Source organism: Xiphophorus couchianus, chromosome 9 (assembly GCF_001444195.1).
Source record: "Xiphophorus couchianus chromosome 9, X_couchianus-1.0, whole genome shotgun sequence".
In the NCBI taxonomy this organism is placed as follows: domain Eukaryota; kingdom Metazoa; phylum Chordata; class Actinopteri; order Cyprinodontiformes; family Poeciliidae; genus Xiphophorus; species Xiphophorus couchianus.
The window spans coordinates 25,363,679-25,507,857 of NC_040236.1; the positions used below are offsets into that span (position 1 = coordinate 25,363,679).

Below are 144,179 nucleotides of genomic sequence, written 5' to 3' on the forward strand. Positions count from 1 at the left end.
CCCTAAGCATTGGATTATTTTGTTTATCCCTCACCCAGATCTGGACACACATAATCAGAGCAATAGCAGAATTTCCTGGCCAACCCAAATACATTGTTTTGTGACAAAACAAAAATCACAAGGTGAGCTTACCTCACTGATTTTAAGGCACTTAGGGGTCTAATACCCATTGCTACACAGTTGAACTGATAATCTTGCCCTAAAGTGATAAGAAAAAGCAAGTAGAAAAATAAAAACTCAATTCTATGATTTTTTCTTACCACCATTCTGTTGTGGAGACAATAATAAAATGCAAATATATTTGCATATGATTTCCACAACAGAATGGCAGTAATCATACAAACATCATTTTTATGACTAGACTGCGACTGCATGTTTTTAGTCTTGATTTGGCATATTTGCAGGTTTCATTCAAGAAGACATTTTGTCTTCTCTGTAAAAAATGTGACATTTTTCTTTATATCAAAACTTAGAATTGCCTCCAGCAAACAACTGTTTCTCATTAGCTGAGGGTTCAGACCCTCTGTATGAAGCAAAGCGCAGAACAAGGGGTGGTTTTAAACCAGGCTAACATTGTCATGACCGGATTGCAGAAGTGGACAGGATTTCCCTTGATGAACATGGGAGGACTGTAAAGATCCAAAGCAAGGCCTCTTTTTATGTTGAACATTCAATCTCAACATTATGGCTTTGAATCTCATAATTTTCATTTTGAAGGTTGAAATGATCATCCTAAAAGGAGATGCATGAAAGACTAGCTGATTCATGCATTAACACGTTCCAACTGTAGGTGGCGATACGAATCTGATTTCGTCCTAAGTTCGATATCAAGAAGAAGAACAGAAGCTCTTCCATGGAAACAAGGGACGCCAGTCTGCTGGTATGAGAGAGTGAATAGTTAAAACACGATGAAACCGGATATATTGTGTTATTCTGTAGATGATGAATTGTTCAGAGGTTAGAAGATTTCCGAATGAATCCAAAGAAAGCGCAATATGCAGCTAAAACTAGCTGCTATCGGTTTATTTCCAAGCTAGCGTAAAATGTTTCTCCTGTGTGGTAAAAACCAAAGGAGAGGAAAATGTAAGGGGGGAAAACGACTGACTACGTAACGGACAGCTCATGAGAACCAGCTGAAACATGTGGAAGGTAAGCGGTCGGAGTTCGGCTCTGAACCGGGCTGAGGCGCTGCTGTCAGCCAAGAGGAGCAGCGCAGGAGACGGAGGCTCCACACAGGACTCACCCACCAAAACACAGGTGGGCACTCACAGTCCGGAACGTCTTGAAAATGTGTTTTCATCGAAATCATGGCGCGTAGAAAAGAATATAGATTTTCATATTAGAAAGATATGGATTGTGAATTATGCAGTCACACTAATAATTATTTGCAAACATATCCTTTGTATAATCCATGAATATTTTTTTGCTTCTGTCTGAATATCATCATGACTACTTCACTTTAGACAAATCCAAGGGAACTTAAGAAACAATACCACACGAAAAAAAGTATTAGGTCTCAAGGTCTTTTATTCCTATCTGTAGATTGTTCTGTGTGGAAGGTATCAGCAGGAGCTGAAGGTTGAACCACTAGTGGGATCAGGTCCTCACATCAATGTAATGATGATGTAAGAATCATCAGTACATTGAAGTGAGGTGTTTAAATTTACTTTCCAAACTGAAGACTTTGGTGACATGCTGTCACCTATAACAGAAAAAAAGTTGCTGTTCACTTTTATGAAAGAAAAAAAGAAAGAGAAATGTGACTAAATATGCCAACAAAGTTGGGAACAGTGCTCATCTGGGTTACTGTTAGAAAATGGTGAGTTTTTATGACATGGAAAATAATAAAACCAGTACAGTCAGAGTTCTTGTTCAACCCTACTATTGTTAGCAGCAGAACTGCTTGGAATCAGCTGATGCCATTTTCAACTGACTGAACTTTTTTAAATGGGCAGAAACTGGAAGCTAGTGCTATTAATTGAAGGTCATCTTGTCAATCCACTGATCTAGCTGGTCATGCTAACTGTAAAATGTTAATATTTTATTTATGATAGTAAAAATGAAACAGAAATGTAAATATTTCATTCTACCGCTGTGTTGTAAAAGTACTTTTTATCAGAGATTAGTACACAAACGAATTTGTTGCATCTCTCCTTGTGTTTAGGGAGCCTCCTTCAGAACTGGACCTGTTCCTCCAAACAGCCACAACTTGTTCTCTGACCTGAGTGACCTCGCCTCAGAGACCTCTGCTTCTGAACAGGGTGCTGCATCTGCCACACTTGCTAATACACAAGAAAACCTTGAGAGAAAGGGAGATTCAACCCAGGTAAGTTATAGTGATGTCATCATTAAATACGGTTGAATGTCATGGGAAATATAAAGAGATATTTTTGGTTCCCCTTGAGAAGATGTGTATAAATTTACCTCTTAGATTTGATTCTTTTGCTTTAGGATCTCAGGCCTCAGAGTTCACTGGGAGAAGGGAGCAGGTTCCTAAAGAAGGCTCCAAAACCAGCTAACAGCAGCCACTCGCCGGTCAGCAGGAACCGAGCACAGGCTGTGGTACAACCAAGGTGAACTCCTGTTACTATACAAGAAGTGGGTCTAAATAGATTGTCAATTGATCTATTTTGGGGTTTCTTTGGTTAGATGTGTGTCATCCTCCCAGCATGGCTCTCAGGCTCCAGCCTTGCGTAGGCTAGCTGAAATTGAGAGTCGTGTCCGGAGCCGCAAGCAGGAGCTAGAACAGGCTAAGAAGGCCTCAGCAGCTGTCCTCAGTCAAGCCTCGGATGTGGAAATGTTGCCAGCTGCAGCCGTCCAGATCAGGGAGGCCTCTGCGGCCCTGTCAGCGCAGTTCGACACTGACCAGAGCCAGAGGGAGGACTGTTTCCTCAAAAAGAAAAACCAGAGCATCTCTGCTCCCGCCGAGGCAGCAAAACATGCTGCTGCTGGCGTCGGGTTCAGATCACAAGCCGGGAATGCTGTTGAACATTCTGGAGGGTTGGAGAGGAAGCCAAGGAGACCAATGAGCGGTGTGAGTCTGGAAAGTGATGAAGAAGACATGAGGAAACTGCTTGGAGACTCAGTAGAATCGATCAGCATGTCCGGACCCGGGAGATCTTCATCTGTGAAAAGACCACACAGGGTAGGTTTGCTTTCACTCTGTCTAATTTAATCTCTTTGAGGTAGTTCAACTATAAAACCCTCTGGAAAAAATTTGTCTTCATTTGTTTATGGTCAAACAAGAAATTCCACTTTAAATATGTGATTGTCTGCACAGGTCAGTGTTAGCCCCGCCCACAGCCCCGGCTCTTGACTTTATTGGACGATTTGACGGACAATATTATTTAGTGGTGATTCTGCATTTTTTCATGCAACAGGAATCATGAAATATTTAATTTTATATTTAATAAATTACCTACATTGGCTATTATAAGTTTTCATTTTAATGATTTAGTGACATATTTAATAAATTACATGTTTATTAAATGATTTAGCCATTTTTGAAAACAAATTTGTTTATTTCTTGGTAGATTTAAATAATCATTTAAGGATGTACTGTATTTATTTGATCATTTTGTCCCCCTTGGCCCTCCATATGGCTGCTCTCTTGTGGAAAAAAAAATTATGATCATTTTGGTCAATATTAGAAATATTCTAAACAATTGCTTACTGAAAAGATTGGTGTGTTTCACTTAAAAAACAGCAAATTGCATTAAGCATTACATGTTCTCTGAGACGTTCTTGTTTAATGTAGTATTAATTCAAATGTAGATTTTTATGTAAATATTAAACAGATCCTCTTCCCACTACTCGGTCTTGGTGTGGAACATGCCAAACTAATAATAATAATGGAAAGATACTTGTTTATTTGCTTTTGTGATCATTTGGATCAAAATGTAACAATTTATTTGATTAATTAAGCTCTATTATTTAGCTATTTCCAAAGACTTTGAAGTCAGCTATTCTTCAACAAATTTTTTTTTAGATATATATATATACAAAGGAAAACTTTTCCGGGAGTGAATGACTCAATGGGTTTACCACAGGGTCAGTCTGTGAAATGATAAAAGTCTGATGCTGAGCACAGCAGCAAACTTCCATGGGAACAGGATAAAACAGACGGATGGGATTGCTGAATAAGCCGGCCGGGGTCTGGACCCCAACCTTACTGAATCAGTGGAGGGGGACCTGGAGACGCCGCCGCCTGAACGGGGGGCCACTGACCTCAGTTACCTGAAGCATCAACAGAAAGAGAAAGAGAACTGTTGTGGACGTCCTCCACAGTAATGTCGCAGACTCATACAGTCACAACAGACAGTGAAAATTACACATTTATGGAGATAGGTGGGGGTTTTTTTTAGATGGTAAAATGTTAAAACTAGTGATTTTTAAACCGAAAATATTGGATTTTAAATTTTTTTTACCTGGATTGTTTCACTGAATCCATCAGGGGATTTTCGTGAAGCTGTACTGCTCTGAAAACCTGAGCGGATTTAAAAGCCTGGCTGTTCTTTCCTCTCATGCAGACACTCAGCAGTGCCGGTGAGGAGGGTGAAAGGCCAACTGCTGCCCACCCTTCACCGCCCTCTCCTACCTGTCACAGCTCTCCGTTCCGATTCACCGGTCAGGCCCGGGCCCAGTTCAGTCCCTCAGCGCTGTCCCCGTCGCCCTCTTCACCCCGTCGCCCCTCCACCACCCCAGAGAAGCAGGGCTCCTCTCAGAAGGCAGAGGATCCGGAGCACAGTCAATCATCCTCGTCAAGCCGTGCGGAAGTCCTTTCTCTGGAGGAGCTGTTCCCTGTGGGGCCGGGATCTGAGCATCCACACAGTCACATGAGTTCAGCTTCTTTAGAAGGTGAGAGGGGCCCATCAGGGGAGGAGAACAGCTTTACCCCTTAGTTTGACTGAAAGCAGAGAAGATCAGAGATCAGTAGGCTTTAACATTATTCTTGTCCCTCTTCCTCTCATGCACCCTAGAAGGCCCAGGAGGTACGTCCATTTTTCCTCTGCAGAACAAACACGCTGTGCCTGGTGGATTATTAGTGTTTTGGGGAAGTTTTGTTCTAGAACAGCTGGATTTGTTCTCAAAATTAAACAAACCCTATTAATTATTTAGACTTCTGAGCTCAAGTGATTGGACTGGATTTTATTTAGGAGTATCAGAGTAAAAGGGTTCCGACAGACTGGTGACCTGTCCAGGATGTATCTCGCCTCTCGCCCGGAACGTTCGCTGGAGATAGGCACCGCACCCCTCCAGACCCCACTAGGGACAAGGGTGTACAGAAAATGGATGAATGGAGAGTAAAATGGGACTGAATTAAGTCTATACAAAATATCATGATTATATTGTTTTCACAGTGAGAGTGTGTAACATTTTATTTTTGAAAAGGATTGTTTAGGATGCAACAATTGTTGGCCAAAATACCATTTGTGATCAATAGAATTATTTAATCAGTTTGACAATGCTGAGAAATTCAAGTTATATAAATAAACAATAAAAAGTTAACTCTTCAAGAAGGTCAGGCAAGTTTAATAATGCAGCACATTTCAGCAACAAGGCAGTTCAAGATAAAAACGACAAATAAGACATAAGTTGAAAAACAGATGTTATGATGTTCCAGTTATCCTAATCAGGTGAGTTTTCAGCTCTGATTTGAAGGAACTCAGTTTTTTTTCCTGTTTTTCAGTTTTCTGGAAGCTTGTTCCAGATTTGTGGAGCATAGATGCTCAATGCTGTTTCTCCATGTTTGGTTCTGGTCCTGGGAATGCAGACCAGACCACAATACATGCTTAATGTATTGTGGTGCTAAGCCGTTCAGTGATTTATAAAATAACATGTTTTTAAAGTCCATTCTCTGAGCTATAGGAACTGTAGAACTAGGTGATGTGCTCTATCTTCCTGGTGTTGGTCAGAACTCCAGCAGCAGTGTTCTGGATCAGATGCAGCTGGAGGATTGATTTTTTTAGGCCAACCTGTGAAGACACTGTTGCAATAATCAATGAGACTAAAGATAAACTCATGGATGAGTTTCTCTAGATTTTGCTGAGTCATTAGTCCTTTAATCCTGGAAATGTTCTTCAGGTTTAAAGAAGAACAGACAAAGCTTCAGCTTCTTTATAACTGCCCTTATGTATCTTTGAAGTTTCAGGTCAGAGTTCATCACTACACCCAGATTTCACTCTAATCATTAGTTTCCACCTGTAATAGCTGAAGCTGTGTGCATCGTTCCTCTTTAAGTCCAAAGATAATAACTTCAGTTTTGTTTCTGTTCAGCTGAAGAACATGGCAGTAATACCAGTACTGTGGTTGAACTGTCCTCAGATCAGATCACTGAATGTTGGGAACAGAGAATAGAAAGTAAAATGTGGACTTATGGTATCCAATACAAGCATAGCTGTCTATGCTATTCTTCCAGTAGCATAGACTGAATTCAGATCCCACAACATAGATTTCAGATTTTTGTCTATCACATAACATCCCTCTAGAGATACATTAAAGTTGGTGGTTGGGACATGACAAAATGTGAAAGGTTTAAGGGGTGTGAATACTTTTGCAAGAAATTAAGCTCTCAAAACAGAGCTGCTGAAACTGCAAAGATGCTACATCCATCTGAGACATCAGTATGCGTCAACATCTGTGGCCTCATTTATTAAGAGAAAAATATTTTCTGTTCCTTTTCTGCAGAGATCAGGGTCAATGTGATGACTCTCGATGAGCTGACACCCTCTGAAACGCCAGGAAAACAGGTGGGAACAAAACGTGATGGAAAATAAGCGTAATAATGTCAACTTAATGAAATCAAATTACCAAAAGACTCATTTTACTGATTTGGTCTTGGTGCCAATGCAGAATCAAAACAAAATGGCCGACGCTGTCCCTGGATCCCAAAGTAGACGCCGGCTGTCACCATGGGAGGGGGAGGAGGAAGAGACGGCAGTGGACTATCACAGCGACTTTGACACTGATTCTAGCGCCAGGCAGATTTCAGAGTACCTTGGAGAAGGTGATGATGAGGAAGCAGAGGTCAGATCAGAGGTCAGATCAAAGGTCACACAGGCGGTTTCCAGGACAGTTGAGTCTCTCAGGAAGACAGAAGATGATTATTCCAGTACTTTCTCCAGTGTGAGATCAGAATCGTTCAGCAGAAGCAGACAGAGCTTCTCTCAGCATTCAGGAAGGCATGTTTCAGTCAGGAGAAGTTTCAAAGACGCAGCAGCACAGACGTGGCCTGATCCACCAGGTTACTCCTGGTCAGCAGGTCAGTCTGCGTTCTCATTGATATTTGTCAGACTTGAGTTCTGATCATGTTCATGAAGCTTTGTCTAACTCTGGGCTCTCGTTGTTCTGTAGGTACGGCTCCCCTGGACCCCATGGTTGGTAGGATCTACATGGGGCCCACACATGTGGCCCCCCATGCCTTCAGTGCAGACAGGTTAGAAGGTACGTCCACTGGCCCCGGGCCAGATTGAGATGCACAACCTCACCTTAGGTGCTGAATTAAAGGGAGCTTATGGTTGTTGGGTGGGGGCGGGGATCACAAACCACAGAGATTTCTCTTCCTGTGAGGTTCAACTAGATCTTTTGAAATCATCACTAACACAGAGAATATCGGTTTTGAAAAAGATGGGGGGAAATCTAGTTCATCTCTGCTGGCTGATTGTCTTTCTGAAGATAAAGATGTGCTGCATCGCCATCTATGGGTGGAATTCTGCGTTTGCAGGTTGCTTCATAAGGGACTGCTTTTAGTTATTGCAGCATCCAGCTTTCAGATTCCCGCTCTTCTTGTTTCATATATAAATATAGAATGCTCTTATATTTTATTCATGTACTTTGTTGTAGCTCTATCTACTTTATTATGCGATCCACTGTGGCGCTATGCAGACTAAGAATAGGTCATATTTAAGGTAAAAACCTAAAATACATATTATTCATGTATGATCTTCTCACATTTTGGCCGCTATTATTTCCATTTTTGAAAAAAGAAAAAAAAAATTCATAAGTTGTGGTCAAAGTTGCATTTTTTTAAGCTTTTTTTTTTTTTTTACATAACATCTTAAAAAAGGTGAAATTGCTACACATAACCTTCCCCAAAAAAGACAGGATTTTAATATACTTAATATGTAAAGTGCCAATAATATTTTTAAGTACCATCTTGAAGTAGAACCCTAAATCCCAATAAAATCATATTCTGATGAGTTCTCATAGTGCAAAAGAAGAATTCCAAATTGTTAACTCCTTTCACATGAATTGTTTACACAGTAAAAGCAAATCCCACATAACATCTTAATATGCTTTTTACAGCAGCCAAACAGCCAAAAACGTTAACATTTAGCATCAACCAAGCTTCAAGTATCTTGTAGATTTGGCTTTCAAGGCCTGTAGTAAAACAGGAAGTTAAATTAGAATGGGGCAACGGCGATTGGTTAAAATTCAGCCGAGTTGCAGTAATTGGTCAGATTTGCAGAAAACTTCCAATGACTCGTGAAAATTCTAAGTCTGTGCAAAATTTACAAATGAGTGAATTTGCATTAATAGTTGTGATCTCAACATCCTGGAGGGACTGATATATCACTATATATGTACTATACAAGCACTATAATCATCAGGGCTTTTGCTATAAAGCCAGTCATAATATTGAACTAGGGGTGCACCGTTTTCTGGCTGATCACAGATCTGACCTGCAGATTCCAATTTTGGCTTATACAGTTTTTTTATGTGAAAAATTAGAGTGAAAGTTGGCAACAGTAGGGTGATTATTAACCACGCACGTGCAGATGTGACCCGGTGGGCAGCTCCGTCAGTCAGCCCTCTCTCTGGGCAGAGCAGAACGGGACGGTGGCTGATTTTCAGTCCTGTGAAGGTAGGTAACACCAGTGAATCATTGGTTTCACAAAACTAAGGAAAATCAGGTCGGATTTATCGGTGCACCCCTATATGGAACGTCATGAGTTCTGCCGAAGCCGTACTGACCAGATTTCTTTTTCACTCCATCAGCTGTGAGCATGTTGGACCCAGCTGGATTTGCTCTGAATGAAATGCTGAAGCAGCAGCTGGCCATGACCAAGCAGTTCATGGAGCGCAGTGAACACCTCCATGCCTGCTTGATGCAAAGCCTGGAGCCCCCCAACTACAGATACACCACGCTGGAGGAAACCATGCGGGTCAGCCTTACACACTTGTTTCTTTAAAGAATTTGAATTAACATGGGTTACAACAATGTTCAATTTATCTTTGGGGTCAATAAAGCATTTTTGAATTTAAGATATTTATTTGCAATTTATGTCTTGTCTTCAAATAATTTTTACTATGTTAAGACAAAAGAGCTTTTTCAAATGTGGTTTTGATTCCATCATATCTCCTGATGTTTTAGAAGTTGTTGTTTCAGGTTAGTTTCAAAGTTACTTAGAAAGTTTGAGTCTAAAACTGATTATGAGCAGAATTCAGTGGGATGTCTAGAACTGCACCTGTATAGGAGTATAAATGCTGCAGATCTATGGTCTAGCTAGCATATCTACCATTCTATTTTCTTGATATATTCATGCCTCTGCATTATGACATGTTTGTTTAAAGCTGCAGTATGTAACTGTTATAGAAAATGTTTACATATTTGTTAAAACTGTTGCCATGTCATGAGTTTATACCACAGATAATCTGTGAAAAGATTGATCTCCTCCGCCTGCTCCGAGCTTCTACTGCTGTCTGAAGAAATGCACCACTCCCCGACCAAACACAACCAATCAGGGCCAGTAGGGACTTAGTGCTTCCAATCATGCTCATGTGTTTGCTGCTAAATGTGCTAAGGGTAGAAAACAGTTTTTCCATCATTGGTGGCCATGCTAATTAGCCTAGCATTCACAGTAGGCTATGCTAGCTGCAGCGTAGCAGAAAGCAAGGGGTGGGGTGATTGACAGTACCAAGACCCGCCTCCTAGATTTGATTGGGTGTTTCTAGTTAGCACTGGGAGCAAAGAGCTTGATTTTTTTTTTCCAGTTTATTTCTCATACCGTACTGACAGTTTCAACAAATATGTAAAAAATATAATTTTTTAAGTTACATACTTAAAAGCTTTAGGACTGTAATTCTTAGTTAAACTTCAGAGTTTGTGAATTTTCAAAGCAGATTGATGATTAAACTTTGTTTTTCACAGAGCATCTGCAGGCGCAGACGTCCCAAACCTCACAGGGAGAAAACATAGAGGAGGTTCTACAGGAAATGGAGGCTGAGCCAGCTGACCACTTTCTACACATTCACTAAAACATTTTAACAATGGATTGTTATAGCAAAGACAAAAAAAATAAACAAACGGTCAGAGTTAATAAAGTACTGTTTTGCTTCATGATTTTCCATGGTCCGCTGTGGAAACAACCCTCCAGACAACGTAACAAAATGTTTATTTAAAAAAAAGAACAGGTGTGCATTCAGTTACAGTAATTCCTTTACAGTCTCAGACTGTCATCATGATGCATTTAAACGACAAGTGCAGAATCTAACAGAGTGAAGATGGATGGCACAACTACACTGGTGAGCGATGTGAGGTTAAAGTTGAAGGCACAAATTGAGGCTATAGTGTTGGTCATCAGTAGGGGTCGTTGAAGGGGTAGTGAGGATGTCCTGCATCCCTGGGAACTCGCTTCCCCTCCACCTGAAACAGTTAAAGCCAAAGTCTGTGCGCTTCTCTTGCCTGGGCGGATATTTTTTGACATCTAGGTCATGTTTTTGCTTCAAACGGCTGCAGAGGAACTGCAAATCATGTTGACATGCTGCCTACTCACCTCTATCATTGGTACGATGTAGCGCCAGCCTCTGTTTAGTGCTGTGATGCTTTTCATTTCTTCTGCTTCAAGGGTAAAATCAAACACCTGATGGAAAAAAATTTATTCAGCAAATAAAAACACCTGAGCTCACCGAACATGTTATCATGTGGAAGAAAACTGGTGTGACAGACAGGTTACCTGGATGTTCTCCTTGATGCGCGACTCTGTCACACTCTTAGGAATTGTTACTACACCTCGTTGTGTCTGCCATCTGAAAGGACCAGAGTTGAACAGACTTGGAGAAACCGTGTTTATGGCTACATAAATACAGATATGGGAGAAAAATTGGCATGTGGCCCAATATCCTTAACCACAAAAGAAAAAAAAGTTACATTTATATTTAAAGATCCAATTCAAATCCATGCTTGCATGGTAGGAAAGAGGCTATATCTATTATATCTTCATGAATTACAGATTTTTTTTTTTTTAAAGGGGCAGTATGTATTTTCCAGGCTCATGGTGCCATTTCATAGCACTATCAAGTAACTATGTTAACTTCAGTTGTTATAAAAATGCTATATAGATCAAATATGACTTAAAAGATATTTTACTTTCTAATTTAACATGTTGAAATTGGGCCTCTGTCTCTTTAAAAACTCCTTCTCTGAAACTCTGCCTTCAGAAAGTCATCACAACATGGCTCCTCCATTAACCCTTTAACAATGTTTTTACCAGCACTGATAAGTAGCTCCTGTAATAATTTCATCAGATGAGCTGCTGGCTAGTCTGAAGAGCTGAGTGAGAGAGCTGCTCTGTGAGGCGGAAGCTCAGAGGAGGAGGATTTCTCAAACATGAATGACAGAATCAGAGCAACACTGCATGTATGTTTATTGTGAGGAAATAATTTAGAACATGATGTAAAGCTCAAAATTGTTTATTTTACATAACACTGCCTCTTTAAAGTCCAATTTTCATTTCTCTTCTCCTATTGTTGCCAACTGACACTAAATTTTATTTAATCATAGAATGTTACTTCTACATTTTGGCTCAGGAGATGTAACGCTTCTCTATGGGGCTGAAAAGTTTCCAGCTAAAGACTCGTTGCAAGATGTGCATTACTGGAACCCACCAACCAGTGACATGTTTCATTACTGGGATTTTTCCATACTCTAGTCATTGCTGCTTCCTCTTGTTTGTCCTTTTACTTCCACTAAATCAGTGGGTTTTCTGACTCACTGACTTTTTTCCAGGGTTAGCTCATGGTGCTTTCTTTTTTCTTTGACAACCAACTAAATTTGCAATAGTTTTAAAAGCTGCAGCATATTCTTGTTTTAAAAATTTAGTTGTCAGTTTATATGGTCACTGTCAAGACAGTTTTAAGTCTGTAGACAAAAAAACATATATAGTTTCATATTGGAATGAGTGGTGGCATCCTGTGTCACTGTTGAAAGAAATACAGCTAAATAGCAGGAATTGGCACCAGAAAAGTAGTAACAGAGCAACAAATGCTTTTTTTAAACTTATTTGTGCGTGACCAACAGAAAACCTGCAGCATTTGTTAATACTCCAATGTAAAGAAATACTGTCACTATTTTTCATAAGTCATCACCCAAATACTGCAGATGTCTCTTGCTCCTATTCATTTTTTTTTATTATGCCACGTTTTCCTTCCACTAGACTTTCCAATCTTATGCTTGGATACAACCCTCTGAAGACCTTGCTTGTTGCCTGGGCCAGATACGGGTGTTACAGTGTCAACAACTGTCATCTGGACAACTCTCTCTATAATATGTAACATAACATTTCAATGCTAAAATCTCTATTGATTTTATGTAATATAGTAATTTAACAAAAAGCTGAATTTAGAATTTATATTAGCCATAATTACATAAATTGACTTAAAATATTTCTCCTATGAGCAACAAAACAGGAGGAGGAGAATAAAATAAATATAGAGTAGTTAATATTTCAAAACATGTATTGTTACTAGGCCTGCCTCAGTAACAATAAATCAATTAATCCATGATATATTTAAACAAACTCAATAATTTCCTTTTGCATATTTTATCGTTTTTCTCTTTCTACCAAAAACTGGATGATAAAAGACTTCAGTCTGGTCATTTGGTCTGAGCCTTTATTATTTTATTACTTGGAAATGGTGTCGAAACCACAACATTATTGTTTATTGCAATAACTTCTCGGGCAATTTATTGTGCAGCAACAGTTGTTATGGTGACAGTGCTCCTTGAAGAGTGCTACTGTAAAGTCCATCTAACATACAGTAAGCACCAGCGTATTACTACACAATATGTGACACAGTTTGATACAGGAGGACAAAGTCAGCACTACATGCATGTGGTGTACCGTATATACACTGTTATCAGTAAAATCACCTGAGGATGATCTGAGCAGGAGACTTGTTGTACTTCTCTGCCAGTGACAGAACTGCAGGCTCCTGCAGCAGGACGGGTTCATCTGGATGTTTCCAGGCTCGGTCTGGAGACCCCAGGGGGCTGTAGGCGGTCACCACCAGACCCCGGTCCCGACAGTGTGCCAGCAGGTCTACCTGGGCCAGGTACGGGTGGCTCTCTACCTGCCAGACAGATGCACAGAAGCCCCCTCAGCTGGTTGTTCTCCATTCCTCAGCCTTTGAAGCAACATCATGTACCTGAAGAACAGTGGGCTTAATGCTGGCCACAGACAGGATGTCGTCAATCTGCCTGCTGTTGAAGTTGGACAGGCCGATGGATCGGACCAGGCCCTTCTCCACCAGCTTCTCCATGGCTGCCCAGGTCACCTTGTAGTCTGTGTCATCATACAGCAGGGAGCCATCCTCCTTCCTGGGGAACGGAGCGTCTCCTCGTCTGGCAAACGGAGTCGGGAGACAGGTGTGAGTGCTGCACACAGTTTGACTCCCAACCTTACAGTATCTCTGCCTGTTTCCTGTATGATCACTGAACAAAGGCACTAGTACAGTAAAACTGTTGGGGTGGGAGGGAAGTGATAATAGATATGCTAAGCTATTCATAGTTATTATCATCGACTGAAATTAAATCTGGCAAATCTACAACACCATGGCTGAAAATGAAAGTAATCTAGGTGTACCAACGGCCCAGTCAAAGTCCAGACTTCACCATTATTAAAAAGCATTGGTAGGTCCTTCAGGCTAGCAGAGCATAAATGTATCTCAGCACACCTCAATGAACAGGAGTAAAGCTGCGTTTCCATTACAAATGTGCATAACTTTGTCAATATTCCACCGATATAAAAAAAAAAACTGCAATTCGCAATTACTGCGAATTAAATAAGAAACGCAATTAAATTCACATGTGAATAAGTTTCCTCATGTGATAAGTCATTAAAAACATGTCGCATTATAATCTTCCAACTACTTCCTGTACTTCTTTGCAGTTTGTGCCAGTGACAATATTTAGTTGTTGGTCGAGTGTGATTCCATTCCAGTTTTACAAAATAAAGAAATTTTGATGACTTTTTATCAAAATCCAAAGTTTTTTGCGAAATAGGCGTGTTCCTATTAAGCAGATTTATTTTCAAAATGTCAAACTACAAAATTGTATGGTCAGAGGAAATGCAGCTAGTGATGAGGCTGATAAAGTTAGACAGAAAACAGCCACAGAGTTATTGTTCCTACAGGCGATTCTATAAGGCGCCGAGCCACAGTGAGGACAGTTTTCCCATCACTACGTTGATCTAAAAAAGCTGCTGAACTTACTGGAAGGCGTAAGGCCAGTGAATGAGGTACAGGTCCAGGTACTCCAGCTTCAGGTCCTTTAGTGTTTTCAGGAGAGAAGGCTCCACATCCTCTGGGTGATGGCGGTTGTTCCACAGCTTAGATGTGACAAAGACGTCCTCTCGTCTCAGAGACTGAAGAACGAGACAAGAGCTCTTAGGAAAAAAACACTTTAAATAACTTTGAATGTGTGACATAAAAGGAGGGGATGGGTAAAAAAAGAAGAAAAAAAAGTTTTACATGAATTATCATGTTAAGAAAACTGTAAACATAATATTTCAACATCCATGTAAGTGGAACATTTATGTGCTTGATAAAATACAAAAAGATAAAGAGTGCAACATCAGCTCAGGGCTCAGTCTGATGAGACGGGCTGCTTCACCTTGTCTGGGCCCAGAATCTCCTGCAGAGCTTCTCCAATCTCAACTTCATTCCCATAGATAGCTGCACAGTCAATGTGACGATAGCCAGCCTCCAAGGCCCACAGAACGGCTTGTTTCACCTGTCAGTTCAGATGAGCAGAGACCTGAGCAGTTATCAAAACTCATATGAAGGCCTGGAGAATGAAGAACTTCCTAAGAATGATAGAATTGTCTGTACCACTTTAAAACTCGCACACAAAAATGATAAAATCACAACAGTTGTTAAAATCACTGAGACTTTTGTCCAGTATGGGCAGTGAAATACATTCAAAACATTTTTAATTGGTAATGTAATGTGGATGAGCTAAATAGTTACATTCTGTAGATTTGTAGAAGTCAGTTCACAACAGTTACAATCCATATCCAGAAACGTAAATTCAAATCAATCCAATCAAAACAGACAGATTCACATTTAATTGCACATTTCAAAGAAGCCCAGAAAAATAACATCAAGTTGCTAGTTTGGCACTACAGTCAGGCCTGTGCAGTTGTCCTGGTAACCACTAAACCCAGACTCATCCATTGGATTGTCAGAAGGAGACAATTAATCGTACATTTCAACAACACTTCACTTCTCCAGAGTCCAGTGGTGGTTCTCTGACCACCATGTCATGGCCTAGTAGCTCATGACTGAAAATGCAACTCATTTCCACTTTGTCATAATAACTCCAACAGTTGACTGTGTAATATTTAGCAGCAATAAATCTGTGTCAACAGAAATCTTGTGCCATCTGTTGTGAATTCACTGAGCTCCTGAGTGAACTTCTATGCACTGGATTTTATCCATCTGGACCACCTGAATACAACGATGTATACATTTTTGAGAATATAGAGCATCTCTTAAAAGGGTGAATAACATAAAACATCCTATTTTTACCTTTCCAGGCTCACTCTTCCATGTGCCCAGTCCAATAAGGGGCATCTTCCGCCCAGTGTTGAGAACTGCAAAGTCATTCATGCCTCTCCAAAAAACCTTACACAGAAAAGAGAAGGTAGTTTACCTGGAGGTTCAAAGCTTTAAGAAATACACTAAACTAGCTTCAGACACGTCTGATCTTTTTTAACAAACATTTTCTACTCTGACTAGCATGGTTGAGGTCTATCCAAAGGGCAATGAGGATGCTATGATACAACATAATGGGTGAAAACTGACTTCATAGTTTTAAATATGCAGATGTTGACAGCGGAATAAATGCAGGAAAATTTTATCTTGAACTCACTGATACTACTTGGGTTAATTGTAACTACTTCAGTACCACGCTCCTAATGGAAAGCAAACATTTCAACTAACTAAAGTCTGCACACATAACAAACCGTGTCCAGAGAAGAATTTACCAAACAAAACTTTATTCATCAAAGACCTTCTGCCACAATTATTCATAAGTTAGACTCAAGTTTAAGAAAAAACTTGAAAACTTAGCCCAAAACGACGCAGGCCATAATATTTCACATCGGGTCCTTTGAATGTCACGTGACTTTCAGGATCTAGGAACCAGCTGTGCGCGTGACCAACGTGAATTTATCTTGTAGTAACACTAGCTGCTTCATCTGTTAGCTGCTGTAACCAAAGTACTCGCGCTGGATATTTTCAAGTCAACCCATAACCAAGTGCTAAAAATCATTCCTCATCGTCTTCTATTTATTATACAGTTCAAACTGTAAAACCAAGCCGCTGCTGCCTGCAGCTCATTTAATTAAGGCAGCTAGCCAGCAGAATGGTGCTCCAGATTGGAACTCCGTAAATGAGCAGGCATATTCCCCATTTTCTGTTCCGTATCACGGCGAAAAATTACACGCAGACCAGAAAAAGGCAGCATTTATCTAACTCACCCTTTTAGCGGCCTCACAGAAAAAACGAGGTAACGCTCGCTTTAGGATTTGACACCTGAATAAGAGCATGGCTGCTTTTCAGCAGTGAAATAAATGACAGCACAACCAACATGGCGCTCCGCGTCGCTTCACTCACCGAAGAGCTGTTCTAAAGGTTGCACCGCCACCTGCTACTTCAACAACAACTCCTTTTCTTGTAGCTTCTCCAGTGCAGAGCTGCCACTTTCTGTTCAAACTGTTCAAAAACACCACCCTGATTTTGCTGACGCTTCCTTTTCCCGGAAGAGTACATTCCTCGATTTCCGGCGTAAATACTATGCGTTAGCTCTTTTTTAAAATTAAAGTAAAAATGGCCAATTAAAGAGAAATGTTCACATTTTAAAATGCACTGACATCTTCAAAAGACTCAGCCATGTCAGTATATATTAAAGAAAAAATAATTCAAAATGTGAAAGTAGCATATGAAAACAGTAATCCAGCTGTTTTCACAGGGAGTGTATGTGGGAATTCAACCAGATGCTTCTAATGGGCTGTTTGCTGACTCTGGAACACACAGGTGTGTTGTTAACATAATACCAAGTTTTAAAGAAATCATAAAAGTGTTGAGATAAATAGTTATTGCTGGGAATTCAATACCAAAACATGAAGACTTGGATTTGGCCATTTCCAAACAGGCACTTGAAGTCCATCCAGTGGACATCCAGACATCCTAACAAATCTTTTGACTGCAAGGTCAGGAAACTAAAGAAAAAAAGGAAAACAACAAAACAACAAACTTCCTCTTAGAATGCTCGATAACAACAGTAACAGATCCAGGAGGAAAAGTCATTTATCCATCTACCCAAAAACTCTGCCAAGCTTGTTCTGGGGGATCCCCAGGTGTTCCAGAATAAGTTGAAGTATATTCTCTCCAAGAAAGTCTGAGTTCGGACTTAGGATCTCATTATTTTGGTCAGATTATCTGAGTCGACTTTTTCTGTACCATGACAGACTGACCAGAGCCACCATCTTAGGGAACATAAACACCAAGATGCAGAACTTCTCTACTGGGTAGCAGTCCACCTTTATTTATGTATTTATTTTGTTATGAACAGTTTTAGAGTCTCCTTATTCTTAATATTTTGGGGTTCAATAACAAGCCCGTTTTATGAAAAAATATAATTTTTATTTCTACTATGGTATAAAAATGTCATAGTGGAAATTTAATTAGCGGTAAGCGTTTTCAGACGCGGCTTCATACAAAAACACTAATGTGAGCACCCTCCTTACCGAGAGGGGGCAGACGTTACGTTTGAGAAGACGGAAATGGACCCAACAGAAACGGAAGTTAGTTATTATGTCTATGGTGTCAACAACCTGAATTTACAACTTCAGCGAAACTTCGCTGTGGTCTGAAACACTAGTTTTGGTGTAATTTATATACATCTGGCCGCTTTAGAAGTTATTGGTGCATTATGGAGGAATTTATCTCCCATCCGCCGTGGGAGCGGTGTGTTTTTGCCCTTAAAGTCGGTGGCTAGTTAAACTGTTTGTGGAAGCTAAGTTGGCTAACTTTATCTGTTAGCTGACTCGTTTTGACAGCGAACCTTGTCGTAATATGCTCCGACGTTACTCTGTGCTCGCTTTAAACAGGCTTGTTGATGTAACCACCCTGTGTGTTAGCTGGCGTTGACTCGTCCAGGTGTTTAATTAGCAGCTCTGATAAGGTGACCATAGAACTTGGCTCGCAATGTTCCCGCAGCTGCTTCCACCTTTCAACTAGCTGCCTCCCCTCCTCTGCTTTTCTCTCCCCCCGTCGCCCTCCGATGGCTCACTGCGTCCCGTCCGAGCCAACCTCCAAGGTTCAGGTTCCAGAAAGTCCGTCCCAGGTCAGCGTGGACCAGAGCATGAGGCCGGTTTTGTTTGAGATTTTCGGCGAGATCTGGACCGTTCAGTCCCGGCTCGGTCAAGGAGTGTCGGCCTCTGTTTACCAAGTCAGCTCCGGCAGAGCCGCCACGGCCGCAGTGAAGGAGTTCCAGGGCGACTCACAGGGAGGGGACTACGGCTATCACAAAGAGAGGGCCGTGCTGGAGGACATCCAGGGGCATAAGAACATTGGTAAGAGCAGTATCAGTATTCCACGTCTTCAGTGTGTGCTTGATTGCAGAGGTGACTTTGCTTACTGTGTGTTTAGTTGCTTACTCATTGGAGAAGAGTTAACTGAGTTTTGGCTTTCTGCAACTGTGGCTAGTAATTAGCCACATTCAGCAAATATGCCAAAGGTATATTGTTTTTCCTTAAAGAATGATTCTCCTTCCAATAGTTAAGTCAAAAGCATTCACACCCTTTAAATTGATCCACATTATGTCATGTTAAAACCCAAACCTGAGTCTCTTCTTTGGGAGTTTGTGAGATAGATCTAAAAATGAAGTACACTTCAAGTGAAGTGGAAGATAATTATTACACTGTTTTCAAAACTTGTCTGGAAAAAAATCTCAAAAGTGTGGTGTGCAGTTGCAATTTGTCCTTCCAAGTTAGCACTGCAACACCAGCTTTTGCTGCACTAGCTGCACAGTACCTGTTTTGCAGGTACTTTGCAAAACATTCTCCAAGTCCCTGAACATCCTCTGGAGTTCAGTTAAATCCACCATTAAGAGATGGAAGGAATTTGCTTTCATTCCCAGTTATACGGCACTTTGTGTTGACCTACTGCTCGCACTTTCTTTAAAATATGTTGTAGTCTGCGTTTGTAAGTTGATCACAACTGAAAAAGTGTTGATTACTTTCCTAACGATGCATGATGTGTCCTCCTGTTTCTCAGTTACACTGTATGGTGTGTTCACCAATCACAACTGTGTGGGCGTGGCTACGCGCTGCCTCCTGCTGGAGCTCCTGGATGTCAGTGTATCGGAGCTGCTGGTGAGGCGCAGCAATGGTGTCAAGGGTGTAAGGTAAGCAGCGCCATGTTGCTGCTGATCGCACAGTCAGTCTTGGTCTCTGGTTGGAGCAGGCGGGTTACTGTCTTACTGCTGGAATACTTGCAGACAGGAAAGTCAGGGAGTTTCTTTAGCTTCAAGAACCAGTTGCAGTTGTCTTATTGTTATTTGCCATTTGATTTATTTCTTAAGACACCTTTTACCAAATTCTTGGATTTAAAAAGCATTTTTTTGTCTTTGAATCATCTCACCATGGAAAGCAAGAATGGATTAAATAAATTGATTAAAATCAAGGCTGTTGGCTCTGCTACTATTATTTGTCCTTTTATAGTTGCAAATAAAACCAATAACTTGAGAAATGAATGGCTGTGCCCCTGTGTTTGATGCCTTGCAGCAGACCCCAGAAGGGCCACTCCATGTGGCTGGTGCAGCACTGTGCCAGAGACATCCTGGAGGCTCTTGCCTTCCTTCACAGGGAAGGCTACGTCCATGCTGACCTCAAACCTCGCAACGTCCTGTGGAGCGCCGACGATGAGTGCTTCAAGCTCATCGACTTCGGGCTGAGCTTCAAACAGGGAAACCAGGTATGTTGGGCTGTGAGAAAATAGAAGGTGGGCTGGCAGGGATTCTTAAAATGACCCATTTGTTTTGTCAGGATGTGAAGTACATCCAGACGGATGGGTATCGAGCCCCGGAAGCCGAGCTCCAGAACAGCCTGGCCCAGGCTGGGATGGAGGGAGATTCCGGCTGCACAGCCGCCATCGACCTGTGGAGCCTGGGCGTCATCCTGCTGGAGATGTTCTCAGGAATCAAACTGAAAGACACCGTCCGCTCACAGGACTGGAAGGTACCGCCAAACTCTGCACAGAACCAGGACGACTGGATTTATTAAGGAAAATATTGAGTTTCAACCATTTTTTTATCCTGTTAAAACTAGAAATGTTAACATTTTAATATTTTTATTTTATTAAATGAGTTTCTGGTGATAATGAAATGCTGCTGCTGAGTTAATTTTTATGCTCTAGTAGAACGCTTCTGTATTTTTCTACTCCTAAAACAAGGAAATGTTTAATAATGCATTTCTGTTGGATAATGAAATCAGATCACACTGCCTCTGTTTCTGGGCTGCAGGACAACAGCGTTGCCGTCGTCAACCGCATCTTTGCCAGTAATGGCGTGATGTGCCCTGCCATCCCAGTCTATCACCTCAGAGACCTTATTAAAAGGTAAGCATTGGCTCCTGGACTCTGCTTCTGTTCCTTGATGGAGTCTGCAGTGAAGTGGGCTGTTTGCTCTGTGTGCAGCATGCTGCTCAACAACCCAAAGCAGAGATGCACAGCTGAAGCTGCCCTGCTCAGCCCGTTCTTCAGTATCCCCTTCGGTAGGTGGACATACTTTGCATGTCTGCACTCATCACTGAAGTTCCTACTCTGCTATATTTACGTACGTGTTTGTGTGTGTGTGTGTGTGTGTGTGTCAGCCCCTCACATAGAGGATCTAGTTCTACTGCCTTCTCCTGTTCTTCGTCTGCTTAACCTGATTGACGACAGCCACCTGCACAACGACGAGGAGTATGAAGGTATTATGTGTTTCTATCGTATTTTTCCATTTTTCTTTTTTTTTATTACAATTAAAATCTACTGTAGGCCAGTGATTCTCAAACGTTTTTGAGGACCAGTTAACCCATTTAACAAACAGTCATGGACCATTTAACCTGAATTGCCCACGATAACACAACTTAATATATGATGCAACCTGAAATGAAAATATTAGTCTCTTAACTCAATTATTGTTGTTTCTTTGTTTTCCTAATGAGAAAAGTGGTGATCTTTGGTTAATGTGACTGACCACGACATGGTGATCTTTGGTTAATGTGACTGACCACGACATGGTGATCTTTGGTTAATGTGACTGACCACGACATGGTGATCTTTGGTTAATGTGACTGACCACGACATGGTGATCTTTGGTTAATGTGACTGACCACGACATGGTGATCTTTGGTTAATGTGACTGACCACGACATGGTGATCTTTGGTTAATGTGACTGACCACGACATGGTGATCTTTGGTTAATGTGACTGACCACGACAAAGCCATGAACATTTTGAGTTATTTACATATTCTGAAAGTGTCTAAGGTTTCCAATGATTTCAAATACATGGAAATAAAAAAAAGAAGTTGTTCTTTACTACCAAGTGTTAACATTTAGGGTAATTTAGAAGCACAATTAAAGAAAAATAGACTTGAGTTGCTATAACAGAAACAAAAAATCTTTTTCTGCGACATTAAATATAAAAGTATTTAACCCATTTCTAGCAATTGTATTTATTTAATTTAATTACTTTTTTTATTAAATAAAAATAACAATTGCTCTGAAAGCAGAGCATCATTCATTACCAAGCAAAGTCATAAAAAGCAAAGAACAGTTCTGATTAACTGGAGCGTTTCCTACTGCTAACCGTTCAAAGGAATCCATCGCTAGTGAACGACACCCATAGACCACCGGTTGTCCGGGGACCACAGTTTGAGAAAGACTACTGTAGGCATACAAAATAGGATTTGAGATCTTTTTGGAGGAAGTGGAAGCCGTGGCAACACACTGTCATCCAGCCAGTAACGATCTCTGAGTGTGGTGTGAGGATGCCGCAGCACCCGCTGCCATGCTGTCAGCAATGATGCAGAAAAAAATCCATAAAGACTTTAGAGCAACAGATGCTTCAGTCAAGAATGTGTGGCACATTTTCAAGCAAACACTTCAGATATGTTTCAGAACATCTTTGTAAAAACATTAGAGAATTGCACAAACTTTTAAGGTCTGAATGTGCTGCACAAGAACCAAGAAATTTCTTCTCTCTCCCATTTTTAAAAAGTAAAGACAGGAGGACCATCGGTTGACCCAAGCCTTAGTTGAACGTTCTGGTGCCAATGTTGGCATCTCTGCTATGTGAGCTTCCTTCACTTCACTTCAGTGAAACATGAGATACATTCTTGAGCACAAATGGATGAATTAATTGAGCCATAACAATTAGAGAAACCAGCTTGTGACTGGAATTAGTACAGAAGAATGTATAGATGATACATGCCAATGTAACTAGAGGTTAATATCAGCAAAAAAAAAAGGAAATCTAACGTATAAAACATATTCCCACAGTGAAGCTTAACAGTCTGTGTTGATTATTGTTCCCAGACATACTGGAGGACATGAAAGAGGAGTGCCAGAAGTACGGCTCAGTGGTTTCTCTGCTCATTCCTAAAGAGAATCCTGGAAAAGGGCAGGTGAGAGGATTTAGCCAATAAGGTTACATTCACATAGCAGGCAAATGTTCATGGCAGTCTGAACGGCCCAATTACATCTTTTTCAGAAAAATATCTGAATTGTGTCACCTCGTTATGTGCTATGCCCTGTCCATTGCCTTCCTACAGAATTCAGCCTGTAGAATTTCTCTGGGCCAATCAGCCAACAGAAGAAGTTCTGTTGCTCTAGTACAGTGGTGCCCAAAGTCAGTCCTGGAGGGCTGGCATCCTGCATGTTTTACTTCTCTCCCTGGTGATAGTAACAACCTTTTCAGCATGTCAATGTTCTACTTAGGCCATCTAATGAGCCATCATTGGATTCAGGGAGAGAACTAAAACATGCAGGATGCCGGCCCTCCAGGACCAAGTTTGGGCTCCCCTGCTCTAGTAGATCTAGCCAGATGCGGTAAAGCTAGATGTAAACAGTGGCTGGAGCAAGCAGTGCCAACAGTGAAGCACTGGGGTTTGAGTCTCAACCCCACCTCTCTCACCTCCACACATCCAAACAGACTTCTTTACAGCGCCAGCAGTCAGTGCCCAACAAACGGCCGTTTCTAGAAGTTGTACTTTCTTTTTCTTTACTTTTTTTTATGACCTTGTGACAACATAGACGCTCCATCCATTGTTAACAGAGCGCTGCTCTGTGACGGCTACGTCTCCTCTTGCGCATACGAGTCGTTTTGGGCTCTTAAGTTGTTCACACTTAAGTCTGATTTGGGTCACAGTATCATTCATCAGTAGAATGAATGACCACGCAAAAGAAATCAGATTTCAGGCAAAATTTGGGATTGAGGATCAAGATCTGCTGTGTGAACGTAGCCTTAGACGGATTGAATCAGTGCTCAATGTTCTGACTGTTTCTACAACATTCAGTGTTTCTTTCACTCATCCTTTAACCCGTTCGTTCCCACCAGGTATTTGTGGAGTATGCCAACTCCAGCGACTCCAAAGAAGCCCAGCGGCTGCTGACCGGCCGAACCTTCGACGGGAGGTTTGTGGTGGCCACCTTCTACCCGCTGAGCGCCTACAAGAGAGGTTACCTCTACCAGACGGTGCAGTGAGGATCAGTCTGCTCCTCCATCCGCCTCATTTAAAGAACAGCGCTGTGTTTTGGCCTACAACCCGTATACTGATACTTTCAACACCGGGAAGCAGATGCAGACTTTAGATTATCAAGCCTCTCCTGTAGGGGAATTGCTATATTAATTCTACTCTTAAGGAGATAAGTTGAAGTTGGAGTCCTTCTGACAACTCATTTACATTTCTAAGATGAGTTTACAATCATCTTTATGAAGCAATTAGGAGCAAAAATCAAGACTATTCCCATTTAACACCTCTGCGATGCTTAATCTTAGGCTTAATCTGCATGTCTTGACTGTTGCTGAAGTTTTACAACGCGCACAAGAGATGAGTTGTTTAAAATGCAGCAGCTGCTTTGCTGAAACGCATGCTGCTCAGCAATGTTTCCATGCAGAGCAGCAGCTGAAACTGGCTGTGATGTTTGGTGTGCAGAGACCCTCCCAGTGCTTCACTGTGAAAACATCCAACTCGTCTGATGACTCTGCTGGAACATTAACAGTCTGTTGCAGGAGAAGCTGTACTCCGTTGCCTTTGAATAGTGCAGTCAGAGTGGCTAATGAAAACCCATTTGACGTTGTGTGTCATGTGATTTAGATGTTTTAGATCTTCAAACTATATAATCCTAAAGAGAAGCTGAAGGTTCACTGTGGTGGAAGCTAACATGTGGTACTGTTGTTATAGCAGTTTATTATTTTTAGCTATTTATTTTGGGCTATGTTATGTATTTTAAGGTGGAGGCGTGGTACTGAGGGATATACTGCCCCCCTGTGGCTGCTCTCCTGCCTGAGCACATGCAGGGCTACAGGAAGCTGCCCTGTAGCCGTAGATGGAATGTTTCCTCTGACTGAGCTTCCTTCCAGGAACACTTCATGTTTTCACTGTAGCACTGAAAACACCACAAGAACTATTATACATGCTCAATCCAGAGTTCATAAGGATGCCGTTTGACTCCCTTACACTCATGTACTGGATAAGTGTAGAAAACATGCATGGAAAATAATGTAGTTTCTTTCCTTCCATCAAACTTTTTTCCTATGGTCGTCCTTCCTGTCCTCTTCCTCTCTTGTTCTGGCTCTGAGCTGGCTTCCTATGTCCTTCTTTTTGACATTGATTCTTCCACTTTGTTTCTTTGCCATTTTGTCTTTGTGTCTTCATTTCCTTCCTTTCATCCTGCCTTCAGTCCTTTCATCCTCTTAGTTTCTTGTTGCTGCAGTAGCAATATGAAAAACCTGCCCACTTTAGAAACATCCATCCATTTTCCATACCTGTGTGTTCTAGGCAGCAGTGAGGGAACAGAGGGCTACATCCTGGGCAGGCATCCAGTTCATACTGCAAAAAAAGAAAACTTTAAATTTATATTTTAAAATGAGCACAAGGAACAAAGACGTTTTGGGGTCTGAGAATGTCTTTGTGATGTTTACACAAAGATCAGGTAGGAACCCTGTAAAACATTTACAGGGTTCATTTACAGAAATACGTTTTTTTCTAGTTCAGAATATTTTCTGACCAGAAGTAGAAAACGACTCATAACGGCAATCGGGATTGCTGCCAGTTGGAAACAAAGCGTTGCTCCAGATACAGATTTAAAGCGAACACAGTCAGCCACAGCAGAGAACCACCTACATGACATAATGTCATTCCATAAACATTGCTTTGGGATGATGGCACCACTTTTTATTTTCTTCACTTTGTGGCACCTTTAAATGTTCCTACACAGGCTGCTGAAGTGACCGTGAGGAAGACAAGGAATGTTTGACAATCTCCTGGTGTGTTTGGTTAGTTGGTGCAAGAAGCAGTGGGTTGATTTTTAACCCAGCATTGCAGCAGTACTGTTCTGCAGAAATATGTGTATGAAATATCAATAGAAAGTTTGGATTTTTTTTTTCAAGCTGGCAAATAGAAAGTTTTTTTCTTCTGTGTTTTCCATCTTGACTGCTTCAAGCAGATCACTCTGGATGACAGAAAGCTGGATAATTTTGCAATGTTATGGACTTACCGTTGTAGAATAAGCAATTATAAAACTCCTGGTTCATCTTCCAATTTATGACAAGATGTAGAGGTTCAGTACCCAAAAATTGTACTCCAGTAAAAGTAATCCAAAATATATCCATCCAAGAAACTACTCGACACGAGTAAAAAGGTATTTTGTTAAAAATGTGACTCAAGTACTCAGTAACTGATGAGAACATTAATATATTTTTAAATGACAAACAAAACAAAGTTATGTGCATTTTCTAGTATTTTGAAAAACTAAAATGAAAATAATTAATGCAAATTAATTACATAATTACAAACAATTTAAGGAAGAACAAATGCTTTTCCAAATACTTTTTTTTCCCGAATAAAACATATTAAACTAATACAGTAAGTTATCTCATTTTATATAAAGTAAAGTACTTCCAGTACAATATATAGTGTTTACTGTCTTTTTTCACCTATAATTATCTCTTCAGAAAACAAAATTATCATCAGAACAACAAAGCTGGTGTTCAAGCGAGAGGTCTCACTTCAACATCAACTGTAGCTCTGCATGTCTATAGCTGGTACTTTTTTGGTTAAATCGTGTTTGTTCTTCATTCGGTGAAGTTACCTGCAATGGGTTGAATACCCAGTTTTATTTAAGTTAGAGCAGTGACACTTCATAGTAACAATACTCGAGTAAAAGTAAAAAATGTGGTATACTAAAAATACTACTAAAAGCACATTTGTTTCCAAATATTTACTCAAGTAAATCTGAGTAAAAGTAGTTATTACTATCCAGTTTTCATAGGGGTTATGTTATGCACTTTTATTATACTATCACAAGTGCCGAATGACATTTAAAATGCTGTTGTAATGACAGGAAATGGGTAGAGTATGTTTGTCTGTTAAACAACACTACACACAAACTACACATTCTAATTGAATAATTAGTTTGATTAAAGACAAAAACAATCAGTAGAATGTTGAAATGAATGAATCTACTCCATTACCACTCCTGTGTCCTTTGCCTTAAAGACAAGCGCCATTTAATCTCCATTATTGCTGCTAGACAATAAGAATTTATTGCAACCTGTTTTATAAAAACACATTCACTCTTCACATGCCAAGAAGGACAATTAGTTGATAAGGTTTATTTATGTATTATATAAACAAATGGAGATGTGACATTTCAGTTACAACAGATCCACGTTTCATATGTAACTTAACTTAAGCGATGTTGGAATGCTTCTCCAATTGCTTTTGCTAGAAATAGGCTGAAAAACTAAAGCACTGATTATGCTTAACTATTAAATCTTCCCTGATTAGCACTGCTAACAAATAGCCACTGTTTGCTATGCTGTTAAGCAGAACAATCGAATGATTCTGCAAAAGTAAAAAAACAGCCTTTTTGTTACTAAGAGACACTTCACCTGTAAATTGACTAAAACAGACAGAATGTGGGTTTGAACGTGCAACCCACTGACTACAGGACGAACCCCTACCTCCTGAGCCACCGCCGCCCCTAAATAAGCTGTGATACAATGAGTTAGAGTTCTCCACAAGTTTGGGGGAAAATGCTTCCAAAAGTGTGGCAGTATTTTCAATAGCAGTGATTTTTTTCTGAGAATAGAATTATGTCTAGAGTTTAAGTATCAGAAGTTCAAAATGGAAAAAGTTTATACCTATATAGCTAGCAAATCAGACTTTTTTTTAAAGATCTTATGCACTTCCTTAGATTGAAAATAAATCTTTGATTTTGTTCAACAGAACTTGAAGTTGATATGTGATGGGAAAAGTGCAGTTTTGGTGTCAAGAAGGTTCTTCTCAAATACTACTGTTTTTCTATAAACCATATAGCTATATGTCTGAAAAAGAGCTAATTAAATGTTATAGTCTTCCATTGAAAGCAGTGGTGCAGTCAGTTCTGAAGAACTGCTATCCTGCCAGTCTTAGTTGTTTCCCTGGTTCAACACACCTGAATCAAATGATGGATCATTAGCAGAACATTGTCACACTGATGAGTTAGTTGGACTATTTGAATCAGCTGTTTTGGAATGAAGACACATCTAAGACTGGCAGGATACTAAACCTTAATCACTGGAGCTGGACACCCAAGACTTTATAGTACTTGAACTAATTTAGAATAATTGTAGTTATGAAACTAAAGAATTTTTCCCTTAGAAAATTATGCAATTATGTACAAGTAGAAATACTTTTAGATCAATATGACCCTAGGTGTAGTCTCCCTGCTGCAAACGTCCATTCATTATTCCAATTCATTTAATTTCAAAAAGACTTTATTAATCACAAAAGGGAACTTTAATGTTTTAACTCATATTATCTTAGTTTCTTCAGAGTTGATGTAGATGCTGATGGTTGTGGGCAGTAAGAATTTCGTGTAGCTATCTGCATCATAATAGCCTACTGATTGAAGACTCCTTGTGGTTGCATAATAATCTCACATTGAAAGCAGAGGCAATGTCACATGGTGTGTGTGACAGTGCATTCATAGTAATACAGGGTTATACTATTTTAAAATGTCAAAAATGATTACAGAGCTGCCATTTAAACTTTCTGTAATATATTAGCAACTAGCATGGCTAACATTAAATAACAGCACTGATGGGTTGTATTATCTAGAGAATGTAGATCTTTACCTTGCCTCATAGATTTCTAAGAAGTATTCTTGCTTCCTGTTGTTGAATGCTTGACTTTCTCTTGCTGTCTTACAGCCTGAATGAGTAGCAGACATGTAGCGACATGTTTTAGCCGACAGCTTCCTACATTTTCCTCACCTGCAAATGGCAAACTTTGAGTCTCCTTCACTCAATAACAGCATCCCCACTCAAGAGTGTTGGTGCCAGCAGGATTTAGCCATGAAAATATTACAGGGAGAGAACAAGGTGATCAGCCCCATCATGTTCTTCATTAGAAGAGCTGACTGCTATATGGGAATGTGTAGAATTACATAACTCTTTAAGGAAGGTTTAGACTGTGTGAGATATCTTCTGTGCTCAGATATGTGTGTTATAACTGTGACTAGACTGAGTATGTTTTAGTGTCTCAGTGTTTGTAAGAACTGTGCTGATTCAGGGATGTATTTGAACATGTGACTTGCTGACAGGTGAGGGCTTTAGCAAATCATTTAGCAGTTTGGTCGTTTCTTTAGACCAGCAGTAGTTTCTTACAACTCTGCTTTAGACAAAATTTAGTGTGAAACACATCTGAAAACCAAAGTCTAAAAGATCATCATCTGACTGAACATTATGGGTTGTTCAGAGTGGCTAAAAAGGATATTGGAATTATGCAGAATTGCCTCATTGCCTTTTCTGTTGTGCCTGGTTCACAGGGCAGGACTTTTAAGTTGTCGACCAATTTTCAAAACCCGAGAGACACATACAATAATAAAATATAAAATCTTAAACGTTGATCTCCATGACAGTAGCAACACACCACATACGAACCAATTTCACTCACCAACATTCAGATGTCGGAAATCTCACAAAACATCTCGAGATCAAACGTGAGTCCAGAGCATGGCTGACGAGTTTGTGGACTCTTTTTAATATAGATAATAATGATACGAAAATATATCTCCAACATCGACTGGACTGTCTAGTGCACCATGGCAGTTTTTTCTTCTGTGTTTTTTGTATTCCTTTCTGTGTTTCTGTCACCTCGCTTTCTGATTGGCTAAATGTCGCATTCAACAGGCTGGGTGTCCTTGGGGAAGACCACACACACTGCGATATCGGACCAAGACCATCCAGTGTGCTGAATATGTCGACATAAGGTCATAAAGTCCTTCTGAGCGGACCAGATCACTCTTAAAACACCACACATGACAGGAATATCTCTATGATCATAAGAGATATCACAATAATCGGGTGTCCTTAAGATTGTTGAAAGGGGCAGTGGGGACGAAAATCAGCATAAACATTTTGCCATGTGAACTAGGCATTCGTTGACAGAGCAAACACAAGATTTTTTTTTTTATCACAGGAAGTATCCAGCCCTTATATTGACGTCGTGCCCTTTGGAGAAAGATTTTTGGATAAGTTTTGACTCATCTGGAGATACTGGGATACAAAATCACCAAGTCTATCAGAGGCTAAGTGTTGCAAGTTTGCAGATATGCTGCCAAGAACTGCTTAAACTCTTTGAAGTTTTGACAGTTTACGTACATTCAAGTTGGGGGAGCCTTTGAGAAATTGCTCATGCTGCCTACTTCAGCAGTTTACAGTTTTCCAGGTGTTATTTGATGTCCCAACCTGCAGGCTTTGGATGCATTTAAAGTCGTTAGCAGGTTTGCACACAAACACTAAGCCACAGCAATTCAGTGGCACAACACTGAAGAACAGGGATAAAATCACTCAAAAAACCAACCTAACCTATAATGTGAAGCTTTTGCTTAAAGAGTGAGTATGAGAACTAGGGACATCTAGTGGCTTAATTTTTATATTGCAGCAAATGCTGGATGCTTCCTACTCCTTGTATGTGTGGGAAAGGTTTTTTTGTTGTTGAAAGAAAATGCAAAATGTTGACAAGTTTGTCTTGGGCCTCTGTACAAACGGCAGCCCAGTCACTATGCATTAAAATCAATATAATAGTGATTATTATAAGAGTTTTCTGCTCATTTAACAGCAGTCTAAAAGGATGGATCTGGTAGACCTGGTAGTTTACGCATATTTTAATTTTTCTCTTCCTATGCATGATGTGTTTGGATTAACAATGTCAAAATCCAACTGCACAAGTTCTGGCGTTTCAGACCCTAAGTGAGAAAACGAGCAACAAAAGACGCTACATTAGTCTTTCCACATGAAGATCCCTCCTCCACAGTTTTCAGACTGTCTGGAATGAGATCTCTTCTCATATCCTTTCTTTGTGAAAGGCAAAAATATTCTCTATAATATTTACTTGTCCCCTCCCCATATTTTCTACTGAGAAAACCTAAAAAAACACACAGTCTGGTTCAGACATCAACATGTCTATGTCTTCCAGGCTACTGCTATCACTGGGCATGTGGCAGGCGAAGACATAGTGAATACAGGCTGTTAAATCTCTGTCCATTAGTTGGACTGCGTGTTGCAAAAAGATTTTCTGGAACCGTTTCACATTTTTGCACTTTGTTCCGACTTTATGTGAAATTCCAACACAAAGTAGTGCATAACTATGAAGAATTACTTTGTACTTTTACTTAGCTTAGCCGTTGCCTTCCCGTGCAATTCCACTCGATTTTCATCTCCCTTCAGTTCTCCGCCTGGGATTTCTCTGGTTGAAATTTAAACCAATCAGCAAACAGAAGGAGACGTTGTGAACAATGATATAGATTTACTGCGCTGTTTTAGTACTGTTGCCTAGCAACATAGGGTTGTAGTTTGACAATGTTGGTGCAGTAAGTGAATGAAGCTGCTCAGTCTGTGTTGGCCACGCCTCCATATATTGAGCAACTGAAGTCGGAGCAAGAGAGAGTTGAAGACATTTTATTGCTGGAAAAGATCTTGTGGCCTTACTCCTCACCAGGTTGTTTACAGCGCATATAATTTCCTGTAAGCTTCATGAAGTTGGTCATTACTTATACCATGGCTAAACGTTAGCAACTGGGTAAAATCAGATACATTATTTAAAACTTCAAGAGTCCACATCTCCAGCATGCAATCGTTTCTCAATACGGCAGAGAGCCAAAAGTGTAGAACTAAAGGCTAGTTTACAACAGCCTGCCTTTTACTGCCCTTCAGCTGGGGCCCGTTCAGGGTGAGTCTCAAGCCTTTCCACTGATGCTTAATTGATTGGATTTGTAAGACTGCACTTTGACTTGGCCATTCTGCTTTGATCTAAACCAGGAATGAACAATCCTAGTCTCCAAGGACCAGGAGAAATGGCTCTGATTCCAGATTACAGGAACATCTAAGTAGCAGCTTCTTGTAGATGAGAAGTCAGCTGTTTGATTGGCTGGTGGAGGAGGGACACTGGGTTACATCGTGTACCATTAGGCACTGGTTTGTGTTGATCTGCCACATAAAACCTCAATCCCTCATTAAGATTGTGCAGTGATGGTTTGTTTACTTTAAACTGGGTAGCATTTTCCAGAAACAGCTTTTCTAGGTCTCAGTTGCAGAGTTGTGTATGGTATTCCTTTGTCAGCAGATACAAAGTGAATATTGTGTGTGTGAAGTGGAGAATGCTGCAAGCCTTTTATTTCTGTCATCCAGGCTTATCTCCTATACGCACAACAACTGGAACTCGATGAGAATCCGAGCTCATCTTGGACAGTTTTCACTTTGGCTCTTAAAATGTCACACAGGAAGGAAGTTCTGCTCAGTCAAGGATGCTGCTGACACCGATCAGCTGAAGGTGACGTAGAGCAGTCTGGTTGTAGCTGGAGTTGTCCTATTCCATCTTAGGTCTCAACACTCTTTTTTTTTTTTTTTTTTTTTTTGAATTTGGATGTGAAGCATATCTGTGAAATGAGAAAAAAGAAACATGCAGTGTTGCATGGAAAATGTTTCTCTCTTGTTTTCAACGTGGTTTAATTGTTTTTATTTTTATCAGACAGAAACCAAAGGAATTTTAGTCTAAATTTTTAGGAAAGCAGATTTGTTGACGACGTCTTTAAAGGTCATTTACAATCCTGCTTTGCACAGCCCTAAAATGCCTTAAAATGTCAGTATTAAACCAAACCCGAAGCGCCTGTTCTACAATGTGTCTGTTTTATCTCGCTTCTTACAAACTAACGTAAAAGAAAAGTAAAAGGCAGCAAAGCTATAAGGGTCAACAAAGCTCTTAGCTGGATCAAACCAAAACATTAAGAATTAAAGGAGAAATTGTACATTATTGATAGTGACTGTTGGCAATTCACAAATGTCTGAACCATTCAAGACAGTCAGAAGACAATCTGTGACCTTGGAAGTCTTCCTCGCAGCCACTGTTTTGATGAGAGGAGTAGTAGCCATTTTGGCTCTTTAATTTTCCTGAAATGTCACGCAGGTGAAATGATTGTTTTTTCAGCTCCTGCAACTTAAACAGAAGCACAGTGGACAAAGGTCACTATACATGCAACATGTGTGAAACTTTGTGAGTTTATCCTGCCCTCCATTTGTGTGAATTGTTGCACTCATGCTGTTTGAGAAAATCACAATAAAACTTTTAATGTGAACTCCTTGTGGTTGGTTGTTTATTGTATTCGCTCCTCTTTTGATTTCTAATTTATAATCTTGCATATTTTCAAATATCTCCCTCATAAGATGATCTGAACATCATGTCTGTAGTTCTTCATTTAATAGTGTGGTGACTTGTGGTTACTTTTTGCCACCTGTCTCTACCTTACTGAACGTACCTTTAAAACTCTTGATGATCCTAAAAGTTCTTCTTTTAGTCACGACAGCTTGGAAACTTCAGCTTGAGGGAACAGCTCTGAGGAGGAGCTGCGTCTCGAAGACGGGGCTAGATCCACCCAGACATTTTGCACAGCTGAATTGTTGCCATGGAGATTTAAGGATTTCTCAAACATGCATGGAAGAATCAAAGCAACACTCCAGGTATGTTTTTCGTGAGGGAATAACAACACAAGGCTCAAAAAAGCTAATTTTATATAATACTGCCCCTTTTAAATCCACAAATCCCTTTTTTATCAATGTCCTACCAGCTTTAGTGATTCTTGATTCATTAGTGGGTCAAAAAGTCATTAATAGTTATACTGAAGTGTTGTCTCCCTGACGACAGGCAAGCTAGAGGGATGATGAAAAAGTCAAAGACAACTGGTGTCATAGATTTTATTGGAGAGTTTGATAATCGTCGGACAGTCTGGTCAGCAGTCGGTGGTTCTTTCTTTTCTTGGCCATCATGGAGCAGATAAAGTAGAAGGTGAGTCTGTGGCTGGATGCTCCTGTGGGGGAGAAAACATTTTTCTCACATTAAACAACTCGATGGATCAGAAGAGACAAAGCACAATACAGCTTGAACTGCAGAAATATAGCGCCTTATTGAAGTATTCATAACCCATGAACTTTTTTACATTTTGTCACATTATATCACAAACATCAGTGGATTTTATTAGCAGTTTGTGATCTGATAGAGCAATGCAACTAGTTGTGATAAGGAAGGAAAGAATACAAGGTTTTTCACCACAAACAATTTGAAGTGACACTGACACAAATGTATTTGTTTGTATAATAGGCTACATACAAATTAATGACCAAGATTCATCAGTGGCATTTTTGAAAAATGACATAACTGTGAGTGGAAAACATGTTGAATGGTTGTTGACCAGTAAAATTCTAACAAATTTTAGAATTCTGACATTTATCCTCAGGAGTTTAGCTTGAATCTTTAAATTAATTGTTTTTCCTTCAGAATTCTGACTGTAATTCTCACCTTTTTCCAATAGAATTTTGACCTTATTAGAATTCTATGTTTTTCACAGAATCCTTACTTGAATCTTGACAAATCTTAGAACTTAGTTTTTTTTTGTCTTCAAAAGTCTGATTTTAATTGTAGAATTCAGAACTTTTTCCTCAGAGTTCTGTTGGGTTCTGCTCTGTTCTCAGTGTGGCAGCTGGTTGCTCTACATCTTATTCAAGGTTATAAACCATTGAGCATGTTCTTCCACTTCACAGTTATGCTCTGCTTTTCTATAAACACGTCAAAGTTTTTGCTGACACAAAGTGAAGAAGGAGCTCGCTGTCGGGATGTGTGCTGACTCGGTGTAACTCACACTGTCCATGAAGCCTGGCATGTTCTCTATGACCATGCAGTCACTCCTCACATCTTGTTCCCTCCTCCTCGTCCTTCTCCTCAGCCTCCAGACATTACCCACAATCATCATGGCCACCAACATCATGGCTGCTGCTACACACGCTCCCACTGCTGCAGCTGCAGAGAGTTGACTGGCTGGTTGGTCTGCTGCTCCAATCAGATGGCCAACAGCGAAGACTGCAGTCTGGGGCAGAGGCTGAGGAGCCAGCAGTTCTGATACATCTAGGAGAGGATAAATAAAAGACCTCAGGTTAGTGTAGAATTACTGACCAATCAGGGAACGACAGATCTTATCAGTGCGTTTTATCTTATCAATGTAATTAAGTATTTACTACCACTTGTAAATCTGTGTAGAGGAGTACATTTTTCTTAGTTGCTGTTGATTACTGGGAGACTGAACAGCAACAACTGGGATATATAAACACATACAAACATGTTTAATATGTTGCAATATAGGAAAAGGCACAATCATTTGTATATGTTATATTTTTACATAACCACGCAAAAGATTACATGATTATGTAATCTTTTGCAAAATACATAAATAATCGATATGTAATTCAGTGTACTTACAACATAGAGTGTGTTTGAAAATGTATTAGGAAAATAATATATTAGAAAATATTACAATATATTTCCAGTAATATGTTGGTAAATATATTTTCCTTTCATAAGTCTAAATCTATATAGTTTGTAGTAGCTTATAAATTAAATGTAAAAACATAGTGCCCTTTTTGGTCGTGACTGTAATAAATTCCTTTATATTCATCAATATATTCACATATATTGTCTGTGGTGACATTGCAATATATCAAAAAATTTAAATACTAAATCTCATATAATGGAATATACTGCTTTATGTATTTTCCCATATTAGATCATCATCCTCAGAAACTCCGCCCACCTTCCAGACTGAGTAGGAAGAAGGCGTCGTCTCCCTTGATGAAGCTCCTGCTCCTCAGCCCGCTGTGTGAGATGAAGGTGCTGGTTCCGTAGCCGGGGCCTCGGTAGTAAGAGCTGCCGTCAGACCCGGTTACCTCAGAGCCCACCTTCCTGGGGTCGTCCCAGTAAAACTCAGTACCTGAAACCAACAGGATACTGATTGGCACAGCAGCTTCCTGAAAACGCCTCCAACAGGCTCCCACCGTCAGCGCCCTCATACCGTCTGAGGACATCTTGTTGGGCTCGGTGGTCACCATGCGGTGCATGTTCATCTGCTGTCTGACATCAGACTTCTGATCCATCAGGGCCATGGTGGCTTGTTGCCATGGACACGGCCACTTCAGATTGTGGTTGTTGGGACCTGATGTCAGGTGGAAGTAGATAGCCATGTACCCAGGAGTGCTACTCTGTCCGTTCAGGTACACACCCACCTGAAGACACCAGAGAAATATGGAGATGAAAGGGTAAACACACACAATAACAAGTTTAGTGAAGGTTATTTGTGTAACTCTAAAGAACAATGAAAACAATTTTCTAAATTAGATTTTTGTCTTGTCACTTTCATCTGTCTAAAACAGATATTACCAGTTACCTAACCGCCATGAGCACTAGGGGTCACTGGATGGCCATTTTCCAAATGTTCGTCATTCAACAGAGAGAAAGAAAAATCTCCTAAAAGGTCAAATCATGGAATGCTCCAACAATTTACAGAAAAAACCTCTGAGGAGCTTTGTGTTTAAATCTACAGTTAAAACAGTGTACATTTTAACTAATGTCCTAGTCAAGGTTCACGACAGGTTTTTAATAACGTATCGTGGAAAATCTTATTCAGGTGTGATTTTAAATTGTGGGGGTTTTTTTCAACATTAACAGAATATCAACACTATACCATCACCCAAGGGCTCCTGCCTTCGGGTCAATGAATTTAACCCCATTGAGATGCCTCACTTGAACTTTACTACACAGGAGGAAAATATTTCATTGTATCTTGAGGTTGCAGAGGTTACATCAAGAATAAAGCTCAAGAATAGATTTTCTCTTAGGTTTTAAAGGTGCGTTATAATTTCTCTTTACCTGGAAGGAGTAACCGGCTGGTGACAGGAAGCGAGGGCTGTAGAGTTTCTGTCCTGGTGGCATGGTGGCCAGCAGGTGGCTCATGTTCCGGATGTGCCAGATGTGCTGGGGGCATTTTGTGGATGACAGGTTGATGTCATCCAGAGAGAAACCTCCATGTGACGGACTCTCTCCCCTCACCCCCTCGAAAACCAGCCGGGCCTTCTGGGTCACGCTCAGGTTGATGGTGTGCAGCTCCCAGGACCCCATCACTCCTCCTGTGGAGGAAGCAGAACAAACACTCAGGAGATGATTCTCTGCATCAGCTGCATTTGCATTTAAATGTGACTTAGTTTAGTTCTGAGAGCATTAATGGGTTTACTACAAGGTGGCACCAGAGTCCCACATTTTTGAATCATACTCAGTCTGCTCAGTACAGGTTCATGCAGGTTAAAAGGAATTATTTCTCACCTGAAATGCTCTTGAATAGGTTGAGTTTGCCGCTGGGGCTGGCTGGGTCATACTCTCTGAGCCAAATGTTCAGAACATCATCAGCTGCCCCAGTGTTATAGAGGAAGAACTGCAGACACTGAGCTCCAGCTTTGGGGTAAAGCCAACGACTCTCCAGGGAAGCGCTCTCCCCCGGTTCAGCAGATTCTGTGCTGAAATGCATGAAGTAGCCATTCCCTGTGCAGGGAGAGCCAAAAACAAAACAAAACAAAAAAACTCATTCCACAACTAGCTGTATATCATTATATTTCAAAATCAGAACACCTTACAAGTAAAATAAATCTGTCTGATTGTCTTAGATGAGAGGTCTCCAAACCTTTTGTCATCTCAGAAAATATATGAGAGAATAAGTAGATAAAATCACAAAAATATATATTGTGACTTTTCTGTTCATGCAGTGTTTTACTAGACAATTATTAAGAAAAAGGCATCAAGGCTGCAAATTCCTCTGGGATCAATTGAAAAACAAACAACAACAAAAAAAACACTTGTGTGAGTTTTTAGTAATTGCTTCTTTGAAAACTCTTCCAGTTTTCATCCAAGTTTATTAAATGAATTAAACGCAGATTTATTTGCAAAAAAGTATTTATCATAAAAAGCCACCTGATAGCAGTGTTGGTAAAAGCACATTTTTGCTTTCCTGAATCTTCTAACAAGAAGACTTTAATTTGTTGTGAAAACGTCTCCATGTTCATCAGCCAAGTTGATGACGTTCATGAATTGGAGTCAGGGGCTGCACAAAATCAGCCCAGGGCCTGAAATGGCCCCCGAGCCGGGCTTTGGACACCACTGTCAGAAACTTTAGACCAGATCTTTAATTGCAAACACAATGCTGTAAAACTCTTAGGCAACATAATTTACAACCTGTTTCTATCTAAGGTTAGTTAACAAAGATAAACAACAACAGCAACAACAATGCTATATAAACAAAATAAAAGCAATGGTCCTCCAAGATTCCCCTGTACTTGCTATTAAGATAAGATAAGATAAGATAAATCTTTATTGTCATTGTCACAAGAACAACGAAATTCAACGAAATTATTACCTCTGAATCTTGAACCCACAAGTCAAAGGTCAAATAGCACCAATGACATTGCAGCACTTAACTGCCTATTAAGAGCAGGAGGTTTGAGCCGTTTACAGACTTTTTGATTAAATCACACCTGTACTTGCCATATCAGTGTACAATGACATGCGAATATAAAAACATATTGCTAATTTGTATGTTTTAGAATAAACAAGATACATTTTGCTTTCATCAACTTATTTTTTACTATTATTATTATTCAACATAGAGCTTTGTTTTTTCTCATCACACCATAAACATGTTGACATATTGTATAAATACAGTTAAGTGTGGCATTATGTGACAAAGTGTTTTCCTGTTTCACATGTTAATGTGAGAATATCACAGTCTGAGGAGTGAGCGCTGTTATCTTTCCACTATTTTACTTCTATTTGATCATATCTATCTTGTAAAATCTCTAGCAGCATGATCCTGCACTTGCCTGTATTTGCACAGGTGACTGTTGTAAAAGATCCTGACCAGTGAATCATGCCATCCTTAAGCTCCACACCTTGTAATGAGTTGAAGATCACCTTTGCATTGTCCCATGTTGGTGAAGTCAGTGTGAGGGCCTCCGGACACAGAGCTGCGCTGTTCCCACATGGCTGTGCTGGAACCCTGAATCATCCCACAGATGTTCTCCTCCTCAAAGTTACAGCTGTCTACAAAGGTGGAGGACTTAGCTGTGGAGAAGAAATAGACTCAGCTACATCCAGAAACTGTATCTGTCCATCTATAGACACATTCAGTAAATTAGAATATAATTGAAGTCAATTTGTTCCAGTAACTGTCTTCAAGTGAGACACATTACATAGATTAATTAGACAAAAATGAGAGGTCTTACAACAAACCTCTTGCATTTTGTAGCCTAACCTACAAAATGGATATTTTGTCACTCTTTCTTATCACAGTTCTTACCACTCTTTGTTAACTACATGTTTTTCTTGCCATGTGCCTTTATGGTCCATACATTTTCAATAAAGGTGGGAATATCACAGAATATCACAGTCCAGAAATTGAATGTGGAGATAGTCCTCCAATCTCACTATTTTATCTACTTTGCACTATTAGAGGAAAGAAATCAGTCCCATAGGATGATGCTTCCACCAGCATGCTTAATGGTTAATACATTGTTTTTAACTTTAAAATTATTAATCTGGATCCTCCAAATATTGTTTTCATCTCTTCTGGGTAGGTACAGTAGTTCAGCTTTTCATCATGAAACATTTTCCCAGACGGTATCAGGCTTCAGAGTTGCTGTATTTGCTTTGAGATTGCTGGTGTTGGTTTTGGATTTGGGCTTTTTACCCAGTTGTTTGTCACCTTCTCAGTACATAATGATATAAAAATAGCTTTATTTTTATATCAGAGACAAGCATGCTCCAGTTTATAACACACTTGAGCCTCAGTGGTTCCTGAGTTATTCCTGAAGACCCTAAACCTTTTCGTCTCACGAAATAATAAACTGGCCAGGCTGGGTGGGTAAACATGAAAAAGACTGTGATGCATGTCGAGTCATGGTCATTTTTAGAAGTAGCGTACTCTGCACCTCCTAACATGAATCTTTCTGTTTACAGGATTCATTTTCCACAGCACATTTTTCACTTGTTAACATGAAAGGCTGCGAATGCTGGCTTTTCTGCAGTTCAAAATAAAGAATGCTAAGATACAGCCTCAGATAGTATTCATCAACTATCTACATCAACAATTTATCAACAGTCCATAAACTATACTTGTTATGTAAGTGAATTGAATGAGGCACCTTTGATCTGCTATGTTGCCTGATGTTTTTTACTTGAGACACACGAAAGGGTTGGCTTCAATAACAGGCTATAACTTAATCTCTTGAATGAGGGCAATGTTTAATTGCAATCGATTTTTAGGATCAGCTCAAATAAAATCTGCTGAGATACATTTGAGCCCAAAAGACAAAAAGTAAAACTGAAGAGAGCAGAAGACTGAGAACAAATAAGCAGAGGACCTGGATAAGTTGCTGAGTGTGAGATGCTAATCTCCTTAATAAAGTGGGATAGAATACCTATTATCATCTCCAGTTTCTGCATGCTTGTGTTGCAGCTAAGATATTCACAACTCCCTGACAGCTGAAGGCTGAGATTATCACAGCATGTCAGCAACATGAAAAACAAACTTTAACAATTCTGTTTCATTAGTAATCCATCAGTTTATTTCCAGTTTGGTTTTGTATAAAGGCCAGAACATAATTACCACTAAATGCTTTAAAAATACTACAAACTTCTCAGTAAGTGTTGCTAATGCTAAGTGTTGAGCTTAGCATATACCTATATGATCTTATGATAAATACAAATATTTTCTTAAAGGGGCACATAGAGCCATTTTATAGCACAAGCAACTATGTTACCTTCAGTTGTTTTTACCAGCTTTGCACTGCAAAGTAGGTCATATAATGAGCTCAGCAGATGAGCAATTCCACAAGGTGTTTGCTAATTGCTGCTGGCTAGTCTGAAGGAGCTGAGAGGGGGAGTTGTGGTGGAAGGGCGCTCTGTGAGCTGGAAGCTTTGAAGCTTGGAAACTTCAGCTAAGAGGAGGAGCTGCATCTCAAAGGCAGTGCTCAGCCCCTCCAGGTGTTGCATAGTTGAATGGTTGCTATGGAGATTCAAGGATTTCTCAAACATGCATGAAAGAATCAAAGCAACACCCCATGTATGTTTTTGATGAGGGAATAACATTATTAAGTGATGTAAAGCTAAAAAAAAAAGTTAACTTGACATAACACTGCCCTTTTAAATGCAAACTTGAACTTGCGGACAGCATGTTGAAACTCACTGCAGTTGTAGAGCAGGTTGAGCTTGGCTAGGTCACTGGCACTGAATTCCATCCTCTGACCAATCACATCCATGAATTGTGGGATCTTTGTAACAATGGTGGGCTCAGAGTTGATGTTGAAGGCTGTCTTACTGTAGTGCATCACAGAGCCGTAGTCATATGGGACCCCCAGCGCGTTGGACACAGTGTCATCATACGTTTTAAAGTTGTGCTCCTTACCTGGAGGATATGAACATATTGGGAGATTTCAGGCCTGTCATGGAAGAATATCACAGGCTGATGAAAATCGCTTAAAAGTCTGCTGACATTTTGCCTGTAAGAAAAGCACATGTGCTACTACATGTGTAGTTCAGTGATATCGAGAACCCTTATGTACACACACATTTCAATCTAAAGTCCGTTTCACAGTTTCACACTGATCTGACTGAATTCAGCCAGTATCTTTGCTAGGTCTTGAGTCTAGAGAATGCAAACAGGGCAGAGGTGGAAGTTGGTGATGAATGTAGCAGCATAAATACTATGCTGCCACTTTAAAAAGGTCAATTTCGGCTTCTGTATATCAACATGTCTCCAACTTTCATGGTACTGCTGCTTGCATTGGGACGTCTGTCTCTGTCTGTTGCTATAAACTGTGCTGGGTAAGCATGCCTGTTGTATTGTTTTAGTCTGCTTTAATAGTAGCCACAAAATGGACTCCAACATTTTTGTGTCTATTATAAATTCACAATTTTAATGCAGGTAAAAAGGCTAATTGATAGAAATCAACTTGAAGAGGAAAAAGAAGAAGATGTTACCAGGTTCAATTTGTTCCCATATAATGTTGACGTAGTCATCGCGGTCCGCTCTGGACTGCTCATGCCAGAACCCCAGAGCGTGCAGGAACTCATGCTCTACCGTGCCCAGTCGGTCGCAGTTTGAACCAATGGACAGCTGCTGCTTCCCAACACGCCGGTTGCCTACTGAGGAGTAACATCTCCACAGAGAAAAAAACTGTCAGGATACACACACTGTTATCTCTCAACAGTCATAATGTCTGGCTCATCGTTCCAGGCCTGAAATTATGATGGGTTTTTTTGTAGCATTTTTAGTAATATTCACCCTGGTTGAAAGAATTTAGTTTTGGCAACAGCCTGATGCTATCTTAAATACCTCCTTAACTACGAGAAAATGATTTAATCCAAAGAGTTGCTCATAGACCAGGAGTCTACAACCTGCCTCTTATAACTTTGAGCAATAATGTTTTGAAACTCAGTTATTTTATGTTTAAAGTAGTAGAAAGACTCTTGTGTAAAATCTGCAAGGAACTTGAACAGGAGAATGAGTGATTAAGATTTTTATGTGTTGTGGTAGAAAAATTATTATTCAGAAGAAGGGCTTGATTGTCTATAGACCTATAGGCTGGAAAATAAAACCCCTCTGATTATGCAAACACAGAAACCAGTCATGATGTGTTCCAAAGCATGGCGACTCACTTTGAAGATGTGATAAACTATCAGACAGAGTTCACATCATACACACCTGGGGGTCTTATCCCATAGAGAGTGGAATCAAAATATATTGTGTAGAAATATGATCATTCAGAAGGGGGCTCATATGTCTTGAGAATGGTGTGAATAGTTTCCAAAGTGCCAGCTTAAGAACAGAAACATGTGGGAAATCTGTGACTCAGTGGCTTAGATAAACACAGCAGGTCCAGTGTCAGACTGGAGAACTGCAGCCGATAACAGGCTGCTTCATCTGGCTCTGCCTCCAAACACCAGCAGGACACAGAGAAGATGGCTCCCTCTGTGCAGATTGTTCTGAACAGAAGCCAGATAATGCATACTGATAACGAAGTGCGTCAATGGGGTATCTATGTAGAACCTCCACTAATTATGTGATGCCATAGTTGGCATGACAACTGTGGTATGTACCATACCATATGACTTGTATGGCACAATTTATATGACACCATTACTTGCACCATACATCACTGCTTTGCATCGGTGATGTATCTGTTTAGGGCAGGAAGTGACTATGGAACAACCTTAGTTTAATCTCATTTGTCGTCTTTCTAAGGTCCAGTGTCCTGCCAGTTTTAGACGAGTCTCTGCTCCAACACAACTGATTCAAACAGCCCAACTTCCTCCGCAGCATGTCAACGTTCTGCACAGGTGCTGTTTGAGTCGGGTGTGCTGAACTAGGGAAAAAAAATACCCAAGATACTGGCTCTTGAGAACTGATGTTAGACACCACAGCAAAGATACTGAGGAGGATGACTAATAGACCAAATAAGAGAGCGAAGGAATTGAGAGGCTAGCAATTAGCTTTCTTCTCTACATATATGTTTAACTAAAATAATATTTCTCATTTTCTTTGACTTGTACCATGACAAAATGTATGTGACAGTCAGATATTATTTAAGGGAGCAAGGGGGCCTGTCATGATTCCTTATGCAATAGTTTTGGATTTCACGCCATGCTCCTGGTTTTTACTTGTAACTAATTAAGCAGAAAAGAAACAGAGACTTGAAGTAAAGGCAACAGTCAGGTTTTACTTACCCACTGCCTTTGAACACAGAGATGTAGTTCTCCTCTCCCTTCCACGGTGTAAAGTCAATGCAAGTCTTTAGTCTGTACTGATCAAATGCCTTCAGTATTACTCCCTTAGTATTGATGTCTATATGTCACAAAGAGCAGCAGGCATTTAAAGCAGCGTGTTTTAATGAGTTTAAGGTGTAGTATGTCACTTTTCAGTACATCTTACCTAAACTGTCCTCCAGGTAGTAGGGAATGGTTGTTGGCCAGCGATACTCATCTCCTATGATGGAATTTCTGTCAAGGTTCTAGATTGAATGAGGAGTGCTGTTATGTTGTAGAATTAATCCAGAGCAGTTGTAATCAAAAGTTGTCATGTGATTGTTGTCGGGATTTCACTATTACTGAGAAGTGTCCGAGAATATATAATAGTCCATACATTTTTGGTTTGGATCAACAGTGAAGAGATTGGAGTGAAAATACAGCTTTATGACACTCACTTTATCCTGTTCTATATCTCCCTCCAGCAGGTCCAGGTCAGCGGCTGGGAAGGATCATGATTATTGATGAAAGGTTAAGCACAAACTCTGAGAACAGCAAAATGACCAAAACTAAACAAACCTTTATTGATGTCAAAGATGTCCCAGTCTTGGCCCTGATCAACATCAGTTTCTGTGGATGTGGAAAAAGTCAAGATATTAAGATGCTGCAACACTGTTTCCTAACTTGTCATGTGCAGGATGGTGGCATTTTGAAAAACAAGTCACACAATACTAGACATGAGATTATGAGAATTTTGTGAACATCAATTCCTGTTGTTTCTGAAGTACGTGTTTTACTTTGGATGAAACTTGGCCATTTCTTTGTCCACAATTCCACTCAATTCTTCTCTCCCTTCATTTTCAAGATTAATGTCATCTGGGCCATTAGCAAACAGAAGGAGGAGTTGTTAGCTGTTTTCTGCACTGCTTTAGAATTGTAGTCTGCCTATGGTTGTTGTTTGGCATTGGCTGTTGAGGAAGTGAACGAAGCCATTCAGTTCCTGTTGGCCACGCTTCCAAATATTGAGCAATTAAAGTTGGCGCAGGAGGAATGTTTAAAGCCTGCAGCTTTCATTAACAGCTGTCTAGTTTGGCTCAAAACTTCTCTGTTCGCAGTGAGGGATGGTTGTTTACAGCACACACAATTTCTGGTAAGCTTCATAGTGTAACTTCTTTCATGATTGAACTGGCGCATTACATCCTTCACAGCCAGATATTAAAAAATCAGTGTAAAATCAGTTCCGATCGTTTCAAACTTCACCAGAGTCCATGCCTCCACCAGACTATCATTTCTCAATGAATGAGGGTTCAGGCCCTGTACAGTGGGACAATAGTGGCGAAGGTGGTAGGAGTTTGCAATCACAGAGTTTCCGGTTTGATCCTGGCTTCGTCTGCCCGTGTCCTCATGCAGGACTGTTCATTGTGTTGCCTGCTGGTGGCAATCACCCATGTTCCTGCTGCAGAATTTTTTGACATACCCAATATATACATGGCAGGCTGGTTTCTTGTCTTGTTTCTTAGGAGGAAAGAAACTTTCAAATCACAGAATGACTTTGATGTCATTCCTAACTTTGCGTTTTGACCTGTAAGTAAACTGGACAGCAGAAGAAACTCAAAACACTAGTAAGTGAAAGCTTGAAAGCAAAAAGCAGAACCTTGAGAATTGAGTCATCTTGTGCTAAATGTGTTTTTCTTTGTCCAGTTTTTCAGTTACCACCTTTAGAAACTCTTCAGTTCACCCACCTGTTTCACTTGTCAGTTTTGCTGCTGTCTGTAACATAAAACATATTGAGTTGCATTGCTGCATATCTTCACTCCTCTGAGGCATCTTATCCAAGAGACACAGTACTTACCAGTCCAAAACCAAACACCAGAATGATCCACCTGAACATCATGGCTCCAGATACAGACTCCTTCACACAGTAAATTCTCTGCTCTTTTTGAACAGAGGATTCTGTTTTTAAAAAAACAGAATCCTCTGCGCACATAATGCACATGTGCTGATAATTGTGCTGATAATGCACAAACTATCTAATCAATTTTATCAGTCAAGAGCAGAGATATTGTGGTTATTTACCTCGTTAATTATTGCCAACATCCCATTCACTCTTTAATGTTGTTGCCAGACTAATAAACTTAAGCACAGTTCAGGCGTATTTTTGCAGATGTAGTACATTTAACACACGTCAGTAAACAGTTCCTGGAAACGCTTAAGTTAAACCTTGCATATGTGATAAAAATAGTCATCCACCCCTTTTCATTGTGACTGTCTGTTTATTAGATGTTTTACTTTATCTTTGCTCCAAAATAGGACCTACATGTAACATTGTAAAGCAAAAAGCAAAAATGTTAATGCTGAATCTACAACATTCAATTGTCTATTTGCTCTAAGATATAATTCTCTGACAATCTATTTGATCACAAAACTGACTCTTGACATGTTTCGGTGAGACAGAGAACATACAGGTGAAAATAGACGTCTTAATGACTGAGAAAAGTTCCAATAAAACACAAAAGATTAAAAGTAGTGTGAACGTTAGTTGTGGATTCTCCACAAGTAAACAAAGGATTTTAGAGCAACAAATTGGACTGACTTCACATTTCTAAACCCAGATTAATTATTCCAAAACAAACTTATATCCCATCAGAAAGTTTGTGTTTGTTTCTTTAAAATTGTCCAGATACAGTAAACATTTATGTAGTTACTGATTCATCGCTACTCTTAAAAGCTGCACTTTTAAGTGCAGCTTTTAAAACATTTTGGAATCATTCACATGTACATAGTACTGGTATTGACCATACAATCTGCTGGGCTACATAAAGACAAAGGAAGACATCTTAATAATGTTAGCTAAAACATTTAATATGCATGTCTGTAAATAGCAGGAAAGAAGGACAATATTTCAAGTGCTGTGTCTACAAAAGATGCCATTACAAGATCTATTGAAATTCAGCTACAGTTAATGAGCTGCACTCACCATCTGCACCCACAGAATTTCAAAGAAAACTTAGAAAATCAAATATATACGACATAGAAGCAGCTTTGTCTATAAGAAATACCTATATTTGAGATAGACTTCATTCCAAAAGTGTGTCTGCGTCTTCTGTAGGTTGCATGCAGGTTGTAAGAAAATGAATGTCTTTAGTTCACGAAACACAGTCAGCTTTTACTTCTACCCTTATTTTATTATGGGGGCAAAACAAACCCTCAATTTGTCTTTGAGCTTCCATCTGTTAGCTTCCCTTCACCTTTTGATGTGGCTGAGTCTCTCGCACATGATGGAGAGATACTGGGTCAGCTTCACCATGGCAATGATGACGGTTCCTCCAATCAAAGAGCAGGTTGGCCAGAATAAAGAGTGGAAGACGGCAATTCGACCATAAATCTGGGTCATGATGGCGCTGTCTGTCTTCTCTGTTGGGTCGACATAACACTGAACTGTGAGCTGAGTCCTGAGTCTCTGAGAAATGTCCTGAACCATGGCATGTGTGGCAGCATAGTCTCTATGACACTTTGGAATGTAGAAACACTGAAAAAAAGAAAAAAATGGAATCATTGTGATTTGTCTGGTAAAATCCAGATTTATATTTCACACTTTTCTTTTAGGCTTGACTTATACTTAGATATTATGGTAATAGTTGCTGGTTAATGAATCAACACTTTATAGTTTTAACACTATATAATTGGCCATGTAGTTTAACTTATTAAAAGGAACAAAAAGGAACTGTTTCACTTGAAATCTACAATCATATTCTTTGTTTTGTTTACATTCAAGATGAAATAATTGTTCCCACAACATGACACAAAGCAGTCTACCAAAGCGGTGCTGCCTGCTGTGTCCAGATGACAGTGGGTTTGTTGAAGCAGGTGTGTGATGGTGTCTTCAGTTCCAACTCTACGGCGATAAGCAAACTGCAGAGAGTTCTGATATGTCCTTGTCTGCTTATTCAGGTGGGCCAACAGGAGTCTCTCCAGGACCTTCATGATGTGTGTTGTCATGGCAACAGGTCTGTAGTTGTTAATGGCTGATTGCTGAGTTTTATTTGGTACCTGAACCAGGCAGGATGTCTTCCACAACAACAGAACCTTCTGTTTGGTCAGGCTGAGGATGAGGAGATGTTGCAGAATCCCACAGAGGCCTTCAGGACTCTGGGGCTCACACCATCCAGACCTGCTGCCTTGCTCCGGATCAGTCTCTCCAGCTTGTGGAAGTAGAAGAGTCAAAGACTGAGGTAGTAGATAAAACATTTGAGGTTTTACAGAAAAGCTGTGGGTCAGAGGAGGGCGGGATGCCTGTCTGGTTGGGGACAGGAGAGGAGGATGATGAGCTGGTTCCCGAGATGAACCTGTTGAAGAATGTGTTCTACTCATTTGATCTATCCAGGCTTCCATTGTTCCAATCTTGCTTTTGTTTGGAGTCTGTGTTCTTCATGCCTCTGATATTGTTCTGCTGGAGATTGATCTCCAGCTTCTTCCTCTACTTTTCTTTGCTGTCTTGACTTCAAGTTGTTTCTGTATACTCCTCAATGATCCCTGTTTGCCTCCCTAAAGACTTTTTCCCCCTTTTTAACAGTCCCTTCAGATCACTGATGATGCATGGTTTGTTATTTGGGAACATCTCACTGTTCTGGTGGGTAGTGGGGAGTCAGTCAGTCACTCAGTCATGGCAGTAACATCAACTCTGCCCTTCCTAGTGTATAGAGACATAACAGCACAGAAGGCCGTCTTTAACTTCCTGTGATCATTTTTCACAGTTATCTTTTTATGTCTTTGAACAAGGGATTTATATTCTGAGCAGAGAAAGACAAGATTGTGATCTGATTTGCCAAGTAGAGGTTTTCTGTGTGGAGGTGTACGAATCATTGACACATGCATACAATCGCAGCATTTTACTTTCTCTGGTAAAGCAGCTACAAACACATTGGCGTGTTCTGTCTGTAGCTTAGCAACAAGTGACAAGATGACATCACATGCAGTGTCAGCAACAGCTGATGGTGATTACCTAAATAACACTCTTGGTAAATGACACAGATAAAACTTACTAAGAGTTCAATATCCAGGCTGCAGAGACTACGCCTGACAGTAGCGTGTTCTGGGTGACACCACTGGTTGTTCAAACCAGACTTGTCCTTCGTAAATTACATGAAGCCACAGCTGCAGCATCTGTGGTTGTGTACTGTACCTCGGGATTGCTGTCGTGTGTCTCCTCATTGTGCAGCAATCGGACCAGCCGTCCTGATGAGTTCAGGCTGACAAACACGTGGAGACAGGGGTAACGGGAACTCCTCCAGCACTCCACTCCACAGCTGTATGAACAGTTTACATCCCACATTATGGTGGAGTTCACAATGGTGCAGCTGTCCTCATCTGTCCACACACTGGAGAGACAACGGCAGTCACGTTTTAATACCGCGTCTTGGAGAAAGTTTTCAAATTTCTTGATTGTTTCCACATTATGTCAGTGATCCAACATAAAACTGCAATGCATTTCATTGGGATTTTGTGGGATAGGGCAAGACCACAAGAGATAGTAAGACATGATGAGTAAGCAAAAAGAAATTGATATTTAGCGTGAGGAAAAAATGAAATTCACTGTAACCAAACATCAGCAAGACTACATTAACTGTGTAGTTAACACCACAAATAACACTGAACACATCAACCTAACAGTGACGCGTAGTGACAGCAGCATCCTTCTGCGAAGATGCTTTTTGTCAACAAGGACAAGAAAAATTAAGCAAAACATTTTTTATATTTCTGCAAAAGACTTGATAAAGACTTGAAACCACAGCAGAGATTTAGAATGGTCTAGTCAAACCCCTAAAGATCTGCAGCTTTAATCACAGTGGAAGGTGGTTCTGCTAGACTCATGTGTAAAATAATACATTTTAGATTTATTTTTTAATGTTTATCTTTATTTTGAGAATCATTTAGCATTTTCCTTTTAAATCAGAATTCACCACAAAATTCACAAAAATGCATTTAAACTCATGTCTGTCATGTGATGAAATGTATAGAAGAGGAAATAGTTAGAATAGTTCTTTAAAGCTGCAGTGTACAAGTTTTATAAAAACAATATTTTTTTTATATGGTTATTCCAACGATCTCCATAGTGTGGCAGTTTGGTATGAGACAGACAATGTGTGAAAAACATCAATCTCCTCTGCCTTCTCTCAGTTCTGACTAGAAACAACCAATTAGAGCCAGGGGGAGGGTCTTGGTGCTCTAAATCACCTCTCCATGTGGTGCTGCTCATCCCCCCTCTAACATCCACCTTGCTCTTTGCTACGCTGCAGCTAGCATCGCCTGCCGTGAACGCTAAGGCTAGTTAGCATGGCCACCAATGACGGGAAATAAACGGTTTTCCTGTAAGTTGTTTCAGCGACTACTTAGGATTGATTGACAGCATTAAGACCCTCATCCTGGGTCTGATTGGCTGTTTTTGGTTGGGGGCAGTAAACACGGTAATAGTAGCACAGGGCCACTTCATAGATTATCTGTCTCATAACATCCTGTCACAACATGGGTGACAGCTTTAACACATATGAAACAAACATACATATATTTTTTAAATAAAAAATTACATACTACACCTTTAAGGGACTGTAGATGTGATCACCTTTCCAGAAGTTGGTCCAGTATAAAACAGGACAGTACCTGTCAGAGTAAGAGCGCAGGATGGTGATGCCCAGGACGAAGTACATCATGACAGAGAAGAAGACCATGCTGAGACCCAGCAGTATGGCTCTGTCCTCGCCCGCCCTCAGAGCCGTCACCGTCTTCCTCCTGTCCAGCACCTCATGGTCCCGAATCCTCTGGTAAATAGAACTGGACAGGGTTAAAATGATGTGAGTTTCTTGTCAAATGTGTTTTCCGCCTACTTCAGCAGGAATGACTTCATCTAACAAACTCAAAACGGAGCTGGGTCAGAGTAAAAGTGGTACCTGCGTTCCTCCTTTCTCTCTGTGACTTTAGTTCCTACAAAGAGAAACATTGTTTCTGAGAAGTCTGGAAACAGGAGTCCACCGCTGCTGCTGGAGAATGTGATCCACCTGCAACAAAGAACGCAGCAAAGTTTCAAACAACCTGGATTCATTGGGGCTGAATCAGGAAAGATCAACTATAGCTTTTGTGAATTCTGATTGATTTTCATTTTCTCAGAGGAGAACTTTTGTTTCAGCATGCTCTAACCTTGCAAATGCAAAATGACTTCAAGGATCACATTTCTCCTTTAACATATGAGCTGATGAACAGACTGCAGTGCACAACAAGTGTTCAGAATACACTACATTTAAATATGTCATCATCATTGAGGTGATCCATCATGGCTCCCACTTATTCACATCCTAAATTTAACAAGTCTAATTCATCAATCAGCAAAAGCAGCTGATGCTCTAACTATGACAATCAGGGTTTATTTTTAGCCTTACATGCACTAAAGCTGATATGTTCAGAATCTTATTTCATTGCTATTAGCCAAGATTAAATATGATGTCATTAATATTCACCAAGGAAAGCTGTATTTTGAGTGTTAATTTAGTTCTCAGGTATCGGTACTTCATGCTTACTGGGTATTTGGCAGCAGCATTACTTTTTTGTTTTTTCAATTATTTTATAAATATGTTTTGATATTCTCCTCATGCCATCATTAAAATGTCTTACTCCATTGGCGAGAAATGCGGACTACTTCTTTTTGTCTCCCGTTGCCATGGTGAATAGCGTTTGTGTAGGTTTATTCAGAGTGTTGCCACTCCTGGTTTAACTCTGCTTTCTGAAGCGGGGCCCAGATGTTCACTGAGGTTTGGATTTAGTTGTTTCCAGATCTCACTGAATACGTCTTATGTTAATTAGTACTGTGTGCTTTTCAATGATGTTGTTTTCATATGTCTACATGTTATTGGTTACTGTGGTTTCTTGTTTTATTTCTCTATTTCTGCAGGTGTTGGAGCAGATTTTTAGGGTGTTTTCTTGTATTCTCTAGCCTTCATCTTTTTAAGTCTTTCCTCCCTCTTTCCTATTTAATTTTCTACCCCACCTCTTTTCCTTTCTCTTTTTCCCTTTCTTCTCTGTGTCCACTGCATTTGAAATAAACCCAGAGTTGCTCCAAACAAAAAGAAAATCTGGTCCCAATCTGCAATTAACTTCTGTCAACTGAAAGTACAATGAAATAACAAAAAAAAACAAAAACACAGAAATCTTAATCCAATGCACACATCCATCTTTGGTTGCAGCTCAGGCATGGCTGGATGCCAATATGACTGTTATAGTGGCCTTTGCTGATGAATTCATTGCCGTCAGGTGATGGATAGGATTCAACACATGGGAAGGATGCAACACATGGGAAGGATGCAACACATGCCATTCAGCAGGACAATGATTTGAACGTTTGGTTGTGGCAATCCACAAGCTATTCAGAGTGATGAGGTGGAATATGATGAAAGGCAGAGCTGGAGCGCTGACACAGCTGAGCACCATTCCATTAGCTGATGTTCAGCAAAACGACACCAGGCAGCAAAACACTAAACATGTTTGGAGCTGGAACAACGTCACTGAAGAATTCCAATCCTGCATCTCCATTCTGAATAAACGGTTCGCCTGAGCACTGCTACCAGTCTGGATGTTTTCACTACTGAGAATTTAACTGCTTAAATTCTAACACACCTCTTAGCCAGTGATTTTAAGCTAGATGGATAGAATTGCTACTTTTTTTTTCATCTGAGGTGTCAAGGTCTTCCTGCCATAATCTGCAGAACAGATTGAATACAAAACAGTCTTGTATTTTTCAGGCCAGGTAAGAAGTGACGATGAAGCAGAACTCACCTGGTTTCTGGTGGCGCAGTCAGACAAAGATCAACTGTTAACTTGTAGGAGCATTTTCCTCCCAACATGGCACCAGTCACCTCAGCTTGTCTATCCATAGACTTTTCCTGACTTTCCTTTTGCTGCCTTTCGATACACTTACTGCCTATGACTGCTAAGTAAAATTTGCCTGACACAAAACCCTTAAAATAGAGCACAGCTACAGAAGAGAGGCAACAATGTCTTGTACCCTTGAAAAAAAATAGAACAAATGAAAAATATTTTCTTTTTTTTTTCTAACTAACTTAGAAGTCATAAATCTAAAACTCAACGTTCTTCTTGGGTAAAAAGAAACCAAACTGAAACATCAAAGAGCTGATCACTTATGATCAACAGTCCAGATCCAAGCTATCATTCCAGACAATGTGTCTTTGTGATGGAGGTGAAAAGTGTAACTGATCTGTGTTTGGCTGGTCTCCTTGTCTGACAGGTTGGGTAATTGTAACTGAGAGAACATCAGCATCTGTCAGCATAGATGTGGGAGGTATCTGCAGTGTGTGGAAATAGAATGGAAGAGCGTGGAGTAAGAAGAGAGGTGGTAGCTCATAGGTCAGGGGTCAGTTCTGAGTCTTCTCTCGTTCGCAGTTGTGGTGAACAGACTAACTGATAAACTCTGGGTGCAGTCTGAGCAGGATATGTGATTTTTAGCTAAAGTAGAAAGGAAGTGGAAGACAGTGTGGAGAAATGAAACTCTGCTCTGTAACGGGACAGAGCAGAGTTTGAGACAGGAGGCTGAACCAAAGATAGAGCAGAGATACAGGAAGTAGATGAGTTTAGGTATCCAGAGACTGGGAGTAGTAACATTTAATTTTTACTGCTAAAAAACAATTTTAAAAAACACTATATGATTAATTTTGTAATTGACAGGGTCCCAATTCTTTTCTATTTCTATGAACAAAAATATATATCTTTTGTGGGGGTTCCCCCTGTTGGTCAGTGGGCCTTGAAATTATCCTAACTTTCCCCCTGGTGCCCCTGTCCAGAGGTCATCAGTTCAAATCAGCAGACAGTCACTGGGGTGGATGAAAACTGAATTAGTGCTGCCAACAATTAAACTTGTCCCTTTCCTGCCATTAACTTTTTACTTTAACATAGAACACACTCCTTCACCAGATCTTCTGTTTCTTCTTGGGCGTTCTGCTCTTCTCAACCCTCGGTCGGTCGTGGCAGATGGCAGCTCAGGTTCTAAGTCAGGTTCTGGTTCTGCTGAATGTTTATTCCTGCTAAATGGGAGTTTTCCTCCTTCATTGCATTCTTGACATAAGAAATTGTTGTAAAGTCAACAATCTCAATGCAAGAGATTGTCTTCGTCACTATGTGCTGGTCCAGGAGGGGGGAACGTTGCAAATCGATGACTCAATCCAATCTGTTGGTTTTCCTTAAATAGAAACTTTTTTTTTAGCTAATTTGAATAATAAACTACGCTTGCTGTATAGTTTGATAACCAGGCTTGGAATAAATGTGTGATTAAATGGAAATTAATTGGATTTTTTTGCTAATTTGTTGTGAATTTACACTATGTACAGTTGTGTAAACAATTGTTTGAGTCCTTCCTGATTTCCTATTGTTGTTTTATTTTTATGTGTTTATCAGACTTCAGTGTTTCAGAACATCAAACCAACTGAAATATTTGTCAAAGACAACAATAGTAAACACAAAACGCAGTTTTTAAATGGAGGTGTTTGTTTTCATCACAAGAAAAAAGAAAACACCCAAACCTACTTGGCCCTATGTAAAAACAGCAACAAAAAAACATACCAATGCACCACCAAGATGTCCCTTCCTTCATCCTTTGATGCTTACATAAACACATGCCACACCAACCCATGCATTCAATCACATGCACATGCTGGCTTCATCTGGAGCAGATCATAAGATGCATGTCTCTTTCTGACGCATTGAGTGTTCCTCTTCCTGGAAGGTCGGACTGGCAGGTGGCGTGGCGCTGGCGCTCTGAGTGACATGGTTGGGCTTGCTGGCATACATGCATGCTTTTACATGGAAACTCATGCTCACATAACTCTATGCTTGGATACCCTTTTGGATTCCCTAACCTAACTTTAAATCACAGCACCAGTCTAATGTCATGACTTGTGCTTCAGGATTTTGGTTTGGGAGAAACCAGATATCTGGACCTCCAACATTTGTAACATGGGCAGACGTAGTTTCAGTAAAATTATGATCTTGTTACAGAAAGGTTAATTGCATGACAGTTTTATTACGTTAGTATTGCAACAGCTTGTCTATTAAAGTTAAACATACATTTTGCGTAAACCTCAAATTCAGACTGAATGTCGTTACAAAATTGGCCTTGATATGACTTTCCTGCACTGTTCTATTTCAATGAATTGTGAGTTTTCAAGTGATGTCATGAGGACTTTAGTCAGCTTGTTTTTTGGGGGGTGGGGAGGGTTTCTTACCATCACTGTTGTGAAATCGGTTCAAATTAAAAAGTTTAATACCTGCTCAGTTCCATGAAACAAGGTAACTTAAACTACTGCCTGGTCCAGTGATGGGAAGGTAACCGAATCCTCAGGATCCATTCAAAGAACCGTTCAAATGGTCAATTTCTGAAAATATACTTTTATTTCTAAATACCAACAATTTACCATTAATACAGTTTTATATTGATTGTTTTTGAATCATCAATATACAGCAACAAATGAAAAAGGAAAATGTAACCAAGAACAGAGGACAAAACTGGTCTTGTTTTGGCTGAAACAAAATTCCTCTTCTGCACAATTTAATATAAGAATTAAGGCAAGACACTAATGGTAACACTTAACTAGGAACTTTAACCAAGAAGCAACAAGCAAGACGAAACCATGGAGAAAGGAGGTCACAGTGACCATCAGTGCAGCACCAGGTGGAGCACAGAGCCGCCATGACACGTGACGAAAGCAAACAGTAGGCAATGAGAATGATGTATGTTCAGACAGCTGGCTCTTTTTTGGTAATTTTTGGGGTAACAATTATCCATCCATCCATCCATCCATCCATCCATCCATTTTCTTACACCCTTATCCCATTGGTGTCAGGAGGTGCTGGTGCCTACCTCCAGCTGTCAACAGGAGAGCGGCGGGGTTCAGCCTGGTCGGGTCGCCAGTCCATCGCAGTAATTCAACAATTACATAAATATAATTTTTAAAAATAGAATAATAGCTACTGCAGTGTGTGCAGAGAATTATAAGTTAGCAAAGTCTGAAAACAAACCAAGAACAACTGTCACTACCTGAGGCACAAATCCTATCATTCAGGGTAAAGAGCTGCTCGAAAGAGTCAGGTCATTTGTGAAGGTCACATTACTTGCACAGCCAGGATGTAAACTGTTGAAATGTCTAACAGAGGGCTGCACATGGGACAGTCAGCAGCCCTGTTGCCTTGCATCAAGACAGTATTGGGTTTGAGTCCTGGCCTGGAGCCTTTGTCCATGGAGTTTCTATGTTTTCCATGTACATCCATAGATTCTCTCTGGGTACTCAAGCTTTCTAACACAGGTCCAAAAACCATGAGTGTCTGGTTTATTAGCCTCTCTAAGTTGTCCTTAGATGTGTGTGCACAGTGGCATTGTCCTGTGTCTCTGGTGAATCCCGTCTTTTTCCCAAAGAGCACTGAAGATAGGCACCAGCCCCCCGTGGCCATGCAAGGACGAGCTGGTATAGACAATAGATGGGTGGTTTGATAGATTATTTATGAATATGCTGCTTTACCTCTGGGACAGAACTTGGATCTAGGAAAGAGGATTTTCCTAACATCCTAACATTTCTATTACAATATGGGAAACCATAGAGGTTTATATTATGCTCAGTTCACTACAGATAGCAACACAAGCTGATGAAGTATTTTTCAGCATTTCATGTTCAAACACTTTCAAACTGTGGGTGAACTATTTAGATGTATATCCAAACTTTTTCAAACAGAAAATTAAAAAACCAAAATAAGTCAATCCAGAGTTCTGGTCTCTGGTCAGCATGTAGTTGGTCACCTCTAGGAGGCAGAGGACACATACAGTATATACCTAAATATTTAGGTCCAAGTTAAATATTTAGCTAGTATGCATATACTTAGCTTAGACCTAAATGTTTTGTTACAAGCTTAATATTTAGCAACCTAATATTTAATTAATGAGCTAAACATCCAGCTGGCTTGCAAAATATGTTAGCAAGCTATATATTTAGGTCTGACGTCAATATTTTTTGGGGAAAATTTGTATTTATTTATTTTTTTATAAAATGTTTAGTTTGGAAAATAAATATTTAATTTGGAGCTAAATATTTACATCCCCCCCACCCCCAATAGAGTGGAGGAAGTGAAGGACAGTGAGATTCAAACTGGCTCATCTGTCACTTCTGTTGTGATTGTTAGAATGAGTAATAGTAGAGCAGCAGGGACAGCTGGTGTTAATAGTCAAGATCAGACTTGATGTCTCCTCACAGCAATGTAGCATTAATGAAATAATCCAGATTACTAAAGCGTCATTCTGGTACATGTAATTAAATTACTAAAGAAAGCCACAGAACAGTAGCTATAGTAGGCTCGTTTGAACATTCTGTCATCAAAGACACAAAACAATGTTACTGTCATTAAACACAAACAGTAGAACCAACCCAGACCTAAATGATCACATGGACTAAGAAACAAATATCAGCCTGAAAAAAATAAAAATAAAAACTGGAAATTTAGAAATGTGTCATGTAAAAATATGGATTTTATTCAAAACTTTATAAAACACTAGGAAGTGAATACAGAACGATAGCTAACGGAAATCAAACTTAGAACCATCTGGAGTCATCAAAATTTTAAGAATCACAAAGATTAGAAATGTGTTACATGACACTTCTAGCTTTATTTAACTCTTATAATGTAGTGAACTGTTCAGTCATCCAGCTGCTTCTCCTTGTGGATGCACCAATATTGTGTATTATTTCATTCAAGTAGCCAATTAAATGATTCGGATCAATATTTTCTATGAAATATGAACTTTAAATTGAAAAGCCTGAATTGAGCACACTTTTTAAATCTGGCAACAGGAATGCAGAAATGAAATTTAAGCTCAAATTTTAAGGAGTGAATTTTTATTTTATAACAAGTGAACTTCCAGAACAATATTGGTGCCAATGGGTGATAAAACAATATTGGTGCACACATATCTTAGAAACAGCCGCAATTATGAAAAGCACGTTATCCTAGTTCCACTGGCAGATTAATTACTTATGACAAGATATTTTTCCCATAAGTAAAATAACCAGTGGAACTTGTCCTTATTCATCAATATTAAGGAATTATTGACTTCAAACAAGTTACTTGTAAGTTAGTTTTGTCTTGCTTTATATTTACTAAGGTATTTGCAATAGAAACTAGACAAAAACAAAAACACTTGGTAAGATTTTGTTTTTGTAGTGAAGTTCATGTTCAGATAAGTATTTTTTTTTAAAAAAAATCAAACTGAATTAAATGTTAATTGGATCAATTTTAATTAGGTATTTCCATAACCACATCTTCACAGATAATCATGAGATACAAGAGATGCCACAACTTTGTAAACATCACATTGTAAACTTCCAGTCAGTTATGATATTCCTGGGCTGCAACACATTCATCTAAACTGCTGTACAGAACCTAAGATTCTGAACTTACCCTAAAATGGAGAAGTCACCAAAACGTTTCCTTGCTCTAGGTTTTCATTGAGGCTGTATCCTGCTGTGTCCTGCAGGATGTGCATCATGTAATGAGGGTTTCATGAACTGAGCTGCACTGGCAGTCTTCAGCATGCCTCCAGACTGTAGAGCGAGCAGCAGCCATTGGCCCTCACTGTGTACTCTGATATGCAAGTGATATTATGTGTCACTTAATATAGAGGGATTTAGGGGCAAGTATTTCAACAAACAGGTAAAGCAATGAGAGACTGTAAAGCAAAGAAAATGTCAATGTACTGTTTGTAAAATGTAAAACTATTATTTTATGCACAGTGTCAGTTTTGACAGATTATCCAGGAGAATGTGGAAAAAAAAATTATAATCAGAGATTACATTAGATCGTCCACCATACAGTAAAGATTTTAAGCATATGGAGTCATTTCATTGAGAAAAAATGCAAACCTAGGCTCAAAGAGTGTATTTCTGATCTACGATCCCTCCCATTAGTCACTGATTCATTGCTAACAGAACCCCAAGGACAGGGGGATTACTTACAAAAGCTTTGTGGAGCACAAGTCACATTAACACAGGCTGCTGTAAACTTTCCTGTGTAATAAATAGATTGGCATGTTAACCCGAATCACAAAAGCTCACAGGCTTTTCAAAATGGAACATCACAGAGTGTAAGCATGGCTTTTAAACACAGGAAAAAATCTTCAGGATTTCTGTTTTTGTTCAGTTTTTGTGAGAACACTCGACCTTGTGTGTACTGATGCAGAGGTAGAAAGGAAACGGTTGTCCGTAGGTGTTGGGTCTATTTTGGCTCCCAACCTGCAAGGAATCAACCAAGAAGTTACTCTTCTGCAGAAGAGGGAAGAGAAGTCAGACACGGAGAACCGCAGTCAAACACTGTCTGGGATCAATTTCGCCTGCTCTCAGTCCTCAACTACCTTTTATTGAAACAGAATATGACCTAATCACATGAACATTGTAGCTCTAAACAGCTGCAATGTGGCCTAATTGATTTCAATGGCCCAATGTCCTGGAACAGTTAATATTGTACCATAAAAGACAAGGAGCCTAGTAAAAAACACGAAAGAATAATAATATGAAAACATAACCTTTCAGATAAACTTATTTTCCCCAACAGTAGGAAGTCCAGCACCAGGTTTTCTCAACAAGTGACTGCAAAATGCCGTTCTACATAATCCAAACACTTGGGTGAAGACATTTCAGATTCGGCCTGCCAGTCCAGACTTGTCTCTGGTAGAGAATGTGTGGAAGATAAGAGACAAAAAAGTGACAACTTGGATCTAGGGCAAATCTGGAATCATCAAACCAAGTAACTTTTCTATCATGCCTCAAATGTTTTATATTAAAACTCATTCATGATTCAGTCTGCTACTACAAGTTTATCTTCAACCAAATCAGAAGATGCTGTTGCTCCCTTTGCTTCCCACTAGACCTCAGATGAACAGCATCTGGTTCAGGCTCAACAACCCGGTAGGCTGGTTCTGATCCAAAAACCAGCTTTGAAATTTCTGGACATGAAATTCCAAAGCAGTGTGATGGTGTAAACACAGATCCTTAAGCATCTTCTTCCTGAGACGAAGATGCTTAAGCAGAGTGTTTTCAGTCAGAGGCTTCTTTAGACCTGCTGTAACACTGACCACTAGAAGCATCCAGCCTGAGGCTCTTGATGGGATTTTTCAGCAAGTTCAGCAAAACCTTAAACATCGTAGTAAATGGTTAGAAGAAAAGAGTAAGATGGGAAAACAGTCTTTGATGTGATAAAATATACCTTTCCTAAATGTGTTCATGCTTTTATAAAAGCCGTTTAGTTTTGCAAAACATCTGCTATTATTGGCTCCTTTGGGATGTAATAATAACAGTAAAGCGTGTAAACAAATTAGTGTTTTTCAAAATCATACCAAAGAGATCAGACAAACCATAAAACAGTTTAATAATGACAGTTTAATTAAGAGGGACAACCTCCATTTATATTATATACAATATACAAGTATATGTGTCACAGCATAAGGAGAGTAAAACCCAGATGGAGAGGACAGAATGAAAACAAGAACTTACTGTAAGTGTAACCCTCGTCTGCAGAGGATGATGATGAGCCTGAAGCTCCTCAGGTGCTGGATGCAGTTGTTACTGTTTGTATCAGACTGAGAGGACTGCCAACGGTCAGGCCCACAGGATGGACTGGAATCCCATAAGCAAACAGATGGAGAATAGGAGGAAGTGGAAACTGTTCTTACCTTCCGGATGGCGGGAGACCATAACTGCACACACTTCCCATTTATTTAATGAAGCCAGGGGCCAAAGATTTTCCTTGCTCTATTATTTTTATTTCTTTACTCAAATCATTGATGGGTATTCGACAACATTCATTGAACTGTGTGTTTTTGAACTGCCAAATGTCAGCTCCAGTTCATTCTGCAAAGACAATAGGGAATGGGGAAAAGTCAAAACTTGTTCTATAGTGACAAAGTGTAAGTAGTGTAGGCATGTGGGTGGGTACTTGTTTAACTATCTCATTTAGGACAATTTCTACCGGAAGACTGACAGGGTTTATGGAGCCCTTTCCTTTAGAGTCAGGGGTAAGAGGTGAGGTGGGAATTAAGATTTGGTAAAGATTAGGGTTAGTAATGGTTAGGGTTGGGTAAAATCCCTGGGTGAGGCATAAATGTAGTTACTAAAATAAATGAAAGCCAAGATAAAGGCCTCGTATTGGTAGTAGTACAGACTTTGTGTGGGGAGGTGGCCGAGGATGAAGGCAGGGAGGAGAGGAAGGAAGTGAAGGGAAAAAACAAGCAGTCAACTCTGCAGAAAAACAACCAGGAATAACTTTTCCTCTCTAACTGTGCTCTAGTTGAAACATGAACAACCAATAGTTAAATGTTAAGGTGATGAGGCTAACAACATTTAGCTGTAAAATCAATATGGTATTTTTCTGTTCCTGAAGCATGTTGGTCATTTTGCCCCTTCACCGTTAGCTTTGGTTTTCTTCAAACCTGATCCTTTTGGGTAAGAAATGGAGGCATACTCATTGTCTATTGTCAGGAAATTATTCCAATAAAATAATATCTCTCAGCAAGAGACCATTTATTGCCTATAACTGGAATCAGAATATGAATCAAAATCAGTGAATAATTAAACTAAAATAAATGGATATCAAGTATAATACAATGTTTTCATTAAAAAATTTCCAATTCATTATGTTGCATATGAGACTTTCTTTCTCCATAATTCTTGCATAAATAAAATAAAAAAGAACTGATGTGTTGTGGTTTGCACCTTTACAAGTTCAAAATGAAATTCAAAAACGATAAAATGGTAAAGTCGGCTGCACTGTTGCCTTGCAGCAAGAAGGTCCGCAGGTCTTACTGCAAGGAGTTTGCATGTTCTCCCTGTGCATGTGTGGGTTCTCTCCTGCTCTCTTCCTCCACAGTCCAAAATAATGACTGTCAGCTTGACTGGTCTCTCTAAATTCTCCTCACGTGTGTGCATGGTTGTTTGTCCTGTCTGTCTCTGTGTTGCCCTGCGACGGACTGGCAACCTGTCCAGGGTGTACCCCGCCTCTCGCCCGTTGACCACTGGAGATAGGCACCACCACCTATCATGGTCAACCTGTATGAAAATGGATGGATGGCAAAAGATTGGTACAGCATAGGTACAAAGGTGCTAATTAACTCGGGTTATAGCCTTTACCTACACACTTGATAACAAAAGTGGGCCAGCACTCATGTAGAGTGTGATGCAATTAAGTAGAGATGATTAAAAGTACAAATAATATCCATATTCTATTCAGTTACCACTACCTCTCATAACTATGACAGCCATAATGAATCTGAGTTTGTAAACCTTTTTCTTTATGTTTTGACAGCATTTCTGGCCTTTATTTAACAGCAAGTAGACAAAAAGAAAAGTAGAGAGAGAAGGAAAAAACAAGAATCACAGAAATTTAAAATGTAGATTTCAGGTCTTCTAAACACCAGTTTGACATAATCTAGTTCAATAAAATCAAATCTTTTAATCTCTATATTTTGTCTTTAAGTCTAACTTCTACACCCTGACTTTCACACATTCTACACACTGTAATATGTAACAGAATGAAATGTATTGTGTAATGTGGGTTATAAGACTGGGTTAAAAGCTGTTATAAGACTTACTTACCACTTGGTGTCAGCAGAGCTGATCCGGCAGTGAAATCATAACCGAACATGACTGCAATGTTGCCGAGGACTCTGCAGGGGTCACTGTGGAGCTTAAAAACGCAGACATGAGAGAGGTGGTGGCTGTCTGTAGGAGGTGATATTTCCACACATCCTCCATAGTTCCAGCCTCCGACATGCAGTGTTTTGGAACAGGGTTCACTCAGGCTTAGCTTGGCTTCTATTTTGGAACTCCACCCTAACAAATCCAAGTGGACTCAGTGACTCCACCTCACCCAGATCCTGCTGTGTTGGCTAATATGTGTGTAGGGTTTGTTTTGTTTTTTCTCCACTGTGTTTGGCATTGGAAGAGAAAGCAAGACAGAGTGAGACCAAAGCATTAAAGGCGAATGTAGGTCAAAGGCTAGGTAGGCGGGTGGAGGAGGTGAAGCGAATGTAGATAGAGTCAAAACGAGAAAGGACCAAAGAGGACAAGACATCTGACCTCTTTCATGTGGGTTGAGGTCAGAGAAACACAGTAGCAGAGAGATGACCACTCAGAATCAGTTATGAGAGCACTTTCTGAGTGTGTTTGGGTGAGTGAGTGTGTGTTCTGTCCAATCAACAGCAGTTACTGTAGCAGGATGCATTTTTCATTCTCTATCTCTCCTCCCAGAAAAAAGGTGACCTACATACAAAATCTGCAAAACTCTCAGAGATAAAAGTGAGAAAGTGCTTTCTGCCTGTGTGAGTGTGTGTGTGTGTGTGGGGGGGGGGGTGGATGGTGTTGGGGTTATGGTAAATGTTGCATCAGTAATGAAAACCATAGTGCTGCTGCTCAGTCCTTTATTCTTGCACATTGCTATAGCAACCACTGAGTCAGACCGGGAAGAGGGCCCTCTTTCATCACCCCTCTTTCATTACACTGATATACATGTTCCATGTATATCAGTGTCTTTTGTTTTCCTTTTTTGCTCAAAGATATACTAAGCATCCATGATGGAGAATTGCTAAGATACAATGGTATCCCTGTATATCCCTTAGAGATATCTATTACATTTATCTGACAGAGTCTCAGTTTCAGCTTACATAGCACAAACAAACAGGTACGTCCAGATTACCATAAGAGATCCTAGCTTTTCAACCAACCAAAAGACTATGGTTGGTTATACTGTATTCCATTCATCACTTGCAAATTAGTCCTCAGAACTTAGATCCGGAAAAGGTGTGACCTTCTACAGTTCATGTCAGCAGGTGGTGTTGTTTTACAAACCTAAAGCTGGGAAATATTAAATGATTAACTCCAGCCTGTTTTGTTATTGTGTATAAGCTGAAGCTGTAGCATCAGTGAAACTAAATCATGTCCTCACATCAGCTCAGTAATCACTCATCTTTAGTGCCAAAAGTAAGACTATTGCACCCCTTCCTTGTTACAGGAGAATATATCCATTCTAAAACCAGCTGCAGATTTGATTTAGGATAGGTCAGCAGTGCTGGCTAAGTTACCAGCCAGCCAGCCAGCAGTTACTGTATGCCAATGTTAAGTCTAGCCTGTTCAATGGCAGTATATTCAATGTTAACACTAGCCTATCTATTCAAGTGGTCATTAATCAGATCAATACCTGACTTCGATATTGGATTACGGTAAACCTCTGTGACAAGGATGTAGCCAAAGTTGGGAGCGCAATAGTCTTAATTTTGGCACTAAAATCGTGCCGTAACTTCCTGCTCATGGTTTCAAGTCAGAAAACTCTTAGGAATGGCTTATTGTTTGGCTCAGTGAACATCCTAACTATCAAAGCAAACTGGTAAAATATTTCTCACCCCTTCATCCATTTAACACTGTAGCAGTTTGTTCATTACCAGAGGTCCCATTGAAATGATATAATGACCCCTGAAGGGACAGTATTGACCTGTCTTTTCCACACTAACGCTACGTTTACTCAGTAGGTCTTGATGCTGGACTTCTGTGTGTTTAAACTTAAGGGACACAAAATGGAAGCAAGAAGTCAGAAAATGGGGCTAAAAAGTGATAAAGGGTAGAAATAACCCAAAGACCGAAAGATAACCTTGGTGAAAAAATGACTATGCATGGGTTCTGTTAGTGTCCATAAAGAAATTTATTTAAAATTTAGAAAAAGAAGAACGACACAAAATAACTAGACTTGTTTTGAGATGAGAACAATAAGCTGTGACGTATAAAATGTGGCAAATCACATATGTTGCTGTTGCCTTAAAAAGAAATAATAAACCTCGAATTGCTCCCCATTTCATTCAGTCAGGTGACTTCTTAAATGCACGTAAACATTAGTAGTTCTTTTCTTTTTCTTGTCCTCAGTCAGGTGGGAAACCAACAGTCAAGGTTATACAGTTCTAAGAATCCTTGAAACTACAGTAGTTTAACAAAGAAAGCCCCTGGAAGAGCAGGTTTTATTGCTTCTGTCAGTTAGGAGAAGAACTGTAGTGCTTTTGTCTTTAAGCAAGAGAAAAAGAGGCTGTGCTTTACAGTCATGAAATGTATGCAGTGTGCAGAGTCTGCATGGGGGTGAGCCTGGTGTTACAGAGTTATAAAAAAAACATGCCATCATTTCTCAGAAACCACAGAGCTGGTTGCCATGGGAATGCTGCAGGGAGCTCCTCATCCTCCCACCAATGGGCTTCAGTGATTTGTTACCCCAGGAAACCTGGCTTGTTGCCTGGGAGACCAGAGGCTGTGTGCTCCACTTCAAATGAAGAGTGGGTTCTGCCTGGCTGAGGCACACAGTGGAAAACAAAATACTCTATTGATGCCTGGGATTATTTTAATGTGGATGGAAGGAATATTGATTGGTCTAGAAAGCTGCTCATTAAACTCAGTGTAGATGGTAGAAATGGCATCATTCTGGTAGTGTACAATTTGACAGTATTAATGTTTTGTGTTTTTGTTGTATAATACCTGAAGAAAAGAAATGGATCCAACTCCGGACTTATAAAGAATAGAAATACAACTAACCGAACTTGATCTCAATAGAAACCATAGCTGTGTTAAAAGTCATCTACAGAATTGGAGCCTGACCATGGATCCACATACTGTTATGTGTAGACAACTTTAGAGATCGCACGGATCATCACTCATGGATAAGTGATTCATTTTATAACTCAAAATCATTTGGAGTTTTATTTCCAAAAAAGCAACATGAAACATTTGAATAGTATTTTCAAAGTTTTGCTCTCTGAGATGATGGGTAGAGGTTTGTGGATCTTAAGGCACAGTTCAGATTTTTGTGAGGTTTTGTGAAGAGATTATGAGTAATCACATCATTTTCATCTAATCCGACTGATTTCTTCCCTGTGGGACATAAGACAATGATAAATAAGATATAGCAAACATATGACAGAGGGACCATTCCAGCCGTAAAGCAGGATATGACTCTGATTATCCAGTCATGATGGATGCTGCAGTGAATGCCCAGGCAGAAACCAAATGATGATGAGGACAATGATTGTTTGAAGAGAAAATTTTAAAAACCAGAAGATTAATCTGCCACCCACACTAAATCCACTACCAATGCTATACCCAAACATAACAAATACAGGGAAAATGACCCAATTTTAACTGCTTAATTATAAAACCGTAGAGGAAATTATAGATCAATTAAGCGCAACTTCCTGCTGTCTGGATGTCCTGCCCACATATTTCTTTAAAAAAGTCCTGCCTGTCATTGCTAAGGATCTAATCCAAATAGTAAACTCATCGCTCTCATCAGGTGTTTTTCCCCAGGCTTTAAAAACAGCAGTAATCAAACCACTGACAAAAAAGAACAATCTGGACAAATCAATTACAGGCCGATCTCTATCCTCCCATTCATCAGCAAAATCATTGAAAAAGCTGTTTAAGCAGTAAATTAGCTTCCTTACTATAACCAACCGCTTTGACTCCTTCCAGTCTGGTTCTCAGTCTCACCACAGCACAGAGACTGGCCTAGTCAAAGTGTTCAATGACGTCCAGACTGTGGAAGAACCACAGTGCTGGTTCTGCTGGACCTCAGTGCAGCTTTTGACACTGTTGATCCTGTGGGACTGAATCGACTGGAGGGTTGGGTCGGACTCTCCGGTTCAGTACTCAACTGATACATAAAGAACATTGATTTCTTTGTTTCAACAGGAAACTTCTCATCGAAGTGGACAAAATTAACATGTGGAGAACCCCAAGGTTCAATCCTAGAACCCCTATTATTCAATATCTATATGCTCCCACTAGGTCAGGTTATATCAGGAAATAAGATTAACTACCATAACTACACGGATGATACACAACTCTACATTATGATGTCACCAAGGGACTAATGACTAATAGAAGTCTGCCTGCTTGCTGCTTACTGCTGGCAGTAAAGCAGTGGTGGAGCTGCTCCTGGCAGCATCTTTTGTTGGTACTTGAAAATCAAACCTGAACTTTGTTTTTCGTCTGCCCTGCTTTTCATCACAAACCATTTTCTTGATTTTTTTGGTGACAAATTTTCTGATACAGTGTTCAGGTACAGCATGGGGATCTTTCTGCATCACACACAAGTAAACACCAGTGAAAGACAAGTGTGATTAAAAAAACAGAAAAAACACACAAATAGTCCTAATCTGAGTACATTAGTGTTCTTTGCGCTATTGTCTTATAAATGATTATGGAAATTTGTTAACAATTTATATGCAAATTATTATAAATTCATTTAAAAAAAAGACAAAAACAATTAATAATTCAGCATAGCATTTTTTGTTCCGTATGAGCAGCATATAATGTGAGACTGATTGATCTTAAAGCCAAGATGAATCAGTTCAGTCACCTAGCAGTTCATATAAATGTCATCTTAAATCATAGAACCACTTTCAGACGTAACAGTAGCCAAAGGTCTAAACTTATTTGTGTGAAACACATACAGCAAAAAATGTTGCAGCACTTTACTGTCAAACCTGCCAAACATTGCAGTAAATGTTTTAGACTCATGACCAATCAACTGTAGGCCGCCTTAAGATAGGAGGACATGTGGTTTCATCCTACATGTTCTCCAAACAACAATAACACAATACGCCGTTACATGCATAGAACCAAACTAATAATTTGACAATGCAGGGCTGATGTTTCAAGATACACCGCAGGAGTTTGAGTTCCAAAGGTTTCTATAGTGTTCCAGAGAAGCAATTTGAATTTTAAAATCCCAGTGAGACAAAGTATGCCAAACATGATGAATTATTCAATAGAACGCCATATGGAGATGCAAATGATATCTCAGTAATTCACCTGAGTGAACAACAGCACTGCAGGGGGAAATATCTCAACATAATCTACAGGATGAATTGTTGTTAAAACTCAGAAACAGTGAAGGCCAAAGCTGTTTTTCTTGTATTTGAAGACCCTGTTGAAGAGTCAGAAGAGGTTTGATACACTAGAGTCCCTTCATCTGCTCAACTAAACACCGTTTTTCTGTTAATCAAAGTATAAATGATACTGATGAGGAGGCAGTCAGCGAGGTTTCCATGAACAGATGCTATGTTGTGTGCTTTGTTTCTGCCATCAAAAGTCAAAACTAAATTTAGAAAATTTAAGATTGATTCACTGAAGTAGCTGTTTACTCCTAACACCTCACATTTCTCTTATCCATGCACACACCCAGATATCTGTGTGACATATACTGTAACTCTGGTAACCATTCTACCTGTGAAATACAATTAAAGCAATTAAACCATCATGTAGATCATCAATGATCTGCTTTACAACTGTGACATTAGCTGCTTTTTCTTTATAAAGGATGAGACTGGTACATAAGCAAACTTATGTCTTCATTCAGGTAATCAGTTCATTTTATCTTGCCATACTTCTATCCACACCCTCATCTACAGAATGTCTGATGATGTGAATAAAAACACAAACAGTGAGAGGGCTGGATCACTTCGATGACTCGTTCTCAAGGTTAACAGAGCACTCTCAGTCTTTCAGCTACTATTGTTTCTCCATTGTTTTAAACTGGAAGCCATGTTTGCTGTGTGCAACAGGAAAGATTTCATAAAGTGAAAGTAATTTTAGCCTAAATTGGTTTTTCAATGTGCTAATCGGGTTCAGGAATGTTGTTTCCCCTCATATTTAAGTGATGGACTGTGAGTTTCTAAAACACAGACATCAGATTGGGTCATGAAAAACTCATTCCTCTGTTTGTGGGTTCAGTATGTCAGTTTCAGGTCTGTAATACATATTACACAACAACACTCAATTTTACCTGAAGTTAAAAATTGCAGTTTTCTAGTTTTCAGCTGGAAAAACAGAATAGAATGTAAATTGAGCAAAATCATTTGGTTAGACCCGAAATGTTAACAAGGCTGTTTCTTGCCTAACAGTAGACAATAGTTTCAGCCAACCATCCAACCATGAGGAGAGAAGTCTCTAATATATTTTATACCAACAGAAGCTACATAAGATCATCAATAACTTAAAGATACTGGAGACTGAACTCAAAATTTGGGGGTAAAAATGCCTAAGAATGCTTTTGAAGTCCAATTCTCCCTTCAGCTGCCTTCTGGCTCCTCATCTGCTTCCTGCTGAATATTTCACTCTAACTACTGAAGGGATGCTGTGTCTTTTCCTCAGCAGCAGAAGTCTGGAGCAGGACAGAAATATCATTCTTTTCTTTTCCCCAAATGTTTCACACAATAACTCTGGCTTGGCATAGTTCTAGGACAGAGCAAAATTGGCACAACGATGAAAACTTGTATGGAAAATAAAAATATTGACAGAGTACATTCTTCCAAAGAGATCAATTGGGAATCCATCATATGCATACAATGTTGTCCTCAATAAAACACAGTAAAGTGAGCAGAGAATTGAAAGATTTTCTGTGTCTTGAGCATTTTCTGAAAGAACTTTAATAAGAAACAAAAATTAGGAATGTACCCATTCATATTCCTTAAAGGCAAACTGCCAACAAGATAAAATAATATCAGACAAAGCAATGCAACATGGCATACATTAATTTGAATAAGAGACGTTCTTTTACAGTGTAGGAGTGGGGAATGGCGTTGATTTAGTTTGGACTGAACACTGACGATTAAATTTATAGATGTTGGTCTGATAGATATCAGTTTGTATCTATCAGTATCGTCCTCTCTGTGGATCAGATGTTATACTTCTGTCAGTACAAGATTTTTCTTATGAACAAAAGGTAGTTCATCTTTTTTTTCTTTGCTGTAGCGATGCGTCTTGGCAAAATGGCACATTTGTGAGGAAAACGTGTTGGTGGAGCAGTAGAACTGAGTATGTGAGTTGCACCTTGGAAAAAACTTGTTAAAACTTCACTTCCGATGTCAAACACCATTTGGTTTAGGCAGTGTCATGGGGCAACCCAACAATGGATGGACAAGGATTGTGACACGGCAGAAAAAATTAAAAGTTTTGCATTTTGATGTGGGAGCTTTTTCCATTGATGGATGAATGGAGCGTCAGGCTGAGCGGGGGAAGTAAGACTGTAAGGCTGTAAGGCTGTAAGAGGATGTCGGGGTGGACAGGCATCTTCACTGAAGGTCCTCATCTGTCCAGTGGTGATTGTGTCTTCAAAACGACAACACTGCAGTTGACAGCTTTCAGTTATGTTGGGCCTGAGTGCAGCAATCCCCACAGCGACCTGTGACCTTTCACTAACAACTGCACCCACCTGTGTACATCTTCATCCACAACAGCAAGTCAACAAGAACATCAACAATAAGATCCAACAATAACATTTGTGCCTCTCACTCTTGGGTCCTTTTTGTAAACTACTGCTTCTGGTTTGGATTGTTTCTGGTTCATGCGCTCAAACTTTTAACAACCGGTGTGTGTTTAAACGTCATGGTCAATAAATTTCCCAATCTATTGCTTGTCTCTCACTCCTGTTTTCCCCATTGCAAGCTGGTTACAATACAGCAGCATGAAATTTGGACACCTGTAAAACTTTTGGTCTTCAGTGTGTGTGAAAGCATCACTGAACACATGGGCAAACCTGCATTAACGACGTGAAAAACGGGATATTACCATATTTTCACAACCATATTCCAAACATATTTACACATATCTCACTGTGTGCAAGCAAAAGTAATCTGTGTTTTGCACATCTGAAAGATGAGTTAGTGTTTATTTTTTAATCACACCAGATCCCAAAGCATATTAGAAACCTTCAAGTCTTTCCCACCCCTCTGTCTGGCTTTCTGTCCCTCTAAACACACAAAAAAAGCCTCTGGAGGAGCTTGGTGTCCAATGTAGAACCAAGAATCAATCCACAGATGAAAACATGAATTATTTTTTAAGAAAAAATATCAGATGACTACTAGAGTAGCATGGTTCAGCCAAGCTTGTGCCTTATTAATTACTGCCCTTGTTACCCAGCAGGACAGAGGAGCACATGGGATGGTTTTATTTCTAATGATGAATGCTCAGGTATCCAAGCAACTGATCAATGCCTATTCAGTCTGGGAACAAACTGAACTGTTACAGCTGATAATGAAAGCTCTGTTATTATCATGCAGAACATGCTGTCAAGCTGTATTTCTGTGTGAGTGCTTTTGGGTGTGAGCTGTGAGCACTGGCGGCCATGCTGCTATTTATATCTGACATTGGCAGAGTTGAGTGAGGACACTGAGTTGCATAAGGACAGACTGTAGAAGAGATGCAATGTAGAATGTAGGAAATGTAGGAAAGCTGCTGTAGAATTCCTTGTTTAGCTTCTATTCAACATTGTAAGGCAAAGCAAATTATGCATATATATATATATATATATGCAGTATATATAGGTGATATATGTATAGCATTCAAATTAATTTTACAAGTTAGAGTAACAGTAATAGCCATCAAAATCAAGAAATAAACCAAAAGAGCAATAGAGAAAACATAAGCATCATGTAAAAAAAAAAGAAAAGAAAAGCCAAAAATACTACCTTTATTTGCATCTGCAAATAGATTTTTCACAGTATGCCTACTGGGTTGCCTACTAACCCTATGCCTATTATGAACAGGATCATTTTATGAAACCAAGCACCTTGTTTTCAGACAACAGGTAAAAATAACACATCCTGATAAAAAGATGCAGGGTCTACTATCGTTTACCATGATTTTAATTCCATCACCAAGTAAGTTCCAAATATTAAACAATTAACTTTCTAACAGGGAGAATTTAATCTATGTTGGATTGTCAAGCAGTGGCTACATTGGCAGAACAAAAATGGAATTGCACAACACAATGCTAGAATCCTCCACAATCTATTCACACAATGACTTATGAGTTGTTACTCTTTCTGACATCCATATTCTAATTTTAACATTTTCAGCTTATTCACTCCCTATAGGCACAGACGCTTTTCATTAGAAGTGGTTAAACTCCAGCAGATAACAGCTGCAGTCTCCGGGGGTGATGTAGGGAATAACATCCAGACATTCAGTCTCAGAAGTCATTGGTAGCCACTTAACCTCCGACCCTTTCCTTTTTAATCTTTAGCAGTTGGCTTTGTTGTGACAAGCAGCAAGTAACTCTCCACAGGGACTCGTAGAAGGTCTGCTCAGTCTGCGTGGCTCTTTAATTTCCTAATGAGTTACATGTCCTGCTAAACTCATTCATCATCGCTGGAACACGAGTTGATATACCCAGAAACCCAGTGTCCTCTCAATGTCGGAGCCAAGCAAATCAAGTATTATGTTGAAAACAAAATCGCATCATACAGCGATAAATGTTCCACATTAACACACCAAATTCATCTGTATTCCATTAAATGTAAATTTAGTCCCACTTTATGTACGTTTTTTCCTCTACATGCCGCCAGGAGGTTCAGCATGACTGAACATATAAAACAAACCATCAGAGGACCAAATTTTACAACCCTCAAAATATAAAAACTGGCTATATTACGTAACAGAATCACCCAGGGAAACAGTCTATTCATAAAACATGTTACACATTTCCCTTCAGTGTTTGTTACAACACTCTTACCCAGTGGAATGTGTTTGTTTGGACTTCAGTCGAATGGAATTGAACATAATTCAAACCAAGACTTCACTAATCCTGACGGGAAATTAGATTTTCTACATTTCTTCAAGGCATCATTGTAGCGGATCTAAAGAAACTTTTGACTAAAAGCACACTGTTGGATTACTGTGCTTTGAAGGATGCATAGACGCTCATTTTGTCTTTAAGAACAGCTCCTCCAACAGACGGTAAATAGACTGAACATAAATAGCATTTCCAGTCATGTTCCGTCGCCTCTTACTGTCTTGTTCTAAAAATCCTGGCACCTGCAAAGTCATCAGAGAGTTTTCATCTGCTTCTGGTGACCAGGCTCTGACTTGTGCTAAAAGGAAATGGTGAAAGTATTAATAACATGATTTACTGCAGAACATCTCAGAGACAGAACGAAAAAATCTTCATGGCGAGGGCAACATGATGGGCTTTACACTGAAGGAGATTTTCCAAATTTACCAAAATTCATGGCACAACCATAATCCTGTGTGAAGATTTCATGGAGTTATATCTATGAATTTCATCACCTGCTGCTGCTCTCACATGTGTTTTTGCATTGATGTTATGCTAAAGTTTTTCTTCTGTGAAACCTAAAGCTGTATTCTGCATATAACGAGGAGCAGACCATGATTATTATTATTTTTTAAGTACCGGTAATCCAGTCTGGTATCATGGACGTCCTGTGCTAAGTCATTGTGTTTCTGTGCAGCTTAATCCCTGGATCAATAACTGAAGTCTCTCTTTTACTCTTCACAGTGGCCTCAATCTGTCGCATGGCATCATGTCAGCGTCTCCTCGCACACATTGCCACAATGAATAAATACTGACTCAAGAACAAGCCATGGTGCTTTAAACCACTGTTGCATCACCCATGTATTTTTGACAAATTGTACATTGGTATAATTTTCCAACTATGGCATCAGATTTCCCATCATCTTTGGGGTGAAGTTTGCCTTGAGGCAAACTTTGCACTTATTTGCATGCAGATCAATCCCCCGTAACGTTGCTCTGTAAGATCTTTGTTTAGTAACAGTAACATTGAATGGATGTTCATTGAAGCTGGTGCAACAGGACACCTCAAACACTTACAGCAAATCTTTTCACCATCTTTGGTTCACTGTAGAGACACACTTTTCAGTAACTGAATGAATGAGAAGAAATTCAGCATCTCATTTTGCCAGCCAAGAATGAAAGACATCAGTTCACGTGTCACAGCCAAAGAGTGCAATACTGTAAGGCAAGAAACTTCAGAACAAATATATAAACCACCCTAACAAAGTTTACATGCTTACATCCAAGCTAAGCCAAGCTATTTGTTCCATATTTCCACAGACGTCACATGAGGAGTACCTCAAGATTCAGTCCTAGGACCTCTCCAAGTTAATATCTACATGCTCCTAATAGATCAGGTTATAATAAGAAAAAGGATTTGTTGCTACAGCGATTTAGATGATACACAGTACTACATTACGATGTCACCAGGTGAACACATTCAAGCATTGAACACATGATTAGAACAAACCCATATTGAATGTTTCAGTTCTGGTGGTTGGAACAACCTCCTCAGCCTCAACCTCCTGTTCTTCTTAGCCCTCTAATGAGTCATTTGATCCGGGGAGAGAACTAAAACATGCCGGCGCTCGAGGACCTACTGTGGACACCACTTGTCTAGACCAAACGTTCTGATATTAATTTCAACCCACCAACTGCATTACTGTTTTCTGTATAATGATGGATGTCAGTGATTTTCTCATCTACTGATGCCTTTGTGCATTTTCTTTTTCATGTTTTCATGTCTTATTGCCTGGAAATCAACTTTAAAAGGGGCAGTATTATTATTATTATTTTTTAGCTTTACATCATGTTATAATTAAAAACATACCTGTGGTGTTGCTTCGATTCTTTCATGCATATTTGAGAAATCCTTCAGTCTCCTGTGGCAACCGTTCAGCTGTGATAAATGCCTGGGTGGAGCGGCAGTTTCCAAGCTTCCACCTCACAGAGCAGCACTCCATCACTGAGCTCCTTCAGACTAGCCAGCAGCAAATAGCAAACATCTGGTGGAATGGCGCATCTGCTGATATTATTATACGAACTACTTCTCAGTGAAATCCTGGTAAAAACTTTGCTAAAGGGTTAATAGAGGAGTCATGTTGTGATGATTTCCTGAAGGCGGAATTTCAGAAGGAGTTTTTCAAGAGACTGAGGCCCAATTTCAAGGTAATTTGAAATTTCAATTTCAAAATACAAAATAAAACTTGTTTTAAGTCATATTTGATATGTATATAACATATTTTAACAATTGAAGGTAACACAACTACTTGATTGTGCTATAAAATGGCACTATGTGAATGGAAAACACATAATACTTGGTTTCATAATACTTTAGGACTTTTCCACACAGTGCACAGAGTTTCCTCTACATTGTACGACTCTGACAGAGCTAAGTTAAAAGTCTCAAGCACCTCCATCACCACTCTTCCTCTTCATCCCCTTTAACTCCATCTGTGAAGAAAATACCACAAAAAAGCTTTGATTTGAAGCAGTAGTGTTGGTTTTTACTAAAAGGTAAATCAGAGACTGATTCAGTGACAACACACACCGTCTACTTCTATAAATAAAAGTAGTTTCTGTCACGGAAGCTGGTGAAACTGTACATGTGCCAGTGCTGCCTGCTGCTGGCACCGATCTCAGCCTGTTTCATGTATGCTCTCCACTTCTGGCTCGCTATTTCTGGTCCCCTCACTCTGTACACGGCTTCCAGTCTATTTATCTCTTCCTGCCTGAGTGCGCAAGAACAAATGTGTGTGTGTGTCCTCTTCAAACATTCACACCCGCCTTCCAGCAGGTTTATCATTAATTCATCAAATTACTTTGTGTTCCTCCTCGCCTTCACAAGGCCTCAGCCTCTCTGCCTCTTCACCAACCCACTGCTTCTCTCCACCTGCACTACTTTTAGACTGCAGAGTTTCAGGCTACTACAGTATATTCCCTCTTTTTCCATCTTAGAGTTTCAGAAAAATGGACGATGAAAACAAATGGCAAAACTATGCACCTTGAGCGTTTTTCACACTTTGTCTAGGTCCGGGACTTTAATGCCTTAATTTTGATTCATTGATTATGTCTTTTGACCTACCAGACATTTCCAAAGCCATGACATCATTATCTTTAGTGTTTAAAGAGATAGTAACACTGGTCAGCAGCCAAAAAATTGTGTGGGTTTTTTTCAACTGTTTTAGGGTCATGTTGGTGAGCTGAACCCAAAAATCACATTGGTTTTGCTCAATCAGGTGAACTTTGTGAACTATGGATGTGTGTTTTTTGGTCTGGAAGTGCACTGAAAAAATGAGAATTGTGAAGAATTAGAATTTCTACAAACAAAATAAATTAATATTACACAAGACAGTCATGTTTCTTGTATTTATACAATTGAATAAAGAACCATGTACTTAATTATCAACAATAATGAAACTACTAATTTTTCTTATGTTGATTTAACATGATTAAATTAGATTACTAAAACCATTGTAATCATGGTTTATTATCACCGGAAATTATGCAATATATCATAAGATAATAATTAAATATAATTGGACAACATGTCATTGTCAAATATATAAACTACTTTTCTATATCATGTTAAATATCATGTTTTATAAAACTTACTGTTATATTTTATATATCCTGTTATTCATTTTATATCTTAAATATTAATATTAATAAAATTTGATATAGTTTAATATCTCAAATAACATGTTTAAACATGTTTGTTTATAAAAAATTGTATTTCATGTAAGACTCAATTTAAAAATGTTATGCGTCTTAAATATAAAAAAAATACAAAATGGTGTGATTTAGGAATGTTCATTTAAATAAAGCTTATTTAGTAGCACTCACATTTTTTGCCTTTCTTGTGAATATATACGTACCCACCCCCCCACCCCCTGAAATCCCCCTCACCACACAGAACCACTTTAACCCTTTACCTACACTTTACACTAATCCTAACCATTCCCCTCTCCAAAATCTCACCCTAACCATCCCCTCATGTAGCCCTAATCCTAACCACCACCACCCCATCTCTCCCTCTCCTCTCTGACACCCCGCCCCCACCCACACACACACACACGCCCACTCCGCCACTTTTAACCCTTCTCCTACGCTTTACTCTAAACCTAACTATTCCCCCTTCCTGTTTTGGCCCCTTGTCTCTCTTCTTCCCCCACTACTTGAGTCCAACTCAAGCAGAGTACCAACACTCATATGCCAGCCATATTCCATGCACTTTACACAGCACATACAAATCAAGAGGATGTTCCTAGGAACAGGCGCAAACACCATGCACCTTCCATAAAGGTAGCATCCCGTGGCCCAGGATAGTTCACAGATCTCGAGCGAGTGTGCACCACCTGTAGGGGTACCAATATGGACCGGAACCAATTGTGGCAAGTTCGGACACCCCAGAGTGAAAATCTCTAACACCTACCTTTACCCTAACCCTATATGTCCTGTAGTGCTGCAGTCCTGTGGGCTTAAATCCCCATCGCTGCCGTCAGCCTCCAAAGTTTCAAACGTGTCTGCTGTTCGCCCCCCTTACTGTCAAACTCCCCTGGTGTGGTGTAGGGCAGGGTTTAAAAATGCCTTTTCTCTTGGTCAGAGACATACATGAGTGCATTCATCCATCCCCAAATATTGCCCTGATCACACTGATATAACTCCCAGAAGCCTGGCATAAAATAAAAATTTGGACTTCCAGGAGGGGGAGACATACCGGTATTCTGCTGCAGATTGAGGCCACAGGCAGTGGCCTGTCTCTGGGCTTAATTTTCGGGAATACCGGTTCTTTTCCACTTCCATAAAAATCTTTAAAAATGCATTTTTCGGGGGAAAACCTATGGGCCGATAGCCCAGAGTCTGAAGAATAGCCTGGTGTGGTTGTTTGTTTTTAAATCAGACAATCATCTCAAACACGCGGGGTTAGCTCTTCAATTTTTTTAATTAAATTGTTGTCAGTGGGCATCATTTTATTCATAATGCCTCTTGCTTTATAGATAATTTGTGCTGCTATCTCCATTGGGAACTCATAGTTTTGATTCATTTTTCCTCAATGCTCTTGAATTTTTTGAATTCTTGACTGAATAAATGTTTCTTGGTTGTCACCTAGAATTTAAGATTACAGTTTTGTGCAAATGATTTTAATTAATCATTTGAATTTCTCTCTTAGACCGCAATCCACTTCCTCCATTATTATTATTATTATTATTATTATTATTATTATTATAGTCACAGTTCTCTAAATTAAATTAAAATAAAAACCTGACCTGATTGAGAAAAATGGATGTCATTTTTGGATTCAACGGTGCAAAATAGTCCTAATTCAATTGAAAAAACATAGACAAGTTCCAAAAAATATTTTGTAACCCAGTGTAATAAATCTGTATGTCAACTTCTCATTTTGAAGACTGTGCTGCTTTTATTGTTTTGTGTTCATTTTCACCGCAGCATGTGAACGAGCAAGTCAACAGTAAATGGTCGACCTTACTTCACGTCTCCCTCTCATCGTTTGCTGTGGTTTAACTAGGTGTTTAGTCAGAGTTGTTACACCCTTGATGAGAACACTACAAAGACATTATTAAACATCTCTGACATATTTTCCTCATTTTTGTGGCATTTTGCAAATTGAAATAATTTTGACAATTTTATCCAACCAAAAGCAACCGGGGTTTGGTCTGATTTAACTTCAGACAGTGATTAATAAAAGCTGCACATGTCTTTATTGGGTGTATGTAAACTTCTGGTGCAGGTGCTTTAGATGTCGTTCTGGGTTTTTCGTACTGTGGTCACTTTCCACATGCATAAATGTTAACGACCTCCTGAATTTCTTCATATCAGAACACGGTGTGTTGCTTCTTGAGATCTTTCATCCTACTTCATGTTGCCAGACAGGACCTGTTTATGTGATTGTTGATTCCCCAGGTCAGATAGTGACTGGATGTAACTGGTTAAAACTGAGCTTTCAAAAGATTTTATTACAGGTAATCCATAATTTACTTGCTCATATGGAGCTAAGTTGGAAAAGCATTACACAAGTCTAGTCCAGGCATCACTGAGCAAAACATTCAGTGGGATTATTTAGACCAAACAGTTTTCTAGCTTTCTGATGTGTCCCAAGTAAAACAGAAAAACATTGCTGTGCATGGTGTTATGAAATCAGGCTAAAATATAAATTGCATTAATACATTCATTTCAGTTTGAAAAGCAGCAAAATCAAACACATTTTTAAGGCGAATGCCAAACCTATCACACACAGAGACTCTAATTAGTGTAGCAACACCGACACTTGGTAAAAGCCCTGGAGTATTTATGCAGAGTTTCAGCATGAGCTGCTGATGAGACTGGAGAAGTGATGGGTGTGAATTTAACGCTGGGTTTTTCAGATGTTCATCTGACATCATTATCTGCTATATATAACATACAGGAAATGAAAATCTTTTTCTTTTCTCTCCCAACATGATACATGCTTCACAATTCAGTCTCTATTTGACTCACTTCAGTAATCTACTGTTCAGATCAGGAAAATAATTAAAGCAAATTTCAGACTTGTCAAGATCACAAAGGAAACGGCTCTGTGTGAAGGTTTTGAATCTTTTCTTCATTTCCTTATATTTTGTTTGTAAAAAGTCAAATGGGAACAGCAGAGACTCTGCGACCTGAACAAACCTATTCCTGGTGCAGTTCTCTCACAGCAGCTGAAAGGAGATTAGAAGAACTTGGCACTGCTTTAATGTGCATTATTGAGTGAACACTAGACCCAGGAGACCCAAGCTTCTTTCTAAATAGGCAAAAACTTCTGACTGAACTCAACATTTATTGACAATAAAAGAGAACAGAAGTGTATTAGGTAGAAGGTTTTTATTCTTGGTGATTTCCATCAGATTAAAGCTTCAAATCGTTTTCAACATGAAGATAATGTTGGAGAAGTTATGACATCTAGATAAGATCACCAATAACAACTTCAAAGAATTGTCACTAGCTCATAATGAGAATCCTGGGCTAGAAAACAGTGAAGGAATAGAGTGTTATACTCTAACAAGAGTGTTTTATGTCTGTTCTTTTAGATCTATAAATAAATGCACTGATCATTCAGCAGCAACTCCCTAGACTCTGAGTGCTACACACACACACAAACACACACCCGCACTTCTCACTCTACGAGTCAGAAACACTTGTGTTTTGGCTTTACCGCCATTTTTCTTTCTCTCTCTGAGTTTTTTCTCAACTGTTTCTCCCTCCTGCTCTGCTTCTGCCTTTTTATCCATCGTTACTCTCCAGAACTCTTCTGCCTCAAATATACAACCTGCATTCATTCAGCATTTGCTCCGGAATGGAACCATGGAATTATAACGCTTCTGTTTTTCCTCGTCACCTGTATTTGACTAACATAAGGCTGTGTGTGTGCATAACACATGCATAAAGTGATGTGCTGTAAATGGTTTTAATATAAATTATTTTTCAGTCAAATTTGTTTCTAGTATTATTATAGAAAGTTTAGGATTTACACTAGTAGAGTGTAGAGTAGAGTGACAATACTGATATTTTTGATGTTTTTAGTTCGATAAATCATAACTGTGACCTTCGGGTGTTTTTGTGGTTTTCCTTTGAATTATTTTGCTAAAATGTTGGACAGAATTTGGACAAAACTGATAGGTTTCTACAAAATACTTTAGTAATGTATTTCATTACATAATAAACAGACACAATAGTGAACCAAAACAAATTTGTGTGTATGTTTTGTAAATTAAAGCAGTGCAAAAAGTGCTCATTTGACAGCTAATCAAAACAATGTTTTTGAGGTAGAGTTGAGAAACTACAACAGAAAAATGTAAGTAAATGTTCAAGAGGGGATCTGAAACTGAAGCAGAAACCTGTACTTGGTACCAATATTATTCATATTTTGGATCAATCTGTCCACCTCCATATGAAAGACATTACATCATGTTTTCAGTCTGTCTGCATATCTCAAGTTTTCTCAAGAGTTGAGGAGCATAGAAGCTAATGTTAGGTCCTCTTTTCCAGTTGAAGTGAAGTTGATTTTTCACTGAATAAGCTAATAGATTATTAGAGCCACATAAACATATTTTCTCACAGCACTAAGATTATATGAAAAATTACTTTATGGTACAGAATGCTTGATGATTGCATCTTTTTGTATCCAGAAAGGTTTGCAAATAAAAACAACTGAAACATGTAAGAGTCTGAGGAGACAAAAGGTCAAAATGAGCTCTCATCTTTAAACACGCACACAATAATACAACAAAGGAGTTGGTAGTTTCTCCAATGCATGGATCCAAAATACTTCTAACATGTTACTGTAGTTCTTTCTTTTTATGAAATCTCCAACATCCAAATACCAGCTCCACAAAAAGACGGTTTGTTTTATTCATATTTATGGCACACATAACATCATCTATTATTTCTACAGCAGCAGCAATTTCAGCAAATAGATCAAATCAATTACAGACGAAAGAGTTTCCTTGGAGACCAAATAAAAAACGTTCTGAGTAACAAAGCCGCTGCTGCAGGTCAGCGCTGAACAGCAGCAGGCTGCCTGAAGGCCGAAGGAGAAACACTTTTCCCAAAGCACAAAGCTTTGTTAGCTGCAGTTTTGCACTTTTACTCAAACTTTTTTTACATTTACAACAGTTTGTGCTTTTAACTATTTTGAATTCTTTTTTTTTTTTTTTGTTTCAGAAAATATGAGTCTTTGACAGCATTTTAAAGAAGAATGTCTCAGTCTGAAGAAAATTAGATTAAAGGACAACATTTTTCTGGTGTCAGTAAGTACGGACTTTCCTTCTGGTCCGACCTGAATTCTGGTCCAACTTGGTTCTCCCACCACCAAAGCAAAGAGAAAGAAAGAGGGAAAAAAATAGGACAGTTGATCATTTATGGAGGCATTTCTTTTTCACTTGTACATTGCTTGTTGTTTTATGCAACATCCTAATATTTCTTTTTTCACACTGGTGTGCAAGCCGTATTCATTTTCAGCTTCAGCAGTCTTGTAGTACATCTGTATGTATATCTGTATGTTACAGCAACATTTAATTTCCCTTTGGGATAAATACAGTATTTTTGAGTTTGAATTTAACCACATCAAATGCAGCAACGGAATTAAGCAGTAGTCAATCATCTGAGACCTTTAGCCTGTATGTGTCTTTCATTCGTACTCCCTTTGTCTCCTTCTTTTCAGTATTACTCTGCATGTTTTCAGAGTCTTGTTGGCTTCAGCTCTCCTGCCCCACCCAGCTGTCCATCTCTCCTCATTGCCCCATGCTTTTATTTAACAGTCTAATCCAGTCGAGTCTCAGATACGCCCTGTGTTTTATTGGGACATGCACTTAGGGGAATCACTTTCTCTGACCACTTTGGCACACTGTATCAACCCAACCCCCGAACTCCACACACCACTAGTGCTCCATCTGTCACACACAAGCTGCTGAGAAAATGCTATTCAAGATCAGCTATATTTCAAATACCTACCATTCCCATCCAGCCATTGAAGATGGAGAGCCTCCCTATTTTGCAGAGATGTTTTCCACTCTCTTCAAAAACCTTAGTAATGAACTTTTGCTAAGTCACAATAATCGTCATTTTCTGTTACTTACAACAAAGAGTTTGTGACAGATAAAAAAAACCCTTCTGTCCAACAGAACCTGAGTTAGAAACACTAACTGCCTCAAAGTTGATGTTTCTAACTCCAACCTAACTCAAAGATTGGAGTTAGGCAACAAGAGTCAAACAAGATGGCAAGAAGGTTCTTACAAATGAGACTCAGAACATCATTTAAATTGTTATTCTCATAAAAATAATAGCATTCAGCACTATTTTTCAGTTGTTTCTCATGCACACAATAAAATCATAAAACAAGAAAATGTGACGGTGAAACAGCAGCGTTTTGGTGCCATTTAAATCGATCCGCAAGCAAACTGACGAACCAGTTCCTGAATCATTCACCTTGTACGGTCCACTTCCAAGGCTTCAAACGTCACAACCTCCATCAACACAAGCCTTGAAAATCCTCCTAGGTCACTCAACAAGCGCTCTGAAGCCTTGACAAAGAACATACATCACTACCCCTAGTGTCTTTTGCAGATCTTCTTATGCCCCTTACTTAAAACTTGTGTTCTTTTAGGAACCTTACTGGATTTCCCTGAGCTCCTGAGTTTCTCTCATCTGACTCCAATTGTGATTCTCTGAACAAACCCCTGGTTACGAAAATCCTTTAGTCATCATAATCCTGGATCCTCATCTCCATGACTAGCAGCCTGAACGTCTTGGTAACAACCATCCTTGTGCAACTGTTTTATCTTCCAAAGTTCCAGCACCAACCTAGTCCCAAGAAACATCAACATCTTCTTTCTCTAACCAAGACTCAGAGCAATCACCCTGGATTCTGTTCTCCTCCTTTACTCCCCGGCAACTTCAGCCTCATCGTAAGATCTCTACTCCAAGAATGATTATTATCTCCAGTGAACCCGCGGTCCATCTCTCCATCATCCTGGATCAAGAATCTGACATGAATCACTGTCTTTTCAACGAACCTTTAAAATCGTATTGTTCTCAAAGCATTTGTGCATGTGGGTCAGACATCTTGACAAAACCATGACACATTCAGCTGGATCAACTCTTGAGTAAACGTGCATGATGTGACTTATCGTCACATTATCTAAAAATTATAAACTGTTTTCCAGACGATAAGTCACACTTTTCTTTTTTTCATAGTTTTTCTATTCCTGCATCTTGCAGTCAGGTGTGACTTCAGTCTTGTTTTCCTCTTCATGATTAATGCATTAAATGTTAATTCATATCCTTGTAGTTGCCTGGGAGATTAATATAAAAAAAACTGTGCAGGCAGTTTACCACTTCATGCAACACAAGCAGCATAACCGCCCCTCCATCGGAGCGTCGCAGCACGATCGTCGCTGGGTCCAAAACTACCAGCACAATTCCAGTCGAAGGTCGAAAGTTTCTGTGAGTTTGTTGGAAAGCAGGTAACTGAACACAACGTGTCACCAGATCACATTGATGTGTCTCTGGTAAAAGGTCACGGGTCATTTCTCCCACTAGCGTTAGATTCACATGTTAGTTTGGGTTGTATCTACCCAGAATGCCCTGCGTTGTAATCCACCTCCTGCCTTTGGAATGGTCTCCAGTCTGTTTGGCGTTCACATCTGAATTTGAACTGCCCTAAAGTTCCTTTCAACGACCCAAGACCACACTTCTCCAAACAAACTAGAGTTTGGTTAAAGTAGATTACTAAAATACAGCACCTGCTGCATATTGTTGTATGTTTAAGGAAATGATGAGCACACACCCTTACTCTAATGTCTGCAGTGTTCCAGCTCTGCAGTGTTTGTGGGAAAATGTTTACTTGGAAAGAAGGATTTTGTGATCCTTTGATCTTCCTGTTTGCCGGCTTTGTTTAGCTGCTCTGGTGTAATCTGTTGGTCCCTTGAGGACAGTTTGGCCTGAAGTGACCTCAACCTTACTCCTCTGCGCCCCCGCCCCCACCCCTCTCGCAGCACTTCATTATCTCACCTAGCGAAGCGCTCACATGTACCCTGATTCATTTTTCTGCCGTCTCTTGGCTGCACCTCGCTCACACCTTCGCCCTACCAGCTCTCGGTTGCCTGGAAATGTTGATTGTCCTTCCCGGTTTGTGCCTGCAGGCAGCTCATGTAGGTTCCCACACAAACATACACACCGACAGGCTGAATCTTTGTCTTTTTATAGCTCAGTCTTGTTAAGCACAGGAAGGAGATCTCTCCCTGGTGAACAGTGAACATCTCCTGCTGCCCAAACAGCTTTGTGTTATATAACCAAAGACTTTTCTAAAGCTGTCTTAGGAAAGTATTTGGGTTACTTAAGGAAGTCTGTCTTTCTGCAGCTGTGATGCAGATGAATTATGTTGATTTGATCTTTTTTGTTTTCTCTGACAGCGTTTACTTTACACAAGCCCAGAAGAACAAGGTACATTGTGTCATTTTGTCTGACTGTAGTGTGTGTATCCTTCTTGAAGCCGAGCACCACAAACACAGAGCGTTTGCACATTTAACATCCCTGCATGCCAGGAGACCCATCATGATTCTTTAAAAGTAATTTTTCAAAACGGAGGTTAGTCAAGCTGTTTCCTTGATTGCCAACATGCCCCGAATGTCTTCGGAGGAACCAGTGTCAAGTTGGAACACATGTTCAGCCTCAAATGTTTTGTGTTAACCACAAGTGTTTCGGTTTTGTGTCTGTTCTGTTGCTGAAACAGGACCTAGGATCCGTCAGTTGCTACCACAAATACATGTTGCAAACGGACCTGAGATCTCCAGTGGAAACAGAAATATGCACCAGTGCATCATCTGCATGTGGATGCAGAAGATAAGACGTGGGTAAAGAGAAAGGAACAACAAACTGAAATATGTGGAGGCTTATAAGGTTTTTGTACATATAAATAAGGAGAGAAAGCAGTAGTTCTGATTATGTAAAGATTGATAATAAATCAGGACGATTTAAAAAGAAAAATGAACATTATGTGTAATGATGCAGATGAAAACTGCCTCCCCTTCTCCACACCAGGACCTGCTGGAGCTCCGCTGTGTGATTGGTCAGATGTCTGTTGCCGTATTCTGTGCAGAAATGCCTTCAGACAGCAATATTGATATAATCCTTCAACTAGTCTGCTTCCACTATCTGATGTTTGTATCTGAAGGAGGCATAAATAACTTTGGGGAGGCCCATAGGTAAGGTTATGTTATTTATGTAGCACATTTTCTGCAACAAGGGAATCCACCGTGCTTTACATGAATTGGAAGGAAATAGAAACAAAACAACAAAACCAAAAGAAAGACAAAAAAGGTAAAAGTATAAAACTACATATTGGTTCCCCATGTTTAATAAGAATAAAACATAGTAGTCCATAATTCATAAGCTAGTAGGGGTTTATCTGGATTCTTGTTCTGATAAAACAAAATGTTGGTTCTCCATGTTTGATTCTGTTAGTAAATACAAAACCAAGTGTTGGTTCCATTGTTCTGGGTTGAGTTCTAGATTTGTACAATATAAAACTAAATATTGGTTCTCCATGCTTGATTCTTGTTCAGGGTTGTTAAGTAGATTATACTTTATAAGTTTATTCTACATTTGTAAATTAGGAGTTTCCTTAGGTCTTGCTCTGATATTAAAAGTATAAAACTAAATGTTGGTCTAAAGTAATAAGTGCTCTACAGTTTATAAAAAGCTCCAACAGCAGGACGGCACTATGGAAGGACAGCTTTCATAGTGACATTTCTAAAGCCTAGTTATTTAGTTCCTCCATAACTCTCCACCTCTCTGTTGCAGTTTTGAAGAAGACCTCTGTACTTGAACTAGGCCTTGCTGAGCCATAAGCTGATGGCTCAGCAATCAGCTTCTACTCTCTTTCTATGATGCGTTTGTGTGAGGATAACTACAGCCTGAAGCAAGGAGAAAACAAACTACTGATAATTTTTCTTCTTGCACACATGGCTGGTCCAGAACATGTGGAAAAGAATTCTACTTAAACCACAAGATGCATAATCAGAAAGAACAATAGTCTGTACGTGTGATGATAGTTGACTCCATAAAACCTAAGATTTCCATAGCAATAAAGTGGAAGCAAGTAGTTGACCAGATTTCCTTGCATCATTAGTCCTTAGTATTTACATCTATTGAAGACATCCACTCATAATAATAACTGAACAATATAGCCCCACTAAAATACACACATTTCCTGTTTGGACAGACTCAGGTGGGATGGCCAGTCGGTTTGAGTCTGAGCTGACCCCAGCCGCTCCTCTTCTCTCCCAACTTCCCTGCAAGGCCATGAAGACGCGACACTGAAAGACAGTCGCATGAGACAGAACACAAAACTGCCGCCATTGTTTCAAGAGTTAATCAAATGGCTTCAGTGTCTCACCTCCTCCTTCCTCCCACATCGATCCGCCTCTCCACCGCTCCACTCTGCTCTGCTGGGCTCTGCATTGCCTGGCTTTGACAGCAAAGCCCTTTCACCTACATTCACTCAGAGCTCCTCACACACCCCCGCACACACACATACAGTATAGAGTATGCCTGCTCAGTCTTGTCAAGCAGAGAGCAGCAGTGCTCTGCAGTCTGCCATGGTTCCTTACAGCAGGAAAGTGTTGCCATCTGTCTACATCCCCAAACTCTCCCTTCAAAGAAGCAGATTCAGGTTCAGCAAACGCGCTGCGCTCTCCAACGTTAAAAACCTCAATGCTACATTTTCTTGCATTCATATTTAGCTGAAGGGTAGTGCTAATCCATTATAGTTCAGCAGCAAACATCAAATTGAGCAGTGACACACCAGGACAGATAGATAATAATTAACTTAATGTGGTGGATCACCTCCTCAAACACAGTGTTTGTGGTACATGATCATATGAAGGTTGATAAAGAATTACTCATTCAATCTTTTGTTTACATCCCAGAATAATATTTCAAAATAAAGCCAAGATGAGAATGTTATTGTCTAACTCAAGGTTGCCAGCATCCATTAAGAACAAAATCCGCACAGAAGCTCAGATAAGCTAGAAGTAAACAGCACAACAAGTTTTCAGTAAAAAAAATAAACAGTGTAAAATTGTTTAAATATGTTAAATATGTTAAATTTATGTTAAGTCGTTAGAACTTCTAATGAATATGATCTACAGTATTTACTACAGCAGAAACTGAAACAAATCAATGAGAGCATTAACTTGGCCCATAGACTGACGTCTTCCATACATCTCTAACTGTTGGCTTTACTTTCTGAACATAAAGCATGATCAGCTGGGGAAGCCTGAAGCTCTTTTTCTCCACTATCCTCCAATGGAGTGTGTAGCAGTGATGAAGTGAGCATGAGGCCTGGCTGGGGCTCTTACTTGACAGATGCATGTGAAGGTGAGGAACTGAGTAAATACAAACTGAGTTCTTGTTAAATAATCAGTGGGTTAAAAGACGAAAAAGCAGAATCAAAGGTAAATCTTTATTTGGCAGCCATGGCTTCCCCTCCAGAAAGTATAAAATTACGCACAGGATCAAGGAATACAATAAACTGTTTTTTTGTACCACAATAATCTTAACAGGAGTAGGAAGAAGTAAGAAACTTATGAACTCCTACAACACAAACTCATTCAGATGGACCTGCATTATTCAATCAGATATTAAAAAAATAGAAAAACACATAGGTTAATTAATTTTCCATTTTATCTGGGTTTACATATGTTTAAATATATACATCCATATCCACACACATTCATATGCGTTAGCCTCAATTTACATATACACATTAGTGCTATCTCTCACCCATATCTCTATATCTTGTGAAAATGTAGATAGCATTTATTGTCATTGAATTTGGACTTTGGTTTAACTCCTCGTTTAACTTGTTCCATAATTGAAATACAAAAGCTCTTTCTTGTTGTGCCTACACTACAAATTGAGTAACCCCTTAAGTTATATCATCCTTACAGCCACCTTCTCTTTCAAAAAACATGTTCTGTTTGTCCTCACACAGAGATCATAAATAATACTGTAGTCAGAAGTCCCATTTCATACTGGCATAATTTGAAATTGAAATTGCTTTAAGTACTGGATTTGTACTGGATTTGATCTAAGTTCACTCGTTTTAAGTGATACAGCTCCAGTCTGGACCAGATTAGTGGAAATGGTTTGGCTAATGGGCAAAATGAAACTTCCCGATTAGACCTTTTGATCCAGACACTCTGCTGTGTCTATTTAGATTGTGTGTGCTCGCTTTTTCGTCAGTGTCTATCTAAGGCAGCACATAAATTGTTGATTTTATTGCCGTTTTTACTCAACAGATGTGACCAGTTGTGATAAGTCTCTGTTCTGCTGACAGCTGCTTCCTGCTTCCTTCCCGTCTACCATGCAGGGTGCTCAATAAGAGACCGCAGTGGGATTAGGCAACGCTAAAGCATGTCACAAAGTTCTCACACTGTGCCAACAGGCCAGCTTTAAACATTCAAACAGTCATTTTAAGGTCAAGCATTTTTAAAAGCGGGTGATTCATGTTGAATTGCTGAGGTTTCAGGAACATGCTCCATCTCTCGCTGCTCTTCTTTCAAACATCTTCCAGGCCAAACAACAACAGAGACACAAAGGAAGGAACTGGATGTTCAGTGTTTGTACTTAGCATGTTTTCTATCTTTGTAACATCATACCTCATTCACAGTAAAAGTTGATAGTGTTGCCAAGGAAACTCAGGAAGTCTGTCATTGGTTCAGCTGTATCCAGGCAGCAAATCTCACCAATGACAAACTCAAAACCCAAAGCAACATAACAATACTCTCTCTCTCTCTAACACAAATACTTGGCTTCTGCTTGGGGGCTGCAGCATATTGAAATATCACACAGTGTTCACAATTTGTTCTTGTTATTATTGCATATTTTTCAGTAGGTCTTTTACATCAACAGAACACCTGCTATTCTCATGATGTATTGTTGAGCACAGAAAAAGAATAGCCTACATTTCATTTGCAGAATTTACCTAAAGGCTGCATTTCAAAGGTTACCTGATGCAGGGATTCAAACTTACATGTTTGACCCAGAATATGACTAATGATCCAGGAGCCACGAGGATCAAACAGTCCATCCATCCGTCTGTTGTCTATTCCTGCTTATCCACGCAGGCCTGCAGAGGACAGCTGGTTTCCATCTCTATGCTGGAACTGAATAGGATATTGATTGTCTTCAGAACCTAAGCCTGTGCTGTACACAAAACCACTCCAAAAAGTGCAGAAACATAGTAGTGAACCTAACTGTGTGTTTTATCCAGGACTGAACCTGTTCCGACTTTGCTACAAGACACTTGAAGTCATGATGCACACATTGAGGGCTAATGCTGCTTCATTTGGACCAGTCATCAGTCTGTTTCATTGTCCATCCTGATGAATCATTGGAGGATTGATTTGCAGTTGTTTTGCAGATCACAGTCTGACTTTTAGTTGATAATTAAAAATAAAATCTGGCCAGCGTCTGTGTAGATTTTGTGATCAGATTATCCAGAACCCTGCAGCCTATACAGAACCATGTAGTCTAGCCATGCTATCGCTATAGCGCTATGCTTTTTCTGCAGCCATACTGAACATAAGTAAAACCCTTCAATGTGACAGATAAAAACATAAATACACATATAAAAGTACATATATGTCTGTGGCAAGCATTAGCATTAGCCATAGTTACCAGTTCTCCATTCTGTGGTGTATTACAAATGTAATATTTAGGAATTTAGAATGAGTGCCAAAGAGAGTCATATGTAAGATTAAAAGTACTTTTGGAAAATAACCTTTTTCAAAAGGTTCTTTTTCATACATCCATCTGTGTAATTAATCTATTTAATGCTTCACTTAGTGATAAAAATCCTAAAATTGAAGGGTTTTTCAATAATATTGTCATTTATTCAATGGGTCTGTACTCCTAGAGTGCTTCCACAAAGATAAAGAAAAAAAACACAACTCCAGCATCACAGACTGAAACATACAGAGGTCACTAGTTGATTGAACCAGATTTTCAAACTTCAAACTTGTTGAAGTCCAAAATAAACCACAGCTATTATTTTTTATCTGTACTTAAAAAAATTCAACATAATTATAACAATGGTTGCTTTAAAGATGGTTAATTAACCACACATACTTGAAGCTCTTTAATCCACACTTCTCCGTCCAGGAACAAGGTGTTGTTTCTGCCATCTTAGAAATCAGTGCCGGTCAGTCAGCTGCTAGATTTAATGACTGAGAGGCTCCAATCAGCTTCCAGTTTCTTGGTCTTGATCGACTTCTCTGCCTTCCTTATTGTTGCACTAGTGAATCACAAGTAGCTGACGTAATGTTTCCAACGTCTGATTGACTTTTAGATGAAAACCTGCAAACTTTACCAACAGTAGTTGAAGGTACAATAAGTCAGGTTTATTTTGCATAATACATTTCGGCAACAAGACAGTTCAAAGTGCTCTACGTGACAAAAACATTGACCACTTATGAAATATGGAATAAACATGACATCATGTCAAATGCTATCATCGCAAATCATCAATGATTGATGATAATAACTAGTACATAGTACACCATGGACTAGTCGTCAAGGAAACACATGCAGGAAACATAAATTCTTACTTTCCCAGTGTTTAAAGGACTCTGAATAGCAATTTGTTTTTATAAATGAAGAACTTTAGAAAGTATTCATTTTATCAATTTTCAAGTGGACAGAGATTATGTCATGATAAGTGCTGGCATTCTTTGCAAAAAGTGCCCACAGTAATTTCTATATTGTCATTGGTCGATGGCTAACCTTCATCCTGTGCCAACAGAATGTATGAGTGGAGCACAGAAAAAGAGATAAAAACAGAAATATTAATCTGACAAGAGGCTGACATCATTCTTTTTAAACACTTTTTCAGAAATGGAACTGAGCCATCAAACTTCTCGACTTCTCAAAGTTACGAGGGGATTGAGACCAAGAACATTAGCCTTGCAAACAGCAGAGCGGCTCTCTGCCAGAACCTGGGCCTGTGCCCAAAGCTGGTGCCTGGAAAGAGGTCAAGATCAACTTTCACTGCCACAGCGACGTTTGAGGAGGACAAATACAGCACTGAGTCTGCTCATTGCATGCTGAGAGGCTGACAGAAGGTTGGAGAGCTGCCAAAACAAGAATGCTCATTTTAACATCAGAAACAACAGAAGCAGCACCTTTCCAGTTACCACTTCAAATGCCAGCTCTGAACTGGTGAGTACACCCAAGTTCTCCATTTCTGTTTTGGTTAGTAATAGTAAAAGCCTGCCATGACACATGATTTATTCCACTATATTGTAAAAAGCGTTTCCCCTTACATTGGAGCAAACATAAAACAGTAGAAAAGTCTGGATGGTTACCAGTTTTTTTCTACATGCTAGGCTACATGATGGAGGGACATCCTCTCAGTGGTTACTAATACACAAAGACCTTCTCCATAGTGGAATACTTAATTGCATTTTAGTAATATTACTTACTTGTGACGTGCATGAATGCTCATATTTTTACCTTGTAAAAAATGTTTGCTGTAAATCTATGCTGGGGGGCTGCCAAAATGAGGGCTGCCAATCCTACGATTGATGGCTGCTGTCCATTGCCGTCTTCTTTCATCAAAAACTGGTTTACGATAAAATAATGTCATGAAGGAGGACCCAAATGCAGGGGGCAGAGGCACTGAGTAGATTTTGTAGATTTAGTCAAAAAAGAAAAAAACAAAGACCAAACACTTTCAACAAAAACCATGGAGAACAGAAGGAGCCAAAGCAGAGCAAAAAACAAAGGGATAAAAAACGAAAGTCGGCAAGGTATAAACGGGAAAGAAACAGGATTTTATGGGAGGAACCAGGGAGTGGTGAGAGAAGAAGAGGTTTGTAAATATTGGGAGACTGAATGCTGAAAAAATGGACCTGGGCTGATAAGGTGATGAGGAGAGTAAGTGACTCCTATCATGACCTACTGCTGTATGAGGTCGCTGCTTTACTTTCAGTTCTCTCTCAAGCTTGGCTCACAGTTGACGCATTGAAGGCGCTTCAAGCCACACTGCTTCTCAGCTTCAAACCTTCAAAAATACCAACGCCAAAGTTTACAAAAGCTGGACGAAGGCGTGCGTTTCTATTCTGTCACCGGCACTCACACACGTTGAGTGCTGTGGGCTCGCATGCGAATGAACACACTCCTACCAGTAGACAGAAAAAGACTTGCAAAAACAAGAATATCAATTTTTTCAAATCCGTCAAATTTTGTTTAGAAAGCAATACTTGGTCTTCTTTAATTAGCAGAAATAACTTTCCTATTCCTGGTTCATATGGCAAAGGTACAACGTAGAATTAGCCTAAGTGTTTAATCCTCAAGACATATTTAAGTACTTCTTCAACAGCTGTTGAATGTATTTTGTTTTTATTAATAGTCATTACTCAGTTGTTATTTAGACAGATTGCTGTTATTAAAAAAGTAGAAGTGCACTACAGTTTTCTGGCCGATATTTACAAATCCTGAGTGCTTCTGGCCTACATCGATTTGTTTCTGTACTAAATGTAGCAAAAAGGTTGCAAAGTTTGGAACAATAGGAAGAATATTGTTGAACGCAACTTTGTGGTGGTAGTGGTAGTAAACACTGGTGGATAAGATTAGTTTCACATGCAAGTATTGACCGATCACCTAAAGTCAGGATACGGCAGTGAGGAGGCGATCATTCTGCGCTCTGTGAAGTCCCCCAAGACCCAGTCCCTACAGGAATCACTGTGGCGGAATGGGCCGCTTCCTGAAGAGCGTTCACACAAAAGAATGAACTAATAAAACACGACCTAGAAAAGATAATTCATTATTTCCATATGGAAAAATCCAAATGACAAAACACTCAGAAATGACCAGAAAACAAACACAAATGGAAAACAACACACAAACACCCATGATAAATTATTTTTAAAAAATGTTCAGATCTCACATATAATTTATTTATCACATTACATATTTTGAAGCCTTAGCACTGAAAGTATTCAAAGAGAGAAACAGAATACCTCTGAATAGATTGATGCTTCAACGCATCGTGGGGAGAGGGAGGACGCCATTCAATAAGTCAAATCTAAAACAATTCAGATGGAGAAATTGTGTCAGTCAATACCTAAATGTATCATGGCCTGACATGCGTCAGCCAGAATGGACTCAAAAACAAATCTTGGGCTGTAAAAGAATGAGAAGCTGCTGAATACCTGGAGTAGTTTCCTCTTTGCTACAAATATTTTCTGTGGGTGTGGAATGCATTGAGAGAGCCAGGGGAAAGACTCTGTCAGCTCCAGTTTGATGCTGACATTTCTCATCCTTCCTTCCCTGTGACGTTACACACACCTCTAACCCAAAAACAGCACTTCTTCTGATGGGGCTCCAGGCTTTGGGACCCACCAGGAGCAGTGGGTCTTCACAATATATTATTTATTGAAAAAAAAACTAGTCTTACACCATTGGAAATGCTAAAACACACGCAAGTGCACGCCCACATTACTCCAGAAGGAATTATATGCATGTGCTCGAAGGCGTGCACGTGGGCGTGGGGGTGTGTGAGTGTGAGTGAATGCTTTGATCTGCAGAGCTCTCTCAAGTTAAGCTCCTCTCCTCTGAAAACAGAAGATCCGTCATGACAGCTTCTTCACTGGAATCAGTGAGAGACGGAGAGAACAGGTGGCGCAGCGCAGATAGAGAACAAAGGAGGGTGAAGGAAGGAATCTGCTCACTTCTCACTGGATCTGTTTCTCATTGGTATTTACTGAACAGGCCATTTACTACACAAGGAGGGAAAATTGGAAGTTTAAGGTACTTTTAGCCAGTACTACAACGAATCATGATCAAAAAATGATTTATTTTTGCTCGGACCTGTAATGCTGCAAATCACTTTGGTGGCACATATTGGGAATGAAAATAAAATAAAATGCCTTGGAAAGGTTTAGTTTCCAAACTAAATATTTAGCTCCTGAAATAAATATTTAACTAAATATTTACTTTCAGCTAAATATTTAACTTGTGAAATAAATACTTAGTTTGGAACCTTTATAAATATATAGATAATATGGGTAAAAATTGACTGAGAAATGAATGGCCTTTTTTTTCTCTATTACAAGCTAAATAAACCAAAATATTGCTGTAATTGTTTTTTACAAATGGCACCCCATGAGTTATGTTGAGTTTTTCCTGGCCAAATAAATGTTCACAGTCCACCAAAAGCGTAAAGTCTGCTCCAGAGCATGTTCCTGCTGAGCAGATGGTTCTATGTCTTATAAAGAACAAAAGTTGTAAGGGGAAAATGGGTCAAAAGATGAACTTTGTTCTGATGGTCCAGCAAAACCATCTGCCAGATTGGTTGCAAACAACCTACCTGGAACTGGCCCATTAGTTTTTTCTGTTGCTTCCTGCTTCTAATCCAAACTATACTGATTTAGCTCAATCATCAAGAGTAATAACATTAAATTATGATGTTAATTATTTTATGCTGTGTTTTTTAGCTTAATTGTTTTAAACATTGCCATCCTTACAGTTCCAGTAGTTTGAGAAGGAGACCACGATTCAGGACTGTTTAAAAAAAAAAAAAAAGCTAATGAGAAGATCAGTGAACTTGGGTGAAACATTTTCACTTCTCTCCCTGCAGAGCATGAAACCATTAAAGCATTTGAAGAATATGAATTAATAGCCCAGCTATCAGAGAACTGGTGATGGAAGAACTGGTTAGGGTGGTACGGGACGAGCCGAAGTCTCCTGTCACGATGGTGGCTGACCAAGTTACGTCTAAACAAGATCGCTGAGAAGATTTTTATAAAACGTCTACTTATAATATAATCCCTGAATACGAGGAACATCAGCACTGATGAGCATTCTAATGTGAGAGGAACACCCTATCCTTCAGGAAGCAGCCAATAGGCTCTAATGTGCTGTAATGGGTCTCCTTAATCCTCACCTCCAGTCGCCACTGGAATGGATTTTTAGACTAAGCAGCTGAGACAGAAGCTGACCCAGGGGAACATGTCTCTTCAAAGATTCACTCATAAAACTTCTGTAACCCTCCTTTTTTGTGTGTGCCACTGCTTCAAGTAGACCATACATTAATCAATCAATCAAAAAGAATAGCACATTTCAGCAGCATGGTGGTTCAAGGTGCTTTACATAACAAAAAGAGAAAATTACACAGTTATAAAGAAAACACCATGCAGTCATCAAATAACTAATCATTACATTTTGATGAATGTCATCACCAAAATCATACACATCAAATACAGTATGTTGCTCAGTGTTTCATTTATTATGCTTACAAAGTAATTCTAACACCTCTACACTTTCCCCGAAACATGGATTGATTGCAAAAACTTAAAACTAAGTTCATTTCAGTTGTTTTGTAGTCCTGATAATAATGAAGCCCAGATGAAACCACAACAGAAACATGCCAACAAATCCATTTCATTTCAATACAGCCTCCTTGAAATACGATCGAATTCTGTCTGAACCAAGGAAGGGATTTCAGACAGTCATAGTAAATCCATCTATAATTCAGTTCAATAGCTAAGAATGCACCATCCATCCATCCATCAGATGCCATTTTGTCAGATGTCACACATTTTGTCACATTGGTTTATACAACAGAAAAGTTTGGTCAGATAATTATTAGTCAAATTAATTAATCAGACAGCATAAGTTTCCCTTTCAGTTTCCAACATCTCACATCCACAAGTTATCCGGTCATTGTCACAACATTTTGGTCACAGTTGCAGTGTTTCTGTGGCAGTTCATACATGCATCCACATGACAGAATATTTCAATACGACCACTTCTTCCCACAAAAAGAGTATTTTCAGCTTCAAACATATAGTTTCCTATGACATCATATCTTTCATGGCTATTTAAATGAAAGACTGATTTAATTCCATCAATTTACTCGATTTGTAAAAAGTAAAACTGAGGACTTCCAATTTTCCCTAGCCTGGCCATTGTCTTCAATGCTGCTTGACTCTCATTTCCCTCTAGTGCTCTGTGTGAGATTTCTGCCTTTGAGCTGTATTTCTACTGTTAAATTTCAAACTAGTCAAACAGCAAACAGGAGAAGTTGTGAACAATGATGTCAATTTTCTGCTCTGTTTTACAATTCTAGCCTGCCTATAGGTTGGGAATGACAGTGGAGGAAGTGAAAGGAAGCCGTGCACAGTTGGATCAGTTCTCTCCAAACTTTCTGTTGTTAGTATTTATACCCATTTCCACAAAGATTTCAGCACCATTAGAAACCGTTGCCTGTTTCATATTCAGTGGTCCCTGCTGATCGCTGAAGCATTTCCACTTACATGTTTACATGTCGCTGACTATACTACCACAGCACGGTCTGGACCAGCACCACTGGGCCGTGAAATTACCTGAACTGTAGTCAAATGTGTAGCCGACTGCACACAAAGCCCAGCTGAGCTCCTTCAGCTGAGGAGATGATGTATTAGTGTGGACAGCAGGTTTTCTCTGTGCTACTCGCATGTCAGTGTACATGCTGATGAGCAGCGTTCATACAAAATGCAGCAGAATATCTGACAATACGCTGCTGTGTAAAGATACAAGCTTTATATTTTCCTCTCCAGACTAATGAATGTTTATTTCTCACATGACTGTGGTTTTTTGAGCTGTGGTTTTATGTGGAGCAGATTGACAACATAAAGTTGTGTTGACATTTCTTTAAATCTGAATTGCTTCCATCCATATAACCTTACTTTATTTGTAGAGTTTAAAATAAAGACTGGACTTTGGAACTTTTATAAGAAGTGTTTTTTTTTGTTTATATATATATATATATATATATATATATATATATATATATATATATATATATATATATATACAGGCATATATATATATTTATATATATATTTTTTTTTTTTAATTCAAAATTAATTTAGAAGCAAAATCAGAAAATTATTGCATTATTTTTCCTCAACTTCAAAAAATATCAGTGGTGGGCACATTTTCGCTAATCTGATAATGTGCAATTTTTTTTTCTTTGTTTAGTGCTTTAGCACTTTTTCTAACTTTTAAAACATTTTGCGCACTAAGCTTCCCCTGAGTTAATTTTTAAAGAATCTTTCTAAACTGATGATTTACTAGAAATAAGATCAAAATAAAAGACCAGACAACAAGATATAAACATCAAATACAATATCTAAGGACATTATATAACAGACAGATTATAATGTCAACATTAAATTGGTGTTCAAGGGTAGAATATGTAATTTGATTTGACTTGATTTGTGTTGGTCTTTAACGTTAGTGAAACTAACGTTTATGTTAGTGGTGTCCTCTGCAAATAAGGTTTTTCTTTTGAAGCTTGTGGTTAGGATATGAATATTTCTGCAAGTCATTTTATAGGAGTCCAGTTTTGAGGTGGGAGGGTAGAGCACTTTGTTGGCTGACATGGATCAGAAACTGAGCTCAACATGGCCCCCTACTATAACAACATCTACAGCTTTTTATCCACACAAACAGACACACACACCAGCAGACTACTGCACAAGGCTGCCTGTGTTCAGTGAAAGGAGAGGAGCTGCAAGGCTGGAATGCCAGAGTGTGGAAAATTGATTGGAATGTTGTGTAGGCTATGTGTGTGCATATCTGCGTGTGCATATCTGTGTGTGCGTGTGTGGGCGGGTGTGTGTGTGTGTGTGTGTGGGTGTGTGTGTGTGTCACACAGTACATGGTTTGTCTGTGCCTGTGTGTAGTGGGGAAGGGCACAGAAGTTGTGGCTGTAACTACTTGCCTGTCTGCCTTTCAAGGAAAACATCACTGCACTGCAAAAGCTCTGTTTTGTTTCTGAGTGCTGGGGATTGTAGTGATAACGGTGCAAATACCACTGTGAGTAAAGAAGTGGCCAGACTAGTTTCACATAAACAAAAAACAAAAACTAGAGGGAAAAAAATCACGAGTCTATCTATTTTTACACTTTAGCCAAAAAAATACATAAATAGATAAAAAGCAGTTAAATTTAGCAGGTTGGTTACAGTAAGCTAGGCTAACGGTGCAGCTAGGTATCTATCGGCATGAATCTCAAATAAAAACATGCAAAATAAATAACCTTCAGAGATGATTCCTGGTCTTTACAACAAATGTTGGTAACACTTTATTTGACGTGTTGTGAATAAGACTGACATAACACCTGTCATGAACATGAGTAAATCATGAATATTTATGACTGCTGTCATAAAGTATCATTTGGTAAATCATAACACTTTTAATACAAAGGTGACATTATTCAAAATGTCTTTGTTATGACAACTTGAAATCTTGATCTGACATAAATTTGTTATAAACATATTACTGATTAAACTTTAGCTTTAATAACATAAAGCTACAACATTTTTAAAGTTTAAAGTTAAAGCCAGAAAATAATATATGAAGTAGCATTGTGCTTTGGTATCTCAGCCTCCCAAGCTGCACTTTCTTTCAAATATTTTAGATCTGCTGTATGAAAATATCCACCAATAGGGAACTTTGGAGTAACAATCCTCAGTGAAAACTGCGAATAGTTGAATCCACAAATACTGGCCTAGGCAGGGGTCTGCTGTAGCTCCAATAATTCTGATCTTTGTCTGAATTCTGTTTCATAGTCATGATCTGACATAAATTTCATGTTTGTTTGTTTTTTCCTAACAAATTATTCTTTGTCTTCATATGAATTGCTTGGTGCTCTCAAACAGGTGTGTTTCACTCAGAAATATGCAGTTTTAACTAAAGGCCCTCAGAGAGCAGTAATTTGCTGGTTAAGGCCATCGCTACTCAGACGACCATGAGAATAAAGAAGTAAGAGAATTTATTTCAGACTATCAGTACCCCAGTCACATGGTGAAAATTACATTACGCAGTATGAGCAGACAGTGCAGCAACAAAGAAGCATAATTGAGGCATTGGAGAGAAATAGTTCCTTTATGTAAACCTCCAATAAAATATTGTACACTTTCACATCGAAACGAATAATGGCTTTAGGTCTTATGATGACATTTTAGGGTGTTTGGAGACTTCTTTTTGCATCTGGCGCTCATCTCTCAGGACAAAGAGTTAGACCTGAGTTTGTTTGAATTTCCTACACTTGTTAAGTATTTTCCACAAAGACAAATGGCTAATTTCAAATCCTTCTGAGGCCTATTTAAGTCTCTTTTCAGACTTATAAACTGCTATAATCTGGTTTCTCGAAGTCTCAGACAGCAAATTTTAATATGCCATGTTGTTAAAGGAGCATTTAGAAAGGTCAACTTTAAGTACTTCCTTCTTTTCTTGAAAAGTTAATTAATAACCTAATTGCCAGAGAAATATGGGGTTCAAATAATAGTGCTAGTGATAGGTTTATTTTGTCATAACCTGCAAAGAATCAGCCAGAGACAGAGATTAGGTTTCTTTTAATTTCTTTTCTGCAGAATAGGAGAATTGAGAACAGACGCAACGAATCGCTGTCAAACACTGTCTGGACTCAATTCTGCCAGATCTTTCTTTGCATTTCTCTTTATTGTATAGAAAAAGGAGGTTGGGCTTCTTCACACAGTCACACAGAGAATTGACCAACCGTCTTTACATTCTGGAACCTCCTATGGACATGCCCTTACAAGGGCATGTGGCTGACCACAACTAATCAGTTACATATGGAACTAATAACACATGAATGTTTAACGTTTTTAGCTTCCAAGCAACCATCCTAAACAAAGTTAATAATATACTACAAAAGAAAGAGAAGTTAAGTAAATATAAAAAGAAGAATAATATGAGAGTAATAATATAAAAAGAATAATATGAAAAGAATAATATGAAAACATAACTTGTAAAATAAACTCATGAGTAAATGAACAGGAGGATAATTTTTCTAACAGCTAGTATATTAGTACTAAAGACTCAGCATAAAAGGAAGCTTTGTGAAATCTAAAATAGCATAAATGGTCACCCAACATCTGAGGAGTTTGATAAATAAATCAAATAATGGAAGACTGAGAAGACAACCCAGTGATGTGTCTCATTTAACATGTAGACAACTGGATTGTGAATATCAGTAAAAACTGAATGCACCTATTAATCAAAATCAAAAGTACAGGAAATTAAATAGAAACCAGACTGATAAAGTTGTTGGTAACATGTTCGTCCACCCATGGTTGGCTTGTCCCCTTTAGTTGCAATAGGAGTTTTAGACATTTTTATGTTCAATATTTTCCATTGTCTCTCTTTGTAACTATGCTCTTTGGCCAGTACTTCCTTCTCACTGTAAGTTTTTTCAGACTTTTTCTCAGCCGTAATGTTTGTGGTTACTCACTGAAACACAAGCTACAGTCGTGGTCAGAAGCTTCACAAGTTCCGGTTTATGTGGTAATATTTTCTGTTCCTTCCTCAGTTCTCTCTGTATAATGAGCCTTCAGCCAGAGCTTCTCTAATGAGGTGTTTTCTCTCATGTAACCTACTGGTGGAGGGGGGAGGGCGTGCTTGTTACGTATCATCCAACCACAATACTTTGTGACAAAAGAATACCTAAAAATCGCTGTACCAGAAAAAACCTTGTCAACATTTTTTTTTTTAATCCAAGGTTTATTTAAATAGAAAATTATGGAAAATTATGCTTCCTCTTTATTTTTTTCAGTATTTGGTTTCTGCTAAAAACACAACAGCTGTTAACAACAGATGTGCTTTGAAGAACCCGTATCTGTTGAGCTCAGCAGAAGAGTTTAGCCCTGCATCATGGCTTAAGAAGGACACAAAAACACCATTTTCATTCTGGTGCAAAATAACTTTTTTCTTCCTCTTTAGTTTTGCTGCTGTATGCAAACAGGCATGACGCAAAAAAAAAAAGTATTTCCATTGCAGTTTTGTGATATACACAAATTTTGATATGGCTGACAAACCTTCTCCACTTGTATCACGTCAAGGCAACCACCTGGATCCACGACTACCTCACAAACAGAGCAAAGTTTGTGAAACTGAAGAACTGTGTGTCTAACCAGGTGGTCGGCAGCACAGGAGCACCACAGGGAGCTGTACTCTCACCATTCATTTTCACTCTGTACACTTCAGATTTCCAGCTCAAGTCCCATGTCTGTCATCTATTCAAATACTCAGATGATTCTGCAGTTGTCTGTTGAATTAGAGATGGACAAGAATCTGAGTACAGAGATCTAGTGGACTCTTTGTGTCATGGTGTGGAAACAATCATCTCATCTTAAATGTGAACAAAACATGGTTTAGATTAAACCCTATTTCCATCATGGGAGAAGAAGGGGTGATGGTTGAGGATTATAAATACCTCTGTGTTCATCTGGACAACAGACTGGACTGGACTGGAGCGAGAAGCGTCTATATGAAGGGACAGAGCAGACTGGACTTCCTGAGGAAGCTAAGATCCTTCAAGGTTTGCACCAAGATGCTGCAGATCTTCTATCAGTCTGTTGTTGAGAGCGTCATCTCTTCTGCTGTCACCTGTTGGGGCAGCAGCATCAGAACCAGGGAGCTAAAAACAGCCTGGTAAAAAAGGCAAAACACTGTTCCCTTTCTTGTCCACTGATTGGCTGTACCCCTAAAAGTGGATATAAGGAAGACTGTGGTTTTTGCAGTAGAGTCAAGAATATTTGACTCTGCATAATGCATATTAAGATATATGATGTTTGAAATATTAAAATAGGCAATTATGAGTGGTTTTAGAGGAGGTCTCAAGTATTCCAGGATTTCAGCTAAACATGGGCAGTTGTAGTCAACAACCCATGTGGGGTCCACTCCATCTTGACTGACGTTTCAAGCTTTCCACATGGACAAAGCAAAGGTATTCTAGACAAAACGATTTTATGATCAAACAAGGCAAAGATTGCACGTCTGTTTGGAGGTGCGAGGGTAAAGGCCTGAAGCCTAAAAGCACTTTAGCAACCGTGAAACATAGCAGTGGTAGCATCATGCTAAGAGTCTGGTTCACTGCCAGCAGTTGGGATTATGAAGACATCCTCATATTTAACCCTAAATCTAAAGCTTGATGGTATCTAGCTTTAGATCTAAGGGTTAGCGTTACACAACGTGGTGTTCTGGTAGGACAATGATCCCAAAGACACATCAGAAGTGGGTTTGGGAATGCTTAAAGCAGAATGACATTAAGCTTCTGGAATGACCCTGACCTCAACCTTATTAAAAATGTATTGCCCATGCTTAAAAGCCAAGTCTATGCTGAAAAGCCAGTTTAAATGAACTCTACTGGTTCTGCCAAGAACAGTGGTTAGCTAACCAGCCAGGAGTACACCAGAAACTTGTGGATGGCTTCAAAAAGTGTGTGGCTTTTCTTCATTTTGCTAAGGGGCATATAGTGGGTTTATATTTCTGTTTCACCCTGGATGGATCATTTGGAGTGTTTTCTTTAGAAAAAAATCCCACAATAAATCTAAACTTGTGTGTTGTTTGCTTTGAAAAAAAAAATGTTTTATTTTATATTTTTGGGACACTCTTGAATAAAGGCTCAAAGACTCATTCAATGAATGTATTTGAACATCTGACTAGAGAGGCATATTGAGTTGTTTCACACAAACACATTAGAATATGAAGTGAGTTATCTCCTGTCGTTGTTCACAGACCTTCAAGGCAGCAGATTCTTTGTGAAATGAGCTCCAGTAATTGAAAATACACAGCCTGCTTTGTAAGAGGAACGCACAGAAGGCATTACAAGAAAAACATTTTTTTTTCCACATTGTCTGAAGGTTTATAGCTTTCTGTGAGGTGAAGTGCACTTGGTCCCACTCAAGCATTTTTATGGACACATTACCCAGAAAATGGTTACTGAAGATACATCAAATTATTCTGCTTCACAATACACCCCACGATTTCTCACAGTGCTTCTTATTCTGTAATTTTGAACAGTGTAGCTTATATACAGCACATCCTCACCTTCCTAAAATAAGGTCTTGAGTTATTTCTTACCAAAAATGACTTTTTGTGTGTGTGTGTGTAAATTATATTTTGCCGAAAAGAGTTGGTGATTTTTATTTATATATATATATAGCACAAAGGTATAAAAAAAATAAGGACACATCATTTTGCAGCTCTCTCTTTCTCTCTCTCTCTCTCTCCACAGAGCTTGGACCATCTTTAACTAAATGTCATGGTTATTAATATTCCCACAGGCAGCCCCTCTGCAGAAGGTCTGGAATATTTCATGGACTATTGTGCATGTGTCAAATGGCTCTGGCTACTTGTAGGCCACAGAAGAAAGGGTACTTCATGGTGCCCCTTCCCCTCCCCCATATGACATATCTCTCTCGTTCTCTCTCTCTCTCCCTCTCTCTCTTTCTCTCTCTGTCGGGGTGTACAGGCCTGTGTTTGCGTGTGCGTGTGTGTGTGTATGTGTGTGTGTGTGACCACCTATCTCCACCTGCTGACCTGCATTCTGCTCCTCAGCCTCCAGCCTCATCAGCAGCATGGAAGATGTTGCTCTTTTACTTCCTCTCTCTCACACGCACACAAACACACACACCCCCACACACACACACACACACACACACGCCCACACACACATATGGCTGCTGGAATAAAGGCAGCACTGTATCCTACAAAACCAATGATGATGTCAGCTTGTTATTGACTCTCCCAGGTCTGAATGACTGAGCAGAAGATAGGGGGTGGGGTGGAATCTATCTATTGCAGTGTGGTGACCGGCCAAGCACAAATGAGCTGTAGTGTGTGTGCGTGTGTGTCTCTGTGCAGTGTGGGGGATGGGTGGGATCCTGCAGTCCTCGTTTCCGCAGACATAATCTGTCCCAGTTGCTGCACACCTCTTACAGTTTACAATAAGCTCCATGTACCCCTCCCCCACCGCTCTGTTTCTCTCGCCCTGTTCCTCTCTCTCCCTCTTTCCCATGTGAAGGTGGATGATTCCATTTAATCTCCCAGGTAGATACACAGACATAAAGGTTTGACGATCAGATGTTGAAATCTTATGTAAAACTAATACAAAGCGGTCTCGTTTGCTAGATCCCACTGCTTACTATCCCTCAATGCTCGGCGCAATGTTTGTATTTGTGCCTCATTAAGTAGCACCAGCAGCAAAACTGAGACCAGGCAGTGATCTGCATCATACACGACTATGATGGTATAAATCCCTGCAAACAAAAATAAATTAGCAATAAATAATCTTTCAAGCCATATTGTCATATCATCTTGAGTACATATTCTTTACCATCTTCCAGTAAGTCAATTCTGTCAGCTTGCAGGGAGAGTTTGAATATATTGTAGGTTATGTCTAGATATTATCAGTTATATTTCCCTACATGTAGTAGAAAGATTTCAGGTTGGAGGGAAGTAAAGAAATGGTCTGATGGGTCATTTAAAACAAGTCAAAGTGTAACATTACAAAGATATGTTAATGAATACACTTCTGAAAAACTTCTGTGTTATTTACTCAAATGCAAATATTTGGTCTCTTCAGCTCTGAGTGGTAAATTCTCTCTGTGGTCGTCTTCATGCCCCCAGTCCTCTCTTGCCTCCACTGAACTGAAAAGCCTGAGTGACTTAAATCTTGTCATCTACCGGTCCGACACACTGTGGGATTTTTCTGACCACACTGGCTGTGCAATCCGACAGCTACAGTAATAAATCTATCCAAAGGGAGGCGCCAAAAAGCAGATGAAGGAAGCAACAAGTCGGATAACAGGCAGAAGAAAAATAAGTGTGTTTTATGGAAATACAGCGAGGAGAGATCTGCAGTTTTCCCTCTATGCACAGAACATCTGTCAGGGTTACGCCATCTTCATTCTGATCAGAAATAACTTTAAACTTTTTTGGAGTTCTGCTGCAGCATCTAAACTGGCTTCATGAAAAGGAAAGTATTTCCGTTGCAGTTTTGCAAAATACACAAATCTTTTCTATCAAAAATCATGATATTTTTACGAAATTGTTTCCATTAAGCCAATTTATTTTCATAATTACAATTTGCGCTATTTTATGGTCTTTGGAAACACAGTTACATGTTTCTGTGTTGTTTTGTTGATGCAGTAAAGGGGAGATGGAAACCAACCTAATGAATAAGTTCTGGCGCAGCGAACATTTGATCAGCTCTTTCCGCTGTTGGAATGATTAGAATAAAAAAATGTCTCTTTTTTTCTTTCTGTTTACGTGACAAGCCATTAAAAATCATGGCAGTGACGATGCTAGCGCTCACCAACCATCAGCCAATCAGAGGAGATGCCAGTGTCTTATTCAGGTTTTGGAATAACAAGTTGCCGACTCTACAGAATCCATAGAATAGTTATGGATTCAACACATTTAAATAACAAATAACTTTTTTTTTTTTTAACTATAATGCTGTGAGAGGTCTGACGCTTACCTTGGTGGCATAAACAAAACAGCAAAACAAGTATTGTCCGAAGAAACATGAGTCCTCACTGGGGGTTACTATTGAACCCCGTTGCAGGTGTAGCTTTTGTACAAGAATACCATAAAAAATTCAAATTCAAAATTTGAATTTGAAATCGTCCAGTTTGTGTAAGAAGTGGTTCGCAAACCGGGCCAAGGTAAAGCTCAGAGATGCAGCCGCAGCAGCGCGCCAGGCGGCCAACGCTCAGAGGCTCCAGTGGTGTGATTGGTGCTCCAGTGGTGTGATTGGTGCTCCAGTGGTGTGATTGGTGCTCCAGTGGTGTGATTGGTGCTCCGGTGGTGTGATTGGTGCTCCAGTGGTGTGATTGGTGCTCCAGTGGTGTGATTGGTGCTCCGGTGGTGTGATTGGTGCTCCGGTGGTGTGATTGGTGCTCCAGTGGTGTGATTGGTGCTCCAGTGGTGTGATTGGTGCTCTCCCGGCTTCATGCCCGGTTCAATGCATCAACCATAAACACGTCTTTCAGGAATTATCCTGCTCTGCCGGTGAAATGCTCAGCGTAGCAGAGACGCATGTAGTCCGGTGTTACTAGTACGTTAAAAAATCAACTAGTCATTACCACTTTGGAACACTTTTGTTCAATATTTTAAAAATAACTTGCAAAAATACAACTTGTCTCATAATTCTACACACAGTGGATATTTCAAGTGGCATGAGCTCATTCTTTGCATTCCAGTGGAACAGTCAGCCTGCTGGACGGAGTCTCAAAGCAATAAAATGGCTAAAAGCTCACAGATGAAAAAGATATTAGTGTGTAAAATATGGTTTTTATCAGTACTGATATCTTCATCAAAGTGTTTCCAAATAATATCACCTTTCATGACATTTTAAAATCCTTATTTGGAATGAAAAATGCAGGCTAACGTTAGGAGCCCCAACCTCAGAAATCTATGAAGTTGTGTGTTATGTAATCATTCATCCTGGTAAAATGCACTGATAAATTCAAGTGAGTATTACAGTAATGATTAATGAAAAGCCATATGACAGTGTGAGTTACAGGCACTCTATGCAGTGTAATCAATACAATCAATAAGTCTGAATTAATGATGTGATTGTGACTGTTTGTTTCAAACAGATGTCATTTTCTCTGACTGCAACACATCAGTTATCATTTTCTTTAGCCACTCATGCTGGTTTGTCCTAATGGAACAAACCATTAGGTACCATTAGGTACCCACGCATGCAACGGAACAAAGTCGTTCCCCGGAACATGTGAAAGTAAAACTCTCCACATGTTTTCCAGATACAGTCACCCAGCGCTGTTCTCTATTCCATGGTATGAGTGTTTTAGTGAGATTCATAAAGATTTACACATCTGAGCTGCTCCCACACACCATTTATTATTCACGCTGAGTTCTTCTTTTCACTCTGCTATCCTCGCCTCGAACACATTCTGCATGTCCTCCATCCCAAGGACTTCATACCATTTAACTGATGCGTTCCTGTAACAAAAACGCAGCAGCTGCTGCAGTTGTTTGCTTGTTGTTGTTTTTTTATCCCTTCTCTTTATGTAAATTAACAATTTCTTTAAATGTTTTAATAAATAATCAAACTCATTCTCAGGCCTATTTTTATGGGGGAAAATGGTTGTTTTTGAGCAAGGGATTAAATCACAAGGCACTTAACTTTATCAGTCATTGAGGCTGAGTGCAGCTCAGTATGGGGGTGGGGGATCATAGCTATAGCAACCACATCCAATTCCATTTCTATTTCTTATTTTCCCAGAACAATTTTCTTCTGCCTCCAGAGAGGAGCAGTGACCATTTGAAATGAAGGTTGGATTTAAACATAGGTGGGGACTGTAAAGGGCTGCTGTGGCTGCAGCACATTCTAACAGGCTGAGACCCGTCACTGCAGACATTAATAGGTTTCTTCTTCCAGCCAGAAATAGCAATTAAGGTCTATAGCTCAGACCAGGGGTGTCCAAATTTTTATCATGTGGGCCAAAATTGTCGAGCCAAAACGCCCCAAGGGCCAAGAAAATAATTTTTAAAAAGAAAGATTTTTTTTTGCTTGCTCTACAATAAGTTAAATGCAAAATATTTTAACCAAGGAAAGTAGACCAATGTTTTTTCTTTCTTGTGGTAAAGCAGTGTTATTCTTCGCAGATCTAAAACTTAAAAAAGGATTTTGTACAATTGATGTATTTAAAGAAAGGTATGTAGTTTTCAAATGAATTTGGAAAGCAAATTTATTCTCACTTATAAGAACAGGATTGTTACATTTAGCCAAGTTTAATGCATTAGACAAAAGCTTATTTTGGTGCAGCAAAGTCGGCTTCTCAGTAAAAATCAACTGTGCTAGAAATATTTTTACTGATCAAATGTAGCGCAATAGATTTATATCAAGCTTGTTTGGTTTTGTTCATGGGAGCAGTGAGGAGGGGGCACAAACAAAAAAATTTGATGCACAAATATTGGACACCAATTTTGTTTAATTTGATCTGTTTGACTGTGATCTTTGCAATGAGTTGAAAACAGTAACAGTGCTCTTCCACTCACTTCCATACACCATCTTTGTACCTATTTGTATAGGCCATGCCTATAAACTATAGATCCTAACAGTGTGCAGTTAGGATTCATCGTGAAAAGATGGGACTGAGGGTCTGTCCTGGGGCCGCTAGGTTAGCCAGATCCCACGACTCCTCAGCAGGAAAAACAGGGCTGCTGTTTTCAGTCCTAACTTTCTGGAAACTCTATAAGTCAAAGTTTAAAAAAACACTATTCCAGATTCCGGCTTGAATATTCACCCACATCCATGCCAGCAGTCATTTTTGGGTTCACTAAAACACTTGAAATGGATGTTTTTGGACTGTGAGAGGAAGCCAGAGTCCCTGAGGAAAACCCACGCATGCACTGGGGGAACATGCAGCCCTTTTTATTTCAGGATATACACAGAGGGCTTTGCTGCCTTTGGCTGAAGACATGTGTTTACCATCTCACTCCATATCACCAACAAAAACCCTCTAGATACTGACTGACTGCATGCCAAACTAACCAGCAGACAGTAACAGCCTCATTGCATCAACTTTTAAGCAAACACAGCCTGGTTTATCTCAGGTTTGCTCCAAACTGAAACCACAGCTGTGCATGAAGTGTATATGCTGGACTCTGATTAATGTGCAGCTTTCCTGCAGACCTCTTTGAAGGAACTACGGTAAGTAATACACTGTGAGGGATGAGCCGCGACACGTCTTCACTGGGTTATTTTTCCAGAGTCTTCCCCACAGAGCTGTTTCCTTTTATGGAAGTCTATCATAACCTGTCACATGGCATCGCTGGGATGTTTGGGGAGCCTTGCAGCTGCTGTTCAGGATTACCAGCTTAGCTTAGCATCCTGGAACCCAATTTAAATCAGAATCAAATGAGAATGAGTTTAGTCAGATTTTCAGATTGTCAGAATAGAATATTTATTATAGGAAAATGAATCATATAGGAGAAGACACTTTTTTAGAAAGCTGCATAGGTATGGCTGTATAGTTTACATAGTAGGTTAACCATTTAAATTTACAATATTTACAGTCTTCCTCTGTAGCTGCATTTCCATTAACCATATAATTTGCAATTTGACATTTGCTTAACAGGAACATGTCAGTTCAGAAAAAGCTCTTGTTACATGAAAAAAAAAAAGTTTTGGCAGTAGGACGAAGTGTATTTTCGGCCGTATAAAAATTGTTTCATTTCGCAAAACTGCAATGGAAACACTTTTTTCGCATCACGAGTCACATGATCAACAACTGGATGTTGCCGCTGGTGCAAATCATGAAGACAACAGGAAGTAGGTGGAGGACCACTGTGCACCATGTTTTTTAATGCCATTGTATGAATAAACTTATTCAAATAGGATGTTAATTGTGCTTCTTATTTAATGGAAACACTACAATTGCAAAATTGTGGGGGGCGGGGGATTACATAAGCAGAATACTGACAAAGTTTTGTAATGGAAACACAGCTCGTGTCTGTTATTTGCAATAGAAAAAAAATGACCAAAGCTAAATCTGTCTTTCTTGTAAAAGAGAAAATGTAGTAACTCTTTCAGGCAATTCCAAATGAGTGCAAAATGTTCATTTTTAATAGAAACAAAAAAGTGTTTCTTATTGCCAAATTTTGAAATTTGTTTATGAAAACATTTGTTCACATGATAAATGAACAAGTTCAGCCACAGAACTGCCTCTCCTCAGGCATCAGAGGAAACGTCAGTGTCTTATTGAGGTATTGGAGCAACAAGCTCCTTAAACTTGGGAGTGACTACATATCCAAAACTGTAGACTGCCATTTTGATTGAGCTATAGATTCAACACTTTGGAATGACAAACTCCACTGTTGATAAACTGTGTGATTCTGTGAGACCACTGGTGGAGCCAGATGTGTATTGTCCAAGCTGGATTCGCCTAAGAGACATGATGCGAAAAACGTTGTTTTTTACGGAGGCTGTCTGATCACATGAGAGAAAATGAACAATTTGTGCTTGTTATAATTATGTGGTTCCTACAAAATAAACAAGTCATTCCCACAAGATATTAGGCCATGGCCATGATTGTTTTGTTTTTTATTTTTCTCCCATGTCAGTAGACTGGCACCATAGTTTCCATTAGTCTTGGTAAATTCACCAAATACAATATAGCTGAAAAACTACTTTATCCTGCCACAAAAACTTTTTTTCACATAAAAACGTCTTTTTTTGTAATTCCATTGAGCACATTTATTCACAGAATTCCAATTTGTGCAATTTTATGATCAACAGCTAGTGATGCACAACAGATAGAGGCTCTGCAGCTGTATGCTCTGTAAAGCTGGAGAAAACTCCATTTACTCCAACACTTCCTTTGACATCTCATTACTAGGACTTTAAACCATAAAGGGGAAAAAAATCTGTTTTGAAGCTTCACAACCATACAGGTCTGTGGTTAAAAACAGATTCACATAAAATCGAGATTAAATCTTTCAATAATAATGCATTGAGAAAGATCAATAGTTTTGCTTTCATTTACTTATTTTATTGGCATTGTTTGTTTTTCTTCACTCCGCAGGCTGTGTCTTTGTCCAAGCTGGATTTTCTAGTTGTAAATGTTAATGTGTAACTGGGTGAGCTGGGATTGATAGGCTTATTAGATGGGCCGACTTCCCCTTTTGTCTTATCAGCCTGATGATGCAGAACACACTGTGCAGCTCCCCCTTTTATTGGTCAGCACACAAAAACACTCATGAAAGAGTAACTCATCTCTCTCTGTTTTTCCTCTACCCTGCTCACACACAAACCACACAGAGACACCTTGCGATATCTTTTCCCCCCCTCTGTCTCCATCTCTGCTGCATTAAATAATTTAATCAGTTAACAGAAACAGCCGAGCGTGCTATTCCAGGCTCTGCTGCAGAGGGTAAATTATAACTCACTAGGTAGACGACAGCCATTACTGTAAGAAGACATATTATGGAGCCATGAATTGTTGAGACCTTTTTATTGTTTGAACACTAAATATCCCTGAGGTGGGACGAGGTATTGCTTGTCCTATGAATGTTTATGCTGTTTGAGGCTTTTAAAAGTGGAATTCACAAATGTGCAGCTTCTGAAAAGTGGTCAAAGGGAAAGCAGTTGCTCACACCAATATTGGTGTGAGCAACTGCACACCAATATTGCCAGGGATGACACAACCCCAAAACACATGTTTGTGCGATTCAGACATGGGTGCTGAACTTTTTACGTATACCTTTGAAGTCCATGTATCTCTTAACAGCTGGTTCACTGTCTCATCTGTCTTTGTTATAACAAAGGCAAATGTTTGGATTTGGATCAATTGGAGGCATGTATTGATGACTAATAGACCATGTTTCATGTTGAGATATGAGCTTCCTTACTCTGATCACTCTCTCAACAAGATCCATCCCCACATGGCACAAACTTCTATGAACTACCTTCACCATGTTAAGGTCCTGATGTGGACAGTCTCCAGATATTTTTTTCTCATCAAAAGTGTTTGGGATTACTTTGACCTCCAATCCAATGCTACGTCTTAATAACCAGTTACAATAACTAAGGGTTTTGATGCAGAACAGGCTGTGACAACCGTATGACTCAAGATATGTTCCTCCCTTTAGAACGGGTGGATTTCTGCAACACACGTTTTATGTGTGGCACTCAGTATTGACTCTGCTTAATTCAGGTGTGCCCAAATCCAGTCTTCGAGAATTACAATGAGAACCATTTGATTGAGGTGTATTAAAGAGAAGTGTCAACGAAAGGTTGAAGTATAGTAGCTCTTGAGGACTGGAGATGGGTACCTTTGGTTTGGTTGTATCTGCACAGAACACTGCTGGTTTGATTTTTGATTGATGAATGACCTGAGGCAGCTTTGAAAAGAGATTATATCTGAAAAAAAGTAGATGACTTAATATTTCCCAAAAGGCCCAACAATCGCCTTATGAAGCAAAGTCTACAAGGTACTGTAAAACATTAACATATAAGATATATGACATATAAGTGAATAATAAAAGCAAAAACAATATATTACTCAGAAAATACAAAAATAAAAATTATATGTTTCAAGCTTTATTTGTAAAAGTCCAGTGTTTTGCACTGTAGCTTAATATGGACATTCAGTTGTTATTACAAGTTATGTTATAAGACAATATTGTCAAACACATCCACTTTAATAAAACCAAACTTCCTAATCTAGAAATTCAGATATTTATAGTAAATATTGACATCATCACATATGCTGAAGTCATTTTGATTGGTCTGTGATGGACTGAAGACCTGTTCCTGCCGCTCCCCCAATAATCACTGCAGATGACACCATGCAAGGAGAGGCAGGTATGGATGGATGTAGAATAGTGGAACCGTTGCAGCAATGTAAAGTAAAAGTTATGTAAAATTTCCTGCAGTCTCTGTACTATTAGCCATCCTCCACTCCTCTATTACAGCCACACCGTAGTTCACTCTACGAAGCAGCCTGAGGCATTCTGTTAATGTTTGCGTGTCTCTTTGACTCAGCCAAGCCTTATCTGTGCAAGTGCCTGTGTGTTGGAGCATACTGATAAGCATAAGATTTCAGTTAAAGCAAACATGAGTAGCCGACAATTTTTCTACTTAATTCTGAAGACTATGTTGTGTGCCTGTGTTTGGATCTCCTTATGGGGGGGCAATTAATGTTATAAAGGCACCACCATATTAGTAGTGGTACTCAATTGAAATCTTTCATTGAGTTAATTACAGAGTCTGTATTTAATCAAAATATCGCATTTTAATTGAAAACCATAATTTGACAAAATAAACATTTCCAGTATTAAAAAACCTTATTTCTTCTGAATTATTGAATAAATAGATATGAGCTCAACAATAAAGATATATTGTTTAGAAATGTGGGCTGCATCCCCGTTAGCATGTCCCGATTAGCGTCGGAGCGACTGTGCTGTTGCTATTTGTTTAGCATCGACATTCTATTTAAGGCTTGGCTTTGGTGACAGGCCAACTTCACTTTGTCTATATATATATATATATATATATATATATATATATATATATATATATATATATATACAACATCTAAATGCTAACATCCAAATGTGCGCAGATGGTGCGTTAATTTTTAGACATGCAAAAAATTGTTCACCCGTTGTTTTTAGAACAACGGGTGAACAAAACAAGCCTACTTTGTTATTCCAATACACTGTGCATTGCAATATAGGAAACGGTAAGAAGACGAACTGAGATAATACGCAAGATAGGACTTTTTATAACCTCTCACAGAACCCGACTTGAAAAATTTCAGAATGACATATGTGTATGTTTGTGTGTGTGCTACTTCAGCATATTAATTTTGTTATCTATTTTTTATTTTTTACTTTGGTAAAAAAACTGAACAAAATAAAATGTATGAATAATAAACAAGTAAACACGAAATAAAATATATATGTTATGAAAATTTTGTTTTAATAGAAATGTATAGGGTACCAAAAAAAAAACAACAACAAGATTTTAAGCTACTTAGTGTTAAATAAGGCCAATTGCTTTCAACACAATATTTTTTAAAATTATTATTAAGCTGCTAACGCCAACCCCCAGCCTGACAGCACAATCCTTTCTCATACTGCGACACCCATTTTGATGTTTATGTGACTGGAGTGTGCTTCCTGCAGAGAAGAGCTCAGGCCTACCTCATTTTCGCCTGGCAGGTCAGCTGCTCTGTGTTTCAGTCTGAAGCCGTTGGCTGCTACGGAACCGTTTGGCTCTTTTCTCTACTAGCGAGCAACACTACATTCAAGACTCGACTGTACACCCAGCTCAATTTTAAGGGGATTTATCACTATATATGCCCGTATATTCAAAACACATCGCTCACTGGGGATTCCAGCTACCGGTTGACCTGTTCCGAAGGCCGTTATAACGCTCTTTTCGGGGTTTAATTAGAACTTGAAAACAGCGGTGGTAGTGGAGGAGATTCCATATTAGGAGCACAGAGGAGAAGGCACCCCCTCCCCCCTTGTGTGATTTGGAGCTTTAGGTGAGTGTTTATCATATTTTGGCTTTATTGCCGTTATAACTTATAACCCGGTGTGCAGCGGTGCCGTGTGAATGTCCAGTTAAGGTTTGGGCGCATTATAACGTTGTTTTCGGTGTTTATTTCAACATTTTATTTCTGTGTGGGGGATGGGCAGCATCAGCGCGTGAGTAGGCGCGCGCGTATTGTGCACGTGTTCGCTGAGCAGTTCCCGTGTGTGGTTTGTGTTTGTGAGCGCGCCCTTCCTTCCTGCTAGCTGTAAATGAAACCCTCTGTAGTCATTTTTAACCTCAGTCATTTAGAGAATGTTTCGAACATGTAGTTACTGTTGGTGGAGTTTTGCTCTCAAATTAAATGCTTGTGTTCAAGCTGGCCTTGTACTTGGCAACTTTTTGCTTTATCAGCTTATAAGATTTGAATGACTTCCACAAGGCATTAATGTGTGCATTTCCTTCATAGATTAGTCAGTTTAATGTTATGTCAGGCATTTTAATGAATAATAAATAAATAAATTTTTAGTAGTTCACAGTTTGAAAACAACAGTTATTCTTGCCTGCTTTTTGCTTTAAAACCTCCTAATCACTGCTAAAGTTTAAACTAAGGTTGCACTTTGACCTAAAAAGTTTCACCATCCACTTAATTACCTTCTTTTTAGGTTGATTGAAAGTTTACTAGAGTGCAGTGCTGTTGGCGGCTTTAAAGTTGTAAGAAGAGTGGGGGAGGGATGAATACACACAAATGTACTCAAACACACACACATACTCATACACACACAGCTGAGATGGCCACTTGCCAACCTTGTGAATGTTAATTCAGTGACACAATGTACTAGTCCCAGATAAGCCTTCTGTAACTCTGTTACCAACTAATTGAATGTGTTTAAAGCTCACAGCCTTGTGGGTTTCGAACACATTTATTGTTGTGATCATGTAGCAGATATGGACGTCTGTTTTTATTTTCATTATTTTAGAAGTTTAAAGGAGAGTGCGAGTATTCTATTATTCGGTCAATTTGCACCTACATTTGCCAACTCATACTAATGCAGTGATATTTTATGCTTTCAGTAATGCCATTGTACTTGTAAACAATTTCATGCCCATGCAATTAACCCATTGTGTATGTGTTGTGTTTTTTGTGTAGTTAAGTATATTCATATCAATAAATGGTCATAGAAATTATTAAATTTAGCACATAATTGTTAAAGTTAAGCACATATTTTCTTTAAACTTTTTGGTATACCATTTTCCTATTCATTTGGGTGTTAAAATGTTTTTGAGCCCGTTGACTCTTATTAAATGAGTGATTTTTGACTCAATCAACCCAAAGCAAGTAGATATTGTATGAATAGAGTAATAAAATAAAATCGAGTACCGTAGTAAAAAGAAATGTTTTGTGGAAATAGGTGTGCACCTATAGCAGTTTTCTGGCCGATCTTTAAGATGATTTTAGCCAATTGTTTGTGTCTGAAATGTTTTTAAATGTCCTAGTAGTAGTCATTAACCAAAAGGAGTGTAGCTATTCAACTGTGATCACCATATCTTCTGAATGTAGGGAAGCAGGTCTTGAATTGTTGTCAAAACTCATTTATGAAAGGCTTCCTGTCAGACTGAATCACAACTCTGTAATGAAATTACAGAAAAAGCTTCCAGCCCTGTGAAAGTGGGAACAGAGAAGGTGGGAATTCTGCATAAGCACTCTGGGAATGCCACAACTAGCCAGCTGCTAATGGTTGATGTTGCTGAAGTTGGCATCTGCTTTGGACTTTTGAGACTGGACTGCAGTTGTGTATATCTAGTTCAAGACTCAAGATACTTTAAATTGATCAAACATGAACAGGATCATTCAAAAATTTGTACATTTTCGTGAAACCTTTATTCTGTTTGTGAAAGATGGAAAAAAACAGTTTGTGGGTTCAGATTAAAATATGAGATAACTATCATTGCATGAAAATCTAAATATATCGCTTTATTTTGAACACAGCTGCTTGCTTTTTGCAATGCTTTTATTTGCACAAAGACTGCCACGTTTCCACCAGTCTTTGGTGTGTGTGTGTGTGTGTGCGTGCACGCTTGCATAACAAATGAATACACTGGTCAACACATTGTAGACATGAGTTGCCCATTCAAATGTCAGCTCACACTAAAAGCACAGTGAGCTAATTGATTTGGACCTTTGCCACAGTCCCGGCTCCCTATGTGGCCCTTTGGAAAAAATGAATGACCCACCACTGCTGTAAACTGAAAGATTATCTTAGGTAACCTTTTCAGTTATTCTTAACAAGCACAGAAAATAGGGCAGGGTGTAATATTTCTTACCAGATTGCATAATGTTTATTTATTATCATCATTTTAAGTGAACAAATGCTACGTGTGTGAAGAATTGTTGGAAAAGTCATACAGTTTTTTTTTTTTTTTTTTTTTTTTTTTAATCTGGCAATTTTAGGACAGCTGTTTGGATGGTTACTCACATGATTATGTGATTTGGGTCAAACAATTTCCTGGTACTGTAATAGAAATGTATAATTCTATAGAGGGAAGATGAAACAAGATGAAACAATTCCTCAAATAATTGGGGTAACTAAAATACAAAACAAATGTCTAGGCAAATTATCTGCTTCAAATCTTTGTTAAATATTGCAATAAATTCTGTTAATGTACTTGGCACACTGTGTTTTAGCTGAAAGGTTATTTATGTTGCATGACAGTGCTCTAGAACCTATGTTGTGGATGCGTATATTCTAAGCGCTATTTTTAGCTATGGAGGGAGACTTAGATGAGCAAAAAAAGCTGTCTTTCATGTTACAGATGTAGTAGGAGGTATATTTTGATTATAGTCACATGTGCCGACTGGTTATACTGGCTTGCTGGCAGGGTGTTGACTAAAGAGCCCAGCATGGTCGGCCTGAAGTCAAAGTGTCAATGTGTGGTCATGTGATTTTCAGACGTTTGTTTTTGCACAGTCCTTTCACCGTCCACAAGACACACTAAGTCAAGCTCCTCCTCCCTCTGCATCATGGTGTTTTACCATGTGTGATATACAACATGGTGTCAAACACAGCGATCATGGCAGAGAGCAACGATTATTATGAGTTCACGAGTTTGGAGGAGAAGGAGGAAATAATGGCAGACTGGAAAATCTCATTTAATTTTCCATGTTATCTTAAGAAAGAACAGAAGGTTTTGGTGTGATGTCTTTCCACTGCATCACATGAGAACAGATCAGGGAGAGTTTTATAGTTGTGCATAAGTTTCTAATCGAATTAAGATCAGATGGATTGTTTTATACATTCCTGCTTTAACTCTTTCAGTTGAGTGGGAAATGATGCCTGGAGATAAGCTGATTGGCTAACAGACCAAGCACACAGCTGGTCTTGATGCTCAATTCAGATTTTTATATTTGTAATTTTTTTTAACTAAAATCAAATTTTTTTGTGTGGTTTTCAATACTTGTAATTTAATGCGACTGCAAGCAGACTTGTGTGAATGCTTTACGACCTTAAACGACCCGCGTGCACAAAAGAACATAGACGTCAAACGGCAGCGTTCTGTTTATGGAAGTCATAATGGATGGCGCTTTCTATGGATGGATTTTAAAATCGTATAGTATCGTCACTCGGTCATAACAACATGAAGGAAGCTAATGAAAAGAAAGCATAACTAGTATGTTTAATGGGGTATTGACTGCAGCTTCTGTAGAGAAGTCTGCTTGAATGTGAAGACAGAACCAGGAGTGGTGGGATTGGGATGTGATGTTTCAAAATGTCAAAATAAATATAATTTTCAGCCATTGTTTATATCTGTCTTATTCTGGTTCAGAGTTATGACCGATATCTTGTGTCAATTGCATAAAAGTTTGATAAAATGTGAAAAGATTGTTCAGATCTCCAATGCATTTAAAACTATGGGGTATATTGTATAATTTAGTTCCTTTTATGGAAGTGACACAAATTAATAAAAAAAAAACAAAAAGTTTTTTTTTTTGGCAATCTGGGCGTTCTGAGTGCTATGAAATAGTTGGACATTGGTCACCTATGAGCCAAAAAGCCCTCAGATTTGGTTCTCATTCTCCTGCTGTGTGAATGCAGCCTTAGTGCCTGGAGAGAATGTGAAAGACAGCTGACTGTCTTTACTAGGCAACAGTTTCTTCTTCATATTCCTCACAGCTACACATGTTGACTGCCACTGATACTGGAGGACATCAACCTCCCTGATGATCTTTCCAGAGTTGATTTTCAGTTTTGGAAAAACATGCTGATCACGTTACCGGCCGGTCCTCAAACTAGCAACCCTCTACATTCATTTCTACAACTCAAGATTCACTCCTGCTACAAATTATGGAAGCAATTAAATATGAAATGGGGAAATGCTTGGATGCCTTTTACCGGATGTATAAATATATGTTTGTATGTACATGTATGTCTGTCTGTATATGTATGTACATATGTACGTGTGTGTGTGTATGTATGCATATATGTGTGTGTGTGAATTGTGCTTGCTTGTTTGTTATTAATGTAGCAGATAGCAGCAGTGAGGACCCAGGAATATGGCGAGCTGCAGATCAGCAAGCTGAGTCACATTATCTATGTAGGACACTGTGATTACTTGGCCTTAATAAATCACACAGGAGGTGTGTTGGAGTAGTGCAGTTATGTAACCGGTGCTAGGCGGTGTTGTGAATAGTGAAGGGACAGACAAAATGGGCTTAAGTGCAGTGCGTGAAAACATCTTCCTTCATTAGGCCCAATAACAAATAGAGACAAACAAATATAGAACAATCATTAATCCCTGATTTCGATTTAGTTCATTAAAAGTCTGTATGATGTATAGTTTTTATTTTTTTCTTTTAATGGTGGAGGCGTAACAAGTCACTGACAGGACATCACAGCGTGGTGGGATGAAGTAGAGAACACTCTAGGTATTGTTAGAGATTTTTATTCATTACAAAAGAAAGTGAACACTTGGTTTGACTTAGTATGAGAGCAGATTATATTTTTTTTACCCCTCCAGGGGGTCTTTTTGTGGTCTCTAGTGTCCCTTATGTGACAGTAGACTGACAGGAAACGGGGAAGGAGAGGGGAGAAGACATGCGGCAAATGTCGCCGGGTCCGGGAGTCGAACCCGCGACGGCCGCGTCGAGGACTCAAGGCCTCCAAATACGGGTCGCGCTAACCGCTACGCCACCACGGCACGCCCGAGAGCAGATTATTTTAGTTTTCCCCTTTTTTTTTACCTGATGAAATATCCGCTAATGTTGTATAACAAGTTTCATAATCTATATTGAGTCTCCTGGAGCTCTAAGGCAGCAGGGATTCATCAACTCTGCCTCCACTGGGTGTGCTAAAGGTGGGCAAAGGTCCATGAAAATGTCTCAATAACACATCTTTCAAACAGAGCACCTCTCCTGGCACAGACAAATCTCCCTTACCTATCAGGGTTTCCCCCAGTATATTATAATCCTGGTTTACTTACCTCCTGCCTCAGGCTAAGCTTGTATATATAAAATAGTTTAAAATAGTTTTTTTTTTAAACACACCAGTAACCCCTTACTGCATGCGTCTCTGCCGTTCTGAGGATTTCACCGGCAGAGCAACATTGTTCCCTAAAGATGGGTTTATAGATGATTGAAGAGGGCAATAAACAGATGGAATGGAATGTTCTATTTATTTACTCTTATCAGTTCCATAATTTAAACAGATTTTCTAGACCTTTTGAATATAAAAATTGGATTCTGACTTGAAATGTGACCCTAAAAATTGTAATCGAATCATTGCTATACACTGAAAGATTAGCATCTCTTGTGTCCACTCATCCTTACAAAGTCTTAAACTCATGTATCTAAAATTAAAGACCTAAATTGTCTGAAATTCATTAAAAAAATTAAGTTTGGTTTAGAAACATGAACCACATGTCTTAAATTTTGCCACAGAAGGACTGTGGCAAAATTCTATGTAGAATCCCATATTCTATGTAGTTTTTTTTCTCCCAGGATATTTCTGTTAGCCAAAACTTTGAGTTGTCACGTCATCATAATATTCTGTGATTTGAGACGGTTACAACTACCGGCTAACTAGCTGTTTACCCTTGCTGGCTAGCTTTTTTCTTTAACACAAACTCTGAAATCATAGATTTAGTGAATTTAACATGGTGCTCAAACACCAGTCTTACCAGTTGATACTATGCAGGGAAATACCGCTGAGAATGTGGGATTATCAGACTAAAAAGATTTTTTTTAACTTGACATTATATGTCTAGAACATACAGAGATTGGCGTGGTACCCTCAGTCATAAATGGTGTTAATCAGTCATTAGGGTGCAGCAAATGGGTGTGAGTGTAGTGGTCATTTGAGTTAGTGAAACCTGCAGAAAGCCAAGTGTGTTGCCGTCCTTCTGTGTTCTCTCTCTGTGTGTGTGTGTGTGTGTGTGTCCAGGGAAGCCATGCTGGTGACAGGAAGTACATTCTGGTGGGACCAAGGCACTTCTCCTTCCTCTGCCTTCCCTTACTTAATTCATGTAAAGTATCTTTGAGTGCTTAGAAAATTATTATGCAAATAATATGTTATTATTATCATTTATTATGATTTATAAGTTAGAAAGTATGATCGTTCTGAAAGAATAATCAGATCTGCTGTTAATAGTGAAAATGATGTCCCATTTTTAGTCATGTATTCTGTCCTCCCTGGACACTCGGTAGGAGTCTGGATCAGTGCAGGTGATTTAAAATCCATTCTAGTTGGACACATTTCTTTAACGTTTGGAGTGACGGTTCAATACCTTTATCAAATATTTGCTATGAAACAATCTGAGATTAATTATCCACATAAATCTGTTTCCACAATGGATTCCTGAACGTTTTTGGTCTGGAATGTAACTTTCCGTAACCTTTATACGGTCTCCTGGAAAGAAATGGAAAAAAAAACATTTTTGGATAGGAATTACAGCTGACTATTTAAAGACACAATATCTGACTCATTTGTGACATCAGTGCATTTGAGTGAATAATTGATATTCAGTATGGGTGGCTGGGCTTAAATGTTGTTGAAGCACAAAAATGCCAAAGTCCTTTGTGATACAAAGTTAACAGAGAATATGACTCATGAAAAGTATTGTGTTTGTCTAGTTTGGTCCTCGGCCCAAAAGTGGAAACGCAGGAAGGAGAAAAAGTTAGTTTCTTGGAAGTTTGTTCCAGATTTGTGGTGCATAGAAGTTTAATGCTGCTTCTCCATGTTTTGTTCTGTATGTAGAACAGACCAGAACCAGAAGACCTGAAAGCTCTGGAAGGTTGATATAACAACAGAAGATCTTTAATATATTGTGGTGCTAAGCTGGTCAGTGATTTATAAACTAACAGCCGTATTTTAAAGTCTGTTCTCTCAGTGAAGGATTTTAGAATTAGGTGATGTGCTCTATCTTCCTGGTTTAAGTTAGTACATCAGCAGCAGCGTTCTGGATCAGCTGGAGAATTTATTTATTTTTTTTGTTTAGGCAGACCTGTGAACTGTTGCAGTAATCAATGTCAGTTATTTACTACAACAGATAAATGCATGGATGAGTTTCTCTAGAGCTTACTAAGATATTAGTCCTTTTATCCTGTAAATTTTCTTCAGGTGATAAAAGGCTAACTTTGATTCTGACTAGAATAGAAGTTACATATTGCAGCTTTAAGACAGTACCAGTGTGTTATTGCATCTGATGCAGTGCAGCGCTTTGGTTTGTTTGTTTGACTGCTGCAAGCAGCTGGATTTGGGCTTCAGCTGATTGATTCTGTTCCAGGTGTGTAACTCAGCTCAGTGTAGAGTGATCTACATAATTTACACTATTTAAATACGCTGACATAAAGTTCTGGTCCTGTCCACCTTTCATTCTCCTTTACAGCTGCATGACAAACCTGAATGTTTCAGTGACAGCGGGGAGTCTTCTCTTTGTTTTGGTGGCACTTCTTAATGTTGCTTTTCAGAGCGCTCCACAGAGATCACGCATCAACATTCTGGATGAGTTCAGGATGTGTTCAGGTAGAGAACTGGGCTGTATTTGTTTGGTACATGTGTGTACTGAACATGAATATTTTCGGTACAGTTACCATTGCAGCCCTAATGCACATAAAGAAACAGAATAGTGTGCGATGCTAGCTGACTCGGCATCCATGTTCTGCATCCTCTGCCTTGCTCCCAGATTCTGCTCTGTATTATTTCTAGTTGTCCAAATGAAATTCCAGCCAATAATCTCCTGCTGACTAATGTATGTGTGAATGGCAGCTGTGGAGCAACTCTATGATCGTCTAGAAAACATTCCCTTATGTGTGAACTTGTGATGGTGGGCTCTACTTGTTGTAACATGTTATTGATGCCCCTGTTTGACTGTGTGTGTTGTCATGTGCACATGTTTTTAGCACACACAGAGTACATTGTTAGAATAACTGTGGCATGCTACATTCAGCGTGCCAAGTTGGGGGTGATGAATGAAGACAGCAAATGTTGGCAAAACACAGAGCTCATAGCAAGGAGGATATGAAAACCCTGAATTAAAAGTTTTCATATTGATTTTTTTAAATGTGGGTGTTCAATTTATGTAACTGAAAATTAGAAAATGGTAAATGTTGTACCCACCAGACCATCACAAGTAGCTATTTTTATTCTCAGAATCTCTTCTATTGGTTTCAGTTTGGCTGCAGAATGCAGTGAAGTTTCTAAAGCGGAGAGATACAGCACACAGTTTCACAAATTAGCTTGAATTTGGATGTTTTTTCACCTGACAGTCTGGTGGACTTGGTGCCATTGGGGATCAAGGTTGAAACCAAACCCATTGAAAAAACTTGTTCCCCTCCTCGCCTGTGGTGGTGCTGCACCAGGAACCATTGAAGGAAAGAAGAAAACCTCAGAACAAGACACTGAGCACAACTTCATTTTTCACAAAATCTAAACAAATGGAGTAGTGTCACATTTCAGAGGTTGTAGGATTTGTCTTTAGCAAAAGACCACAAGTCGTTTCTCTAGTGCTGGACATGCACATTTGTTTTGGCTGTATCTACCCAGAATGCACTATAGTCCACTTCCTGCTTTTAGAACGATTTCTGGTCCACTTGGCATTTACAAATCCCTTCAAATCGCACACACGAGTGTCTGCAGTTTGAAAACCATTAAAATGGGTGCATCTCTATTAAATGTTTTCTGAACAGCTGAATTCTTAGTGTGTGGTGTGTCTGTGTGGTGGCATGAGGGGTCACTTCCTACAGTTTGAAGAACATGTTATACCCTTTTCTTTTCTCCTGTGAAGTGTTGATATTTGCAGGGTTGTAGCTCCCTTTGCTTTAGTGTGACAGCACCTGGAAACACTCCTTTCTCCAAAGATTACTGGACAGTATAAACCACAGCAGAATTATCTGGTAAATAGGCCAATATGAACAAATATTAGTGTTGATTTATCATCTCTTTCATACATTAAACTTGAGACCAAAAGTGATGTTTAAATGGGCAGTATTATGTATTTGCCATTTTCTAGCACATCAAGTAACTGTTAGCTTCACTTGTTATAAAAATGTATAATGAAATATGACTTAAAAGAAATTTGACTTTGTAATTTAATGCCTTGAAATTGGGCTTCTGTCTCTTGAAGAAACACTTTTGGTAGCTCTGTCTTCAGGAAGTCATCAGAACATGACTTGTCTGTTAACCCCTTAACAGCGTTTTTACCAGTTATGCACTTAGATGTTGCTCCTATAATGAACTCTGTAGATGCGCAGTTCCACCAGGTGTTTTCTAATTGATACTGGCTAGTCTGAAGGAGTCAGAATGCAGTGAAGTTTTATAAAGCGGAGAGATACAGCAGGACTCGGAAGCTTCAAAACTGCAGCTCTGAGGAAAAGCTGCGTCTTAAAGGCAGCACTCTGTCCACCCAGGTTGAATGGTTGCATTAAAGCATTTCTCAAAAATGCATGAAAGAATAATGGTAACACTTCAGGTATGTTTTTGATGAAGGAATAACATAACATTTTTACAAGCATATTTTACTAGCTTTACTAGCTACTACAGAATGCAACAATATTTTTGTTTTCCAGTTACTCAATCAATTGTCAGAATATTTAATATATTACTTAATTACTAAAGTAATCTTTTGCAAGGGCCCACTCTCATTGTCTTAATTTAATCCAAACACCTAACAGTTAGTCATACTTTTGCTTTGACAAATGTAACGCATCTGACATTTTTGTCTGTCTCTTTACACCAGTAGGTCTTCCCTAACCCTTCCATACCATTGTACTGTGGACCCTGCACAGGCCTGTTTGGGTGTCACATGGTGTCTGGTTCTTGGGACAATCAGAGCTGCGACAACCATGAACAGAACTGTTCTACTGCAGTGTGCAGATCCTCAATAGCATCCAGAGGTTGGAAGAAGTTAGAGCTCATGAATGCTGGTATTTGTTGATGGGTTGGTGTTGCTGTCTGTTGCTTGTGGTGTGTTGAGTTGCACTGTCCTGTTGGAGGAAGTGGTTGGGCTTCAGCAATGTTTAGTAAGTGTTTCGCATCGAAGTAGCATCTACATGACTTGAGCTAGAACTAAACGTTTTATTGTTCCTCTGTTAGCTTTTTAGAATACTTCTAACCAGAGTTGTTTGCATGCAATCTTGAATTTGGTTTTTGACATTTCTAAAAAGAGTCCTGCAGTGAAATTGTTGTGTCTGCTTAGTGGGAGACTTTCATTTGAAAATCAGACAACAGATCTGTTGGTATATAAACCTTATGCGTCTCTTCCTGCTGCATTAGCTTTTATTTTTATCTGTCACTTCATCTGACTTGATGAATAAGGGGATTTTCTATTAACGACTAGAGAGTTGGCTCTCAACATAGACAAACCATTTGACTTAAGAGAGGTGATGGTGGGGTGGAAAGTGTGACCTGGATTTGATGTTTTCTTGAACCAGAAACTCTAGCTATGGTATTTGATGCTTGTTTGCCGCATATCAGATAACAGCACGATGAGACCTTCACCGCAATGTGGTGGTGCCTTGAAGACTTCTGATAAATTGATTTGCATCACCATCAGGGACTGTCTGAGCTCAGAGCTGCTTCACAGGCTATTGTCTTTATATAGGTTTTCAGGACAATGTTGCTATCAGGCAAGTTGTAATTGTTCTGTCTTGTCAACTATTATTGGTAATGTTGCTTATTGTCTGGAGACAAAGAAAAAGAAATGCAATTTTAATGATTCTAACAGCAAAAACAGCTGATTCATAATGAAAGGCAAATATTCGATAGGTGAGAACTTACTTGGGAAATGTGATTCCATTTCTCTTTAAGCGTAATAACCGCACTAAAGCCAAAAACCGCCTCAAGCGAGTGTAAAAACTTTTTTTTTTAAATTAAAATTGAGGAAGTTATTTTGAATTTTGCAGTTTCCATTAACCTTGTCTAATGTGATGCTTCAAATGCGCATAAAAAATCGTTAATGGAAACATTATTTTACAAGGGATGTAATCTAAACGTCTAACGTTTCCAACTGTTCAGTAGAAATGCATTCAGCACACAGTCCAGGTAGATGTTAAAGTTCTGAGATCTTAACTTCTAGGGGTGTGAATGTTTTACCAACTTTTGATTTCGTTTTTTGGGCCACGATTTGATTAAACATTAATTTTCAATTCAAAACAATTATGATTTCAGTTTTATAAAGTGGGAATGTGAACAAAAGTTCCATATAAATGTCACCTATGTATACAAAAACCGGATTGTGGAAGTGGGCTGTTTGAAGAGAAATGTCAACATTGCTGTCTGAGCGCATTTCTGCATAAAAGACAGCCACAAACTTCTGAACAATCACACCCTACCCCACACAGAGCTCCGTACCGGGGGGGCTCTGTTGCAGTGTTCCTGAAGTGCTCAATTTGTATTTTGCAAACCTTGCACAAGGTGAGGCTAATATCAAATTCTGAGTTCCCAGACATTCTGTAAAAATAAGTGTCCTAATGAATACATGACTGGTTGAATCCCCCCTCCTCCTTTATAGTTTCTTCTTTATTGTGGTGCTTTCTGCGAATGCTAATGTTCCGGTACTGACTGCTTGGCGATGTTGGATCATCCCGCTCAGTCAGGCCTGTTGCAGTAAGCAATTAATCAATAAATTGCATGGTAAATTAAAATGAGCTTGATAATTTGTTGATAATGTATTTTGAAGGACAGTTTTGTACAAATTAATTTACTTTATTTATAAAATGGGTTTTATGAATATAATTTTTTTAATGCAATTTTTACGTTTACAATGTTTTACATTTTACAAAAGGGCCAAGGATCCCGTCGCTTACATGGACACAAAACGACCAGGCAAAGTGAGAGTTCATATCTTTAATTGACTGAAGATGAATATGTAAACTAAAAACTGGACTGTAGACATTTTTAATGTCTTTGTGAGCCTGCTGCTTTATTTATACTTTATTTTTATTTTGATTTAAATTCTAAATTTTTGTGTATTTCTTTTTGTCTAAGTCGACTTAAAAAGTAATATATTATTGTTAAGGTCTAAGCTACAGAAAAGTAAGTTATGCATAAATATGCACAGGTATTATATCCAGTATTAATCCGTTTCTTATTACAGAATTTACCAGGATTTAATTTCAGCAATTTTTAAAAGTTTATTTAATTTTTTTTTTATTTATTTGATTACTTGATTATTACTTGACCAGAATAGTCAATAGTAGGGGTGTAGCGATACAATAATCTCACGATACGATACAATATATGATATTCTGATCACAATATAATATATATCACAATATTTGGCAAACGATACAATTCAATACGATTTGTTGCACTTTTATGATTTTCTGAAAGATTTTAGAAGGACAGAGTGATTTTAGTGACATTTTGTGTTCCATAGACTTGGATTTAATTTACTAAAAACTGATTAAAAGCACCAAGTACACAATACCTGATTGGATAGGGTAACAGTCTACAACTGGACAAAATGAATCAAAGATGCAGTGAGAAAATTAGCTTCTGTCATTTAATTCATGTGGATTTGACATAAAACTCAAAGTTTCAACAGTGATCAGAGGCAGGGGAACCTCAGACGATTAAACTAGCCTTATTCTGTAGAATATGGTCATTTGGTGCATCATGGGTAAAACTGAAGCACACTAGCTGTCATTTTCCAGCCTCCTCTTCAGCTTTCTTTGGTTTCATAAAAGCAATAAACACACTGACCAGAGAGTGTGTTTCGGGTTGATGTTTCAGAATGCTCCGTTTCCTCTGGGAGTTCTTGTCTCTTCTTGGCCGCACTCTGCTGAAAGCCATTTGCACCATGGCTGTCAATTTTTCAACAGACATGCACACTTCCATGTTAAGCCTGGCTGCTCAGGTGGAGGTGGCTACATAGTACCAGACTTTCAAAATGTCAGGACCCCTCAGTGCTTTAAGTATCTTTAACAAGCTTATCATTACAGGACAAAAACATACTGGTCAAATCGCCTGTTTTGGTCAGAAAGCTACAATATTCTACCATTGTTTTCCTCCGTCTTCCCGCATTATTAATTTCCCTGCAAGTGTCCCTTATTATAATATAATAATTTTAAATAAGAATTTCTGTGCCTCTCCAAACTGAATTAAGTCACTAGCCTCACGAGAACTGCTACCTGCAGTAGCCTGGGAGGCAGTTCTCACAAGGTTAGTGCGGACAGCGGGAATAAACCAAGTGTTGTGACAAAAAGTGATAGGGTTAGATCACTTACCACATCAGAAGTAATTCACTATGGGAGCGCATTCAGCCTGCTACAGTGTCTTGTTGCATCATTTTGAATGTCTTTCTCTGTCGTTTAGCTTTTTTAGTCAAATTATGCTAACAGCAATAAAACATTTATCGTTTTATGCCCAAGGATACATCAAAGGTTTGTCTCGTTTGTTCTTTGCTTCCCTAAAACTTGGGATGTTCTCCCCATGAAAGTGATGCACTTATTCACAGTGAAAGTGTTATTTACAGATATTTGTCATTTAACATAAATATCCACCCATTTAAAGGCCTAATATGCATATAGCAGTAAACATGTTCTTTTCATGGGTTATCTAAGGGTGCATTCAGACCGGATAGTCAGGTAGACTCGGTACGATTGGGGACTAAAATTGCAACATTTGGTATATTTTCAGAACTCTAGTTTGCATTCACACTGCATTATGTCAAACGACTAAAACTAACTGAAAAACCTGTTCCCCCCCGTTGCCTGTTGGGGCGCTGCACCAAGAACTACTGAAGGATTCGACACAAAATGTCTGAAGTAGGCCAGCGCAATTTTTTTCTTCACAAATAGTAAACAAAAACAGAGTAGGATTTCTTCATTCATATACATTACTGGTTTGGACATTGCCTGTTAGCCGCTAATGCTACCGACGCTCCTGCAGGCGCCGTTACTGCGCGGTGAGTCTGTCCACTAAACCAGGCTGTTCCAATGCGGGATGAGCAGGAATCACAAAAATTATCGCAGCGCCTTTGTTTCTTACCCGATTTCTATAAACATGGCTTAAAACAAAGCTGAGAAAATTGCTGGTGTTTGTAAGTATTCTCTCTTGATATAAATCGATAAACAGTTTGGTTTCTATCAAGATGCAAGAGAGGACTAAGCAAATTCCTCCATCCTATTTGATGATTAAATGTTCAAACAAACAAGGCAATTAGTTCAGTTTTTGTCACTTATAACAGGTTTAAAAATTACAGCAGCTGCAGAGCGACATGGCAATGGGACAATAAGCTGATAAAAAGTTGTAAAACAACTTCAGACCTTGCCGACACTAAGCTTTTCCTTGCTTAGTGTCTGCACACAAACCCGTGTCAACACTACCATCTTTGTTAACCTGCAGAGCAGAGAGTAATATATTGACCAGAATGTCCTGCACTGTTGCTAACTTCCTGCTTTTGAAACGGTCTCTAGTCAGGTTGTATTCACAAAGGTTTTTCTACTGTTTTAGAGTCCACTTCAACCCAACCGAGTCCTAGGTTTTTAGTACCTGAAAAGGCTTTGCTTCACTCAAAGGGATTATATCTCATAGATATGGTATAAATATGTAAAACAAACAAATTTGCTTCAATTCCCTTGTGTGCTTTGATTTAGACTCTATTTTAGGAATTATATACATAGGAATATCCTATAGGACACCTATCATATTCAGAGTGGTTGACAGGTAGTTATTTTAGATTTCTTGTAAACCTGTCTTAAACTGTAAAAGATACTGGACCTCGATTTTCTGCTCACAGTCGGTGGCGGAAAATCTTTCCCCATTTTTAAATCCGAAAAAAGTAGCACAGTTCATGTTGTTGTAGAATGAAACTAGAAATGCGATGAAAGAGCTGAATTAGAGGACTTCAAGGTTTTGAGATGAGAACAAATAGACGACGACCTGTGATCTGGGGCTCAAAAGGGCGTCTTACTTTAATCTCGTCTTTTTTGTTGGGAAATCCTCCAACCAGCCATTCTTTGGATTTTAGTTAAAACAGAAGGACTCAGTAAGCACCTGTGGTTTTGGAAAACATGAGTTTTTGTTTTTCTTTTTAAATATCAATGTTACACTGAAGTGTTGAAATTACTTTGTTTTAGGATGAAAATTCTAAGAAATAACTCTGCAATTAATCCTAAACGAGGGTCAGAACTCTGAAGAAGATAACTGCAGTCAGGTTAACTCTTGTTTTGGTTTTTCTTGGAGTATTTATTTGCCCCTGAATGAGCCTGATAGCAGGTGTAGTCATGTTCTCAGTCTTTGTCCACTGCAGTCGGGACAGTTCCTTGGTGAACTTATTTTCGTCCCATAACTGTTTGCAAATCAGCATGAAAGATACCTATATTATTGCTTTATTAGCTCAGACGTTTTCCTGTTTGAAGTTTTTCCAATTCTGAGTTAATGAAGACCCGTTTGCTTTTTGGTCATGATTATATCCTAAGGTGTTATCCAAAGTGCATCCATCTTGTGTTTATAAAAGGTTGTCAACATGCGAATTCTACTTATAAATGTTTCTGTAATTCCACAAATACTGTCTTTAAATCTTGTATTTCATATGAGCAGTTTGTGAGTTGAGTTCATCAGAGTGTTTTCATTAAATGCGGTATTTCCCGTCAGTCATCCAAAAAAGCCGAGGACTGAATTTTTTTCTGCATGTCAGGGTTAGAGCACAAACAAGTTTGAGTATTTCAACGTGTACCATTGCCATATGTAGCATGTAACGGTTTTTCTTTATGCGCTCTCTGTCTGTCTCTCACCTGACTCGGTGTGTGTGAGCATTGGTGACACAGAGTAGAAAGCGGGTGTTTTTGTCAACTTTGGTGTTGGTGATTTTGAGAGTCTGCGATGATTCTGCGCAAGCGAAGCAAATATTACTCTTAGTTCAATGTGTAAACTATACAACCTGAGCCAAAAGTAGAAGAATCACCATGTAAGGACAAGGGACAGAACCTTATATTACTACGTGCCATAATCTTTTTTGTGGAGCGGGGCACCCTCCTTGGGTAATGGTACAGGAAGCAGTGGGAATCTGAAAGCTGTTTAAACAAGCCATACACAAAAACAGGTTGCTCAACAGCACACAGTAATGGTCTAATTCTAAGGTGCAAAGCGAGCAGAGGCAGCACATCACTGAGAGCTGAGCTCTGATACAGAAAGCAGAACTTTCTTGATTTAAAATAAATGAGTAATGTTGAGAAGATTGTTTGTATCCTTTGAACCTGAAGAGTTTCAGTATTGATAACCTAAAATCTCTTCTAGAGATTCGTGCTAAAAGTCCCGTTTTCTTTTCCTGATCATCTCTCTTTGATCCAGACAAGTAATCTGTCTCCTAATCAAATATCTGACAAAGAAGACTCCTCACATTTGTAACAGTGTTTCCATGCTTTCTCAGATCACCTGGTTTAAAAGAAAAATCTGCACAAGGTGGAATGTTCTGCCTGAGAGGAGGGGCAGTAATCCATTCCATGAGCACTAAGAGAAACTGAGCTACAAGCGAATTAGATGCAGACAGGTTGCTATGGAAATTGTGGGTGCACTAATAAATTGACCTGATTTTCTTAATTTTAGGTGATCACGATACTTGCTTACATGTGAAACTGACCTTATCTACTGATCTTATCCACCTCAGCATAGGTCTGAAAGTGCAGAGTTGGTGTAGGCTTCTTGCTGACCAGACACACACAGACGACTACATCGAAAAGTGATGCCACTCAGATTATTGTAGTGACTTGCTTACAAAATCCCTGAACCTTCTTTCATTCACACAACACTTTTGGTACACACGCCCACACACACGGATTTTTACTACATTTTGTTTCTTTATAAAATATGATATGGATAAAAGGTGTACTTTTAATTTCAAACTTGGCGCAGAAAATGATGATTCAACTAATTAGTCACACTTAGGAGCCTATTGTTTTTTTCAGAGTAGGGGCTCTTGCTTCGACAGCTAAATAATAAACAATCCTGTCTTTGTATCACATTCAGCTTCTGGGAATCCTTTGCTGCATTTGAATTGCATAAGCTGAACACCAGTGGACTGAATACACCTTTAAGAGGTAGAAGGCATGATTACTGCCCGTCATCACTTGCTGTAGATTTTTAAGCCTTGAATTGCTGTAAGAACCAACTGTGGTGCAGATTAACCGATGGCATCTGTACTGACACTCTACGCTAGGCTAGAGCAAAACACTGCTGTAATCAGTAGCTGGAGGTTGGTGACGTCATGGAGCTCTAGTTTTAAAACTTCAAAGTTGCTTTCAGTCTTAATTTGCACAATTTAGGACAGAAAACGGTACAAACAGAGCCTCAGTGTTTCATTTGAAAAGGAATAACAGAAGATTTTGCCTCGTTTCCACGGACTAGTACAACATGGGTCGATGAGGTTTGATACACCATTTTATATCCGGCGTATTTATGAGAGCCAGTTGGACTCTCTGAGCAGAAGGGGTTCAACCCAAACGCCTAATGTAACGCCATGCCAGTGCGATGACAAATGTGGCACACTTGTATGTCTCAACATGTTGCAAGTAGTGGCATTTTTCTGTCCCCCAGTGGACTGTGTTCAACACTAGTAGGTCTACCCTAAGCATACCATTGTCCCCTGTGCCTACAACTGAAGGGGGCCCATCCATGGTGGGTGGTTGTATGGGCTGCTTTCACAGTAGAGACGAGCAATATGGCGTACCGAACCGCACCGTTGTACTGCTCACTGGAAATGTCCCTGATATTCTAGTGTGGAGGAGCAAACAGATCAGCAATTAGATTGTCTAAACCAGAATTTAAACTCAGAGATACTTTATTGATTCTCAAGGAAAATTAAGTAGCTAAAGAAGGACCTGCTTTTTTTTAGTTAAGGTTTCCTGTTTCACAATGAATTATTCTAATTGTTTTATTGCCCTCATAAATAATATTTTTTGTTGATCTAAAAGGTTTTGACTGCAGCATTGTTGTATGTTTAGGATTGAGGGGTGGGTTGTGTTGCCACATAAATAATCGATTTGTAATCCCAGGGTCACCTTCTGAATGGTAATCAAATTGTAAAGCACCTAAAAATTTCCACCCCTAATCATAATCCAGTTTTGGTCTGTTTAAACCTCATTTAGTTTGGCACAAGTCATCATGAAGTTAGAGTGAACACCACGGTAAGATTGAGAGAACTGTCTGATTCATTCAGAAAGAAGATTGTAGCAGTTAATGACTCTAATAAGGGATTTGATGCTGAGGTCTGGTAATCTAAGCAACTTCATGCTGGAAGCAGGATGCTAGGAGTTTCCCAAAAGCCTAAAATATTATCACAGGACACAGCAGTCTCTTGCTCCTCTTGATATGGAAGTTCATGACTGGACAATCAGAAAGAGACTACAAGAGGAAACGGTAGCTCTTTAAAAAACCCCAGGAAGGCCAGATTAAAACATGGCAGACAGAAAACCGTTCTTTTGACAAATGAGTCAGCCTGAATTATTTGGACACCACAGCAGAGGACATGTTTGGTCTAAACCAAACAGCATTCCAGGAAAAGAACCTTGGAAACAGGGTAGTGTGACTCACTGCTTCCTCAGTCAGAATACAGATTTCAGTCGGCACCTTTTGTTTCAGTAAAATGAAGCTGATATTGTTTACTTGTACAGGGATTCCTCCAGTGTATTATAAGCCTTCGCCAGGCTAAGCGTTGCTTGTTTTTATAATAATAATAAAAAAAGATTGCTTATTTGTTTAAATTTTTTTTTAACAAGTTGGACTGCAAGGGTCTCCGTTGCTCTGAGCGTTTCATTGGCGAAGCAGAATTATTTCTAAAATATGGTTTATAGTTGTTGCATTTTAATAGGTCACAAAGCGCGGACCAATCACACCACTGGCGCCTCTACACATTGCCTTGCACGCTGTTGCTGCTTGATGTCTGACACATTATATTAGCCTGGCCTGCCAGGCTTATTTTATACTGGGGGAAACCATGACTTCTCTTTATGAAAATGCGCAGCCAGTAAGATCTGGAATGGTTCCATATGGCTTAGTAGTGTGTCATTGTACCTCTGTAGCATCCACTGTTGGGCTGATCTCACGGATGTCTTGATTGGAGCTAAGTATCTTAGAGCTTTATTCTACTTACAAAGCTCATTCCTGGCATGCCAGGGCTGTGTCCTCCACCAAGTACACTGTAGCTTTAAACACAGAAGCATTTGTAGCCACACCCGGTTCCTCCCGCTGGCGTCTGAGTGGTTAACTGTATTTCTGGCTTTTATCTGCAGGCCTGCCAACACTGTTGAAGGCTGGAAACCTAGGAGCGGGAAAGATGAAGGAATGAATGGAAAAAATGACTAAGACGGTACAGAGGGAATTCAGGTCAGGGAATACAGGGAAGCAAGGCGGGAGGAGGCCAGAAAAAAACGGCATGTTCAGATTGTCTGTAATAATTACATGGCTTTGATCATGGTTTCACTGATTGGTGGACATTTAGGCATTCTCAGGACAGTGTTGCTTCATATTTTTCACTCTTCAAATATGGAGAATAAAATCCAAGAGATTTTGACTGAAGATAGGTTTTGTGGTAGAATCAGACATGATGTCACACCATTCAATACCCCTGTGCTGCTGGCTGGAACTGTAAGCATTTTAGCATTCAGGTCAGTCCATTAGTGAGTGAGGATTTTCCATTTGATGACGTTGAGCTGTGCTGCTTCAGACGGCAACAATATTTCTTTCTAGTCGGGCACAATGGCTGCTGCCTGTGTCAGCCTCTGAGTTTTCTGGGACAATGTTTTTTTTTTTTTTTTTTACATTTTCTACAAATAATAGTTTTACCCAACATAAAGAGTGAAGATAAACTATTTGTTAACTATTAAGTTAACAAACTACTGTTATGTTAACTTGTCTAAAACTGTTGTTTCCATGCATGTCTTCTTGATAATGCTGATCGTTGCTAAAGTTTTTGATTTCCAAACGTTCTCTGTATCAGCCTGTTCTGTTACTATGGAGAGTTAATAGTGCCAAATTACAAAAAAACAGTGTATGAAATAAATATTTAAGTGTCATTAATTTATTAAAATCAAAAATAAATACAGAAATAACATTAAATAAATAATTTTGAAGTGCCTCAATTAAATGTATTAATTTCATTTTAAAAATGAAATTAATATATTACCATAGCTATATAGAGCTATAGAGGCTGGAATTGCTCACCCAGAGTTTGTAGTAAATCAATTACAACAATTTATTGACATTATTTCCACATTTCCAGTGAAAATACTGACCCAGAGTCATAACAAACTTGGAAGAAATTGTCTTGACTTGCGGTTTGAAGCAGGCAGTCAGACGTCAGAGTCTTCCAGTAACCCCGCCCACTGAGTTTGATGGATGATTTTGACAGTTGAAATGAATTTATGCTGTTCTTCAGGTCAGGAATATGAAACATTAAATCACGAATCATGATTAAATTTACTTTACAATTTTTTAAATGAAATTACTCGATTAATCGTCAGGATAGTCGATAGAAAATATGATTACTAAAATAATTGTTTACAACAGCCCGATTTGCCTACACTTAAAAACAGTCTTTAAAAGAGTCTTTAAAAGAACAAACAAAGAAATACTATTCAAAATTTTTGGGGGTAAAAACACAATGTGATGCTGATCCCATTTAGAGCCGGCCCAAGGCAAAAATTAACTAAGCAGCCCCTAAAGGCGGACCTTGAAGGGTTTGGGTAAATGCTAAAATTTTTACTCGGAACATAAGAAACTAATTTAATATTTGTTTAAGAATGTCAATGCTACTAAATTTGATTTAATATTTTCAGCAAAGGTAAATTGTAAGATTTTAAATTTTCACATTTAAATAAGATTAAAACCTCAATTGTGTAAGATAGAGTGGGGTCTAGCTGCGCTGTTGAGGAGCCATATCTTAATTTCCAGCAACCTCTTGCTGATATTTCTGTAAAAAAAAAAAAATTCAAAACTAGAACCCTTTGCTCAGTGCATCCATCCATTACCCATATTTGTTTGCTCTAACTGTTGATCCTTGTCTTTGCTGCAGGTTCTGAGCCCATGGTCCAAGTCCTGACTGACTGATCATAGTGGTGGTGCATACAGACTTACTGCTGGGGTGAGTGCTCTCAGGTCTGGCTGTTAAACCTCTCTGTTTACTGTGTTACTGTTGGCCAGTGTGTGCTAGTTTACTGTAAACAGTGCTTCTCATAGAGGGACCTCCATGCTTACTGGTTAAATATGGTCAGTGCAGGATGACGGCATCCACAGAGTATTCACAGTGCTTCACCTTTCCAATATTTTATGGTACAGCCTTATTCCAAATTGTAAATTAGTTTCTTAAATCAAAATTGTACACATAAACAACCCTTTATGACAATGCATTTTTTTTTTTTTTTTACAAATCTATTAAAAATAGAAAACAAAGAAATCACATTCACCTAAATATTTACAGCCTTTGTCATGAAGCTTGAAATTGAGCTTTTTCCACAGCTTAAATGGAGGTAATCTGTGGTAAATTCAGTTGATTGGACTTGATTTGGAAAGGCACACAGCTTTCTACATGAGGTCCCATAGTCGACTGGGCAGGTCAGAGAGCTAACACCAAGCATGAAATCAAATTAATTGGAATAAGGTTGTAACATAACAAAATGTATGTAATTCATTTCAAAACTCCTAATTCGCTGCTGATTCATGGGCCTGCCTCCGTTTTATGTAAATTTGACTTTCAGAGAGGAAGTTTGACAATCTTTTTTTTTTTTTTTTTTACTCTAAAGCAGTTTAGAAATACAGTCACTGTTTGATTTCTTACTTTACATTCTGAAATTCTGCTGTCATTTATTAAGTGGTCCTTTCAAACTGCTACAAGATAACTGTGAAAAATAATGTTTATCCTCTACTGTTTTACATTAGATTTTTGAGCTTTTTCTGCTAGTTCAAATAAAAAATGAGCCCATGACCTAAGCAAACATTAGCATGATGGCTAATTAAAGCTACCAAGTAGAGGAATGTTCCTAACGCTGGATGTTTTGTCCTTTTGTTTAATTTGGGCCTTTTTTTTGCTCGTGTTGCAACAGACAAGACAAAATGGAACCGTTTGACATGGGAATTTTTCAGACCAACCTTGCTTCAGTTTGTAACTGCCAGGCTTTTCCATACTTGCACCATATAGAACAAAAAAGTTTAAAATTAGTACTTGTGATACTGAACAGATTAACAAATTAGGATGGGGCGACTGAACCTGGAGGCTATTTTATTTATTTCTTTATTTATTCTTTATACCTGTTTGGAGGCTTTATTTGTATTTCACCTTCAACCTCATAGTTTATTTTAAAATCAGCTAAAGTTGGTGATATAATAATGATTGAAGGTAATGGTGTTTTTTGGAAATTATCCAAATTTACATAATAGTGTTTGCGTAACTCAGTCTTGCACATTTGTTTCCGTCTGTATTAAAGTATTATGCAGCTCTGGCAGCTGATTGGGTGCTTCCACAGATAACCTGGTTTACAACCTCTTATCCTGAAATGCCTCGTAATAGATCTGTTTATGGTCACCTGATTGCGTCTGGCTTCCTGTTTGTTTGACTGTTACACCACTTCTGGTTTGTCACGGTGTTACTGAAAATAGATTATTGCTGTGTGCTAGGATAATTAACAGATTACCACAGTAAAGCTGTTAAAACGACACAAAACAAAGGGCATAATCTGGGATATTGGGTAGCCACCAAAAGCTTCCAAAGCTTGGTCAAACAACCCAATTTTAATTTGTTCAATTGGCCCAATCAAGTGTAGAACAGCCAACTAGTGGGAAATGGCTTCCCACTAACTTAACGTTAATAATAAACAATAGGTTGACTACCTTAGTCAAACATGCAGAAATAAACTGCAACAAACCTTCTGTCAAATGGTTCATAAAGTGCAATTAGCAATGCTAAATATAATGTAAAATAATAAACGGAAAGGAGGGAGAATTAATATTTGTTAAAACATTGCAAAATACAGAAACAAAAATCCTCTTGAGCACCATGAAATATAAAAACCATCCCCTCATTTCCATTGGTTGTATTTATCTATTGCATTCTCCATTAAATTATTTAAAATGAAATAAAGATAATAATACCTGTTGATGTGAGTGCAGAGCATTATAAGCAAGCTAAGTCGTAAAAAACAGACTGGAGTCACGGCATAGAGCCGTTCAAAAGAATTGAATCACTCTTGAACGTCCCAACATACTCTTAACAGGTATGACTTATAGTTAGAAATATATATCTTTGGAAGTTTTCAGCTTCTGCTCCATTTGTCAACAAAGTTGAGAGCTTTTGTCTTGTTAGCTTCTGCAGTGGTGGTTTCTGATGTGGGCGATATGGGCAACCACTCAGGGCAGCATCTTGCGGGGGTGACATTGGCACGCCCCTCTCCCCCAGCCCCCACCCTGTCCTCAAATGCCCCTAGGCCCCCCTATATCTTTCATTTTAAACTCTATGAAATGTCAGTGTGCAAATATATGGTGTATCACATATGCTTTTACATTGCTTTAACACAGAAGGGATCAACACAAAAACTTAATTCTGAAGGTGTGGGACTTTTATTTTGCTGTGGTGGTGCTCCACCAGCAGTTACTCTTGCTGGAAACCCAAAAAATAGAATTAGATTGAATAGGTCAGCCCTTATGGATCAGGTACATTGTCAGCGATATCCAAGCTAGAAGATTTTTCAATATCTGACACAGATATTAATATCGGATCGGTGCATCTCAAAACCCGTAGAATTAGAACAGTTTATTTTACATTTTTAAAGTAAGCTAAATCACACAAGATATCTCTATCTTGTTAGCTTCAATTCAATTCAGTTTATTTATATAGCACCAATTCACAACAAATGTGGTCTCAAGGTACTTCAATTACCGTATTTTCCGCACTATAAGGCGCACCGCATTATAAGGCGCACCTTCAATGAATGGCCTATTTTAAAACTTTTTTCATATATAAGGCACACCGCATTATAAGGCGCATAGAATAGACGCTACAGTAGAGCGTAAAGACCCCATTTTGGGGTCTTTACACAAAACCCAGCTGCACCGCTGGCTGCATCGGCGGCTGCTTTCCCGTTTCTTCTTCTACGGGGAAAATGAAGTTGGCGTCTGCTTTCCCGTTTCTTCTACGGGGAAAATGAAGTTGGCGTCTGCTTTCCCGTTTCTTCTTCTACGGGGAAAATGAAGTTGGCGTCTGCTTTCCTCCGTTTCTTCCTCTACGGGGAAAATAAAGTCGGTGTCTGCTTTCCCGTTTCTTCTTCCACGGGGGAAAATGAAGTCGGCGGCTGCTTACCGTAGTTGCGAGACCTGTTGTGGCTCAATATTGGTCCATATATGAGGCGCACCGGATTATAAGGCGCACTGTCGGCTTTTGAGAAAATTGAAGGTTTTTAGGTGCGCCTTATAGTGCGGAAAATACGGTACACATACATTCCAATCGATCCTAGTTATTAAACAGGGCATTATACTAAATTATTCAAAGAAGATGAAAAAGTTTCTATCCAAGGAAACCCAGCAAATTGTATCGAGTATTGGCTTCCACCACTCTGAGCTCTTCCATCTACTTCACAGAGGGAACTATTATTGAAAACGTGGCAAGACCCAACTTGATAAAATACTCCAAAACTAAAATTTTATAATAGGAATATATGATATATCAGCACTGACAACAGAACAGGCTGATGTTTTTTTTAACATAATGAGCCAATAGTAATGAACCCATGTTTATTTCCATCATCTTGCCATTTGTGTATGGTAATGTAGAGGTGAAGGATATTGATCGTGTAGTTTTCATTTGGGCATGTGATAGTAATGCAGCGCAGGATTGTGGATATTATAGCTGAAGGAGAGAAGTCAGTGGTGTGGTATAACCTCGGTAGATACCGGTTATAAGTCTTAGCAATTTTGGATGTTGATATTGGCCAAAATGTTCATATTGGTGCATCCCTATTTTACGGGATGACCATTCATCCTTAAAAAGTATGAAATTCATTAGTGTGATGTATGTTAGTCTTAAATTAGCCTGTCCTATGCTCCTTTTCCTATGCTATTTGCTTCGTCCAGAGAGTCCGGGTTGAAAAACGATTGCTTCCTGGAGGCATACACTCACAATAATGCTGACGGGACTACTTAATCTTGCATATTCAGTTTTTTTTTCTCTCACAGAACTTTGCTGTCAGGCAAAAGTTTGAGTTGTGTGTCCACATCTTCATTGTGCTTTTTGGCCATTCTCATGGAGAAGGGCAAACGATTATTTCCTCATTGTGCAAGTTCTATAAGAAACTACTGGACAGGTAGAAATGTCGCCTCACTTGAGCACAAAGTTATTTGTTCGTTTTCGCCACTTGCTCACGCCTGTTGTCTGAGGCTGGGTTCATGCAAAGCAACTTTCAAACTTGGCACTACAGGGTTAAGGCTCCCACTGAGCCATATGCAATGGGAACATGAGAAGCACAAAGCCTCTGTCAAGAGCCATAAACTGACCCCAGAAATGTCTCCATTTTTGCTATGCATAATTGTAATGAAGCAGAATCCCTAATTTAAAAAGGTCTTTAAAAATCATAAACTTTGACATGCTGAAACTGCTTTAATACACGTAATAAAGTCCATATTTTCCACAGAGCCCTGCCAGCTGTTAGTTTAGGCTGCCACATCAGGAAACTAGACATCCATAAAAACGAGGATACTCAGTGTACGGCAGCAAGAGTCCGACTCAATATCATGGAACGTTCTGGATGAAGAAATCTTGACAACCTGTTGAAAATATCAGAGTTAATATAGAGTACACTCTACAGGGATCAATTTTTACAGTTAATTATACTAACTGTGCTAATATCCATCCATCCATTTTCTGTTCACCCTTGTCCCTAATGGGGTCGGGAGGGTTGCTGGTGCCTATCTCCAGCTACGTTCCAGGCGAGAGGCGGGGTTCACCCTGGACAGGTCGCCAGTCTGTCGCAGCCGTGCTAATATAAGATGCTAAAAACAGTCAACCCTGTGGTCATATTGCTTTTATCATAAAATGTAATGAAAATCTGTTTAGTTGCAGAACTGACTGCTCTCTAACATGCATGGGCCTGATAGAAATATTGATCAATTGTGATAAAAATATGTGTAAGGCTTCATTAATGTAACAGTAATTTAATAATTTTAAATTATAAAATTACGTATTTTAAATTTAAATTATTTCTTTAAAATTATTCCTCTAAAATATTAATTAAGCCATTACCTATATATATTTTGAAATGTCCTTTAGAAAAAATGTAATGGGTGTGGAAATGAACATTAGAATAAAGAGATCAGATGTCACTAATTTCACGTTTCTGTTCTTGAGCCAAAAATGATGGAACATTTACTGCTGCAACTCCAGGATTAACTTCATGTTTTTAGAAATCCTTTACAATATTTGGATGAGATTATTTCCAGAATGTGCAGATTACTAAATATATACAAGTCTTCTTCCTGTAGACTTCTCTTCATAATTTTTCTGGTTGAATTATTGCGTGTTTGGACGATTATTCTGTCTGGTTCTGGATCCTGTCCTGAGCAAGAATGAGTTTTACTCTCTATATTCACTTACTTTACTTTTGGACAGTTGCTATGATGTATATTTGTGGCAACAATTAGGCCTGTCACGATAACAAATTTTGTTGAGCGATTAATTGTCTCAAAAATTATTGTGATAAACGATAATATTGTTTAAGACCTTTTTACACTGTTTAATGAAAATGACGTAATAATGCATGTGATTTCCTGCAAAAGATATATACTTTATTTTCAAAAGAACACTTAACACTGGAACTGATAAACAAAACAACCAAAAGTAAAAATAAAATGGTTTCTCAGTCTCCATTAACAAAAAATTTAATTGAATAAAAACTAAACAACATAAAGCCAAAGTGGAAATAAATACTGCATTCAACAAAAAGAGTGCAGATTGTGAAGTCTGTATACTATATTGCCCTTCAGTAATAATTAGATTTAAATAGAGACGATGGGCACATCCGACTACCTGATGCAACAGTTCACACTAAATGATTTTTTGCCCAGATTTTCCCCTTACGACAATCTCAGAACGCCCAACGTTCTAAGATTGTCCTTTGCGATTTCGTAACCGATCATCATGTAGTGTGTGGTGTGTTACGGTAGATCACTGTGGCCGCGCCGATCTAAATCAGGGGTTTTCCCAGAATGGGAGGTTAATGCAGCTTGTTGAATGTGACAGGTAGCCAATCAGAAAGCCCGGATTCGCGCTTTCTGAGGGAAGGCGTGGAGGGGAATCCCAAACAGCTGACACAGCCGACATTGGAGATATGTGCAAAAAACATTAATGTTTATTCAACATTTCGTGCCAAGAATATAGAAAGGACAAGGGGAGGAGTTTCAGCGAAATTGCTATAAATAGGTTATAATGATTTTCATTCAGTCAGGACTGACACTAGCCACATGCACAGCAGGTAGATTGTAGTAAATCATTGATTAATGCTTGGTTTTAAAATTAGTTCTCTGGACTTGTAGCCATTATTTTGTGCCCATTGTTGGAAACCACACAGCACGATCGAACTCGATCAAACCATTATACTTAGGATTTCTGTCGGCTAATGTGTGGCCTCTCAGATTTTGAAAATGGGCCGACAATCGGCTGACAACTCTTAAGACCGTATAGTGTGCGTATAATTTATTACTTTTACAACTGTGAGTAGCTCATTGGTGGAATAAAAGCTCATTCATCAAAGCTTTGATATAATGAAAATCTCCATTTTTTTTCTTTCTTTCTGTTATTGAAAGTCTCATCAGGAAATTCCAGAGCAGCCCCACGACTTGTTTTTCTGTAACCTTTTTGAAGAGATGGCTAAAGTGACTGCTAATATAAGCTAGCTCAGTGTGAGGAAATCATGTGTGAATGAGTGGCTGTGCCTCAGCTAACCTGCAGCATGCAGAGCAGGTTTAACTGCTCATCAAGTGAGCCTTGCTGGCACAGCCTGCGTGCCACCATCTGTCACTGACACACACTTCTCCTTGTTGACCCCAAATGGGGCATGCGAGGCAGGGTGAACCCTGCCAATACAATCTGTGACATAAAGAGACCAGGAACTCTACAGAAGCCGGGAGTGGGGTGAACGTCATGTAGGTTCCAGTTTTAGTTTGATTGCCATTAGAAATATTTTTGTGGGTTTTGTTCAGTCACTTTAAGTGTTCTTGGCCTGGGTCAGCGCTCTAAATGGAACTGCTGTATCTGTTTGTGACACTGAGTGTTTTGTCTTATTGCACAAATTAAAATCCGTGTATTTCTATTTGTCATTTCTCCTCACTTGCATCGTAAATGTAGCTGTTGCCATCACCAAATGTATTAAACATTTGTTGATCCATGTTGCTGGCTACAGATTCAGTCGCTGACATGTGCAGGCGTGCTAACGGAGGCTACTGAAGGAGTTGTATGTCTGAGACTGTCAAAAATTGTGCACTCTTCAGTCTTAAAAAAATCTTGTGCTTGGCCAGGTGTTTTCTCAAACTAGACGTGTTTCCACCGCTGGCCTTGTACTTCGCGTTGCAAATATTTCAATGAGCATTTGCATCGCATTTTGAAAAGTGGAGCCGTACATTTGAGTATTTTCTACCGGTCATGCTTTCTTTGCTTGCTGAACCAGTCAGTTCCTGACGTCGTGACCCTCTTGCTGCCTTCAGGACAAGCGTGGAAAATCTCACTCTTTTTCCAATGTTGTGTTTAGGTACCGAAACAAGGTACATAAGGACAAGAACATAATTGAAATAAAACACAGTGGCTCATGACACGAAAAAATCTAAAGGAAATAAATATTCAGGAATTTTTTTTTTTTAGATAAAAGGTAAAATGATATTGCTAATAAAGCATGTTTGGCCACAAATAATACTAATAAGAAATATATTTTTCAGACCGTAATGGTAATGAGCTTATTGAACTGCAACTTACTTCTCTGTTTTTAAGCAATGTTTATTTTATATCTTTATTTTTTCAGTCTTATTCTTCATGCCCACGTTAACACCATGAGGCTTGAAGTTGGAAAAAAAAAGCTGCTCTGTTACGCTTTGAATCTGATTTAGAATTGGCTTTGTCCTTGCAGTTATTATTTAAATACATGTATTTTCTGAATTCAGGATACTAAGCTTTCTGATCCAGGTTTAGTAAATAAATCGCTGTTGCACTAGAAGGGACTCTGGGGAAAATAAAAATGTTGCTTATAGCTGGAACGAATTTGTATGGCCCATTAAAAATGGCATTAGCTGTTTTTTCCGTGAGTTGTTTCTTTTGGTGTCAATCAAGCATTATTACTGTAATTAAGAAAGTAACATAAATTTAAAAAATCACTCTTAAAAAAACAAATGGTGAATGGCACAGGCACAGCCTATCGCCGGTCTTCTATGCTCTCGTCTAGTCGCCCAACATTATTATTTATTCAGTAATTTAGCAGCAGGAAATGTTTTAGAATTGAAAAAGTTGCTTATCTTGTCAATGGTTTGTTATTTATTGCAGTTATTTAATTACAAACCCTGTGGTCAACTTGATCAATCAACCAATCAAGTTTATTTGCATAACACATTTCAGCAACATGGCAGTTCAAAATTCATCATAACATCAAACATCATAAAAAAACAAAAAAATACAAAGTTGTAGAACACACAGTCCTCAATTATAAAGTGCCATCGTTACAGAGCAGACAGAATATTGATTAATGTTTTATTTATGATGTTTCAAAAGCAGGTGGGTTTTTAGTTTATATTTAATCTCTGTTTTGGCTGCTTTGCAGTTTTGTTCCAGATTTGTGGAGCACAGAAGCTGAATGCTGATCCTCCATGTTTGGTTCTGGAGATGCAAACCAGAACCAGAAGACCAGAGAGG

At 39.0% G+C, this 144,179-nt stretch overlaps 6 protein-coding genes and 2 long non-coding RNA genes across 16 annotated transcripts in view; 3 read left to right on the forward strand and 5 right to left on the reverse strand.

The window, feature by feature from the left end:
• The first annotated feature begins 825 nt into the window (after positions 1 to 825).
• c9h19orf44 (chromosome 9 C19orf44 homolog) lies at positions 826 to 10,319 on the forward strand. Of its 2 annotated transcripts, XM_028028725.1 has the most exons (11): positions 826 to 1,257; positions 2,165 to 2,326; positions 2,452 to 2,573; positions 2,650 to 3,145; positions 4,530 to 4,857; positions 4,980 to 4,991; positions 6,688 to 6,749; positions 6,853 to 7,261; positions 7,354 to 7,443; positions 8,998 to 9,164; positions 10,151 to 10,319. In XM_028028725.1, exons 1-11 carry the CDS (start codon positions 1,141 to 1,143, stop codon positions 10,196 to 10,198), a joined length of 2,013 nt encoding a protein of 670 aa, XP_027884526.1. In that variant the 5' UTR covers positions 826 to 1,140; the 3' UTR covers positions 10,199 to 10,319. The 2 variants fall into 2 exon arrangements, with proteins under 2 accessions (XP_027884526.1, XP_027884527.1); XM_028028726.1 differs by lacking the exon at positions 4,980 to 4,991.
• A 58-nt stretch (positions 10,320 to 10,377) lies between these two features.
• akr1a1b (aldo-keto reductase family 1, member A1b (aldehyde reductase)) lies at positions 10,378 to 17,059 on the reverse strand. 2 transcript variants are annotated; one of them, XM_028028730.1, is made up of 9 exons: positions 16,897 to 17,059; positions 15,808 to 15,903; positions 14,891 to 15,010; positions 14,491 to 14,642; positions 13,426 to 13,621; positions 13,151 to 13,350; positions 10,956 to 11,028; positions 10,776 to 10,862; positions 10,378 to 10,645 (listed from the first exon to the last, which is right to left on the reverse strand). In XM_028028730.1, exons 2-9 carry the CDS (start codon positions 15,886 to 15,888, stop codon positions 10,580 to 10,582), a joined length of 975 nt encoding a protein of 324 aa, XP_027884531.1. In that variant the 5' UTR covers positions 15,889 to 15,903; positions 16,897 to 17,059; the 3' UTR covers positions 10,378 to 10,579. The 2 variants fall into 2 exon arrangements, with proteins under 2 accessions (XP_027884531.1, XP_027884530.1); XM_028028729.1 differs by lacking the exon at positions 16,897 to 17,059 and adding an exon at positions 16,761 to 16,890.
• A 1,022-nt stretch (positions 17,060 to 18,081) lies between these two features.
• uhmk1 (U2AF homology motif (UHM) kinase 1) lies at positions 18,082 to 33,170 on the forward strand. 2 transcript variants are annotated; one of them, XM_028028727.1, is made up of 9 exons: positions 18,082 to 18,857; positions 19,561 to 19,690; positions 20,070 to 20,259; positions 20,331 to 20,522; positions 20,807 to 20,901; positions 20,980 to 21,056; positions 21,156 to 21,254; positions 22,866 to 22,954; positions 23,887 to 33,170. In XM_028028727.1, exons 1-9 carry the CDS (start codon positions 18,566 to 18,568, stop codon positions 24,031 to 24,033), a joined length of 1,311 nt encoding a protein of 436 aa, XP_027884528.1. In that variant the 5' UTR covers positions 18,082 to 18,565; the 3' UTR covers positions 24,034 to 33,170. The 2 variants fall into 2 exon arrangements, with proteins under 2 accessions (XP_027884528.1, XP_027884529.1); XM_028028728.1 differs by having other exon boundaries at positions 20,073 to 20,259.
• Positions 30,034 to 45,655, reverse strand: mep1ba (meprin A subunit beta a). The gene is made up of 15 exons (XM_028028724.1): positions 45,555 to 45,655; positions 45,445 to 45,472; positions 44,282 to 44,332; positions 44,161 to 44,204; positions 43,890 to 43,968; positions 43,685 to 43,802; positions 41,939 to 42,117; positions 41,145 to 41,363; positions 38,873 to 39,022; positions 37,235 to 37,450; positions 36,785 to 37,041; positions 35,931 to 36,141; positions 35,673 to 35,849; positions 34,728 to 34,990; positions 30,034 to 33,899 (listed from the first exon to the last, which is right to left on the reverse strand). Exons 1-15 carry the CDS (start codon positions 45,594 to 45,596, stop codon positions 33,855 to 33,857), a joined length of 2,079 nt encoding a protein of 692 aa, XP_027884525.1. The 5' UTR covers positions 45,597 to 45,655; the 3' UTR covers positions 30,034 to 33,854.
• An 888-nt stretch (positions 45,656 to 46,543) lies between these two features.
• Positions 46,544 to 59,172, reverse strand: s100p (S100 calcium binding protein P). Of its 3 annotated transcripts, none has more exons than XM_028028898.1 (5): positions 58,199 to 59,172; positions 50,647 to 50,754; positions 50,360 to 50,530; positions 48,885 to 49,080; positions 46,544 to 47,231 (listed from the first exon to the last, which is right to left on the reverse strand). In XM_028028898.1, the coding sequence occupies exons 2-5, from the start codon at positions 50,694 to 50,696 to the stop codon at positions 46,947 to 46,949; spliced, it is 702 nt and encodes a 233-aa protein (XP_027884699.1). In that variant the 5' UTR covers positions 50,697 to 50,754; positions 58,199 to 59,172; the 3' UTR covers positions 46,544 to 46,946. The 3 variants fall into 3 exon arrangements, with proteins under 3 accessions (XP_027884699.1, XP_027884697.1, XP_027884696.1); XM_028028896.1 differs by lacking the exon at positions 58,199 to 59,172 and adding an exon at positions 52,523 to 55,666; XM_028028895.1 differs by lacking the exons at positions 48,885 to 49,080; positions 50,360 to 50,530; positions 50,647 to 50,754; positions 58,199 to 59,172 and adding an exon at positions 47,519 to 48,380.
• A 21,342-nt stretch (positions 59,173 to 80,514) lies between these two features.
• LOC114150415 (uncharacterized) lies at positions 80,515 to 92,822 on the reverse strand. The gene is made up of 2 exons (XR_003596744.1): positions 86,343 to 92,822; positions 80,515 to 86,262 (listed from the first exon to the last, which is right to left on the reverse strand). It is a non-coding gene; the product is annotated as an uncharacterized LOC114150415 (long non-coding RNA).
• Positions 92,823 to 100,172: 7,350 nt separating this feature from the next.
• On the reverse strand, positions 100,173 to 103,531 carry LOC114150571 (uncharacterized). The gene is made up of 3 exons (XR_003596784.1): positions 103,340 to 103,531; positions 101,232 to 101,404; positions 100,173 to 101,063 (listed from the first exon to the last, which is right to left on the reverse strand). It is a non-coding gene; the product is annotated as an uncharacterized LOC114150571 (long non-coding RNA).
• Positions 103,532 to 113,497: 9,966 nt separating this feature from the next.
• The window catches only part of tbl1xr1a (TBL1X/Y related 1a), a 46,124-nt gene continuing 15,442 nt past the window's right edge, over positions 113,498 to 144,179 (forward strand). For 2 of the 4 annotated variants that reach the window (XM_028027066.1, XM_028027063.1), the window contains exons 1-2: positions 113,498 to 113,829; positions 135,321 to 135,389. The gene's annotated coding sequence lies outside the window, so the exon portion shown is untranslated. Of the gene's footprint in view, positions 113,830 to 120,247; positions 120,336 to 135,320; positions 135,390 to 144,179 lie in introns of those variants that run through there. The other 2 variants (XM_028027067.1, XM_028027064.1) reach the window with 1 other exon arrangement.

Bases quoted from the DNA above. Each gene is read 5' to 3' on its own strand.
- c9h19orf44 (XM_028028725.1), top strand. From the start codon at position 1,141: ATGTGGAAGGTAAGCGGTCGGAGTTCGGCTCTGAACCGGGCTGAGGCG. The intron at 2,574-2,649 runs GTGAACTCCTGT...TTCTTTGGTTAG, and splicing joins CAGGCTGTGGTACAACCAAG to ATGTGTGTCATCCTCCCAGC. The intron at 7,444-8,997 runs GTACGTCCACTG...TCACTCCATCAG, and splicing joins CAGTGCAGACAGGTTAGAAG to CTGTGAGCATGTTGGACCCA.
- akr1a1b (XM_028028729.1), bottom strand. From the start codon at position 16,829: ATGCTCTTATTCAGGTGTCAAATCCTAAAGCGAGCGTTACCTCGTTTT. The intron at 14,643-14,890 runs GTGAAGCAGCCC...CTCGTTCTTCAG, and splicing joins AGATTCTGGGCCCAGACAAG to TCTCTGAGACGAGAGGACGT. The intron at 11,029-13,150 runs GTGATTTTACTG...TGGTCCTTTCAG, and splicing joins CCTGCTCAGATCATCCTCAG to ATGGCAGACACAACGAGGTG.
- uhmk1 (XM_028028727.1), top strand. From the start codon at position 18,566: ATGGCTCACTGCGTCCCGTCCGAGCCAACCTCCAAGGTTCAGGTTCCA. The intron at 21,057-21,155 runs GTAGGTGGACAT...TGTGTGTGTCAG, and splicing joins GTTCTTCAGTATCCCCTTCG to CCCCTCACATAGAGGATCTA. The intron at 21,255-22,865 runs GTATTATGTGTT...TATTGTTCCCAG, and splicing joins CAACGACGAGGAGTATGAAG to ACATACTGGAGGACATGAAA.
- mep1ba (XM_028028724.1), bottom strand. From the start codon at position 45,596: ATGATGTTCAGGTGGATCATTCTGGTGTTTGGTTTTGGACTG. The intron at 41,364-41,938 runs GTAACATCTTCT...CATATCCTCCAG, and splicing joins ATGGGAACAAATTGAACCTG to GTAAGGAGCACAACTTTAAA. The intron at 34,991-35,672 runs GTGGGCGGAGTT...ATCCTCTCCTAG, and splicing joins CTTCCTACTCAGTCTGGAAG to ATGTATCAGAACTGCTGGCT.
- s100p (XM_028028895.1), bottom strand. From the start codon at position 48,094: ATGGAAGCCTGGATAGATCAAATGAGTAGAACACATTCTTCAACAGGT. The intron at 47,232-47,518 runs GTAGACTGCTTT...TCTTTTTTTCAG, and splicing joins CAGCAGGCAGCACCGCTTTG to TGTTTCTACATTCCAAAGTG.